The following is a 141,324-nucleotide window of genomic DNA, read 5'->3' on the forward strand; positions in this document are numbered from 1 at the left end:
CAGTAGCACGCGAAACATCTTCCAAAGAGATGCTTTTCAAAAATGGTTTCAATCGCGAATCAATAAAAGCATCTGTAACTTACCTGGTTCTAGTTCGGTTGCATATAAATATCAAGGCTCATAATGTTTCACAACTGACATATTCTAGCAAACTGAAATGATATCAACTTCTCTCTCAATGCCGATGAAACAATTCTTGATAAGAATCTGGCAATAAAAGGTGCTCACAGGATTTATTTCTATGGAGTAGCGCTGATCTCTTTTCATATTTTCAAACTCTTAAGTGTTGGTGAGTTCTTTGAAAAATGTTGGAAAGCTTCTTGACCGACTCATTATAAAATTCTTTGCATTTTACTTCTGGGGTTGTTTTCAATGTTTCCACTCGAATCGTTGCACTGGCAATCTTAAATGAATTCAATACGGAGCAATCAGAAATAAATGCAAAATACTAGAAAAAATTAGATGTTTTTGAACTTTTTCGAAATTTTCGACAGATTGCTAAAAAAATCTTCCTGGAATCATAGTTCCATGTTTTACTATAGCTTGATTATAAATTCTTAATGCACTTTTTCATCAATATTGATAGATTCTTGGTAACATCTGATGGATTTTATATAGTTGCTTAGACCAATTTTTGTTTTTCTCTGGAAATATGTCTACGACGCACAAATAAGTGGAGCACAACCAAAGAATGGGCTCCTCTAACTTTGCAATTTCTTATAAGATCATTGAAGAGTTTCAAATGTAATCCTGAATATAATTTAGTGCAAGATTTTTGAAGAATTCTTGGTAACATCCTAATTGCTTTTTCGTATGATTTTGCGTCAATTTTTTTCGTACAAAATTTCTTTTTAATTTTCATGGAAATTTTATATGATATTTTGGAGTAGCTTTTACGATTCCCCTGTGAATTTTGTATTTTGTATTCAAAATCTTTGACGAAAACTCTTTTTTGAAAAGAAAACTCGGCAATAACATGTTGATATCAACTTCAAATACCACTTATTGGATATTTAATTTAAATATCTCTTAAAATCAATGTTAATGCATTAAGACCTAATAATTCAGATGAATTCTTTAGTTCGATTAATTCACAATTTAGTTAACATTCTTCAAACATAATTGTTTGAAGGCCGTGGAATGTTTGTAGGGCTCTGAGAAAGTTGGAAACCATTGGACTATACAAATTTCAATAAAGAATATTCCACTGACCGTCATCAGTTTCATAACAGGTAAACGGAATCCCAGTAATTTGTTTCTGTAGTCACTCGACTGCACAGAAGCTTTCAATACCATTATTTCCATGTCCATCAACTGTCAATCTACACCCAACTGTTCCGCAAAGGTCTCCTACTGATACCCATTGAATTTTTCTCCGCAACTAGTCCGGTGGTCCAGTGTAACCAGAAGCGAAACTTTCGTTCATTTGAATAACAAATCCGAAAAACTATTAATATTTTCTTCACCACACCCATTGCAAAAACCCCCCTCCCTTTCTCTCGAATGGGAGCACAATTGCACATTCAAGCCCAGGGTTCGGCATTGTCCTGGAAAGCACACCCATGGTAGCTATTTTTTCCACTCCATCCACGCACGCTGCCATTCCATCCGAAAATTGAAAACCACAAAGAACAAATTTGCTAAAAACAAATTGCTGTCCCAGGCAACCAACCGACGGCCGACGGTTGCAGTAACTACCGGTCATGGAGTCTCTTGTGGGTGGAAATAATTCTAATTTAGAGTATTCCATTAGGCTGATACAAATATTAATTTTCTTTTATGTCCGAGACGACTTGGAAGGCACAAGGGGGGGGATAAAAATAAATAAGGAACAAAAAAATAAAAATAAAAAAAAAGTTTTTATTTTGAGTTTTCATTTTTAAAGAAAGTTGTTGAACTTTTTGCAATCCACCTCTGGATCATCATTTAACCTGTTTTTTAATTTAAAAATTGAAAAAAAAACTAATTTTTGTCAAAAAAATGATGAATCTTTTTTTTTCTCCCCTTAAAAATTTTCGGATTTTTGAAGGGGGGGGTGACATAAAAGAAAATTAATATTTGTATCAGCCTTATTTAGGAAAATGATTAGTTTTATTGTGGTCACAAGTTCAGAACCTTAATAGAACCAAAAATATTTGCTCCCACCAACCTAATCGTTTTGAGAATTCTTATAGAATAAGAATTTGTCAATTTCAAGATGTTATTACTCACTCATCGAAATCACTCTTATAAAGGTTCTTAGAAAGTTTAAATATAAATTTAATTATTTTACTCATACAACCTGGTCAAAACCGTAAAATGCCTCAAATTTGACTTGACTGTCAAATTTTTTTGATTTATCACCAAATGCAGTCCTACCAAACCCACCGCGTCGAACGATGATGGGTACAATGTTCGAGCCAGCTCCCAGTGTGTCCCGTAGTCTCTAAACTAACACCACATTTGGTATTATTTGTCCTTTCGCTCTCTCTCTTTCTCGCATGCATTCTCGTTCCCATTTGAATAATGTACCTCTGGTTTGGGAAACGGGTTGCGTTGCTCTCAACTCACCTTTCCAAATATAACTTTCAATTAAGCGCCCCAAAATTCTATGAGTTGTGTATCCTGCTGGGCCCGGAAATCGAGTGGTTTCAGTTTTGATTTATTTGTCGAACATATTCTCCACGTGAGTTTTCGCAGATATTTTCCTGCAGGGCATTGTGGCGGCCGAAGATGCATATAATTTTAGATCGGAATTGTTTCCGAATGTAAAGTGGTCATTTTGAATTGCTAGATAAGTTAGCTGAAGGCGACATATTACAACTCCACTTGTGATGTCAATCAAACAAGGCAAGACAGTCACGAATAGTGTTATAATGGTTTACATTGTTTTGAGACACTTTTGTAATGGAAAGATGTATCCGCAATGTTCAACTGTCAACTTCAGACTCTATTGTTCCGATAGTGATTAGTTCAAATGCGTATTATCTCTCAAGAATAGCATCTATAATGTAATAATCGAATCATACTGGAAGTGATACAAGAGTCATCAAAAATGTATTGACGTCCTTACATGACATACACGAATTGAATACAATGGCTTTCTTCTATTAATAACAGCGAAAATAATTACAGTCAACTCTTCCTTACTCTATAATTCGTATCTAAATATTTAGAGTTAGAGAACCATAGGAAAAGTTGGTTTTCATGGCTACCTCGATGGTCCCATGCATTCTGTAACTCGATACCCCTCTAACACGATGGTCCCTTCTATATCGAGTTATGGTGAGTTGAATGTAATAGTGGTAGGCCTAAGGCCATATTTATAAATGCGGGGGCTAGGAAGCTATAGTCTTGTGGAGACATATGCTGAGATTTTTTTTGTATTATAGAATTGACTAATAAGTGATTTGTCTTAAAACTGCTTTAGATAATTTTCTTGGTAAGGTTTCAATTCTGTTTTTGAGGAGTGTTCAGGTTATTTCATTTTTAGATTTGTCGTTCAAAATTGAATCCATTACCAATACAAATTTTAATAAGTTTTGAGCCCCGGAACTATATCAAACAAGTTTTTTAAAATGTTGAAGAAGTTCCAAAACAGACAACCTAACATTGACAAACTGCACCATGTTCGGCAAGACATCCTTTTCATTTTCGCACCATTGCATCCTTTGCAATTCGTAAACAAGCTGTGCACGATTAACTAAAACGACTATAACACCTCAAGGTTATGGTAAAAAGTGAGCTGTCATTATGTAATCCGTCTTTCAATGAGAGAAATTGTATTTTTGAGTTATGAATTGATCACTCGTGATTTAGAGATGTAAAAATTGCAAAAAATACTGTTGTGCTCATAAAACGTTAAGCTACCATGAGAAAACAAATTTTGGATGATCACAGATCACAGAATTTTGATATAGGCAAAGTTTTTTTTTAACATTCTAGGATATTCTTCAAGTTTAGGACACGGTTTTGGAAGATATATATCAGAAGTGCCATTACTCTGTTTATTTTTTCTCAAAAACTTGCGTATTTATATTTGTAGATACAATTATGCACCTCTAACTTACTTGTAATAGAATAAGTTCTAATTGAAATTGTTGACATACCAAAAACAGCCATATTATGTTTGCAAAGGTCCTTTTTATTCTGAACAAATTATGTTTTGAATTTATACGCGACACAGATTTTTACCAAGATTTTTGGAGGTTAACTTAAGACAAAACAGATGTTTTTAGCCAAACACACAGATGAGCGTCGGAAAATATGTGACAACACTGACCCTAGTCCTCCTAAAAAATATTAACTCGTCCAATTTTTGGATGAAGCATACAAAAAAACGTCATTATCATGGATCCTAAGAGTAAAACATCGGACTTCAGTCAAAAAACACCTTTTGAAAGGCAAGTGTCCGGCTTTCGAAGCGTCCGGCAGCATAGTGTAATTCGAGATCAAAATACATTTGGATGTGATAAACTTTTTCTTTCATAAATCTTCGGTGATTCTATATTCTTTTACATATTTCTTGGATTTATTTATATTAGAAGATATTGATTCGATGATTTACTTGTTGGATCCTTAGTTAGCGCCAAGAAATATTTCATCTATGGCGTAATAATCAAATAGTTGTACATATGAATTTGTTCTAGTGAAATATACTAAATTATGCAACTGTAAATACTGTATTAAGGCCTAAAATTTATGATAATATCTGGTTTTTATACAAGAACACAATAGAACGGCAAATTTCATGCTCAAATAACGGCTGTATCATAATAATAGAAATCGAGTCTAGTACACGAAACTGAAGACGGCCTTACAGTTGCGGTCGAAATACGCGTATAAGTATGTCAATGGATACAAACTCCAGTGGAATTAAGTGGTATAATACTAAATTCGGTTTTTTCATCTACTTGACTATATAATACTTAAATTTTAATTTGAAAAACTGGTCCAAATTTGAATTTTGTTAGTTTTGATCCATGGGCGTAGCCAGGATTTCCATCAGTGACCTCAATCAGAGTGACCTCAAAAACTTTTTTACGAATTTCATGCAAAACGATCTTTATACAAAACCGCTGTGCATAAAACGTTAAACTTTGAAGGTCCTTTTACAGTTAGCGAAGAGGAGTTCGAAACGTGTCTTGGTTCCGGAATGGAAAACGCCTGAAGATTAGATTGGTTAGTCCCATTAAACGGCAGCCAAGCCACGGGATGTAAGGATTTCATAAGGTTCATCTATGAATTCCCTAAAAAAGATTTCACATGCATTTTTCAGGCATCTCGCAAGTATTCCTCCAAGGAATTAGACAGTAACCCTTGAGGTAATTTCTAGTCTTCAAGAAGTTTTTCCAGAAACTCTTCAATGTAGTTTATCGAAATCATTGCTTTAGAAACAGAAGACATGAGTCCATAAGTTCCACACCAAAATTTATCAAAAGATTCCTCCGTACACTATTCCAATGATTTTTCCGAATTCCAACAATACATCAAATTTTCCAAAACATGGCTTCAAATAATTCCTCTTGAATTCATTCAGGAATTACACTCGAAATTCCTCTTTATTTTTTTACTGGGTATTGTCAATGCATTCCAAGAATCGATTCAAGATATTACAAGGAACTCTTTCAAAATTCTTCTAACATTTTTTATTGAGATGTACTCAAGATATTTCCTAAAACATTACTGTTGGTAATTTTTCCGGGGCCAAAAATTTTCCATGAATTATATAAACAAAAGCTTTCACCGAGCTCTTCCCTGATTGATTTCTCTATAGGCTCTTAATGAAACTCATACAAGAAATTTATCATGAACTATTGGTCCCGACAAACTTCGTCTTGCCATCAAGTAGGCTGTTGAAAACGCTATGGATCGTCCCATACAAAATGACAGTTTCGTCCACTTTCCTTTTTCCGACTTTCCCGGTAAATAGCCTGGGATTTTTATACACACAAACACGTCGGAACCCTTGACGAACAAAACGGAGAAATAATCATTCCAATCCGTTAACCCGTTCGTAAGCCATTTCGTGACATACAAACACCATTCCATTTTTATTTATATATATATATATAGAAGATAGATTGTATCAGAGATATCTTTGAAAAAGGCTGATTTTTTTCAGATTGCCAATTTTTCTACACATGTTTATCATATAAGAATTTATTCACGGATTTTTCTCAGGAACTTCTCTAAAATAGTAAGAATGAATTTCTCAAGAGCTTTTCCTCAAATTTCCAAGAATACAATTTGAAAGAATTCTCCCTGAATTTCATTTGCAGATTTTAAAATAAATGTTCTCAAGAATAAATCATCGAGGACTTTCCTATGCAATTCCTCCTACAAATACTCCAGAATATTTTCACGAACTTCTCCAAGGATCTATTCAAAAAAATCTAAGAAGATCCCTTGCAGAAACTTGTTGATGCAAAGAAGCAATATTCTGGACAAAAAAAATCCTACGAATTTTGCAGAGGAAGTTTTTGTGTTCTAAAAGGCATCCATAGATAAATGAGAGTTTTGGTGCTCACGTTTTCTCCCGGAATATCCCATTCTCATTGAGAAAAACAACCAAACTTGGCAAGGAATATCTTTTTTATTTTTTCAATCAAATGATACAATATCATTTATTTGGTTTATCCGGTTCGTGAAGCCCAAGCAGGACAGTTCGGTTTTGCGTCGTTCGATAGATTTTGCTCACGGTTTCGCGCGTGTTTTCGTCGCCGGAGAACTTTTTTTCCCTGTTTTGGAGCGTCTAGCTGGGTAGGTATTTGGGAAGGCCCAAGCAAGACGGTTTGTTTTCGGGACGCCAAGAAGTTTTGCTGTCAGTGCCAGTTTTGTGTTCAGTCGAGAATGGATTACCAACTGGTGAGTACGTTTCATGCTTATGATACCACATTTTTTCTTGAAAGCGTAACTTTTATGTAATATTAAAACAAACTTTGTATGGTTCGTCACTATAAGTGTCGGCATTAGAGTAAGGTGGGGCAAAAGTTCGACCTTAGTGGTATAATCAAAGTTTCCAGGAAAACAATAGCAGTGAAAACAAAACAAATACCATACAGTGAACCTTCAACATATTGGCTATAATTTTGCTGAACAAACTTGTGTTAAATTATCTACCCATTTTTAGTTATAACAGTCTCAAAATTGATTGTCTTATTCGAACTTTTGCCCCACCGGTGGGGCAAGAGTTCGAATCTAGTGTGGGGCAAAAGTTCGCTGGCGAAAACACAAAATATCGATTCTTTTATGACAGACATACTTTACACCAGCCGTAAACTTATGTTTGGCGAAAAATACACACTAAATTTTCATCAAAAAAATGGCCAAAACCGAGTTAATTGTAATATACTCAAAAATAGCAGTTTTTCGCAAAACTAAGTGAAAACGTTAAATTTTGGTAGCAGTTTTCACACGATCACACAAATTTAACTGAATTTGAAGATAATATGTGGGTTTTAGGCAATTTGCAATTTTTTCCGTGATTTTATACATGGGTCGAACTTTTGCCCCGCTGATTCGAACTTTTGCCCCACTATGGGCCAAAAATTGTTTTCAAGCATTTATGCAAAAACTAATGCACCTCAAAGCAACCTTATGATAGGCCTAGAAACGCCCTTACATAAAATATTGAAAAAGATTTTATCTACAATTGGTTCCATGCAACGAAAGTTTGACCAAAAATTACAATATTCACGTCGAAAAACTACAAATAGCCATACTTTTCCAAATCTCAATCGATTTTTATGATATTTGGATTGAAAGTCTCTTACTTGAATAGTATTCGAACCACCATGACATTTATAAGATTTGTTTTGAATTGAGCTAGAAATCTTGAAAAGAAATTCTTACCCCACTCGAACTTTTGCCCCACTTTACTCGATGCTTTTTTCTTATACAATTTCAATATACATATATTTTTCTCTTTTTGACATTATTAAAAATTATCTTTTGAATTGTTCGACATTGTGAATCTTGACGTATTTTCTAAAACTTCTACCATTTCGAGACAAAATGCACAGTAATACTCATATGTAATTTTCAAACAAACTATGTATGGTTCGTCACTACAAGTGTCGGCATTATTTATGTTTCATATAATTTAAAATATACATGTACATGTAATTTTCAGTTTTCGTCATTAAGAAAAGCGTCTTTTGAATTGTTCGACATTATAGATGTTGACGTATTTTTTAAAGCTTCTACCAAAAACTTCTCGAGACAAAAATACAAAACTAGCTTTAAATATAAGTCGTATATTTCCCCTTGTCCATGGATCGCATCACCGACCAGAGGTGACTCCCAGATCTTTTCCTCCCTCACTAATAAACACCCTTTTCGTGGTGATTGTGGAGATGCAGAGGTATTCTCGGTCTCTAGAAGCAACAATCATTACACCTTAACAATCCTTCCCCATCCCAACTGACTGTAAGGACTTGGCCGGCGCCGTTATTGATCAATAATATTAGATCTGCTAAAATTGCACTTCGAGAGTAAGCGGTAACTCCCATCCCTTATTTATTTGGATCGTAGTGCAATTTTTACCAGTTCCGATCAATCACGGAGTAGCAACCATTGACATGTACAGTCAGTCTATGCTATGCTATACTATGCTCTAAAAGGCATCCATAGATAAATGAAAGTAAACCCAGGAAGCATAAGTTGAAGTCCTGAAAAATCTCTGAAACAATTTCTAATGTATCTGTGAAGTGATTCATATTTTAATGTTTGGAGAAATTTTTAAAAAATTATTAGATTTTTTCTAAGGATCAATTCCTGAGTGATGGGACTCTTGAATAATTCGCAATCTCATCAAAGATTTTCGAAGACTTTCAAAAGAACTGCAGGAAGGATTGTAGAATTACCTGACGAAGTTCCAAAAAAAAAACAGGAATCGGCAATGTATCTTTTTTTTCATTGATGCGCAAAAATATATATAGCAGAAATACCTACACAAACTGCAGTTGTGGGAGACACTCTGCAAACTTCTTCAAGCTCAACAATCAACTCAACTGAAATTTCTACTAAAGCTATTAAACATAAATTACTTTTCAGGAAGAATTTTAAATGAATTTTGGAGAAGTTCCAAATGGTATTTCTGAATCAGGAATATACAAAAAGATTTAATCAGAAATATATAAAAAAAATGAGAATAGGTGCGCTATTTTTAGGAATCATTGAAGGAGTTCATTAAGTTATCCATAAATTTCAAACATTTTTTTTAAATACTAAAATGATTCCTTAAAATACCTATATGATTCCTGAAGCGGAATTCCAGGCTTATCTTCTGAACGTGTTCGAGTAGCCTTGCATGACAAACTGCAGAAGAATTTCCGAAGGTGTCATCTTAAGCGAATTTTTGAAGTATTACCCTGTACGTTCTTTGTTATAAACAGTTCATGGAGCCTTATGTTTTGAAGAAAGTTCTGGTAGCACTACAAAGATACATTCCCAAACAAAAACTTTGTAATAAAACCTGAAATTCGCAGGCATAAAAGTCATTTTGGACAAATTGGGATGTAAAATTGTGAAAAGTAATGGAATAGTTCTGGTTCGCCTCGATCCCACGACTTCCAATACGCTAGACTGGGCGCGTTAACCTACTACGCCACAGAACGAGTAACGATTCTGCAGCGCCGTCGGCCAACATGAATCCAAAGTCCGTCACGAACCCGTTACCCGTTCTGTGGCGTAGTTGGTTAACGCGCCCAGTCTAGCGTATTGGGAGTCGTGGGATCGATGGCTACCCGAACGATTTCATTATTTTTCACAATTTTACATCTCAATTTGTACAAATTGACTTTCATGTCTACGAACTTCAGGTTTTTTTTTTTCAAAACATCGTCGGCTGGTTCAAGCCATAATAGACATGACAACCCTTGTTGCGAAAAGCCTTGAGTTATTGCTGAAGACTCATTGAAGAAATTCGAGGTATTCCGAGAAAAGGATTCAGGAATAAAACATGGAGTGATTATTTATGAAATCTTTAAAGAAGAATCAAAAGGAAAACATCTAGAAAAATTTGTGTTCTTATCCATTTTTTTGACACATTCATTGAAGTATTTCTGGAGGAATTTGTTTTAAGATAACTTGGGAAATCTTTTTGAATTACGTAAAATATTGTTGACACATTACACTCAAGATGCAGTGAAGGCTGTAGAAAGAATCGTCAAATGATATCTGGTGAGATCTAGAACCGAAGTCAAATTGTTTGGCGTAATTTTTGAAGAAGTCAATCAGAACGATTTTTTTTCTTATAAGAATGTTGACGACAACTTCTCAGGAATTCAAACATAAGCTCAACCTACCAGCATTTTTTTCCCATCGGCATCAGGGAGGGGCAATGCAACGCCCAATTATCTAAATTATTTCAGGAATGATATTTGACAGTCTTGTTATAAGAAGGACTCTTAGATTGATTACTTATTATTCAATATGTACGCATTTTTGTATAGATATGAATAATGAAAACAATCTATTCTATTCTATTCTAAGTGCTTGCACAGCCAATAATGAAAAGCATCCTGGAAATACCGGAACATCTTCCGTCATTTTCTTGTCAGTATTAATGTTTGCAGCAAATCGATGATATGATACAGATATTCAAATGGTCAGGCCCACTGTACAGACTTGGGTTTGAAGAAAATTCGAAAATTCACAGCGATCAGATTAAGTACGAACGAATAACATGATAGACGAGAATTTTCAAAATTATGAAACAAGAAACGGGGACAATCGTACCAACCGTTCTATTTAAGGGATATTGATGAAATCGTTGGGAGTGGCTTTGCACACTCCGTGTGTGTTCTGTCTCCGTTTTTGGGGATGGAACACAGGTATTTCTTGCTCATGTCCTGGCTGTAAGGCCTAGGCTAAAGCGCCATTGCTCACTCTCTGAAACGAAAGTAAAGCTCACTTTGACCTCAGATCTGGAATTGACCGCCAACAGGTTTTCAGTTCATAGGGGTCGTCCATAAATGACGTAGCATTTTAGGGGGGAGGGGGGGCTTCTCGAATTTGTGACGATGTGTGACGAGGGGGAGGGAGGGGTCTCAACTTGTGGACGTAGCATTTTGAATTATTTCGTTAAAAAGAGTAGAAAAATTTGACAAACAGGTTTTATCAAACTTTTTTGTCTGAATTTTTTAACTTAAGTTAAAATTTCAAACATTCAAAACATCAATATTATAAAATTCCAAAATATCCAAGCAATTTGTAATTTTCCTGACAATTTAACAGTTTTTATGAAGCTTTAAATAGTTATGTGAATTTTATATTGTAGTTGTGTCCAAATTATTTGATTTATAAATTAACAAATTAAAAGCTTAATAAGTTAAGTAAAAATCAACGCTTCATTGACTTGGAAAATAATGTTTTTTTTTTCATTTATTAACAAGACATAGAATTAACTGTTATAGATTATTACACATTTTTTGTTAGAGCTTTATTTCCTCAAAAGAATATAATATGCTCATTTAGGTAAATATTAACGTTACTATAGTAAAACAAGATGTTTAAGTGTTACATGATATCTCCACTCAGCCAACTCAACAATTTGTTTTGATATATCAATGATTTTGATGGAACAGCCTGTATAATAATAATCTGGATTATCTTCCCAGGACCACCAGAATCCTTTTTAACCATTATTTTCAGTATTTTCGTACATTTTAGTTCCTTTTAGGTTGTTCATTACAAATTTATTCCAATATTTATTTGCAAATTCTCCCAATAAAGATGGCGTACTTCAACTTGTTTGTCTTCAATTTGTGTGAGAATATTTCAGTATAGGTGACGATGGTGAAGTTCAGTTGAAATACTAATAAAGTTGATTGTATAAACATCGTTAGTTTCAAATATTACATATATTATTTTTTCTCTATGTAGTTTGCTGAATGGATTTGAATTTAGCGAATAATTACAGAGGCCCCTTACAAATTAAGGTATTTTGTTGATCATATTCTCTGAAATCTGCTTCTCATCCGCGAAAAATTAATAAAATCATCTAATACAACAATATTTCTGTTTAATATATTTTAAAATATTTTGAAACCTTACTTATTGCTGTTATATTTATCAATCCGAGCTTGTGTTAGGTTTTAACAATATCAAAGTACTACAAATCAAATTTAACCTAAATTTAACCAAATAAAATTTAAACTGCGAACCAAAATTATGTAACTTAAACAGGAAATAAGTTAATTTAATCTGTTTTCCAAATGATTTTTGAGCGCAACTGTATATCAAACTATCATTCGTCAGATTATCCTGACATTTCAGTCAGTAATTAATATCAAAATTTGAATTTCTGGATTTTAATGTTTCGTTTAGCCCAATCACTGAGGAAAACAAATTTAAAAAAACTAAGGGCGGGGTGCTTGATATGCTACGTATTTTCTAAGGGGGGGTATCGGCATTTGTGACGAAATGCTACGAGGGGGGAGGGGGGTGTAAAAAATCAGTGAAAAAATGCTACGTCATTTGTGGACGGTCCCATATCGGTCATATTTTAATAGACGGTTTCGTATCAATTTCGTCTAACGAAAAAATAAGAACACATATGGGCTTGTCTAAACAAAACGAGGAATTTCAAATAGTCAGTAGTATCATTCGAAGCAAAATAGTTTTTTTTTCATCGGCCCTCTTCTGCCTCCTTAAAAACTGCGTAAAAATAAGTTTATGGCCTGAATTAAAGCGTTTTGTATTAAAATTGGGACAGGGCTTTAGGATCCTATTTTTTTAATCAAATAAATGAACCCTTATCTTATGTGAATAATAAAACCCTCTTTTTATGGCTCATAATGAAAGCGGGATAGTCATTTAGCAATTTTATTAGAAAATTTCACACTTATTTGGACTTATTCAGCCGTATTTTGAGATTAGTACGTAGCATTAATCATTTGTTACAATTGTTCAGATCTATCTGAAGACAGCTTTACAGTTGAGGTCGAAATACGCGTATGTGTCAAAAGATCGAACTCTAGTAGAATTAAATGGAATAGTACTAAATTCGGTTTTTCATCTACTTAACAGCTAAACAGCTCGAAGATTTATTATCAGATAAAGCTGTTCGATACAACCGGTTGATATGGATTTTCCGGTCAAACGTAATGAAAGCGGGACAATTATGTAACTTCCAACGTAATTTCCAGCCTTTCTCAGGGAGGTTTTAGGTGTGCCGCTATTTGTTCATCGCCTTTTGCTAGACGTTGATTTGTCACTGTTTCACGCCTAGCAAAAGACGATGGGACGTAACGCCAGAAACGAAAAAAAAAGGAAAAAAATATAACCTCTCTGAGGAATGGATGCTTTTTGCCGGGGCCACTCACCACTTACGTATAACGAATTTGATTTACTCCATCTGATGTTTATCCAACTGATTTTGCTCTTCTAGACATATCAAACAATATTCAAAAGTAACTGGCATGAAAGTTTGATTTGAATATATAAAAACTATTATTGTTCAACATACACTTTTAAATTATGTCTATGTTTTCTGTCAAATCTATTAAACACTTCAGGTTGATAAACAGAGTTTAATTTGACAAAAATCCTGTAATAGTTGGTGTTCCTTATAGCTGCATTCTTGGAACAAATTTAAACATTTTTTTTTTTTTCGAAAACCTGAGTATTTTGTGATAAATTTTGGGCCTGCTATTGTATGCTATATCGACCAGCTGTTTTAATATCAAACAGACGGTTCTAAGGAACCCACATAGCCGCAGCGGTGAACGCGCAGCTATTCAACAAGACCAACATTAGGGTCGTGGGTTCGAATTCCACCGGTCGAGAATCTTTCCAGGCTGGAAATTTTCTCAGCTTCTCAGGGCATAGATTGTCTTCAAAACCTGACACACGAAATACAGATATGCAGAAATAGTCAATCGGCCAAGAAAGCTCTCAGTTAAGAACCTCCTAAGAACACTATACTGAGATGCTGGCTTTGGGGCGAAACGGCAACATAAAGCTCTACAGAGTATATTCAGTATAAAATTTTAGGATGATTCTGAAGCTACCTGCCTGGTATACTACTTATGAATCACTTATAATATGCAATGTTAAATCATTTGAGCAAATGTTTTGAAAATTATGAATAATCTTAGGCAAAAACCATTGCTATCTTCTACATGATAAGTGCTTTGTATAATATGAAAAAGTGCTCTGTGTTCAATTTTTTGACTAACAAGCATGTTATTGCTCGCGTAACTTTTCAAAAGGATCTATCTTACATTGAGAGGCTGTCTTTGTTTACTTTCTCTTTAATCAATAACTCAGCCACTCTTCTGTTGCGTTTTTATATGAAACGCTGGCCAAGGAAAAACTTCCCGAATTATTTAATATTGCACTGTTATAATCGAAAGCGAGCGAGAGATGGGAGACTTCTCTAGAGTAGTCCTTCAGTAAAGTTCAACGAGGTTTCTATTTGGCAAATGAAATGTAGGTAACATGCTTTTAACAAAATGTTGTCGAACACGTAAAAGAGAACAAAAAAAAAGTTTATAAAAGTCTAGTTGCCTAACACATAAAACCTACGTAAATACAAGCCATGAATGTTATGTTTGAGATGATACTAATGAACATATGAAAATAGTGATAACAGTTTCCGATGAAAGCAGAACAACCGACCACTCGTCTCCATCGAATAGCCGTAGCCGTTCGCTATAATAGCTGTCGTGTTTTGATTGCATACACAGCAACAGCACATACGATCTGCCTACGGTGTCTAGCCGGTTGCATATATTGCGGAGATTCATTTTTAGCACAGCAGCATAGCATCGAAACAACACCAACTTGTTGTGGAGAGCATGATGCAACCGATTTCGAATTTTCCTTCCGTTGGCCGTAGTCGCTTTCCGGTCGCTCAAAGCTTATGCTCTATTGGCATTAACTTTGTTGGCAATACAATCATTCATAAGTGAAATGTTTGAACAAAAATATTCAAAACTGACACAATTAGGGAAACGTTTTATACTGCATGCGTATTCTCACGTATATAGCACAAATTTTCAATGATATCCAAATCAGAGCAACTTAGCAGTATTTCTCAAGCTTGAAGATCTGGATATGGTTGACTCTAAGAATTTTCTCTCTTGTTATATAGGCGCTGAATAAGGGAGCATTTTGGAATAACAATGCTTCTTGCTTAACAATGGAATTTGTTTCAAGAGCTTCTTAATTAGCTCTGTGATCATTGAATGTAGGATTGACAATATTGAGAATCACTTCATGGGAAATTTGAAAAGTAACAGGGGCTGATCAGCAACAAATTCGGTAGACCGAATGTATGATCTACAACTGTATCCATAAATATTTTGTTCGAGATACAAAATGCTATTATTTCTCTGCAAACCCGTCAAATTAGACCTGCTTCAGCAAGCGGTTGAATTAGTTTCAAATCAATTTGATTAGAAGCCAGCAGTACTACTGCTATTAAAACAATGTCGCAAGTGCAAACAATAAAACACTCCCAACACACATACACATATGCACACAGCACAACCACTGGGAACCGACAGGATAATTTGAGTCGCACTAATTGTGATACTATTCCCGGGTGTCGCGACGCTACCGACAGGGAAACATTCCATCATAAATTTCACATTCCGGAAAGCCAACAGCAGCAACATGAACTGTGCGCTAAATCTGGTGCACCTGATGTTCCAGGGTGAAGAGGATAGCTCGGAGGACCAAGCCGGAAGTTCATCGCGGGTTGATGGTGTATGCGTTCGAGTACATCCCTCGTCGTAATTCAGCTAATGATTATAAATATGCAACTGGGTAGGTCCTGGTCTGCGAGGCACAGGGATTCTGGTAAAAATGCAATATTTCACTGGGGTGAGCCCGCACACAGTGCAAACAAAAACTATATGCAAACTTTCGCATTAGGGAAATTGATGGTAATCATATGCTACTGACACATGTCTTCTTCTTCTTGGAATTCACGTTCTCACTGGGACAGGGCCTGCTTCTCAGCTTAGTGTTCTTATGAGCACTTCCACAGTTACTAACTGAGAGCTTTCTTTGCCAAAGTTGCCATTATCGCATTCGTACATCGTGTGGCAGATACGATTTTACTATACTCTATGCACAGGGAAGTCAAGAAAATTTCCATTACGAAAAGATCCTGGACCGACCGGGAACCGAACCCAGACACCTTCAGCATGGCTTTGCTTTAAAGCCGCGGACTCTAACCACTCGACTAAAGAAGGCCCCCACATGTCATGAAAGGTTACCGTTTTGACTCATATTCCGAACACTTAAGGCCAACAGTGACTTCAAATGTATCTGGTAGACATAAATTAGCTCATATTTGTGGAAATTTTAATTTATCCGCAAAGTCTAACTGTTAGCTGTTGGGTGAGCCGAGAAAATTGTTTATTTTAACTTGTTTAGTATTGTTTTACGTAAAAGTTTGGAACAACATTTTGATTCAAATGCCGAACACTGTATTAATTCTGTCTCATATTCCGAACACCTTGATTCGAATTCCGAACAGCACGAATAAAACGTATTCAATGAAATAATTTCGTAATTAAATTCAGCTAGTTTTACTGGTCTCGAACTAGAGAATCGTTACTACTCCCGAGGTATAAAATAGATTGGAATACGATAAAATTGAATTGCAATTGTCTGGCATTTCTTGTGATTTGATGGCATATTTCAGCGAAACATTTCAATCAAATCTTCATACGAAAACCGAGTGTTCGGAATTTGAGACAAAACGGTATATTGTGGAGATAGGGTTGTCCGGGTAACCATTCTGAAACCTTCCAAAATCTTCCAATCTTCCAAGCAGTTATAGTTTATTTCTAAAAATCGGTTTTGAATCAAACAGTTAGATAAGATTTTGTTTCCTAGTGTTCAGTTCCACTGGAAGACATTTGAGTGGAACCGAAGATATTTGGAAGACCTTTCAAAATTTATGACAACATTTAAAAGATCTTTTCTGTTTTTATTATTATATTTCACCGTCTTCGTCTACGACGTACAGACTGTCTTAAAGTTAATTAAAATTTGATAAACCTAAATTTTTAATCCTAGTTTTGAACATCACTTTCGACAAATTAAAATCAAACCGATCACTAACGTCATTAAAAGCTCTAACACACAAACTAAAAGAGTTATTTTGACCATAAGCAGTCCTGTGATAAGGGATTGTCAATAAAGAGGAACTACGAAATCGCCGTGGAGGAACGTTGAAAGAGACTTCACCGAGAAGAGCAGGACAGTCGAGGTTGCCACATATGGTGTCAAAGATAAACAATTGCTGCAGCTGGGTCCTCCTTGCCGACAGAGTTTCCAAATTGATGAGTTGGCAGCGGTCTGGGTAATGAGGAAGATTTGTAGGATCAATCCACGGTAAGTGGCGCAATGCAAAATGCACAAATTTCTTCTGAACACGTTCAATCCTCAACGTTTGCGTCACATGGTATGGTGACCACACGGGAGCTGCATACTCTAGTATGCTCCGGACTAATGCACAAAATAGGGATTTCAGCGCGTAGATGTCGGTGAATTCCGAGGCGTGTCGTCTAACGAATCCCAACGCTGACCAAGCCTTAGCAGTGATAATTGCGACGTGTTCGTTAAATCTGATTTTTGAGTCGATTGTTACTCCGAGATCGCAGATTGATTGAACGCGTTCAATTACGGCAGACCCTGCGGTATATTCATGCCTGTATTGATGATTGCGGCGAGTGAAAGATATCACTTTGCATTTGTTTCTATTGATTCGCATTCCGTTGTCACTGCACCACACAATAATAGCGTCGACATCCGCTTGCATAGCTATGCAGTCCAAAGCAGAGCGAATTACCCGGTATAGCTTAAGATCGTCTGCGAAGGATAAATTGCAAGACGAGAGCAGCTGATACAGATCTTTCACAAAAATTATGAAGATCAGCGGGCCGAGGACGCTTCCTTGCGGTACTCCCGAAGTTATTTCGAACGCGCTAGAGCTTGCGGAGTTGACGGACACGTATGCCGTTCGATTGGAGAGATACGAAAACAGCCATTGAGTTGCCCATCCTGGAAACCCCAGGTGCGACATCTTTTCGACGGTTAAAAGATGCGGTACAGTGTCGAAAGTCTTCGCAAAATCTATGTAGATTGAATCTACCTGCTGTTGCGCTTCCACCTCGCGAGATAATGCAGTGACATAACACATGAGGTTCGTTGTAGTCGATCTATTCCTCATGAACCCGTGCTGACTATTCGATATGATCGGCAATGCGGCGTTGTACAGGATGTTGTACATGAGCTTCTCGAGCACCTTACTCAAGCAGCATAACAGCGTGATACCTCGGTAGTTTTCAACACGGTTACGGCTGCCAGATTTGTGAATTGGTACAATAATAGCATTTTTCCATGCGCCAGGAAATTTCCTCTCGGCGAGAGATCGATTGAAGACATCCGTGATTGGACCTGCGAGTGTGGACGCGCATCGTTTAAATAACAACGGGGGAAGATTGTCGTCTCCAGAACCCTTCTTAACGTCGAGGTCGTTCAAGGCCTGCGAAACTTCTTCTGTTGAGAATTGAGGTAATGGGATGCTAATGTCGAACGAGGGTATGTTCTGGAATCTGTCATGGCGGGGCACCGGAGAGACTCGAGTAAAAACGCTTTCAAAGAACGCTGCGAACAAGTCGGCTGCTTCAGAATTTGTGCTGGCTGAATGTCCTGAATACTCTACGTTTGCAGGAATGCAGTTGTTAGAGCGCTGGCGTTTGATGAAGTTCCAGAAGGACGAGGGGTTATGTTTTGCGTAGGATTGGATTCGAGCGATATAGTCGTTGTGGGTGGCAAGAAGCAGCGTGTTGTAACGGATCTCTACATCACGGAGATGATTTTTGTTGGCAGCAGATCTGGACGAGAAGTATCTGGTCCTGCTCTTTCGGAGGACATTGCGAAGGTTTCGTAGCTCTGTGGTCCACCATGGCTTATTGTAGACGGAGTTAGTAGCGCGATGCTTACGAGGAACATATTCTAGGATTACCTGCTTTAGTTTGTTGTAGAATGTCGTGAGAGCGTTATCCACCGAACTGTCTGGATGGATCTCCCAGCTGATAGAGGATAGAGCAGCATTTAAAACGTCGAAGTTGCAGCGCTGGAAGTTAAAGCCAATATCTTCAAATTGGTCGTCAAAGACATCGGGAAAGTTTGTGCTGAGAAGCACGACGAATGGCATATGATGTGTGTCCACTGCTAAAAGTGGGAGTGGTGGCTCGACTAGATCGAGATGCTCCGGTAAATTAACAAAGATTAGATCTAGTAGATTACCGTTGGCGTTCACGATGTTGTTCATCTGCTGGAGACCGTTTGCAATAGTGGCCTCGATGAGTGCCAGCTCTTGCTCAGTGGAAGCGTTTGACGGAAGGTAGCCGTTGAAATCTTCGTCCAATTGCCAGCGGAGATTTGGAAGATTGAAATCGCCTAGCAGCAGGAAAATATCTGACTCCGACATGGACTCCGTAATTTGCTGAATGACTGATGAGCAAGTCGAGTACAGATCAGGTCCAGAATTTAGCGGAAGGTATATTGTACAGATGATCAGCCAACAACCTTGCAGTTTTATGCGAACAGTAATCTGCTCGATATGCTCGCAACCATTGCATATTACCAGCTCGCACTGGAATGATTTCTTGACGGCGATAAGGACTCCTCCACCTCGAAACCCTTTTAAAATAGAACTAAAATCAATACTGAAAAAGCAGTTTTGTTCGTAATTAATGACAAAACTGAAAAATAATAACACGTGGTATAGCGTTTATTTTTTTTTTTTTTTTTTTTTTGTCAAATTGTCAGTTACTGCGGAAAAACATATTTTTAGTCTTGACATTTGTTCCAATTTTATTGGGGCCTTTATTGCTAAATTTCAAACTAACAAATATTAAGCAATAACATGAACTCTTTTAGGGGATTGTTGCTAAGGTTTCATTTGCAATCTATCCACGGATTCTACAAGAAAAAATAGATTTCTTTAGATATTTATCAAGGAATCATTCCAAGCATTGTTTCAGAAATTCTTCTAGGAATTATAACCAAAATTTTTCAAAAACAACCTTTCAATAATATTTACAAGCATTACTCCAAAGAGAGCTCAAATGAATCATCTTATGATTCCTCCTGATAACTCTTTCAGTGGTACTTCTGAACTTGATTCTAGGAATTTGTGATTTCTACAGAGATTCTCAATGTGGGTAAATCTCTTCAATTCTAAGGGTTCCTCGTGGAATTCCTCTAGAATTTCTTAAATAATCCAGAATTCCTCTAGAAACTCGTTTGAGAATACACTTTGGTTTTTTTACATGGTGGATACATGCCGTACAAAAAAATCTACGCAAAAACACATGCTAATTCCGGAATTTGTGTGAAAAGAATCGTGTTAATTCTGAAATCCGTGTAAATAAGAAAAAATCCGTGTCAATTCAGAAGTCCGTGTAAATAAGAAAAAAAGTCGTATTGATTGTAAAATCCATGTAAAAAAGTACCGTATAAATTTCGAAGGCCGTATAAAAAGGAACCGTGCAAAAAAGTGTAAAAAAAACTTTAGTGTATTTCAAAAAAAACCTGCAGGAATAACCCCTAAAGATATCTTTAGAATTCCTTCAAATTCGTTTAAATAATACTGCTAAAGTTTCATTCAAAATTTAACTTTTGATCCAAAACTTTTTTATGGTATCAATGAGAAAAAGCTGATTGGAGCAATTATGAGGTGGCTTTCAACATGTTAACCAATCCATTCTTACAAACTATCAGGAGAAATATGAGAAATGATTAAGATACAGTTCCTCGAGAAGAACTGGAAAGATTGTTTCAAGAATTGCTTTGAGAATTATTGTAGAAGTTGGTGGTGTGGAAACTGAAAGTTCTTAAAAGAATGTCTTTATACGTTTGTGGAGGAAGCTCCTCTAAGTATTCTTGAAGATGTTTAACACTAAGCCCCGCGATTAAAAATGCAACGCGGAGCCCCGGGATCAAAAACATCTATATGGATTATTAGCTATATCTCAGCTGATTTTCGAAATTCTTTCACGTTTCCCATGTCCATATCCTCAAGTTTTGTGCGAATGGAAGAAACTATTCTAAGAGGTGTTCAAATTTCCTTTAGAGCTATTAAACTAATACATTTTTTTGTTAACTGAAACTGCATTAGAATCGTGTCGAATTTTACTGAAAATGTTACTACTTTAAGTTTATCCTATTTCAAAACATTTTTGATTCTTTTCGATATAAATTAGCTTGAATAAGTGCAGTGCACATGTTTGAGCAGGAATATAAATTTTTTATTACACTCAAAATTTATTTTACTGAAAAGTACCGGGAAATGCCTTTTTTTCTTAACTGTTTGCTTATGAGCCGAAATACAAAGCAATGGCTTGTAGTTTTTCCAACATTAATTTGATTGCAGTAGTCTAGAGAACATTTTTGATTGGTACCGAGTAACTTCGTTGCTTTGACCGCATTGAATCTGAACATTTCAAATTCTTCAAATTAAAAATGGTCCAAACGTCATTTGTCTCATGGAATGCAATGAAATGAAAAGGAACGTTATGAAACGGGACGTAGAATCAAACCAAACAGTCAATCAGGTGACCAGAAAAACGTTTATCCGTTATGCATGGGGTAATTATAAGTTCAAATTAAAAATGTACCCCGATGGTTTGCATGAGGTATCGTTCAAATTAGCGGGAATGCACGGAATTAGAAATTTAAAATTACACTCAAAATATATTTTACTTAAAAAACTTCAAGAATTCTCAGAATTTAACCTGTTTGCCTATAAATCAAATTTCAAAGTGATAACATGTAGATTTTCGGCATAAATATACTATATGAGTTAAGTGAACATGTTTGAGCAGAAATATAGGTATTGGAATACATTCAAAAATTCTTTTATCAAAAAATCTACGAGAAACCCTAAATTTTCATCCTGTTTGTCTGTGCAATAATGTTCAAAGGCTAAGACAGTAGTTTTTGTGGCAAGGCTGTCTTGGTAGTGTCATTCTCAAAACACACCCAAGCCGTTCCCATAGGGGACGTTACCCACAAGGAAGTGACGTTTCAAGTAATACTGTTTCATATGGTATTCCCCACTTCAACATCTAATCCAATTTCTCTCGCCGTTCCCTTACGGTACCTATCCATCTAGTATTCATTGCTTTCTTCTCCATGCTCCCTCTTACTTCGAGCAGAATAGACCGATATGCCGATAAATAAATTCAATCTAAATTTTTCTTTGAGTTTAAGACAAAAATTGAAGAATGCAACTTTGATTTTTGGGGATGATCTATGATTTGGGGATGATCCATTTCCCTTGAGGCGTTTGGCGTAAGGGACCGTCTATAAATGACGTAGCACTTTAAGGAGAAGTCTACGATTTTATGACGAACCATGTATTAGGTATGAGAAAATAGGCTACAATGGGGAAGGGGGGTGTCAAAAATTGACGAAAAACGTTTGGGACGTTTAGGATAGAATTTTAAATAATTTTTTTCCATGCTCTGGGCAGTTGAGACAATTTCCATTACATAAAGATCCTCGACCGGCGGGTATTTGAACCTACGACCCTCTGCTTGGTCTTGCTGAGTAGCTGCGCGTTTACCGCTACGGCTATCTGGGTTTATGCCAAACGTCCGTTATACGAAATTTCCACCCATGAAATAATGTAAAACGTCCTGCCTCCGTTGGTGAAGCATGTTAAATAAGGTTTTGATTTTTAGTGTCGTGCAAGTACTACCCAAAATTCTTAATTATCAAAATTTGAATAAGTGTAAAATAGATCGATCACCAATCTTCTCTATTCATTATAATAACACTCATGAAAACTACCTTCCAAATTAAGCACATGCCAGATTAATTTGCGCTGATCTGCAACCCCTCCGGAAAAGGTATTCAATTGGGTGCACTATAAATGTGCCACCTGCCAAACAATCCATCCAATTCCTTCATTTATATTCCCCCAGCATATTCGCACCTCACACATAGTCAGACACGTTATTATTTGATCCTGATTAGCACCACCAAAACCACCGCAATTGTACACCTACCTCGTCACGGCAGTCCACGTGCACCTTGCCGCTATCCAAAACACGTTTCAGCAACATTTCGTCTCCGCGTAATGCAGCCAAGTGCAGCTGTACATCTGATAGGGTTTCTTTCTGGAAATTGGGAGAGAGAGAAAACAAGAGGACGGAATGAGAAAACATCGAAATGCAAAAAGGATAGAACGTCATCACCATTTTGGATGAAAGAAAACAAAAAACTAGGTAAATGTAAATGAGCGAGGGCGGTCGAGTGCATCAGGTGCGAATCTCCGGCGAAAGAAATGCTACGAAGATTAGATCGATTCGTTGATTGTATATAAATTAAAAATTAAGCAATGTATTCAGTGGCTTGGCACTTTGCGATTCGTTCGGATAAGTACAGGAAATTCCCATGGATGGAAATGGAACTAAAAAGTAGTAATGAAGGTCACAGCTCTGACAAGGACGTGGAATAGGGTGTAGCTTATTTTTCAAAATTTCTCAAAACCAAAAACTTGTGTGCTCTTATGAATTCAAATCACATTAAAAGTAAAACCTCAAAGTATGAGTCAATAGTAATGATATCTGTAATTTCTCAGAACTCATTATAGTGTATACATAAGAAACAATTTCTCATTGCATCGTTATAAAAAGTCATTATGAATGAACGTGCTAACTTTTGACCTCATTTGCAAAAAAAGCAATAAATTCTCTATGACGAAAATCATCCGTTAATCGTTAAATCAATTATGCCACTTTACGAGTCTAGTACGATAAAAACGCAAAACTTGCATCCCACCCATCGAAACAACAGTTGCAATGATCTATTTCACCAAGAAATCCATCGAGAAAAAAACTAATGCAAAAAAAAAAACAAGCGAGAAAAGTTCGTCCGCTCCGACTACCAACAGCTCGCAATTACACAATCCAACTCTCGAACGATAATTTATCGTCCATTAATTATCAATAATAAAACGCTGAAGTAGGCACTACTGTCTGCCCGAGCAGTCATTCTACGGCAAGACGCCCAATTATCAGCCCAGTCAGTCTCTGATGGTTGCGGTTCACCGCGGATCGTGGGTCCTGTACCTGTACCTAACGATCTTCACCTTTCGCCCATCGCATACCAACCGAACCGTTTAGCGATTTAACAGCTCGCCTGAGTTTTGCAGTCGCTTCGGCGAACAACGATCAATTCAACTAAAATGCTCTGTTGATGGCTTCTTTCTGGTAGTGCTATCGACGAACAGTGGTTCGAAAGCGGCCAAAATCTCGGGGATGACAGTAGTTTTCTCTAAACGTTAATCATTGTCTCCTCATTCTTAACACTTTGTGGCTTAACTCCAAAGTTTGAAACACTATTTTTTTTATTTTGGATTCTGCAGATTGCTTGAAAACACATTTGTAGTTGTTTGACTTCAACTTATGTTTTGATAGAAGAATGTGGTCCATATAAATCAATCATTAGTGTCGAATTTTCTGATTGATAATTAATAGTTGTATTGACAATATATAAGAGTGAAGAATCATTTAAAATCTATCCGAATTGCCAGTCTAAAATTTTAAAAAAGAAACGTTCGAAAATCCAATAGCATTTTGATTGAATCATTTTAAAAATATGTAGAATATATAAATTACCCACTCAGAAATTTTTACCGAACATTCAACTGCCGAACTTATGGTAAAAATTTCCTATTGTTCGAATAATTAAGCTTCAAAGATTTACTGAACTGTTCAGCTGATGAAGGTATTAAATGTGTGAGCAATAATACTACGATGGTAATGAATCTTCGAGCTGCTTAGTAGAACACATAAGTAAATAAAAACCGAATTTAGTACTATATTATTTAATTCCACTAGAGTATGTATCTTTTGACAGATACATATTTACCACTAACAAAAGTTTGCGGCTTAAACCGATGTTTGTACCATTATGCGAAGGATGACGCACTTTTCCCGGCGCACGAAATTGCTGCAAAATGCAGACTCCGCCATGCGGAACCGATCATGACCACTGGACTGATGGTGGGCTCCACCCAGAGCCACGTGTGTATTACGTTGTTGTTAAATGCTACGCCGGAGGATAATGAATTACGATCGTCTATATTTTACACCTCGTCACACGACGGTTACCGGATAGCGAACTTGCCGTCGAGGGTGGCCAAAATGTTCAAACATCATTCGAGTAGGTATCGCTGCTGCTTACACCGAGTGGATGTAGCCAGGATTTTTTCAGGGATGTGTGAGTGACCTTAGAAGTTCATACGGATTCATATGATCAAGTTCTTCCAAGTAGTGAATTAAACGACTATTTAAGGTTATCCGGCAACTTCTTTGGGTATAGGTCATCAAATCTACAAGCGTACCCAGGGATCTTACAAAAAAATATGAACAACATTTATACACAGATAGGTTATGAATATATGTTATGTCGAGTTCTGAGGTCAACAACCATTTAAGGTGATATAATAACTTTAAGGTGATATACGAACATTCGAAAGCATTTGTTAAAGGTTATCTAAGAATTATTTGTAATACAGGGCATCATAGGGGAAGGGGTGGTAAAATGAACACCTTAAGGATATCATCTTGTTTCGGATAGAAAAACGAGGAATTTGTATAATTCTATCGCACAACATCAAAAATAGGGATGTTTTCTATAACAGCGACACGAATTCAGACTGGAATAGCTTAATTTTCACATATCTTTATCGCTAGCAAAAAATAATGCAAATGTTCATTTTACCTGCACTATGTGGGTAAAATGAACAGCTGTTGGTGGTAAAATGAACATCATGCAAAAAACGTGAGCAAAACAAATATTTTTGAAAATATTATTTGCATTCCCGAAAATATATCCATAAATGATTGTAACCCATTCAAATATAAATCTAAAGGTGTCAGATTTGACATCATATCATAACGATATTCACCACACTGAAAAACCCCAAGACTCCCGAGCCAAAAGTTACGTCAGTTATAATTTTCATAGGTGGTTTCCTAAAATCTTAGTTTTCGTTGATATTTTTACTTCAATTGACCTCCGTATCAACCTGAACACTCCGAGTTATGCTCTAAATCATCCGTGCATGATAAAAATTCAATCAAATTTGTTTTTTATCGGTAAAAGGCACGGTGTTCATTTTACTAACCCTGTTCATTTTACCACCACTTCCCCTACCCATACAGGCAGTGCCGGATTTGGGCTTTGGGGGGCCCGGGTCAGATCTCATAAAGGGGGCCCTTTTATACAAAATTCAGCACGTTTTGGAATTCCACAAACCAACGTATTGAATTTGAGTTTTGAACGAGATGGTCGATCCAAAGATATGAGCGGCCCAAATGCAAAGTAGGTTGTGAGCTATATACATTGAAAAATTCAAGTTTTCAAGGAAAAATATAACAATTCGTAGAAGACTGGCTCGTTTTTTTGGCTTCTATGTAATTTATGTGGAGTGAAAAATTGCTGCAAATCCGTTTTGCTCCAAAGCTCCTTTTGATTCTTTTTACTACAAGCTTCCAGTTTGCATCTGTATGAGTAGCAGAGAACCCTGAACCCAATCCCTACCATGTCCTTCCTTCAAAAATTTTGACCACTAACCTCGAGTTGCCACGAATACCCTGGATCCATCCGGTATTCATTTTATACTGGAAAACTCAATGAATTATATACACACACTTAAATTATTTTACGGATTCCTGTGAAATCTCAACAGCTGAACGGTTCGGTAAAATAAATTAACGGAGTACGGTAAATTTTTACAGTATTGGGTAGAAGTTCACCGGAATCCGTCAAATGTCGACGAAGTTACGGTGTTTTATTTCACTGAACTGTTCAGCTGTTGAGATTACGATGAAATTCACCGATTTCCGGTAAATGAGCTTAGTGTGCACCAAAAATGAATTTCAGCTTTATAAAGCGTTAAACGCGATTGAGCCTCAAATAAACGAACTAGTAAAAAAAAGTTTCTGTCCTGTTGGAAAAAAAGTATTTACAGTACTGGCAAGAATGAAGTACACAAAGACTGATTTTCATACAAAATTTTCATACAAAAGTTTGGAGATCTCCGCTTCTACCAAACCGACTGACCTGAAATTTGAACTGCATTTCGGAAATAACTTTAATTAGATGTGTAAATAAATCATCAAGTTATATGCAAAAGTGGTTAAGTTTTTAAAATTTGCCAAAAAAGTCCTAATTTGATACTAAGATATTTTAAAACCAAACAATTTACGATATAAGTATAATCTTCAACAAAGTTTGACATTTCATCTAAGTGAAAAAAAAATGCAGAAGCATGCCTACTTCTAAATAATCACATATCAAAAATATGCCAATTTAAAATATTTATCTTTTTTTTTCAAAATAGTGTTTATTTTAATATCTTCCAAGCTCTTGAATAGAATTTGATCAATTTTCCATTAATCAAATTTCAAGTTATTTATGAGATTCAATTCAAATTTCAGGTCAATCGGTTAGAAGCTGTTATACAGTTCCCTAAACTTGAACATTTTGTATGAACATCGGCCTTTATGTATTTTTTTTTTCTTGCCTGTACTGTATATTCTATGGATTATATTCAAAGCTAAGCTGTTATTGAAGCAAAGCTAAGCCTATACTGAATTCAAAGAAAACTTCATCTACTATGGCATACAAAATAGAATAGATATTTAAAAATATTGACTATTACGTCACAAAATAATTTCCCTTACACTTCAAGTTTCTGATAGAATTGCAAATATGTTTAAATTTTAAAGTTCTGATAGGAATCCAATAAACTCTTTGAATTGAACAGTGCTTTACAGATTAGCCATATTTTTTAAGATCATGCAGAAACATTGAGCGCATTTTTAATTCCAATATTTTTTAAAAATAATTAGAGAAGAACTTCGAAGATTTTGTCTTAACATTCATGTTTTCTTGTAATATATTGAAGGATACTCATTGATCAAACCATACTGTAAGATTCAGATATTAGGCGAAGAAAAACAATTTACTTAAATATTGAAAAGTTGACTTAAACGTTTGAATTATATGTTCAAATGTCTAAAAAATTTCAAATGTCTGAAGGTATTTCAAAATGTTTTTTGTTCTTAATTTTGGTTCCTCGGGGGGTCCCCTTAATCGGGGGGCCCGGGGCATTTGCCCCCTCGGCACGCTCCCAAATCCGGGCCTGCATACAGGCTCATATAGTTAACTTGTACTGAGTTGAACTCCGAAAAATTATTAGCTACGCTTATAGATCTGAAGGCAAATGTGCGCTGAAATCGAATTCAGGTTAACTTCTGCGTTCATGAGTCCTCTCATGGCGTAGTGGTAACGCGCCCCAACTAGAGATCGGGGAGTCGTGAGTTCGATTCTCACTGAGAAGACGTGTAACTTTTTCGCAAATCTTCACATCAATTTGTCCATCTAATCCAATTGCAAATTATATGTAATGTTTAGCTTTTCGGTAGTTGTTAGAAAATAGTTGTTTTTGTGTGTTGGTTTATCTTTAAGAAATTTTTTGTTTATACTTGTTGATTCGCAGATCTTCACTCAATGGAGTGCTCGGATAACCCTAGTCAGCCGTACGACTCCAAACTTGTTATAATTGTTTTGTTCAAGTCTGCTTGAGTATGCACTTTATTTCTTAATTTCAGTGGGATCTTTGATAACACCTGTGGATTGTAGGAAGTACACATAAGGGAATTTTTGGATAGCCTTTACGTAAATAAAGGTTTCAATTTACGAAATATTTTGTACAGTTCCTCCAAGAAATCCCTAAAATAGATTTTATCATCATTTCTTGCAGGAACAACTTCTAAATCTCTCCAGATATCTCTCAAAGAGTTTTTCGATTTTTTTAGGGAATCTAACAAATATTTCTTTAGGAATTTGTCATTCGATTTCTGTAGGTATTCCTCCAAGATATTTCTCAGCCAATTTTTCAGTTACTTTGCTTTCTTTGAGAAACATTCCAGGAAAATGCTAAATGTTTTGTATTAATTGTACTGCTTTAAAGACACAAAATCTGATTTCAACAGTTTTATTATAATTTTCCATAATCTACGTCAAGGAGAGTTTTTGAAGGATCCTAATAAGTGATCTTGTAATAGTACCATTAATAAAACATACAGGAATTCTCTAAAAGGTTTCTTCAAAAAATTTCTCTAGTATGTCTTTGTGAATATTTTAACCGTTTTTTTTTAACTTTATCCACCTTTTTGTGAGATCCTCAGAATAATTCTTCAGACATTATTCCTGTTATTTTTCTAGGTCTCTGCCATAGTCATTCTATGACTATTCCGAAGAATCATGCAAAAATGCATCTAGAATTAAAAAAAGAAGTTATTTTAAACAACCTCCATGAATTCTTTTAATATTTCCTCTAGAATTCCTTTCGAACGAACGAATTCCTTTCGAACTTTTAGAAAAAGCACCAAAAACTACTCCAAGAATGAAAGAGTTTCTCTTAATTTGTGAAAATTTCTGCAGAGTCTCTACGAATTTCTTTGGCAATTGAAGAGTCATCAACAATAGTTTCCTCAGAATCTCTTTTTGGATTTTTTTTCCAAGCGTAATTCAAATTTTTCCTCTATAAACTCATACAGAGATTTCTACATAAACTTTCCATAAAGATTCTTAAACTTAACGATTATCCCCCGTTATTTTTGCAAGAACCCAGTGAACCACGCATCGTATAAAAATGTGCATCCCGAATCACATACTCGTGCGTCAAAAATCAGATGCCATATTAAGCGTTATCAATGACAACACAAGTTGAATATAAATCCAATATACGATTTATAAACCACAATCTGTGTTGACAGCAAACTATGTCGTAAATAGTGCAACATAAAATCGCGTTAAGTTGTATAAATTGACAGATAATATATCAATCCAGAAAGCATCGTATGAAATCGCAATAACTTAGCAAAAATTGCCACCCAAACTTGGTATCTGTTGACGATGGGCCTCAAATAACAGCAAATTAATGTCGATGTGCATGAAACATGCATTAATATTGGTGAATAATCACAGGTCTGTAATGTAACCCTTGGTGGTGCAGTGGTAAGGTGTCAATTCCTAATACAGGGATCCGGCGTTCCAGGCTCGCTGGAAACTTAGTTTTAATTTTCATCCAAATTTTGAGGCATCGTATTTCTGATCGCAGAAAGTCTGAAAAAGTCGTGCAAAGTACGCATATTGCCTCCACTTTGGTAGGTATATAGCCTTTTCGTGCATTCTATACGATTGAATCGATTCATATAGAATGCTGTATAACAAAAATCATACCAACCAAAATGTTGACTGGGAAGGACTAGCCAAGGTTTTTTTTTCAAAAATATTTTTTGCAAATCATTGGAAACTCTGTGAATTCGTTCATGAGATATCTTTGGAAGTATTTCTGTTTAAAAATCTATAGAAATTGCAGTATTGATTCCTTTAGAAATCCATGCGACATGTTTAGTGGATTACTTATTGAAAAAAACTTTGGAAATTGCAGAAAACTCTGTAAAATTGATTGAGGAACTTTCAAAGAATCCCTTAAGAGTAATTGACAGGGAATTTCTAGGTTAAATTTTCGATGCGAAATTCCAAAACTTCGCCCAGAAAAATTACTGCAATAATCACTGTAAGATATGTAATTACTGAAGAAATCTACACTATCCATCATAAATCGGGCTCACTAAGTTAAGTATAGAACACTCAGTTGAATATTGCATCACCCCCAAAAAGTTTAGTATCACCTCATAACTCAAAGAAGCGATCTTCAGCAAAGCTATTCAGCGGATCAAGGACATCTAGAAAGCAAACAGTTTGATTCGCAATTTTGCCGCTAGGTAACGCTAGTGAGCATTAATGATCCTTTATATGAGAGATGAGTGGAAGTAAAATGGAATGATTTGGCAACAGACCAGCAGTGCTGACTTTTCTCGGCGTTTAGAATAATATTGAGATGACTTCCTCATAGCTAAAAAGTGTATTTTGTTTCGTCAGAGATCTTTGAGATCCAAACAAATAAGCAACAGAAAAAATCAACAAATAAATATTGCAATGACAAAAATTCAAAAAAGGAAAATATTTCAATTTTTTTTTTCTATACAAAACAACTTTCACCGAAATAATTTCAAGCGAATTACAGTACTCCTCAAGGAAAGTTCAAAACAAACATAACGCTTTGACAGTTGGCTCACACTTTGACAGAAGTGTCAGCTTCCGCGAATCTTATAAAGGATCACTAGTGAGCATGTAAAATTGAGCATTCGAGGCATGTTCTATCTTGTAGTACACATGAGCAAATTCGAGTCTTCAGCAAAGTTGTTCAGAATGTCTAGGACATCAGGAAGACAGACAGTTTTCGCCAAAGTTGTTCAGAAAGTTGAGGACATCTGGAAGGTAAACAATTTGGTTTGTCAAGTTTTGCCGCTAGATGACGTTAGAGAGCATATAAAATGAGCATATATCTCATGACCCAGATGGGATAGAAAGGCAACATAGTTGTTGATGTTGAAATTAAAACGACAAAAACAAGGCTATTTGCTCCATACCGCAGGCTACTGACTGATATTGCTACCAGCCAGCTTCTCTCTTTTATTACATGTCTGGGTATCAACGTATTGATATTAACAATCCATTACGACTACCTCTACAATTCTTACCCAAGACATCTCCACTGCAGGGTGTGTGATGCACCTGCTCTCCAACAGTTCAGACGGTCAAGAACATCCGAAGAAATTTTGCCGCTAGATCGCGCTAGTGAGCATGTAATTGAATTGAACATTTTAAGAAAGTTCTATCTTGTGATCCACATGAAATACAAAGATCGAGTCTTCGGTAAAGTTCAGAATGTCTCGTTTAGGAAGATACATAGTTTGGTTCGAAATTGTTCAATTTATATGCATACTAGCGCCACCTATCGGCAAAATGTTGAACCAAATTGTCTATCTTCTGAATGTCCTTGACTTTCTGAACAACTTTGCCGAAGACTCGAACTTTCTTATGTGGATCACAAGATAGAGCTTGCCTCAATCGAACAAGCTTCGTAGCCGTGCGGTTAGCGGTGTCAGTCGTTTAGGCGTATTGTGGTATGGAGTGTGGGTTCGATTCCGGCCCAGTCGGAGAAAACTTTTCGTCAAACGAAAAATTCTTCACTGGTCGAGTGCCAAGCAGGACAGTTCGGTTTTGCGTCGTCCGATAGATTTAGCTCACGGTTTTGCGCGTGTTTTCGTAACTGGAGTTTTTTTTTTTTTTTTCTTCCTGCTTTGGAGCGTCTTGCTGGGTAGTGCTTCCTGAAGTCCAAGCAGGACCGTTCGGTTTTGCGTCGTCCGATAGATTTGGCTCACGGTTTCGCGCATGTTTTCGTCGCCGGAGATTTTTTTTTTCCTGTTTTGGAGCGTCTTGCTGGGTAGTGCTTCGTGAAGCCCAAGCAGGACAGTTTTTACATTCAGAAATGGAATAGTGAAAAGTGAAAAATGAAAAAGTGACTTGTTTGATTTGTGTCCTCAGTACTGTTGGTTTTTGGCTGCCCTAAGTTCACCGAACCATCCGAAAGTGACAGGCAGCACATAAATTTAGAGAATCAATCCGGTGAGTTTATTCCAGTATTATACTTTTTCTTTTGTGAGCCTTCCGGGTCGTTTTTGTCCGCGTCGTGGAACTTCTGATCGTTTCTTGAACGGAAAATGTTATTTTCGGAGTTTGATAATTATGTTCAGATTGCGCATTCTGTCCGGGCGGGTGTTACGCAACTAACAATCGGTTGTGGATGCTTTTTAACCGTTCGATGACCCTGGAGGGATCGATTCTGCTTTTCGTATAATTTTGAGCAGAAAAACCGACTGTGTTATCCTAGGTTGTTTAGTTCGAACGCGCTTGCTTTCGTTTTTCGATTATCTAAAAATACAGTACCACCCAGTACAGTTTTTCAATGGGCACAGTACAGTTTTTCAATACCTAGGCGTGATTTTTTTTTACGCGTATCGTTATTTTATACAATCCGATGACCCTGGAGGGATCGGTTTTGCTTTTTACTGGTTATTGGGCAAAAATATTACTGCACAATCGATAAGCATTTCGCGAAATACTATTTGTACTATAAATAAGCTATTGTTTTCTGTTTTGATTGCCGGCATTCAAAAGATTAAGTTGAAAACGCTTAAACAACAAATGTTTATGGTCTATCGCCAGCTTTCTAGGCGAATCCTGACAATATACCTTCCCCAACCTCCAACTCCGTAGCACTTATGAGGGTGTCGCTGAGTCGGTGGCCTCTCATTAAGTAAGTGCTACATCAACATTTCCTTCCCCTATCCCAAGTTACGGTAAAGATGAGCGTGGCCGGGAATAGCGATATTCATGCTTTTAGTATTCTTGTTTATGATTTGAACAAGGTATACTCCCCTGCCTTGTTCTTGAAAGTAGTCAGGATGAGATTATTAAAAAGAAACATGAATGTTGCTAGTATCCAATCTACGAAGTATACCGTAACTACGCTAACGCTAACGAAAAATTCTTCACTGGTCCACTGGTCGTTCCGTGTGTCCGTTGTCTAATGTAAGTTATGTTCAGTCTGTGCAGCCTCTGGCTGAAGACGGTGTAAATTGTCTTTAAATGTTCAATTTTACGTGCTCACTATTGCCACCTAGCGGCAAAATTGCGAATCAAAATGAATAGCTTTGCTGAAGATCGCTTCTTTGCGAATCTGGATGCTTCGGATCCCGGACACTGGCCTTAATGTACACAAAAATACTTATTTCGTAATTTTTCATGAATGCAGAATATAGAAGATGTCATGTAATAAAGAAACCCACTTGAAAAAAAAAAGAAATTGTTCCGTTGATCCAAAGAAAATGTAGAAAACTTAGAAAAATCAACATATCATTTCCTAAAGGCTGCGTAGCCAACATTTTATCAATGGAATCCCCATAAACTTCTTTAACTATACGTTGTGAACAATTCATGAAGCAATTCCCGATGCTTTGTCTGAAAAAGTTCCAATAGGACTTCATAGATTATTTTTTGGAGAATTCTTGAGAGAAATTCTTAAAGGAATTCATGGCATCTGGAAAAAACCTCAGCAGCAGCGAAAAATCTTAAGATATAGTTAAGGAATCGCTGGATAAATTCGAGGTACTTCCAGGGAGGATTTATGCAATAAACCCTGAAGTGTATAGTGAAACTACATGAAGAAAATGGAAAAAATATCTAGAGGAATATTAAGCGGAGTCCCAGATGGAATTTCAAGGACAAACGTGTTTTCTCCTAGAAAATGAGATTTCTCTTAAGAGATACCTTAAAATCTACTTAAGGATAAACAATTACTAATGTAATTCCTTAATAATTTAATTACTAAATAGAAATTCGGGGGTGATACCCATATGAGAGCAAAAGGAAAAGCAAGAAGAAAACGTAGAAAACTTCCTAAACTAACCATCTTAGACGAATACTCCCTAGAGACTGCTTAGTCAAAATTGTTTCAATGAAATCCCCATAAATTTCCCAGTGATTCTTTTACTAGACCCAGTGAACAATTTATGACGCAATTTCTGATGTTTTGTTTGAAAAAGTTCCACTAGCACTAACTAATGGTATTCTTGAAAGAAATTCATAAGGGAATTCATAGCTGAACTTCTGAAAGAATTATCGAAACACCTTATGGTGTAGATGAGGACTCGCCGGAGAATTTAGAAATCCTGCAGGGACGATTAATGGAATAATCCCTGAAGTAAATATTGGAAAAAAAAACCCTTGAAGAAAAAGGAAAAACATATAGGGGCCGTCCACAAATGACGTAGCATTTTTTCACTGTTTTTTAACACCCCCCTCCCCCCTCGTAGCATTTCATCACAAATGCTGAAACTCCTCCTTTGGAAAATACGTAGCATATGAAGACCCCCCCCTTTTTTAAATTTGGCGTTTTGGCTAAAACGAAACACAAAAATCCAGAATTTCGAAGTTTGATATTCATTATTTACTGAAACATCAGGATAATCTGACGAATGATAGTTTGATATACCGTTGTGCTCAAAAATAATGAATTTACATAATTTTGGTTCGCAGTTTGGTTAAATTTAGATTGAATTTGATTTATACTAGTTTTGCTTTTGTTAAAACCTAAAACAAGTTCCGATTGATAAATCTAACAGCAATGAATAAGGGTTCAAAATATGTTAAAGAAAAATGTTGTTATATTTGAGCTTTTTTTAAATTTTTCGTGGTTAAGAAATAAATTTTAGTGAATATGATCAACAAAATACCTTTATTTGTTAAGAATCTCCGTAATCATTCGCTAAATTCAAATCCATTCAGCAAATAGTGGCTAGATAGAGAAAAAAAACAATTGTAATATTTAAAATTAGCGATTTTTATACAATCATCCTTCATCATCGTCTTCTATACTGAAATATTGAAGACAAGTAAGTTCAAGTACACCATCTTTATTGGGAGAACTTGAAAAGAAATATTGGAATAAATTTGTAATGGACAACCTAAAGGAAAATAAAATGCACGAAAATCCTGAAAATAATGGGAAATGAGGATTCTGGTAGTCCTGGGAAGATTATCCTGATTATTATTATCCAGGCTGTTCCATCAAGATCATTGATATATCAAAACGAATTGTTGAGTTGACTGAGTGGAGATCTCCTGTTACATTAAACGCACTCGAATATCTTGTTTTACTATAATAACGTTAATATTTACCTAAATGAGCATATTATATTCTTTTCAGAGAATAAAGCTCCAACAAAAAATGTGAATTAAAGTAGGACAGTTTGTTCTGTCTTATGAAAAAATGGAAAAACAATATTTTCCAAGTCGATAAAGCATTTATTTTTTCTTAACTTATTGAACTTTTAATTTGTTGATTCACAAATAAAATAGTTTGAACACAAATACAATATAAAATTCACTTAACTATTTAAAGCTTCATAAAATCTGTATAATTGTCAGGAAAATTACAAATTTATTAGAATTTTTTGAATTTTATAATATTGATGTTTTGAAGGTGAATCATCTTTTTAAGTCAAGTTTAAAAATTCAGACAAAAAAGTTTGGTAAAAAAAATTGGTTTGTCAAATTTTTCTACTCTTTTTAACGAAATTATTCAAAATGCTACGTCCACAAGTTGGGGCCCCTCCCTCCCCCTCGTCACACATCGTCACAAATTCGAAAAGACACCCCCCCCCCCCATAAAATGCAACGTCATTTATGGACGACCCCATAGAGGAATATGGTGCGAAATCATAGGAAGAATTTCTGGGGAAAATGAGGATTTTTCTTTTGAGAAATACCTTCACGAATTCACAGTAGAATTCCTGGACAGATTTATTTCAGTATATGTCACTCGTGAATCTATGGCGTCCAGATAGCCGTAACAGTAAACGCGCTACTATTCAGCAAGACCAAGCAAAGGGTCATGGGTTCGAATCCCACCAGTCGAAGATCTTTTCAAATTGGAAATATTCTCGACATCCCAGGGCATAGAGTATCTGTGCATCTACAACATGATATACGAAAGCAAAATTGATCAATTGGTAATGAAAGCTCTCAATTGATATCTGTGGAAGTGCTCATAAGCACACTTAGCTAAGAAACAGACTCTGTCCCAGTTGGGACTTAACGACAGTAAGAAGAAGAATAACAACTGGTGAATCTACTGGAAATATCCTTGTCCTTGCAATGCATGATAGTTTTTAGCAGATTCCTCGCAAGATCCATGCCGAACCGATGTTTTACCATCGACCAGGGGGTGGAATAACGCTATATCCCCCTCTGGCTACGCCCATGTTCCCTGCCAAGCCTTGCATGGTTCCACAGCTCGATGCATCCCTAACGAATTGCAGTTAAGAGTCAGCCACCTTTTGAGTAAATGACGGACTGCAAGCTTTGGACGGGTGCTGCCTGGTGGTGATTGGTGATGACTATAATGTAGCCTTAGCACCATCCATTACCGTACCTCGCTTGCTCCGAAAAACGGAGGGTAGACGCCGCTACCCAAACCAAACTGGATGGATTTGATGATCCAATTTTACATTATGCCAACTATTAACTTCAAACTGCATGTTTGAATTTAAGCTCCAAGTTGGAGGAAGTCAAAAGCCGACCGATGGCTATGACGGCTGATGACGGGGTTTCTGCTTTGACGGTGCTTGGCGGTTCAGATCTGTTGATTTTAACTCGACTCAAGCGGAGAAGGGGGAGGGTGTTGGCCACGAGCAGGGAGGGGGTATTTGCATTTCGGAAAAATGCTAACGATGCGGTAGTCTGCCATCAGCCCGCTGCTATGTAACGTTCTAATTAGTATTGTGAGAGCTCGGCAATGGATAAACGAGTGGGTTGAACGAGTTAATTTGAAAAGTTTGCTGATGTAGATAAATGGGTAGTTTGTTTGGTAGGTTTCCCGGAGTTCGATGACATGATGGCACAAACGGCAATGGAATCGAACCAATTTCGATGCGCAGTGGATTGATGTTCTATTGAATGCTGTTGGTGAACATATTAGAACGATTGGTAGTAATGTTTTTCTATTTAGACTTCCTTCCAAATGGCAAAGAAAGGACACTGTCCCGTATTGCAGAAAACTCTTAAAGATCGCAAACTTCTTCTCAAACATCAAAGGGACAAAGGGTGTCCGCAAATTATCCTTACAAACTTTGAAGACATGTTTCTATACAATCAAGCATAATAAATTCAATATTATTGCATGGTTTTAACCATTAGCTTATTATATTCTTAAGAAGTAAGTTTGACATATTTCCGAATTCAAATATTTGTAAAACCAAGCCAAATGTGTTGAGGTGTCTTTAAGAGAGCTGTATTTCGAGCTTTATGACGTAAGAGAAATATCCACAGAACTCATTGTATTTGAATCAAATAATTTTCTAATTCCATTCTAACTTGAAGTCACTAAACTGTAGGTTACTTTAAATAATAATAGGACATTTGGATTCATCTCATTGGAATTTAAGGGATAACACATCTCCAGTATGGCTAGCGGCCATCAGGAAAATCGTCCCCGAAAAATTTAAATTTACCTTTCTCATTAACAAGCAATCAATTCGAAATTATTTTAAGTTGTATTTTGTGTTAGCATATAGATGTATTATAAAAGGTACATGGGCATATATTTTTCATTGTTGTCAATGCGAGATCATCTCTCCCATATTTTGCTGTTCGGATAATTTGCGGACACCCTGTACATACATCAGTTTTTACTGAAACTTATTTGAAACCTGGATCCAATCTCAAAAGAAATCCAATTTTTTTTGTTTATCGTAATGACCAACTTGATGGAACATGAGGAGGAGTTGGTATCATCATTCATAGGCGTATAAAACATAAACTTTTTTCGTCATTCGAAACCAAAGATTTTGAAACTTTGGGTGTTTCTGTTGAAACATGGTAAATATACTTTCAAAGCTGCCTATTTGCCTTTTCAATACACTGGGCAGCAAATTATCTTGCTTCAAAACGACTTGTGAAAATTGACTCGCAATAAATAAAAAAAATGTCTATGGTGACTTTATTGCCAAAAATCGCTCATGGAATAATTCGCAAAGTCCTTCCAACGGAAGAATTTTAATTAATGAGTGCTCTTCAGGATATTTCTCAATTCAATACTCTGATAGCCCTATTTGTTTTTCTTCTTCTTGAAAACCTTCTACGATTGATTTGATCTTAACCAACTCTAGTCGCCTTTGTAGCCAGCTGTTTACTCACGCAGACTTTATAATCGTTATAAAGTTTTATTTCCGTGCACAATTTCCCTGCAAATAGCTCCAAGTAAAAACAGCTCATTTAAAATACGCAATATTCAATAAACATTTACATCAATTACCCACACTTCGCTTTGGTTCACATTATCATTCCAAAACGGATCGACTGCTTACCGTTTTCCCGTTTGCCTTTCAAACGGTTGGAAATTAAGAGATAAGTAATTAATCTTAATTTCCGCCATGGTTCATTTCGCTTCCACGAACACTCGAGCGGCCAACCGAATCTGTCTGTGCTCGGAAACGAAAGGGTCTGCTGTAAACTCAAAAATTTTCCCGGACTCGGTCCTGGAGAGCGTTTTCCCGCACAGCATCACACAGTTATCTTAATCAACGGTTTGCTCGATTCGAGCGATCGCCTTGTACGGTAAACCGTCTGTATTTATATTTGCCCGCCCGTTCCAAAAGGGCTTCTTGGTTTGGTTTCATGCTCGAAAATATATTCCCATCGCCTGGCACATGTTTGCAGAAGATTTCCAATGATAACGTTTGTGGAGCGCTCGAAGCTTATGAAAAATCACACAATGATCGATGATGGGAAGAATCTCATTGCTCGGAAAATTTAATGCATTGGATTATCACATGATTGATGAGCTTGCTCGGGCTGGCAATCTCATATTGATCTTGATGAAGGAATTTTGTATATTCAGTTACAATTATAAACATCCATGCTTTTAAGAGATTGTAGACAAACCCAACATGGGCGTTGCCAGGGTTTCCATCAGGGAGAGTGGGAAACCTTTATGTTTATTCAAAAATTTTACGCAAAACAATCATTGAGCTTGAACTTGATTGGCTGCCCGTGATTGCCACTCCAGTATCGTCAGATCAGCTGTATTACATAAAGAAACCAACCAATGACTGCTTGGGACTAACAGACACCATCAGTGTTTAAGTGCTGGTGATCTTTTAGTTTTAGGCGACACGTCAGAATGCAGACCAATGAGGGAAAGGAAAGGAACCAATGATGCATTTTGACAAGTGACCCACAGTAGACCAAATATACCCCTGCACCTACGCCAGTTCATGCGGGAAGGTTTATGGGTGGTAATTTTATGGCAGAGAGACTTGCTGTTTGGTTAGCAGACTGCCTATGTATCAGTTGTAAGAAAAGGCGTGCTATAATGGTAGAATGTTGGAAACGTACGGCAACGGTTTTTTTGTCCGTCTCTGGTTGTAGCAAATGCTATGAACGAATAGATCTACTGTGATAGATTAAGAGTGGAACATAGAAGCAAGTGAAAGATACAACTATAAAATACGAGGAAAAGGACGGGCCTAGGGCTACGAAGCAGAAGCGGTAGCCATTACACCACCAACCCTGTCATTCGAAAATTTTACGCTTTATCATTAGGTATACATAATCTCTGCACACTTCTTGCATGGATTGTTAACTGTGAAAGAAAATAAAAAATCCCCATTGTTGTTCAATTTTTTACAGGATATGTTTTTTCTCAGATACAATGCTTCAAAGAATTGGATTGATAAAATTAATATTACCATTTATTGGAAAGATTCCTCCGTAATATACTTCATAGATTTCTCAAGTAATATTTCCTGAATACTTTCAAATTTTAAATATATTCCTTCAAATATTTTCTCCTGAATTTCTTAAGAAATTACACTCGGAAAAATTGGATTGATAAAATTAATATTACCATTTATTGGAAAGATTCCTCCGTAATATACTTCATAGATTTCTCAAGTAATATTTCCTGAATACTTTCAATTTTTAAATATATTCCTTCAAATATTTTCTCCTGAATTTCTTAAGAAATTACACTCGGAAAAATATTTTATGGATAATGTACCTTTTTTTCAGAAATCATTACGGATTTTTTTTAATGTCTCTAAGAAATATCTTAATTTGCTCAGACCCTGCCATGGATATTCCATGAGTACCATCTAGGACTATTCCAACGATCTCTTTCCTTAGGAATCTGTCGGGAAATTTATAATGTAGGTACAACAAAGGATTACTTCAACAGTTCGTTCACAGAGACGTTAGATAAAAATTCTGAAAGAACAACTATTTTCTTCAAAAATTCATCCCGGAAAAGCTTCTATGATTATTTCAACACCAACAAACAACTATTCCAAAAATCGAACTCCATAAATTAAGTGGTCATCTATTAGGGGAAAGGGGTCTGGCTAAAGACCACGGTTCATACTAATTGCAATTAATTTCATATTGACAAGAGACCACGAGGAGGAATTATTTTAAGGATGATTCACGATTTTCTTAAGAATATCACTTGAATGAATCTTTTGATAAATTTCGTTCGGCTCTGCAGAATGTATGGATGTATGGATGAATGCTATTAAAAAAATCTGGAAGTATTGGGTAAAGTAATAAACAAATATCTTAAATAATTCCTAATGTATCCTTCAAAAAAATCTGTTACAATTTTTGAAGAAGTACTGTAAATAATTATAAGGAAGGAATAATAAAAATAATATTAGATTTCCTTGATCTTCCTTTTTTTCTTCTTTATGTCGCTACGGCTCAACAGGGACAGGGCCCTTGTTGCAATTTATTATTCTTATGTGCACTTCTACAGTTATTCACTGAGAGCTTAATTTACCAATTGATAATTTCTGCATGTGTAAATCTTGTAGTAGGCACGATACTATATCGAGAATCGATTCGATTCAGGCTTCGGAAAAAAATAATACGATCGTTCACACATGAGCCATAATAATTTAAATGAGCCATAATAATGATCCCTTTTATCCGCCCGCATTCACACAACACGCATAACTTTTACTATGCATTGCGCGAATATTTATCATGACGGCGATCTTGAAAACTCCTTAAAATGCTTGTAGATCGTCACAGCTACTTAAAATCGTTTTGGTGTCTTCTGTGCGATTATTTCTGAGAGTCAAAGGTTTGAAGTAACTGCAGCGATCGACAAGCGTTTCTTTCTAAGATCGTCGGCGCAAGTGTTTTTCGCGCCACGCATAATATCGTCCGAAAGCACAGTCGGATATGTGGAATGGAGATCAAAAAACGATTGGTTTGACGAGAAGTGGCAGGAGATTTTGGAGGAGAAGTATATATCGCGGGCTGCAATGCATGGTATGCGGCAAAACGTGGAACGATACAGACTAAAGCGGAAACAGCAAGCCTGCCTATTCCGGGACAAAAAAACGTCGCCTGGAAGAGGTGGAATGCCAAGAGATGGAGTTGCTGTACCGTTCTCAAGAAACGCGGAAGTTCTATCAGATGTGCCGGGATAAGGATGGGAGCATCTTGACGGACGGACGCGAGGTGATCGAAAGGTGGAAGCAACACTAAGATGAACACCTGAATGGCGCAGAGAACACAGGCACAGAAGGTCAGGACAGCGAAGGCGATGGCTACGTTAGCACAGCGGACAGCGGAAACCAACCAGCTCCCACGATGGGGGTTCGGGTTTGAAAATTTGAAATTTTTCGGGTTCGGGTTCGGGTCGGGTTATAAGGCTACAAAATTATCGGGTACGGGTCGGGCTCGGGCTTACAAAAAGTCGGGTTTAGGTCGGGTTTGGTGAGAATTGTGAACAGAGTAACAACCTAAAAGCTTCCCTATGCATCCGAAACGATTAAATTACCATCTTTTAAAACTCGGGTTTTATTCGGGTTTTTCTTCCAACAATTTTTCGGGTTTCGGGTCGGGTTCGGGTTTACACAGCAAAAATTTTCCGGGTTCGGGTCGGGTCCGGGTTTGCTTTTAAATTATTGTCTCGGGTTCGGGTTGGGTACGGGTTTGAAGAAATAAAACAAGTCTTAACTCGCATCTGTTGTGCTCGCGAGTAAGCGAAGCTAAAGTGATTCGTGAGCGTCTTCGAAGCTGTTCAGAGTCAATTGCGCCTTTGGTAGAAAAAGCTATTTTCCCTCCATGATTTCTGGTTTCAAGAGTTTTTGACTAAAAACTGATAGCTTACAGTCGATTTGATGGATATAAAATTGATTTGCCTGTCAAAACCATAAAAAATCACAACTTATTCGGTTACACAGTAAATGTTTACGAACTCTTGACTACCCAGGGTCATTAAATGCTAGCAAGCCGTGAATGCGCCTTAAATGATACCAAAATGCAGGTTTTGGCCCGATATACGGCTGCTTAAATGCTGCCTCCAGAAATTTCGTATCCGGCTGTCAAAAATGATAACGTCTAGAACGTAACGATCAAGTGAAGCAAAACAAAAATTATCTCTTTCTCCTCTTTCCCCCTTCCATCACTCGTACCTCTCTGTCTTTTCTTCTTTCATACTGTTTCTGTCTTTGTTTCTCATCGAAGCTGTTCCTATCTTAACATGTTTGTTGATGTATGTTGATACTCGTCTTTTTGACAATCCCTCTGGGATTCGAACCTACGACCCTCCGATTCTTCAGTGGTGACTTATGGTGTATGGCGCTATAGGATGAGCCATAGATGAAGTAGTGATGTTCGTAGATTTTTTGCAATTCTTAAACTTTGCATCTACATGATTTCATTCCTGTTTCGCAAACATTTGCAGTTTGGGCGATCGAATGGAATAGGTGTTGACATGAGAAGGATCTTTCTCATGTTGGTTTAATCTATCATAAGTTGATAGTAGAAAAAGAGAGAAGGAATAGTGTTGGGTATTAACGCGTCACTCATGTAGGCCACTTTGTCATTCTAGAGGATCATTATAAATGAACGTAGGAGACCTTTTTTTTCTTGTATTTGCTACATATATAAAAAACCAGTGTACTAATGTAGAAAAGTTATTTGAATATATTACACTGAACGCATGAATCCACATCATACCACATTCGTGCAAGGCAGGAAAGGGTGTCCTTTTGGCCTGTTGGGTGTGAGAAAGATGACAGTTTGGTAGCTTACGAAACTATTCTCCTTTCTTAGTAGTTTCATGGCAGTATACAAGCTATTGAGATGCTCGAAAATTAGAACATGTTGTGCATTTGAAATACTGATTAACAGTTGAAAACCTTTAAATGGCAGTGCATTTGCTGTTTTCAGACAGCTAAGCAATCAGTCTGCTATATTGGGGCAGTTAGCATATGGATGGAAAAATAGAAAACTTATTTAAGGCTTATTCAAATGCTTATTGATTGCCTGGGTATTTTATTTGGTATATTCTCTCTAGCAGGCGGGTATGAACTTACTCACACCAAGCCTATTTGCGAGTCTTCATGTTTGGTTTGCGTTTATTTACATTCGTGATGCTTCGTGATGTGAACATTTCCACCACTGCCACGAACTTTTATGGTTCATGAACTACTACACTCTCCGAATATGGATCATTCGTATTATTCGGATCGAAATCCAAAGTCTGCCACGATCCTTAGCATAGGTCAGGAGAAGTTGATGAACTTGTCATTCAATTTCTTGTCAATTTTCATACAAAATCTACCTTTTCTCTGCTATAAATTTACTATAGATAAACTACATCCCCACAGGGGCCTTCCTTAGCCGAGTGGTTAGAGTCCGCGGCTACAAAGCAAAGTCATGCTGAAGGTGTCTGGGTTCGTTTGTAGGTTATAAAATGCCTGAGGTTCATTTAGCGTGTAATATAAAAAATCGTACTTTTTATATTTTTCTACTATCAACCTATCACAGAAGAAGAGCTTGGTGGTATTAACATAATTTCAAACCTGTTTTTCCGTTAATTACACGAAAAATAAAAATATTTCCAGAAAAATACTAAAAATTTTATGATTTTAAAAGTACCATAAAAACTTCAATTTTTATTATTGCCCAAAATCAGTAACTAGAAGAGGCTTCAAGCAAAAATAAAAAAGGATAGGGATGTTCAAAAATGAAAATTATAAAAATCAAAAACTAAAATTCATAGATTTGCGAATAAAAATAAATCATTGCCCAAAACGTCTTTAGAATGATTATAGATAACTAAAAATGATATTTAAATCGAAAATAAAAATTTGGGTATTAGAGGGTTAATAAAAACAGTATTCTACAGTAAAATCAACTCTCCATAACTCAAAATTGGATAGACCACCGAGTTATGGAGGTATCGAGTTGTATAACACAAAACTAGTATAAATGCGATCAAAAGGACCATCGAGGTAGCCATGATAACCAAATTTTACTATGGATCATAAACTCGATATCGAGGTATAGAATATCGAGTAAAGGAGAGTTGACTGTACTTTGAGATCTCAAATTGTGGCGTGCTGGAATAATTCTTAGTGAGGCATTAGATTCAGCAACCCAAAAATTTACTACAAACTTATGATTTGGCCCTTGAGACACGCATCTTTTTTGTTACGCTGTAGTATTCTTCAATCTTCGTTGTTGCGTTGCTGGAAAAACTTCTAGGATAGAATCTAAAAATGACTTAAGACAAATTGCTGAAGAATCTCTGGGGTAATTTGTAGATGATTCCTTGCCTAGATCATTAGAGACTTTCCTAGATTTCTTTCAGAATCCTTAAAAAATCCTGGGGTTTTTCTTGTAGGAATTATTTGCGCTGTGTAAAAAAAAACAATAAGTCGTGTCTCAAGGATCCAATCATCTGTCTCTTAGGTTGCTACATCTGATGCCGCTCTCAGAAATGTTCCATCACGTCACAATTTTGAACTAAAATTGTATAAAATACTGTTTCATCAGTGTTCACAGTACACAATGATTACTCGCGTAACTTTTAAAAAGGATTTGTAACAATGTAACAATTAGAGCTTCTCTCCTCTGTCTCGCTCTCTTTCGATTATAACAATAATAGAGCTTTTAGGAAATTTTCCACTATAGATCAAAAGCCAATGTCCATGGCTAGCGTTTCATACAAAAAATGCAACAGAAGAGGTTAAGGTGCAACAGTTTGAAATTTAACTTCTAAGATTGTACTAAAACTCCAAAGGCAATAATCTCGCGAAGGAAGCATCCATCGAAGGTGCACTTTGACTTTGTGCACTAGCAGAAAGCTTAAAATAAGAAGATCAGGAACGTTTGCCTACTAACTCTCCAGCTTAGTGCCTTTGAAAACCCGAGTAGAGTCACAAGTCAGCCATTGTGACGGCCATCATAGAATTCCGAGACGTTTCACCTTAATGTGGCTCAGCTATTGATTAAAGAGAAAGTAAACAGAGTCTCTCACGGTTAGATAGATCCTTTTGAAAAGTTACGCGAGATTTATAAATCTTTTCAAGTGTGCAGAATAGGACTTCAACTTTCATATGGGATACATTTTGGTTTAAATTGTACGATTATGGCAAAAATCACTGTTGAGCATAAAAAAAAAAATTATGAGCTTTGTTGAGCACTTATTGTTAACACATTATGTTTGAATACCGTGGTTGACTGAAAACGTTCAATAATACATTCTCAACAGCCTATTAATCTAGATGAAATTGCTCTTGAAACAATTAAGCTTGTGGCAAAATCTGCAGGAAAATATAACATCTTTTTCATCAATCTCGGGTTGCATTTCATCAAGCAGATCCAGAGAAGCATAAAAGAAAAATGATTTTTGAAGAAGTCTATGGAGCTATTCATGATAAAATTCCGCGAGAGTTATCAGGAGTAATCTCTAAGGAAGAAATATCTTGAAGAATTACTTAAAATATCTGAGGGGGAAAACTATACGAAATTAACAAGGTTAAAAAAATCATGACTCCTAACCTAAATAGTTCCTAAAACGGAGCTTTGCATGTAATTCCTAACTGAGTAACGAAAAAAAGAAAATTTAAAGAAAGTTCTTAATAGATATGTGTAAGAATTCCCTAAGGTGTTCTCTTTAAAGAATACTTTGAATTCATGAAGCAATTCCATATGCTCTGAAAAAAAAATCTACCAGTATTCAAATAATGGATTCTTGAAGGTGTCTAGAGAGAAATTATTTGTAGATATTTCATATACATTTTCGATGGAATTTATAGACGAACTTTTGGATAAGATCCTTGAGGCACACAAAAAATATCTTGAAATATAGATGAGAACTTGCTGGAGACTTATCAGTTATTATCAGCAACGATATCTGAAATATACCTCAAAGTGAATGTTGAAGAAATTCTTTCAATAAATAAGAAAAATGTCCAGAAATGTATAAAGAGCAAAAGGAGGACTGTATTTGGAGCTTATCAAATTCTTTGTCGAATTCTTCGAAGAATTCCTGGATGAAATTATTTTAAGATGTTTTTTTTAGATCCTTGACATATGTTGTATCGCGTGAATCCTGACAAGGTCTTTGGAAGAAGTCTGCTTGCTCGGTAGACTTCAATAATTCCTCAAGAACTCTGTTATGAGGTAAATTGAAAAAGACTATCCTTGGAAAATTCAAACAATATTTTGACCGTCTTCCCTTCTTGGCTACACCCATTAATCCATACCCACCGGTTCCCCCAAAGCTATCAAACTGCGCTTTTATGATCCGAACTTTGCTCCATCGTTATTCCACATCATCCATGCTAACGGAAATGGTTAACGACAAAGACGACGACGACGACGATGGTCGTGTAATAATCCACAAAAACTGCTTTGACACTTCATTGCTTCAAAGTGTGACAGCTTAACGACACACGGTCGAAAAAGTTCCATATACAGCACGACAGTATCTATAGACAGACCGGAGGAATGGGCAAACTTTTTCGAAGCGCGAAAATTCTCAAAGAAGAATTCATGTTTCGCAGTCGACCGTATATTCGCTGGAAATACTAACCCGGCGCTAACGAATTTTCCGCCAGGGCCACCACCATTGCCAATCGCCGTGGCTTCGGTGTGTAGGTATGTGTGTTTGAGTCGGTGAAAAACCCACAATGTACTGGAGAAATTTTCTGATTGCAGGAAGGGGAGATCCGCCGTAAAGGAAGCGAAAAATATTCTCCCTCACTTCATTCCCGGAAGCTATATCTCTGTCTGGTTGGCTGACCGGGAAGCTGAGCATCATATTTCTGCCGAAAAAGACGTTGTCTGTGGCCAGAAGCTTAGTGAGGAGATAAATCGTAGGCTCTTGCGGATTGGATTAGATTTTTGGATTGAATTTGGATTTTTGTCTCTGGCCAGTTTGATGAACGCCATTGGAATTGTGCATTTTGTTGTAAATACCATTATACCTATTTAAAAACAGTTTTACTCTTTATTTTGTCGCTATAAAAACTGTTAACATAAAACACTTTCTGGCTACGCCTGTCTTCTGTTCACTGTAAAGACTCTATCATCTTGATGATAAACCATTCCTTGAAAACCGTTCAACGAATGTTCGGAAAATTCACAATTTCACGTTCGCTTCTCCCGAAGGGTTCGCCATTGGTTTCGCGTGAATTAGCGACTGGATTGCAAACGATGATATATATTTTTGTTATTAAAAATTTATGATGGACCCACTTCGGGAGACGGCAGACGGTGACAAAGTTTTATCTCCGCCGCTCAACATCGGCTAAAAAAAAAACTGTCCATTCGGGTAAACACTTTCGCACGGGCTCTTCCATAGACCACCCACCATCATCACCGTTATTCCTAGATCATCTCGTACGTATGTATGTGCTTCCATGTACCTACCGAAAGAGGCAGAGTGAAGTATTTTCCCTTGTTTGCTGTGACATTTGAATGTTTATTTAATCAGTCGCTTGAGAATGTGGCAGCATGAGAATTTGAGACACTCAACGACAAGATAGGAAGGATATGTTGAAGTCTACTTGAATGTTCATTTCTTCTCGCATTTGAGATTATTATTTTAGCAAAGTCCCCTCAATATATAGAAAATATTTTATTTCTTCGTGTGTCAAATAATTAAATAAAATGCTTGAAATGCCCATATACCAGGGAGTGGTTTAACTTCTTGTTTATGCGGACGTTAGAATTATGACAAAGATCCCTTGGTAATATCCTCGTCTACAAAGGATATCTGTACTGAAGTGTTTGTAATTCCTAATGAGACAGAACAAGGTTTTTCATCAGTTAAATCAACGTCAGGTAAAACTGCATATCTATTAATCTTTGTTATAGAGAATAATATAAGATAGTATTCAGATAGATAGACATAAGAGCAGTGATGGAAAGTGGAAAACAGTTCTGTTGAACTGGAACAAAAACAAATCCAAACGCTCCCGAGCGTCAGAGCGCTGGTTTACTCGCATCCGTCGTGCTCCCGAGTAACCGAAGCTAAAAGAGATTCGCGAACGTGTTCGGAGCTGTTCAGAGTCAAATTGTGTCTTTGAGAAAAAAGCTGCTTCCCCTCCAAGATTTATGGTTTCCAAGGGTTTTTGACTACAAACTAGTAGTTTACTGTCGACTTGATGGTTATGCAATTAATTTGTCTGTCAGAACCATAATAAATCAGAACTTGCTCGGTTACTCGCAAGTAAACGTTCCCGAGCTTGTTGCTACTTCTTTTGACATGTTCTCCCGAGCAGGCGGGTGCGAACTTACTCACACCTAGCCAGTTCGCGAGTCTGATATGTTTGTTATGCGTTGGTATACACTCGTGAGCTGCTTCGTGATGCAATCTTTTCCAGCACTGCATAAGAGTAGCAGATAGATAGAGAAGACGAAGTAGAGTTGACAGCAGCGCACTCTATTTCCATAGTCGAGGGATGAATAAAGTCTAGGAAACTAGTACTGGCCCATCACAAGACTGAGGTGGTGGTGGTCAACAACCGCAAGTCCGAGCTACGCGCGCTTATCTCGGTAGGTGATTGCACCATAGAATTCAAGCGATCCCATAGGCATCTTGAGGTAATGATCGATGACAAGCTTTGTTTAACTAGCCACGTCGAATATGCCTGTAAAAGGGCATCTACGGCTATAGCGGCGCTTTCGAGGACGATGTCTAACAGCTCTGCTGTAATTGCCAGCAAACGCAAGCTCCTGGAAAGCGTGGTGCTATCGATACTAAGGTATGGAGGACCAATCTGGTCAAAAGCGCTTAGAACGGGTAGCACGTCCTTTAGTGGATCTTAACTCTTCCACAATATAGTTGTTGTGGAAGCAATGTAGGTACGATAGGCAAACAGTTTCAACACTAAATAAATCGCACTCGCTCTTTCCGCGTGTGTAATTACATGAGATGGATGGATATGGGTTATGAAAGGGGTTCGCGTAGTCTGTAGGGATTTGAATTCTAAACTTGTAACCAACTCAGTTATTGGGTCACCAAGTGGCTCGGTAGCTTAGTTGGTAAAGCGCTCGTCTAGCATACAAGAGTCCTGGGTTCAAATCCCAGCCGAACACGTGGATTTTTTTTCATAATTTCACCCATATTTTGTCCATCTTTACCACGCGTAATGAGTTAATTAATTTTATACAAATAGTGTTCTTGTTTAGAATTTCTCTCGAACTTAGAATTTTTGAAGATTTTTTAATCGAAAGATCTATCGAAGAATATTTTAAAATGTTTTGATAGAATTTCCCAAGTATTCCAAAAATTCTCATTGAAAAGTTAATAATTTGTAATTTAATCTGCAATCTCTTTGCTTTTTGCTAAGGAATTGCATTTAATAATTTTAGATTAAATTTTTGAAGACATTTCTAGAGAGGATTAACTCTCAAAATATATCTCAAAATCTGAAATATTACAAGCGATTTTTAAAATAAAAAAAAATTGCTGCAAATACCTACACGAAATTTCTTTATTTCTACTTTCTGTATCGCTTTGGCCCCGTCCACAAATTACGTGACGCTCGAAGGGAGGAAGGGGATGTGCTCTAGGGTTGTTCATACAAAATTTAGAAAAAAAAATACAAAAAGCGTTACTTAGAGGGAAGGGAATCATACATTTTCAGATTTACCGTTACGTCAAAAATGGATGCTGCCTTTTAGAAAATTTTACCAATTTTAAGAGCAAAAAACTGTATATTGCTTCAGTTATTGTTGCACTACATATATACTGTCATAATTTAAATACAGTCGACTCTCCACAACTCGATATTCTATAACTCGATATACTCTATAACTCGATGGATTTTACACTCCCTTCAAATTTCCATATGTTGTGCTCTCCATAAGTCGATATTTCTATAATTCGATACCTCCACTAGTCGATGTCACGTGAGAGGTAAATTCCTCTCCATAACTCGATATCTATTTTAAAATTCTTCTTATTTGGGGAAATTTGGTCTAATTACTTTTTGAAGGTGACAAAATACTTGCAAGTGCGAATAAAAGTTGAAAAACATGAAAATGGAAAAAATATATTGCCAGTAAAAACAACGTGATTTTTCGAGCATTTCGAAAAAAGTATTCAAATAATAGTTTGTAAAATACTATCAAGAATATAATATTGCTTTCATGTAAAAGTGATCATATATGTATTGGAAATACTGAAATTAGTTCATTCGATTTTCTGATTTTTTGTGTTAATGTATTCTATAACTCGATAATTCTATAACTCGATGGTCCCTTGAATATCGAGTTATGGAGAGTCGGCTGTAAAAATATAAAGTGAAATTTCTCAAATAAAAATCCTGGTATAACTAACACTGCGTTTCATACAAGAAATTCTGGAGAAACTTTTTTGTTTCATTTCTTACAGAACACTTTCATGTTTAATAAATGTCGCTTTCAAAAATGCTAATTTTCATATTCAATAGGTAAAACGGACATCAAATGCGACTGTTTGAAAAAAAAAATGATATTGGAGAACTTAATGGCAAACACCGTGCAACTCCCAAAGCAATTCCATCGACAGGATTATATGGGCGTACTTCAGGATTATTCCAAATTCAAGAAAACATTTTTTTCAATTCTCTGCATCTTTCCTGTTAATGAATCCAGAGGATTAAATTTGAAAAATATTTAATTTGAAAATTGTACTTGTTTTAATTAATTATGATTCGTGCTTTACGGCTAACCAGCCGAGTGGATGTATAACAACTACCCAAAAACTAAACATTACGTATACTTTGCAATTGGATGAAATTGACAAATTGATGTGATTTCACGAAAAAGTTACATATCTTCTCGGTGAGAATCGAACTCACGACTCCCTGTTCTCCAAATAGGTCGCGTTACCCCTACGCCACGAGAGGACTCATGGACGCAGAAATTGAAAGTTAAATTGTATGGGCGTGATTTTCAGACAGGAATCTTCAATAAAGAAATGTTGTAAGGTGGCCCTTTTATAACTGGAAAAATTCAACATGTTCACTTACACTTAAGTTACACCTCCAAAATTTGTTCTTTTGAACCCCAGGAGCTACTGTTACAGTCTGAGTGGAATCCGTCAACTCTAAAGGGGGGCTAAACGAGCTTGAAATTTATATGAAGAGAATCGACCAAAGTTATGGGAAAACCCGAGGGATAGTGAATTTCAGGTTCCCTATGTATTACTTTATTGTTCCTTATCGTAAAGACTTCTGGTTTGTCGCAGCCTCTGCTCCATTGATTGAAGAATCTTTTTTTTTCTCTGTTCGGATGCGCCACTGCGACCAGTATTTAGATCTATTGTGGCATTACCCGTATCCTTAATATATAGTGTACACAGCTAAAAATATGTTGTAAATTTAAGTCTGTGTGCATGTACATATTTGGAGCATCAAAATAAACTGTAATGTCAACGATAAATCGCTTATTTTTCAATCAAATGCACTTTTAATTTACACAATCATGCAACATTCAAGCATCTTTGGTTGAAAACTACACGAAATGCCGTAAAAATAGATGAATTTGGTTTATTTTTAATCTATGCCTCAGTTTACACTACATTGGAATTTAAATATTTTTATCTGTGTATGTCGCATTACTCCATTTCCATTAATAGGTAATCAGAGGCGCGTCCACGTTCGGAACCATGGGTAGGACAAACGTAAGCCTTCTTGTGAAGCTAAGATAAATTCTAACCCTGGGCTGGAAATTGAAAGTTATTATATGTTAGGAGCTCAAACACAAAGCGGTGTATGTGACATTTCGGTCGATTTGAGTTGAGTTGAGTTGAGGAAATTCTTCTGTTTCCAAGCGTTCTAACGATATTTTCAGGTGCTTTTTCCGCTCAACTAAAATTTAGCATAATTCTTGGAAGACTAGTCTGTTTTTTTTTGACTCCCATACAATTTTATAAAATGAAAAAATACTGAAAACACTTCAAAGTAGATCATCACAAAACCAGGTTTTTGTCACTAACATCATTTTGCTTCTAACCTCTCAATTTCATGCCAGCCTTTACCACAAGACTGAGGTGCTTATTCTGCGCGGCGTGTGAGACGAGTCGAATGAGGTGACAATTGTCGACTCGCTCCCATTTGATTAACATTAGTCGTCTCACGTTACTCGAGGTGAGAGTTACTCGTCTCACCTCACACGCCGCGCTGAATAAGCACATAAGAAAGCTTTCGTTGGGGTGGTAGCGACTGAGTGCCTAAAAATAGGAAATAGAAGACGTAGAAGAGATGTAAAAGGAATTAAAAAGAGACCAAACAGGAACCAAGAAAATAAAATCAAATCTAATAGGAACCAGGGGTAAAGAGTTTGACTCTTCATAGCATCAGAGCAGATATTTCTCTAATAACCTGGATTTTGGAACAGAAATGTAATTTTTTTTTTTAATATTTCAGATTTCATCTGAATTCCTCCAAAAATTCTTCGAGAAATTTTTCAAGAAAGTCATAACTCCTCCAAGATTTTATCCAGTGATTCATCCATTTACCTGGGACATCCTTCACGATTCCCGGTTAAAACGAAAGTTTTTTCAGAAATTTTTCCAAGAATGTACCAAGGAAAATTTTCTGAAAAATGAATCTATGAGGTATTCCTAAAAAAACTTATAAAGTTACCTCTGACAAAACTTGGGTAAGTTCTAAAGTCACCCTTAATGAACAAGAATCTCTGAAATAACTCCTAGACTCTTAAATAAATTTAAAATAATTTGCCAGATAATTTGCTAAGATAACAAAAAAATCAATAGAATCTCGGGATAGTATTCTGCGGGATTTTCTAAAGAAATTTCTGGAAAAACATTGCACAGAAACTCTATAGAAATTTGTGGACTAATCGGAGGAATTATGGTAAAAATTGCTGTATAAACTAGTGTGAAGACTTAAATGAACTTTTGCAGATTGCATGGGATTTTTTTTGAGAAACTTTTTCAAGAAATGTTTGGTAAAACTGTAGGAGTAATACTTGGATGAATTTCTGGAAAAAATCCTAGAAACAAAATATATTTGTTCAAAGAATCCCTCAAGGAACTTTGGACTTCAGGAAGGAAACATGAATGGATTCTTGAAGGAATCCACATGAACAGGTAGAGAAATTTTTGCAGGATTTCTTGAGGACTAACAAGTGGATAATTCGGCTGAAGGATTAGTGGAAAAATCTGGAGGAAACTCTAGCATAGTTTTGGAAAAAAATCAAAGTATTACCTGAGAAAATTACTGGAGGTAGTAGCTTTGGAGTTCTCAAGGATTTCCTGGAGCATATTCTGGAGAAATTTTTCTAAGTATCCTTTGAAAAATTGCTAAAAGAATTTCTGGGAGAAATGGTTGATGTGGAAGACCCTGAAAGAATTTTGAATATAATCACTATGATCATTCCTGAAGATTCTTGGGAAATCTGATATGAAATTCATGAAAAGCCTGTTGAACTCGTTATAGCCTCTGCCTTTCTTTAGAGCCTGTACTATTCTTCATCAGGATTCAATGCAAGCAGAATAAGCAAAAAGAGAGACTTTAGAGAAATGAAATAGATACTCTAAAGACCTTCCGTTAAAAGAAGCGACTTCTTGCTTTTACTACCAATGTCATTGTTTTAATTTTCTCATTTATTTCTAGACAACAAATGGATAAACAGCAAATATTCGGTGAATTTGAGTATTTTTTTTTTCTTTGCGCTGAAGAAACCCGGCTATTCGCAAAAGTTTTCAGGAAAAACTGAAGATGCTTGAAAAATGCTTCATTACACAGAAACTCCAAAAAAATATTTCGCTGAAATTCCTTGAACAATCCTGTAACTGGTATTAGATTAACCCATTACTTCATCCAAAGATTCTTCAACAATCTTCTGATAATTATCTATGGATGTTCCAGAAACTTTTCAAGTATTACTTGCTCACGGCAATTTGTCCCAGAACCAGAACATATAAAGGGTTGGCCCCTGGGAGGGAAAAACCGATACGAAATTTATGTACCTCAAGGTTATTGGAAGTACACAAAGACAGTTCCAATTCCAGGATAGCTTATTGAGCACAAAGAAAACAAGCTAGTCCATTCCTCTGCAGACAGCTACTGACTCAATTAGCAACTGCTGTTCCTTTTATTTCATCCAGGTATCTACAATTCATTTCCACTAAGTACCTCTAAATACTACCACCGACGATTCCCGTATATTCTACCTACGGGTGCGACACTACAATCTCAACAAAGGTGAGCCGAGATTCTGCTGTTACGAACTGTCACTGTGAGCCCAGATCTTAAACAATGGACAAACATGATAAAAGCGCGTAATTCATCAAAACATATTTTTGCATTTTATCAAATGTGACAAAAATTCGATTGAAAGGCTTTTCATGCTGATTCAAAAGTAATGCCACGATAGCACCTTTTATTCTGATTGAATATAATGTATTCAAATACTCATAATTTTACTTTTTCCAATAAAAACGAAAATTAACTGCATAGAAAACTTTGGCCCTTTTTCCATGTTTGTCCAGAAAGATCGAAGGTACACAACAAAAGAAATCTAGCGATTTTCATCAAGTTTGCCTTGATTGTCGTTGGCAAGTTGGAGATTTCTTGAGGTTTGAAATAACTTTGTGCCATATTTCGTGTATAGTATCGGTGCCTCCCTCCCAGGTACAAACCATGTCATACTTTACAAGGCATGAGAATACAATGAAAATCCTCACGACGTTGATCGTGTTTTGTTTTGAGAATCGTGGGTAGGACAATCCTATGACTGTCCTACCCAGGTGTTTTCGTGCTTAGTGCATGTCCTACCTGTCCTACTCACTTCCCGCGCCACTGTAGGTAATGAAGCATCGATTTCTGTACGGTTCTTGTTTTGATTCCTCAGATATTTGTAAAAATAGACTATGATGAAAAGGTCCCGCTATTTACACCCTTCACAGAAATTTACATCTCAGCGAAGGCGCGCCTCTTAGCAAACATAATCGGTTAAATTTCTGAGGAACCAAATCGGTACTACTGATATTTGACCATGCAACGAAACTCTAGTCACATCCTTGTTTCGCTTTTAGTTTATTCCCAGAAAAATACTAGAAAAGGGGGCTTTATGCTAGCAGCAAAACAGAATCAAGCTAAAAAATTTGTTTAGTAATCAGAATTCACGTAAGTCCTTACCAAAGCTTAACAGTTCTTGTTGAGTTAATACTCATGATTGTTATCTTGGCTTCAAGTGTAGTCTCTTACTGACCAACTCCGAGTCTTTAACAATCTGCTAGGAAAATAGATTAATTTTCAGAAACTGTTGCCAGTAACAAGGACTTTGTACCGCGAATCCTTGAATTACCAGTACATATTACCCTAGCCCGACAAACAAGATGAGACTAGGGTTTAAATTGGTAAATCTTACCCCGTAACGCACCACGAAAAGGTGATCTACCTGTGTTACGGGTAAAGAATGAAGAATCTTCATACCAACAATAAAAGAAATTCATCGACAACAGCGCCACTTTACTCTATGTGATTGATATTCTTCAAACAAAATTCAAGCTCATTGAGTCAATCGAGCTACTTCTTATTAATATTTTTCTTCGTACTCTTTTTCTTGTTCTTATTTTTCTTATTTTTCTTGTTCTTCTTCATCTCCTTCTTCCCACATCAATGGGGAGTAGCGGTTTATTTTGGACTACAGAATATCTCCAAAATAAAAACAGGAGTTTCCACGAATACGAGCTTTATGATCATGATGAAATGTATTCACTCTCTATGCGGGAGACTTCAGAAGGTTAAGCAAACCGTAAAATATTGTGAGCATAGATTGCAACTGGTAGCTCAAGAAAAAAAGGTCTTTTACATTTCTCACACACTACACTTTATAGCATATCTTTACAGCTATAATTCTACTGGGATAATACCTGATTCCCAGTTTCTATTCTTCCGAATAGACTAAATGCTCTATTTGCCAAATGATGAATAATTGTAGAAACTAAGAAAAGTACTATATGGTCTGGAAAGTCGAAATTTCCCTACCGAAAAGATGCCATTCAAGTTAGAAAAAAATATTCATAATTAAATTCGAAGTCGTCTAAATGAGAGGTTAGCAAACTGCACCTGGAACGCATTACTCCACGCAATGTTGCAATTTGCAGAAAAAACTCAATCAATAATTCGTCTGATGCAACCATTCCATCGCCAGTTTTGTTCATTAGATCAATGACCATCGATCGATTATCACGCAATCCCATGAAGAATTGCAAAGTTTGGTACGCATTCGAAATTCCATTGATGCTTTACCGCCTATTGGAAAATTTCTTAATGGTAGGTAAACGCTCGCAAAATCGTATGCCCACCATGATGTTGATCGTGCACACTTAGTTTCTCTCTTTTATCTACTGGCTGTGCTGCATTGTTTTATAGGGACAGGGCGATAAAGCGCTGATTGATGATTGTGGTAATGAAATGGAAAATCGACGTCTTCAGATTGCCCACTCAGAGGATGGGACCAGTCAGTGTGGCGGTTGGTTATGGTGGAATAATTGCGGTATCGATTGCAGAAACTGAATCTTATTAGTTATTATAATTATAATCCAGTTTTAGCTTTGTTTTTTGTTTTCTACTAGACCCGATGGAGGGGCGATACGTTTAATCAAGTTTTCTATTCTTAAAAGACTATTCTTTTGATTGATAACTTAGTGTATTCTTTTAACATTATTATTAGCTCGAAGTTGATAATATATCAATTAGAATTTTTCCTTTATTATTAAGCTGTTCGTTCTATGCAGTTGTTTCGCATAATTTCGCAAAGGTATATTAGGTCAAAAGTCTTAATGTCATATGTTCATTCGGCCAAACGTCCAAATGCCACCGCCCCCGTTATTTAGCTAAAAAGCTGCAGTAGTAGATTTGTATGAGATACACCTGTTACCGTTACACCTAATTTGAAGATACCTGTTTATAAAAAAATTTCAAAGTTAATAATATTCAAACACCAAATGTCGTTCGTCAACACGAATACTAAAAGCAGCAATTCTTTCCGTTTAGGGTCTTCATTCTTGCAAATTCTGAAGCGCGCATCGTCAACAAGACCCATCATTAAATATCGCCGGGAACAACCAGTCTCAAGCGATTTGGACATTTCGCAGTATAAATTGAGAAAAAAAAACATAAAACAGTTGAGACATGACTTGGACATGGACAAATTGCCATTGCTGTTCGTTGCCTTGTATCACATCAGAACACCAACGCCGACGGTTAAATTAATACCTTTCTTCTGGCAATGTGCAAAAATTGACAAGTTTTTTTTTTCGTTTGTGGTTTCTTCTCTTGATTGGCGCCTGATTTTCCGCTTGATGAACTAACGAGGCGTCATTGAGAGTTGTTTTGTTTTTGCCTTGGCAATCGTTTTGATGAAGGATAAAGTGAATTCATATGTTTTGTATTTTCATAGTGGGTTTTATGGGTGCATTGTTAATCATGGTGCCAACTTGATGGTAAATTGTTGTTGATGGATATGATCAACTAATTTTATGGTGCTTGAAGAAACTTAATTAATTGTTAAAGCTGGTATTTTTTTAGGAGAATTTATATTGATCATTGCTTACATCCATATGACTGAATTATTTGTTGTGTCGTTTCAAAAAGCTAAGGTCAACATTTAGTTCTAATGTGCTTGAAACTTCTTCATTTGTTACAAGTTCACAGCTTGTCAGAGCATACACTGCATAGAATTGAATGCAGACTCTTTCCGGAAGCTGACAACGTTGTCGTCAGTGGGCTAGTTCGTGCGTTTAACCACTGGGTTGGTCGAAAAATTGACCCCACAACAAGAGATATGGCAGAAATTCTCTGCTGCAGTGCCCTACACCCAACCAAAATGGCCATCTAGAGAGGAAGAGCAGTAACACGATGTATAAATCTATCCAGACAACTTAAACCACTCTATTTCCGCAAGGCGTAGACCCATTTCCCTTTCGTTTTCCGCTCCAGTCCATTCCGCACGATGATGTTGGTCTGGTCTGGTAGATAGGCGAGAGAAAAATAGTTGCGTCGGCCGGATGATATTTTATATTTTGAGAAAATAAAATTACACACAACGCTCATGCAGGGTGGTCCAGCGGTAGATACCAATCCCATTTCATACATATAAATCAACGGATGATGTGATTCAAGTGGCTTCAAGAATGGCTCCGGGCCATGAAACGTTTGTGCGCATCCAAAACAAGACGGTTGAGATTGAAACCAGGACGGTCAGGTTTAGAACTTCATCGAGAAGGCTACTATAAACTGAGATCAATGTTAACTGAATTGTTTCGATGAAAAACAAATTGATAAACCAACTTCTCATAAACAAATATTGTGCATATCAGCAAATATTGGGCCAAAACCTAGTCTAATAGTCTCAGCTAATAGTGATAATATTGTTATGAAGTGAAGTAAAGGAGAACAAAAGTGCGCACTTAACTTGACTCACAAGATGTCTATAGAATTAAAAGCATTGCGTTGAAGGCGCAACGTAGTAATAGATTATCTAAAATTTTATATCTACGGTGATTTACGGCTTCGACACCATTCGACTATTATCGGCAACCAAATTTCAAACGCCAAATATACAGTATTTTTATATCAAAATACACCAATGAAAACACTCAGATGATTCTCTGTTTTGTTCCGCTGACGAGATTTCCGAGACTGAACAAACAATTCCGCCAGAGATATCTATAATTCAAATGAATGGACCTCAAAATGCGGCTGATTTGGAGCTGCCGAAAAGATTCGCCTGTTCTTATGGGAAAACTGCCGAAGAGAATGAGGGTGCCGACAATAGTCACACTGAGAAGAGTTGGTCCAAGCTTTTTAAAATCTTTCCAAAAAGCTTCCTACAAGTATGTCGGTGTGAATCGATAGAGGATTGAGCAGCACATAAATGTAAACAGACCAACACGTAATTTGTCTGCTGATGTCGTAGAAAATAACAAAAGCGAGAATACGTCAATTCCCCTTCTTTAAGAAATATAACGTGCAGTACTACAAATCAAATGCAAACTTTTGCCCATAGTGGAGAAAAACAGTTCGCGTTGTACGGTCAAAAGTTCACACTGACTAAACGACAAGATTATGACGCATTTGCTTTCTTTGACCATGGAACGTCAAGAAGAAATTCATGACATTATGTCTCTTAAGGGGACAGGGGTTGAAATTCTCTGTCATAATGTGTTATCTCTTAGTTTTTGTTCGAATCTCATGTAGAACGCTTGCTTGTGCTTGCTCCATGGCAGAACGGCTGAGCATTTATTTCTATCCAAAATGACAACGTATGAAAGGGTTCACCCGCACGATCATTTAGTTTTGAACATTTAACCAATTTCAAACTATCAACTAACACGTCTGTAGGACTTCGAATTTGAAATGATTGTGCTTCGATTTTCGGGGGGAACGAAAGAACGACTTTATTCGCTCTACTGAATATTCGCGACGATATACAGTGTGATGTGGTAAAGGGTTTATTTGTAACTGAGTTAGAGCTCTGATGGCTATCGAGTTTTATCGATAAGCGGGAAGATGGTATACAGATAGTATAGTTAAAGATTCAAAAACGTCTTTTACTAAAAGTACTTATTTTTTGCGCCAAAGTTATTCAATATTAAAACATAACTTTTCAAAATGACTCAAAATACAACTTAATTTATAAATCTGTAGTACTTTGATAAAATTGATTGTGTTTATAACTGATGAATAAGGTGTCAAACACACACAGTGATGCCAGTGTTTATGTTTCGTGCGCTGAAAAAAACCCACTGCGAACTTTTGTCCCGTATGAACTATTGCCCCAAATTACTTCACTCCTTGTGATTGTCAACAAAAAATATCAATAGCTAGTGTTAAATCTCGGTAGTCGTTAGTTTAATTCAATTAATTAGTGAAAAGAAAACTTAAAAACAAGCTTTTCAAATTTCCTTTTTAAGGTTTCATAAAAAAAAAATCTCTCTTATGTGCATAAACGCTAATTCTAGAGAAGTTGCTCGTACAGCATGTAAAGAATCTACGGTAAGAATCCTTGAATGTGTAAACGGATACAAAATTTATGGAGAAATGTATAAAATTCCGGTACAATTTCATGGACGAAAATTTAAAGGAAATCGTGGATGAGCCCCAGGGATTCAAAAAAGAATTTCTAGATAAAAGTACAGAAGACACGCTGAATAGAAATTTTGAAAATTAATCTGGGGGCACTATAGGTTAAACTTCTGAAGAAACTCTGTAGGGTTTTCACGAAGAAAGTTCTTTAACACTTCAGTTGTCGCGCTGTTGTATCTTGTACAACACAGGTAAAAAAAAACTCACTTTTCGTACACAGCAGCAGCGCACAGAGGAGCACCTAGAACAAATTCGTGGCCATAATTTCGATTTTGAAAAATTGAGATTTTTGATCCCGCTATATATTTTAAAGATAGCTAATAGTATGCCGCATGTTGTGGCTACATTGAAAAGACGTCAAAAAGCTTTGAAAAATATGTTAAAAGAGTTCAAAATAGCAGATTTTTCAATGGTGTTTTCATGTTTTTATATTATATGATCAGAATTATTGTTTCCATGTGGACATTTTTCCAAAACAAACAAATATTTGTTACTGAACTTTTTGTTTATGAATACAAAAAGAGTTTCTGCATAAAATTTTGCAAAAAACATTTTTTATTTGTTTATTTTCAAGGCAATTTTGCACAACAGACTTTTAGTCATTTTTCGTAAACTTCAGTATTGAAAAAGTTACCTTATACGGCAATATCCGGCAAAGTTTCGACCACAGTGTGAAACTTACATATTTTATCTTTCAGTTACAGCATAAAACCCTTCCGCATATTTCCGCACTTGAAATTTTAAGCGTTTTGAAAATATCAATTTTTTATCATTTTTTTTTCGAATATTTTTAGCCCGCTCTTCAAAAACCTTCTATCTATAAAAAATTGAAATGCATGCTCTCAATGCGTTTGTTCAATGTGATATACGAGAAAATTATAATTGAAACATTTTTCTTTCATTTGCATAAGTGACTTAAGTAAAATTGTTAATCTCATAAATAACGTATATCACAATTTTTACACATGACATCGCCAAATCAGATTATGCAAATTTTTAAAATAAAAAGAGATGCTTTGATGTAAGAGACACAATGGTGCCATGGTTTAAAACTCCATGTTTTTTTAACTTCTTCTTTTTCTTCTTCTTCTTGAAATCACGTCCTCACTGGGACAGAGCTTGCTTCTCAGCTTAGTGTTCAATGAGTACTTCCACAGTTATGAACTGAGAGCTTGCTTTGCCTAAGTTGCCATTTTCGCATTCGTATATCGTGTGGCAGGTACGATGATACTCTATGTCCAAGGAAGTCAAAAAAATTTCCATTACAAAAAGATCCTGGGCCGAACGGGAATCGAACCCAGACACCTTCAACATAGCTTTGCTCTGTAGCCGCGCACTTTAACCACTTAGCTAAGGAAGGTCTATAAAACTATGCAATTTAAATATGGGAGAATTTGAAGTAACATTAATAGGTTTTCAGAAATATCGTAATTTCGGTTGAAATGAATAATTATTCCCGTTTTTTCCTGTTCATTTTAATGTTGACAATGCCAAACAACTAAATACAGGAAAACAAGTACGGCGGTAAACCTCACTGGCTCATGTACCGAAATTTTCTAACAAATGTGGTGCTTAAAATAATCTCTCAAATAAAAACTGGGGGGATTCCATTCCGGGGTGAAATTGATCACTTGTGAATGCAATTATTTTGAGTTTTTGAAATTACTCTACATACTGAATTCCGGCTCCCTGAATACTAATATGATACTCATTGGTACGAGTTTTGATGCTGAAATCTGGTTTGGAGATGTAGTTTAGGCATCCTAACAAACTTTTAGGCTGTTTTTGAATGTTTGTCTATATCGTACCGTACATGATTCTTGAATTTTACATTAGTTTCATAGAAATAAACATTCTTCAACACAAAAAAAATCTTCACAACACTCGAACCAACAATAGTCAATAACGTTCGTGCACGCCATCGTTTGAAAAAAAAAAATGACAGTAGAGTCCTTTTCATGGAGTTTTATGGTCCCAAATTTCAGAAATGACGGGTATCTAAAGGATTTTCAATGAACTTGAAAGTTATGTGCCGAGTGATTAGAAACCGTGGCTACAAAGCAAAGCCTTGCTGAAGGTGTCTGGGTTGGAATCCCGGTCAGTCAAGGATCTTTTCGTAACGGAAATTTCCTTGACTTCACTGGGCATAGAGTATAATCGTACCTGCCGCACGATATACGATTGCGAAAATGGCAACTTTGACAAAGAAAGCTCTCAGTTCTTCTTCTTCTTTCTGGCGTTACGTCCCAACTGGGACAAAGCCTGCTTCTCAGCTTAGTGTTCTTATGAGCACTTCCACAGTTATTAACTGAGAGCTTTCTATGCCAATTGACCATTTTTGCATGCGTATATCGTGTGGCAGGTACGAAGATACTCTATGCCCTGGGAAGTCGAGAAAATTTCCAACCCGAAAAGATCCTCGACCGGTGAGATTCGAACCCACGACCCTCAGCTTGGTCTTGCTGAATAGCTGCGCGTTTAACGCTACGGCTATCTGGGCCCCTCTCAGTTAATAACTGTGGAAATGCTCATAAGAACACTAAGCTGAGAAGCAGGCTCTGTCCCAGTGAGTGACGTTAATGCCAAGAAAAAGAACCAATAAATAACATGATTTTATATTCAAGGAAATAGGAGTTGTTCCAGCTGTAAAATTTTTGCTTAATTATGAAGGAATTCTTATGAATATTCGTCTACTTTGTCATTAATTCTAAGACTGATGGGCTTAGGCTTACTCCTAGTTTTGTTGACGCGATTCACATTTGAAAAATATCTATAGTCAAAATTATCCGTTTGTAATATCTTGAAATTTTTTGATCAAATTTTTTTGTGCAAATGAGGCATACATATTTTTTTTTGCAAAATGCATGGAGAAAAAGTTTCAGATAAAAAGTACCAGCCAATTTTATTATTTCATAAAAAAGAAATTTGATTTTATGAACTTCAAATGCAATATTGCATTATATTCTTTTAAAAGAAAAATAATTCCTGAAAAGAAATTTCTAAGAATAATTATAAAAAATGTTTGAGCTGGAATATCCAATAACTGTTAAAATTCTAATTATTCGACGATTGTTTACCCTCTCGGCGAGCTAGAGGCGCATCAAATTATGCTGTACAAATCTATTTTCCATCTGTTGCTAGAATATTCAAATGATTGGTCATCAAAAATGAACTCAAAAACTATTTGTCTTCAACGGCTTCTTTTTTATACGAACATACACTGATATGAGGATAATTGTCCTGAAACGGTTCGAAATTAATCCTAACTGATTTATAACAGTTTTTTAGTCTCTAATCAAGTATGAGCAGACCATTTAGGGGAAAAAATAATTTTGGCCATGATTTACCCAAATTACTCTTGTGTGCAGCGTGGTGGTTCTGACGGTGGCAAACCGCGCGACGATTGTAAGGTTTATAAAAACTTTTAATTCGTATACAGTTCTGCATCCAATTGCGGGATGCTTCATGAGCCGGCTATTGGATGTAGCACCTTTTTAACAGTGTTTTTGGACTACATTCAGATTTTCCGGTTAGAATGCATAATTATGACGGCTTCTACATTCTTCATGTTAAAAAGATGTCAAAGTGGTAATTTCAGGATGAATTAATGCCACTGCCTTGGATTCGAAACGTTCAGGCAATTTGAATCAACATTGGGCATTATGACAGATTTCATTCGGTTATTCACTTCTTCGGTCGAAAATTCAATGTGCGAACCCAGACACCTTTAGCAACGCTTTGCTTTGTAGCCGCGGACTCTAACCTAACCACTCGGATAAGAAAAGTCCCATTCATTGAACGTTACGGTGCTTCATTGAAGTCATCTTCAGGGAAGTAAAAGAGCAAGCCTCAACCAAGAGTCCTGCCGTTGAAAGTTTTCAATTAGATGTGTTTTAATCAGATGTTTTGATAAAAGTTAAAAAGCAGACACCTTTAATGCTTCCTGTAGAAGATTTGTCCTTTGTAGGAAGCACCACACTAGACAACGGACTAGCATGCAACGCCCAGTGGTACAATCGGAAAATGTTCCTGACGAAAAGTTTCCCGGACTGAAGCGGGAATGTGGGTTCCTCCTTGACACGATGCAGAAAAATGCTTGGTAACACTAACCGCACGGCCACGAAGCCCACATCGTCATACTACAAGGAGTGTTTGCTCTGTATCGAGCGATGGGACTCAATCATGAAATTTGTCAATATTAAGGTGAAGATAAATCGAAGCCAAGCCTAAAATTTTCAAGAGCACAAATCTGGAGAACCGAACACCCGTTTGAGCTGAAAACTTAATCGATTGGTCACCGCCAGCTAGTGATCAATCGATTAAGTTTTCACCCCAAACGGATCTCCAGATTCGTGCTCGTGAAAATTTGAGGTTTGGCTTTGATTCATCTTCACCTTAATGCACCCCGATAATACAAAAACATAGAACAAGATGTGTCCACATGGGATGTAAAGCCAACGTACGAAGAACATATTCAACATTATTTCCCAAACCACAGCCTGATAAAAACTGCGTAGGTTAGAAGCACCGGTTTTGGCCATACGCCAGTTGTAGCCATAGTGGATTATACACCGTTTTACATAGCCAATCAGCATGAAACTTTTTGTGTTCAGTAGATCCCATTCATATGATAGAGCTTCATTCATTTACTCGTCCAAATTGATTCAAGACGTAAGAAAAACAATGCATTTTCTTTATAATTTTAACTCCCATACAGCTAATTTGGCCAGGGCACTCCTAATATGGCCACTCTCATGAGAAATCAATGCAATTGGCCAATTTAGGAACCGAAGTTAAATCTATGTCCAAAACTGGTTCCGTTGGTCTATATTGACCAACGGGATTCTCAAAACGAAAAACATGATTTAGCTCAGCTTTGATATTTTACACACATAATATGGATTGAAAGCTTGCATTTAACATATTTGTAGTATAAATACGGCTTCCCATTTAATTTTTATTGATGTTTTCTCTTAGGCTGACCAAAACCGGTGCTTTTACCCTACTGACAATTTTGTTCGAAATTAGCGCTGCGAATTTTATGGTGCGACAGTTATGCGTAGAAATACAATAGCGGGACAGTTATGCGTGAAAATTCAAAAATGGGACAAATTGACTTGGTTTGCTTTTCATTGAGTTTCCGAACAAAGTTATTGTTTGGGTATTCTTCATGTAAAAATGCTGTTTAATGGCAAAAAGTAACATGGGACAATTATGCGTATAATGGCAACGAATGGTTAGCAAATCTCAAGCCCCAGCACAGTTTGATGCAACTCAAGAATAAAATTCTCTCTTGAAACTAATCAGAGTTGTCAATTGGTGAAAATATGACTTACAATTGCACTGAATAGCAACGCAAAAAGCGCGGAGTCTGTTTGCAACATATTTAAGTAATATCGAAATTGCTTATTTGTTGCAAAATACTCAGAAGAAGAAAAAAATGAAAACATAAACATGAACGAGAATCGAACTTCCGACCTCAAGATTACCAATCTTCACCTCTACTCACTACTCCAACAGCTCTTCGAACATTTGCTTCGCCAATGCACTATAAAAGCGACCACATGGCCCATTGATCAAAGCTTGTTGCTTATAACTTGACTGCATCCTTCGGAATACAAGTTCATTACTGGCGAAATTAGGCCACGCCTGAAAAAATCTAAACTTTTCGCAAAAACTTCCGCGCAACACTTGAGAAACACCTTTTAAACAAACAAACTGTTGGTAGACCATGTTTTCTTTGTTAGATGATACGAAAGGTCATTGGCGTAGGAACAGGGGGGGCCAGGGGGGCCTGGCCCCCTCCAGAATCATCCAGGCCCCCCCCAGAAATTTTGATGATAGTAAAAATTAAAAAAAAATAACATGAAGCAAAATCTTATGAATCAGGTACATGACTCTTGTTATGGACAAAAAATCTCTTCAGAAGTTACGTTATTTGAGAGAAACCCGTGCTTGGTTTTTACAGCATCAGCGTGGCGGTTTTGACTTCGGTGAATCGTGCGACAACCGAAAGCTTAACTGTCCGGCTTTCGATCGAATGATTATTGTTAGAACTAGCTTCTTGTTATATGCGATGAGCGCAATTTTTCGCCATCTCCGTTGCAAAAAATACCGTGATACAAAAAAACGTATCTAAATGTCCTGGAAACGTGCTTCCCAAAATTAGTTTTTTTTTTAATAATCCAAACAATGCTGTTTCAGCATAATTCACTGCATTCTGATTTCTCATTTTTTTCGAGGATACCCTGCTCGAGGTGTCCGGTGAGGATGATTTCCCTTATGAGAATTTGCTAAAGAAATCCATACATTAACTTCAATTCGTGTAAAGACCGAAAAAAGAATTGGTAAAATAGACAACATTACTAAAGGCATTTCTCAAACAATACATAGCGGGAATTTTTATCAAAAAATAAGACTTAACTTTTAAGAAATTTCGGCATGATTAAGTTTTCTTCAGTCGAATGGCAGAAATTTAACCTGGTGTGAAAAACGTAACAAAATCGTTCATTCTAGCAATAAAATCTCTCTTTGATGTTGATTCAACTTTTCAAGTATTTTCGCATGAATAAATGTATTGCTATATTATTTCAGGAAAACTTATTATTTCATAAATTATTTGATTAATTTTCAACAGATTTGTAGTACAATTTTTCATAAAACTTTTCGATATTCTTTATAGAATTTTACTCTAATAAAATTCCTTAAGGAATATTGAAGGGTAGCTTTAGAACTTTTGCAAATCTTTTGGAAATTAGTCAAACAATATTGTGGGACTTTCAAAGCGAATTCGTCCTGGTGGTCATGCATTCCTTCTAGGTCTACTTTTTATTAGCGAATTGATTCCGGAATATGCTCCCGGATTTACCTGAATAATGTTAATTATTCTTTCAAATGTTCAGTTTTCCCTCGTATTTCCTCCAAAAAATCATTGATTCTGTCAAGTCTAATACAGAGACCTCGCTGGAAGTTCTACTAGAAATTCTTCTGTAAAATTCTTAAAATAGTTTTCCCACAAATTTTATTACAAATTCTTCCGTGAAGTTCATCAAAAGTCCTCAAGAAATGTTTCAAATATAAATCACAAATTGCGTCATAAATGTTTTTTTAGAAATTTTGCTTTAAATCCCCGGATTATTCAAGAATTGAAAATATTTTTTTTGAAATGGCCCTTGCCTTCGAATCATAAGAAGAAATTTGTTGAAAAATCCCAGGAAAACTTTTGCTTCCGAACATAGTTGTAAAGGAATCTGTAGAGAAACATTAAACATGAAAAGAAGAAAGGACTTAGTAATATATTCACCAAGGAAATTGTTTTTGATTTGAATTTTTGAACGATACGAGGGTGGAATTCCAAGAGGCTTTTTGACAGAAGATGATCTTGATGGAACTTCTTGAGAAATTTTTTTTATTTGTAAATCCATTAAATAGGGTTTAACTATCCTTTAATTTACCTCTAGAGGAAAGATTATAAATTATCGTTATTGCCCATCTATTTTTTGTTGTTTCTCCTTCTTTCACATGATGCTTTAAGAAACTTCGTACAAAAATCTTTCCATACTCCAAAAAGCAACATTTTAAATAATCTAGAAAAGGGTATATTATGAGAGTTTTAAATATTACAGATTTCTTCTTCGTATGGTTCCTGATTTCTGAGTGTCCATCAGGAATTCCTCAACAAATTTTCAAAGTAATGCAAATGTTTCACCCATGGTTTAAATGCATGAAATCTTACATTACGAATTTTACCACAATATATCTTTGGTAATGTGCTTAAAACTTGTGGTAAACTTCTATAGAAATAGACCCTTCAAAAAAGTTTGTTTGGAATTTCTAAAGGTAGTAAAAAATAGGTTCTAGATAGATAAATAGCTACTATAATTCTACATCAATATATTCACCATCATGAAACATTGGAGTGCATATAAAATATTATCTAAGATTTAAGTTACAAACCTTTTCAGTAAAAATTCGATCCGTTTCAACACCAATTATTTTCTATTATCAAAGAAGAAGAAAAAAGAACAAGAACTTTTGTAGTAGATCCTACAAAACCACTTAAGCTTTTCAATGAGGTATATTGTCAACAAGTTTCGGAAATTTTACGGTTTAAATCTTGAATTTCATTACAGGAATTCAGATTTCTTTTTAAATTATATTTAAGCTGCAATTATTTAAGATATTACCACCAAATTTCTTTTGAACCTATTTTTATGGTTTTTTTTTACATCTGATATAAGTAAAGTAAAGTAAAGCAATCCATGAAAATATTGCGATATTCCTGGAGTAGTGTTTGAACCAGACAAATGAGGAGTAGATAAATTTGTAAATGTTATTTATAGAAGAATCCTTAGATTACTATTCGGAAAAAATTGAGTTAATTCTAGAACCTGAAAGGATACTTGATGGAACTTCTGGAGAAAGTTTTCGAGAAGTTCAATCTTAGTATATCTGATGAAATTTTTTTCAAAAATTTCTCAAGTGAATCGTTAGAGCGGCTAGAAAAATCTCTAGAAAATACTTAGATGAATATCTGGTATTTTTTCGGGACAATCATAGGGAAACAATGATATAATTCTCAAAGAAATCCCTGAAGTAATCACGAATCTTTGAGTTGTTTCGCGGAAGAGCTTTTGAAACAACAGTTGAACTATTCATCTAAGACTTTATTGGAATGATAGAATTCTTGAAACATTGCTTAGTTAGTCATTTCCAAAAAAAATATATACATATTTTCGATAGAGAGCTCCTTGATTTTAAAGAGGTCTTAAAATATATATCTGTGAAAAAATACAAATAGATCTGCACAGAGTATTTTTGAGAAAACATGAACAACATTTTCCCAATTGAATTCTTTTTGATTGCTCATGAAATTCAAGTGGAACATTACGAGGAGTACTTAGAGTAACATCTGGGAGATTGTTTCTTGCAGGAAGTCTGGATAATTTTTGCTGTATTTTTTTTTTTAACAATCCTGTAGAGAAACTTTAGAAAGAATTTCAAAAGCAAAGTTGGAAAAACTGTTGGCGAACTCTCTTTAGAATTCGTGGAATGAATCCTTGCTTGGTGATCTTGAAGATGGTTTTGGTGAGACTTCTAGAATTCAGTAATTCTTTAAAATCCGAAACAAATTATTAATGAACAAAACTGAAGACTTTAAACTAACAATTGGAATTTAAATGTAAAAAGTACGTAGAGGACCTTCCAGGAGAAATGATTCAAAGAATTTCTAAAACATTCTCTGGCAGAATTTTTCAATAGATTTTTAAGAAGTTCGATAGAGATTTTTCAAGAAATTTTCTGGTGAGGTCAGAGAGTCTGGGAATCTCAGAAAGAACTCAGTGAAAACTGGTAAAAGAGTTCTTGAAAAAGGAATGAACAGTACGAAAATATTTTTTGAGGAAATTCCCGTAGGAATTTTCAGATGAATCCCTTTAAAGCACATGGTTGAATATCTGAAAAAAATCGAGGAAGAATAACCAAGGACAGTTTTTTTGCTAACATTCTTGAAGGATTTTTGACTGGATTACAAAAGGAATGAATCTTTTCCGTAGCGAAAATTGAAATTTACAAATATCACTGCCATGAAATAAGACAAAATAACCAATACCAATCTCATAAAACAACGAAATATGTGAAAATGTTGAATTTACTACAGATATAATTTCTGTTAAACAAATATTTGCCAGGCCCCCCCTAGGCCCCCTCCAGAAAAAAATCCTAGCTACGCCAATGCGTAAGGTGCAACTCAACCATATTGCAACTGGATTGAATCAAACAAACTTCTAGCTGTCATACACGAAGTTTAGTGCAACTTTCCCGCAACTGAGATGAATCTTCTATGGGAACGAAAATTGAATGCAAGTTGCGGATGCTTTAAATGAAAGTAATTTGAAACATAACATTAACACCGGCATTTTGGGAGAAGTTTCAAGAGTTTGTTTGAAATTTTGCTGAAAACATCTTGATAAATTTGACTTTATTGCTATTTGCAGCAAATATTGTCGTTTCAAAAATGTTGAACGTCAAACGAGCAGTAAAATGCATGTTCATTGGAACGGCAATGAAACTGAATGAGCCTTGATATTGATATGGAACCGAACTAGAACCAGATAAGTTAGAGATGCTTTTATTGATACGCGATTGAAACCATTTTTGAAAAGCATTTCTTTGGAAGATGTTTCGCGTGCTACTTGGGAAATTTCTGTGCAACTTCGATTGTTCTGGTCAATAACGGAGTGCAACTACGAAACGATCATCCATGCTCATGCTCATGCTCAATAGAACGCCATCTTTATATTAAAGGGAATATGAGATCAAGGACCATATTGTGTGATCATCTTCGGTAAGTAGGCCTTGACCGGGCTACAGGTCTTTTTTCTGCGCTTGTCATTTTTTTTCTACTTTCAGCTGATTTTCAACTCCGAAGCTTTGCAATTTGAGGCGTTTGGATTTTGTGTGCAGATCACTTGGATAGAAGGTGCCAATATCGGTTGTATCGTTGGAAAGCTTCAAATAGCAAGGCTCCTCGTAGGTGTTGGTGATTCCAGCCGTTAACGTTGCTGTTGTTGGTGTCGCCGAAGTTGATTGAAGCTCTATCCTTGGTTGCCGTTCAAGAGTTTCAATTCAAGCATTTGGATTCAAGTTTTCGTCGCTTTTGTTGTTTTTGGACGTTTCGCTAAACCTTGAGTATAGTTTTATCTTATTTATCTATTTCTTTAATTGTTCTTGTTTACTTGGTAGTCCTAGTAATTTTTTTTTTTTTTTGGTTATAAGTTTCCATTATGGAAACTGACGGGGATGAGGGAGAACCCAAAGAAAATAATAATTGTTCTGAATCCTCTTCTTCGACCAAACCTTTCCGTGTAAAAGTATACCCTTCTAGTTTTCCTGGGCCTTTTGTCGTATTTTTTCGAAAAAAGGAGAAACCCATTAATGTTTTACTGATTTCCTCTGAGATTTATAAAAAATATAAATCTGTGAAGGAAATCAAAAAAATTTCTTTGGACAAATTGAGAATAGTTTTTGGATCACGAGATGAAGCTAACGCTCTCTTGGAATCCAAATTATTTTTTAATTCCTATCGTGTGTATGCTCCTTGTGAGTCATGCGAAATAAATGGAATTATATATGATGAATCATTAAACTGTGATGACATTAGGAATCATGGTTCAGGGTTTTTTAGGAACAAATCCATTTCTCCTGTCGAGATTTTGGATTGTGTTCGGTTATCAAAATTATTTATTGATGGAAATGATTCCAAATATGTTCACTCGAACTGTATCAAGATTACGTTTTCTGGATCTGTACTTCCAGACTACGTAAATGTTGATAATGTAATTTTTCGCGTGAGACTTTATTACCCAAAGCTCATGCATTGTGACCGATGCCTTCTCTTTGGTCACACTTCAAATTTTTGTTCAAATAAACAAAAATGTTTCAAGTGTGGTGAATTTCATTCTTCATCCACTTGTAAAAATGTATCGAATGTTTGTATTTATTGTAAACAGAAACACAATTCTTTGAAAGAATGTGCTGTTTACATTGAAAATCAATCAAAATTTAATCAAAAAATTAAAAATAAAAATTCTTTGTCTTATGCTGAAGTAATGAGATCCACTGATAACATTGCTTCTACAAATACTTTTGAAATTTTGTCAGATGATGATGGTAAAGTAGACCAAGAAAATTTTGGTAATTGGGTGTACAAACCTCCTAGTAAAAGAAGAAGAATTAACATTAAAACTTCTAAAAATCATAATCAATGCTTCGAACCTCAACCATCTACTTCTTTTGATATGAGCTTTCCACCCTTAAATGATACTGTTTCTTCTAAAAATATTCCTGGATTTCGTAAAGTAGATACTGATCCTACTTCTAACAGTAAAAATCAAAATTCAAATAATTTTCCAGAGGAAAAAGTAAAAGAAGATACTGGTAGATCAGTTTTGAACATTTTAGAAGAAATAGTAAAATTTTTGGGATTGAGTGATTTTTGGAAAAAAATAATTAAATTATTTTTACCTATATTGGCTACTTTTTTAAATAAATTGAATTCTTTTGGCCCTCTTTTATCTTCATTTTTCTCTTTCTAATGGCTTCAATAAATATTAATAATTTGAACGTTCTACAATGGAATTGTCGAAGCATTATTCCAAAAATTGATAGATTGAAAGCTTTGATAAGCGGTTATAATATAGATTTGTTTTGTTTAAACGAAACTTGGTTAGAGCCATCCAAATTCTTTCGTATTTCAAAATTTAATATAATTCGAAAAGATTGAGATACTTCATATGGAGGAGTTCTTATTGGAATTCGTGATAATATAGAGTTTAAATATTTGGATTTATCAATACATTCACAAGTTGAATATGTTGCTATTTCTATTAAAAAAGAAAAGAGTGAGTTTTCAATTATTTGCTTTTATATTCCTCCAAATGTATCATTTTCTTTATCCCAAATTAAGAGTATATTAAATGAAGTACCTCCTCCATTTTATATATTAGGCGATTTCAATGCACACAATTTTGCATGGGGTAGTGAGAAAATTGATGGTAGAGGTTCGTTGATTATGGATTTGATTGATGATTTAAACTTACGTATCCTAAATGATGGATCTTTTACTAGGATTGTTGTACCACCAAATCATCATTCGTGTATTGACTTATCGCTATGCTCTAATAGCTTGTCTATGAAATCTTCATGGAAAACTATTGACGATCCTAATGGTAGTGATCATTTGCCAATTTTAATAGAAATTCAAAATCCTATTCGTGATAAATCAGTCCATGATTCTAATGTTCCTAATCTATGTGAAAATGTAAATTGGACAAAATTTTCCGATCTTGTATCCCTTTCATTGATTAATTTTATTGATTCGGTATCTCCAATTGACAATTACAATAATTTTTCAAAATTATTAATTGATTGTTTATTCAAATCTCAAAATAAAAAAAATGTTTCACGATTTATTAAAAAAAATCGCCCTTCTTTCTGGTGGGATAATGAATGTTCCATTGCTTTAAAAACTAAATCTGATGCTTTTAAATTATTTCGTAAATCAGGCTCCAGAAATCATTATTTTGCATATCGTAAAACTGAAGCACAATTCATAAGACTAACTAAATCCAAAAAGAGAAATTATTGGAAAAATTTTATTCAAAATTTAGATAGAGAAACTTCTTTATCTACATTGTGGGATGTTGCCAGAAATTTAAGAAATTATGATCCCAGCATTTCTACTGTTTTAGAATATTCGGAAAAATGGATACATGAGTTTGCTTCAAAAATTTGTCCTGATTTTGTCCCACGTTCCATTAAATTTAAAAATAGTCCATTAAATTATTTTCCTGATCTTTGTTGTCCGTTTTCATTAGCCGAATTCAATTTAGCATTATCAATTACAAAAAATACTGCTCCAGGTATTGATAACATAAAATTTATTGTATTGAAAAATTTACCTGATGATGGAAAAACCTATTTACTTTCAATATATAATGCTTTCTTATATCAAAATATAATTCCTACTGAATGGCGATTCATTAAAGTTATAAGTATCCTTAAACCTGGTAGAGATCCGTCATCGGCTGATAGTAGAAGACCAATTAGTTTATTATCTTGTTTGCGTAAACTTTTGGAAAGAATGATTTTAAATCGTCTTGAATTGTGGGCTGAAAACAATAACATTTTTTCATCTTCTCAATTTGGATTTAGGAGAGGTCGAGGTACTCGCGATTGTGTTTCACTTTTAGCTTCACAAATTCAGCTCTCATTCAATAGAAAACAAGACTTAGTTTCTACTTTTCTTGATGTTTCTGGAGCCTATGATTCTGTTCTAATTGATTTATTATTTGATAAGATGAATAATTTCAAAATTCCCAGTATGTTTTCTAATTTCATAATTAATTTATTTTCTTTCAAAATTATGAACTTTTTTCATAATGGAGAATCAAAATTATTAAGACATAGTTATTTCGGACTTCCACAAGGATCATGTTTAAGTCCATTTTTATACAATTTATTTACCAGCGACATGACATCAATAATTCCTAATGGTTGTTATTTGCTTCAATTTGCAGATGATAATGTTATTTCTATCAGTGGCAAAAATAGAGAAGTCATTAGTCATTTTATGCAATGTGCCTTAAATAACATTGATTCATGGGCACATGAGAATGGATTTTCATTTTCTGTTCAAAAAACAAAATATATGATCTTTTCGAGAAAACATTCGAACATTTCCATTAATTTATATCTTAATGGAATCGAAATTGAACAAGTTGATGAATTTAAATATCTTGGCATATGGTTTGACCCTAAATTAAATTGGAACATTCATATTAAACAAATTCAAAAAACATGTTCAAAACGAATCAATTTTCTCCGTACTATTACAGGTACTTGGTGGGGTGCTAATCCTTCTGATTTAATTACACTTTACAAAACTACTATTCGTTCAGTCATGGAATATGGTTGTTTCACTTTTGGAAGTGCTGCACAAACACACTTTATCAAACTTGAAAAAATACAATTTCGTTGTTTGAGAATTTGTTTGAAACTTATGAATTCAACTCATACTCAATCAACAGAAGTACTGGCTGGTGTCGTACCACTTAAAATTCGTTTTCAAGAACTCAATTGTAAATTTTTGATGAATTGTTTATCAAATTATCATCCAATTATCAATATTTTGAAGTCTTTATTCGAAATTAACCCAACGAGCAAAATATTGGAATCTTACATTCATTGCTCATCTGAAAATATAGTATCAATTTCATATAATAGTTTTTATAATTTTGAAATTAATATTCACACTTTTCAACCTTTGATTGACTTTTCTCTATTTCATGAACTGAAACAAATTCCAAATCATCTGTATTCTTCTTTTGCCAATATTTTATTTATGCGTAAATTTGATGGAATTACTTCCTCACAATTTTATTTCACTGATGGATCCTTGGCTCAAGGTATCGCGGGTTTTGGAGTATACAATGAATTTTTGGCTCATTTTTTCAAATTAAAATCTCCCTGCTCCATATTCATTGCAGAATTGATTGCCTTATACTTTACTTGTAACTTGATAAAGGATTGTCCACCAAATGTTTACATTGTATGTTCTGATAGCTTGAGTTGTCTTCGTGCTTTGAGTACCATCTCTTTCAATTTCAAAACTCATCATGTTTTATTTATGATGAAAAAAATATTATTTAATTTGCATAGTCAAGGATTTATTATTAAATTTGTGTGGATCCCTGCTCATTGTAGAATATACGGTAATGAGCAGGCTGATTCATTGGCTAAACTTGGTGTTGTTCGGGGTATAACTTATGATCGTGATATTTTTCCTTCTGAGCATTATCCTAAATTGAAAATACATTCCCTTGATAGTTGGCAAACTTGTTGGAGCTCCAGTGATAAAGGAAGATGGTGTCATTCAATTTGTCCAAAAGTAAGTCATTTTCCTTGGTTTAGAAATATACCAGGAACCAGAAACTTTATTTGTTCATTTTCGCGATTGATTTCAAATCATTATATTTGCAACAATCATTTATATCGTATTAATATTGTGGATTCAAATCTATGTGAATGTGGTGAATCTTATGAAGATATTGATCATATAGTTCTTCAATGTTCCAGGTTCATTTTACCAAGGAATAAATTATTTAATAGTATAATCAAATATGGCCATCCAATTCCTGTATCTATTCGGGATATACTGGGTACAAGATGTTATCATATACTTAAACTCTTATTTGGTTTTTTGAATGAAATCTCATATATTGTTTGATACTCGTGCCTTGTGTGTGTGTTTTTTTTTTCTATTTTTATTTGCAGATGTGAAGATGGATTCTGTTTTGGAAGACCCCCTCCCTCATCCTGGTTTGAGAATCACTTCATACTTCAGATAGCTTGGATTCATGTTGCAGTTTGTGGCTTTGTTATGGTATATCTTTGCCGTATGAGCCTTTAGTTATAAGATTTCTTTTTGTTTTGTAACGTTATATGAAAAGATGAAGAGGTTTTGTGCCTCTTTGAGAAAGATTTCGAAAGGAAATCACTCAAAGGGGTTTTTCCCTCTTCCAAAATTTTTGTTAAAATAAATAAATAAATAAATAACCATATTGTGTGATGATAGTTCCAATACAAATTTCTTCATTTTAATATATCGAATAGTCTGCAGAATTCTGTATTTGGCATAGTAATTTAGAATTATCTTGAATAAATTGGATGATAGATTCGTCAGAATGGTTATTAAGGTGGCAAGGAGTATCAGATGATGAGCTTTCTCAAGTTTTCAAGGGTTCATCAGGGCTGCAGTTGCAGAGGGGAACTCTAGGAATCTGAAGCACGAAACTTGCTGGAATGAAGTTCTGAGATATTCTTAATCTCAATGGGCTTCACGAAAAGCTTATATTGGTTTAATAATTATTGATGGAGCTCTCAAGGGCTTTCAAACTCATAGATCGCACAGGATTGTAATAAAGTTTAATTGAGTACATAAGAGTAGTATATAAAGTGTTCCTCAGCCTAACTAACTAGGCGGGCCAATCCAATACATTCAAATTATGACGCGGGCCGCCAGTTATGTAAGGTTATATTTTAACGACTTTTTTGAGAATCTTTTCTTATAAACAGGAAGATAATATTTCCGAGATCTTCATAGCTCTCCCCAAAAAAGAGAACATCTTGAACACAACGATTCAGGATGCGTTAATAGCATTACACATCTGGATTCTTGTGAATTTCATTGATTCTTTGAACTTGGAAAATCTTTTATTTTATCAACCAAGTCAAACATAAAAACCAAAGTGCATTTGGAGAAATGTTTGAGGTTTCCTTCACGGCAATGATACATTTTAGCCGTAAAAGCTGAATGTTGAAGCGCGAAGCAAAGCAATTTTGAGAAATTTCGAAACTCGTAGCCTCCTTCCTTTTTGGACCAATTGTGAGATTTGATGAACCTTAGATGGTTAAACAGAATTCGAGCTATGCTTGAGCTGATAAATACAGCCCATACCTCGTTGGTTCCTGATAAAGTGAATTCGATTGTTGGACATGTAGAAAAGCAAACCATGGCCAATATATCTATTTTGTGCTGATTTATGCTTCATTTTCACAAATTTAATGTCACATTGAGAAGCCTACGCAAACATTTCATTACGCTGTAGGCGTGGATGAGTGTCCTTAAAATGTTTCAGCTCACACGAAATTTGAAAGAATTTCACACAATACGTGTTACGAGGAATTGGGTGGATGTCAGAAATGATCATCTTTCGCGTTATGAAATTTTGAATGAACCCTAACTTTTCCAGAAAGCAATAAAATAAACAAAGGAGCAGTGTTTTCAGAATTTGATGAAATGACACACATGATGTGTTGATCCAGAAGAGCTCAATTTTTTGCGAATGGTATCTTCGCTTAAGCGTGGAAGAATTAAAATAGTGTCATCAGGAATTTACTACTTGCGGGCCACTTGACATTAACATTCAAAATCTGTTCGCGGGCCGCACAAAATGCTCTCGAGGACTTTTTTAAGAACGAAGTGGATATCTGACCAAATTAAACGCTTTGTGTTTTTGTATACTCAAAAATCCACGTTGATGAACAATTAACTCAGTTAGGATGCTCTCCAAAGTAATGAAAATATAAAGTCGGTATCTCGCATCTCTAAATGATGATAATCTTCTCGTTTCATTTAGTGCTAAGAAATCAATGATTGTTTGATGGTAGTTATCTTATAATTTCATACTCCTAATTTCCAAATTTCAACCAAATCAGACCAACCCACCCACAGACGTGATGCCCTACTTTTACGTTCTCCTCTATTCTGGCCGTTCAACTCATCGCGACAATTTTCGCACTCTCAGTATCTGCACCGCCACCGCATCTGGAGCATCACAAACCGCTTCACAAGAACAAAACCTGAATTACCGGTCGTCGTACAGTCCGTACCTTGGTAACGGAGAACTACCATCCCCCGCCCCCGGTTTATCCATGTACGTGATTGCACAACACCTTAACCGCGCTGTCAACAAAACAGTAAATAGTCACAGTCGTGGAAGTCGTACCCGCGACAGACAGAGAGTTACTCGCGACAAACAGTCAGCACGAAGATTTCTTTGCTGCTCCAAGTTCCGCGAGAAGCTCCGGAACAAAAAAAAAATTATTTTAAGTGCGAAAAGCAAACGTTGGAGTCAATATTTGTCGAAGCTCTCATTTTAACACAACGGCTTTCGCGGTATGTTTTGCAGACACCACTGTGCTGCGAAACCAGCTGATTGTGCCATTTGAGGTGCTGTTCTAGACCTAGCTGAGTCACTACTTTCCAAATGTATAGAGTATGAATAATCCTTCGGTTCATTCTCTGTCGATGCAAATTGAGGTGACGATCATCGCGATAACACCAACAAATTCAACGCATTTAAACGAGGTTGTTCAAGGACCTAAGCTTCCTCTTGAATAACTTCCACGTGCTATTTGTAGACTTTGTTTGCCTTCATATAGGTATATAGAAGCAAGGAAGTATGTCCACTAGGGTGACCAATTAACCCTCTAATACCCAAATTTTTATTTTTGATCTAAATATCATTTTTAGTTATCTAAAATCGTTCTAAACACGTTTTGGACAATGATTTATTTTTATTTGCAAATCTATCAATTTTGGTTTTTGATTTTTATATTTTTTTATTTTTGAACATCCCTATCCTTTCTCATTTTTCTATGAAGCCTCTTCTAGTTACTGATTTTTGGCAATAATAAAAATTGAAGTTTTTATGGTACTTATAAAAATAATACATTTTAAATATTTTCCTGAAAATATTTTTATTTTCCGTGTAATTAACGGAAACAGGTTTGAACTTATTTTAATACCACCAAGCTTTTCTTCTGTTATAGGTTAATAGTAGAAAAATATAAAAGGTATGATATTTTATATTACACGTTAAATGAACCTCAGGCATTTGTAGGTTACATAAGAATACAATTTTTCAAACAATTTTCAAAAATACAAAAAAGTTCCAAAAGCCATAAAAAACTTTTCTCATATGCGTGTTATGAGTCAAGGTTTAAGCCCAAAATAAAATCATTTTGATTTCCGAACTACGAAAAAATATACAAAATTCCAAAGTGTACCCCGTCTAAAGGCGGGGGTGAGTATTAGAGGGTTAAGATGAAACTACAAAAACTTTGATTTACACCCCACAAGTTTGTTCATTTGGACCCCCAGAAGCTATTATGAAAGTTTGAACGGATTCCGTCGACTCTTAGAAGACTGCACAAACTTGTATTTTGTATGGAGAATATTTACCAAATATATAGGAAAAACGGTTTCAATTACCATTTCCGGCCATGACTAGCGATGTAGTCGATGAATTTCTTTCATTATTGATTTGAAGATTCTCCAATCATTAAGAAGATACTGCAAAAATTGGACGTCTAAATCAACAATTTTGAAGAGTGTAATTTAAGAGCTTTACAATTTGATTTTTTTTTTTTCATATCGGAATGTCTTCTCTCAGAAGTTTTTTTTTTTTTGTCAGAGTAAATTTACTACATATATAATGGAACAAGGTTCAAAGCACAGTTTTAAATTTTGTCAAACTAATCAAACTATAGTATTAATGTACTAAAAAAATCAAGAATTAAAATTTAAAAAAATGTTAACCTGTATAAATAACAAATCCTTGCCCTTCACCATTTCCCTCTTTCCATACAGGCATACGCCAGTCGCATGGAACCATATTCCCCAAGGCGATGTAATGAAGCTAAAAGTAGAACTAAATTGCCACCAGAAACTTGGCCCGTAAATGGGTCACACCAGCCCCGTTCAGGAAAGCCATCCAGCCATCCTGTTCTACGCTTACACGTTGCTGATAGAACCAGGCATGTAACGGATTATCATACACCTACCGCCTAGCTCCACTCCGTTCAGTATGCGGGCTTTTCTTGGACCTGGACAAACTGGAGGGCTTTTCAGACCGATTCGCAGTTTCTCTCTCTTGGTCTGTTTTCTTTCGCGCTTCCCCGCCACCTGCCGGCGCTGGAGATTGTGATTTCAGACACCGATGTGAGCAAACCTATGCTCGCACCTTCCCAGTTTACAGCGCCGGAAAAAATTGGTTAAGATAGGTTAGGTTTATAAAAAATGTTTTTCTCTCATAAGTAGGGAAAACATGTAAAAAATCTGAACTGCTACAACAAATGTAATGTGATGTGTTGTTAACAAATAAGTTTAAGAAATTGGGATGATAGTGTTGCTTAACACAAAACGCTTAGATTTAAGAATTGAAGAAATAAAGGAATTTAAAATAACAATAATAATTTCAATCATCAAAGTTGTGGATTCAAATTAGTTGATTGCACCAAAATTCAATTTATCCTTATCATACAATTTAAAGATCTTGTGAAACCATCTTGTCTAAAATCAACATCGACCTGATAAACAATCGTACGGCACTGTATGTGTCTCTATGAGGAGAGCAATCGTTCTCCGTAAGCCGTTTCCGCAACCGTTCCCCACCAACTCATATGCCATCACTTTTCCGGGGTTTTGCTCTCGTCGTCGTAAATGTTGAGGACGACACGGATGGATAGTTCAGCCTTGCATTTGCTGTCATCGGAGCTACGATGGAGCGCACGGTGGTGAACGAAAGTATAAGTCTTGGTAGACTAGTATCTACTGGGGGAGCAAAGTACACTTGTTCGGCACACTGGAAGGTTTTTTTCAGATACGATAATTGTCAGATTGCTTGTAACCTTAATAATGATTTTGGATCTTTTTAAAACATTTCTAAATTCGAATCTCACGGTACCTGAAAAAAAAATCGAACGCTGTTTTTATTTTAATTTTTTTTTATTTTAGTGATAATTTGAACACTAAATGACACCTAAGGCAATTCTCATAAGAATAAAGTTACAAATAATAGCTCTCTGGCAATTAACTTAAGAATAATAACATAATTAGAGAGTTCTTCGATAATTATTGTAGTATATTTAATCGTCAGGCATCTATCAAACAACATTTTATAAACTTTGTAGGACAATACGAGCAACTTTGACAAAGATGTCCAGTAACTCCAAGCATTATTTCCTTAGGATTCCTTTCGTAACTCCAAAAAACACTTTCTGGGCATACCTTCAAGAAGGTACTCTATACATTACTACTAGAAATTCTCGCAGTGATGCATTTTTTATTCGTAAATACCTTAACAAATCCACTACAAATAAATTCGCCGATATCACATTATGGCGCTGATAAATAGTTCTAGAAAAAAATTAACAATATTTTTACAGTAAAAATGCTTCAGGAAATATTTAGGTATACATTGGAATTTCAGAGGGATTTTTATGAGACTCCGTTAGGGAATTTTTCCACGGTTACATTATGGATTCCATTGAAACTCATTTTGAGGATGCCTCTTAGAATGTCTCCTGGTATTTATCAAATAATGTCATTCGGGGATTCATTCTGGAATACCTACAAAGGTTCCTCACGTCTAGAGTTCTCAGCAAAAACTCCTTCAGTAATTTTATGAGAATACCTCCTTGAGTTGCTCTAAGGATTCTTGAATCCCATGAATATCTCTGAATATATTTTACTAGTTTCTCTAGGAACATCTTCAGAAATTCCTATAGAAATTCCATCAGTTATGACTCCACAGATTTCCTAAGGAATTTCAACAGACAATTTTAAAGGGATCCTCACAGATTTTCCTTCAGGAAACCAGTTACTATAAAAATTGTTTAAATATTCTTCTAGAAATTTATCTAAGGACTCCACAAGAGGTTTTTTATTCAAGAATTTCACCAGATTATGAGCTTTTTTAAGGAACTATTCCAGTAATTTCTCAATTAATTGGTCGGAGTCCAGACAAACTGGATTAAATGATCTTGTTAATATGAGTCAACGACTTCAACAATGCTTATTTTCGTTGCAATTTTGATATAGCTGTTTCGTCAAATAAACTAGGTACAATACAACAACAAATGATTTACATTATACTTTGGTAATTTCGAATGGTTGGAGTTCGTTTTCCTAACACACATCAAAAAGCACTTGGTTCCATCTAACAAAAAACAGATCAAATGCTACACAAGAAATCTAAGAATTTATCTGGTAGTTTCGGAATTCCATCAAGAAATTTTGCAGATTTTTTTAATTTTCTACTTCGAATTTTTTGAATAATTCCATCTAGGATTTTCTCCCGTGATTCTAAGACCTGAACTCGAAAAAAAGCACCAGACAAAAGTGTTCACCAAAAGTTTATTTTATATCGGATTTTCTTGAAACTTTCATCGACTAAACTAATACATATGGATTATGTTTCGGTATAATTACCTTATTCAATGTCCTTTCCTTCGCTGAAAGTGCGGGCTTTCCCTTAAGACCCCTCATTACATTTTGTGCAATGGTGGAGCCAAACTTTTCGGTCACTTTCATCCATGCTTTCTTCAATTCCAACTCGTTTTTAAACACCTTGGTCGATTTTCGAACTTTGGTCTTTATTATTGCGCATTTCTTTCACCACTGGACTATCGCAGAAGTTTTTACAAGTGCGGAAACGCTAATAAAAATGCGCAATTGCATCAAATCGGGTAGGTGTCTTTGGGGGACTTATTCTTCGTAAATCAAAGAATAAGTGCTCTGAAGACACCAACAGGATTCAATGCAATCCAGCACTTCTATTCATACTTTCGCACTTAGGAGGCCGCACTTCGCAGTCCAGTAGTGAAAGAAATACACAATATAACCCAAAATCTTTCCACCGGACGAATTTCTGATGAATTCGGGGGGGTGGCGGTTTTTGGTACAAAAACAACGTTATTGTCTCTGTACCAATCAAACGTCGATCGCGCCCGCGTGTAATGGCATGATGCCAGATCCGGCCAAAATAATTTCTCGCCTCCGTGAGACCGCAGTAAGGGCAAAAGACGCTTCTGGAGGCACTCAGTGCGGTAAATTTCCCTGTTGATGGTACCCGTTGTTTACTCAGTTTACCGCATTGGCATATGACCTGCCAGAGCAAGTATTTTTTGGCGAATTTGTCCATTTCTTTTTCCTTATGTCTTTCAGAACATCAAACCGTGATTTGGCAACGTAGAACTCCAGCCCCGATATCTGCTTTGCGTCTGCCTTGATGTAGGTTTCGTCATCCATAACCACACATTTCGGTTTCGTTAACCACTCTCGATACAGCTTCTTTGCGCGGGATTTGGCCGCCGTGTTTTGTTCATCACGCCGGTTCGATGCCGTCCGGACCTTGAATACACGAAGCCCAGCTTGTTTCATGGTTTGCTGAACGAACCGGGCGAACGAACTTGGCCTTCAGAGCTGCATCGCGAATCGAAAGGTTTCAGATTACGCTTGAAATAATCCAACACCTTCACAGGGTCAGCTGTCAGCCCGCCGCTCGGTCGATTTTCAGTTGTCTCCCGATCCATCTCATACTCACAGTCGGATTTTCCATGACGGCGCGCAAAATTCTCCAGCGATTTCTTCTTGTTTCGATGACACCCCAATAACCGATTGTTATGCAATTTCGCACATAAAATAAACAATACACTCTAATCAAGTTATATTCAGATTTTCATCAATTTTTACTCAATGACACACACAATGGTGCATTTTTTTCGAGTACAGGCCTTAGCAGGAATATTCTATAAATTCCTTCAGGAATTACTCCAGGATTTTTTCTTAAAAAATCCTGTAGGCTTTTCTATCCGGTACCTAAAAAACCTACAGGTCCAGAAACAAATCTCCAAGAATTTATCCTAAGGCCACACTAATTTTAGAATATCTCGAGAGTTTTCTCTATTTATACATCCATAAATTCTTCCACACATTCCTGCTATATTTTTTTCTGGGATATCATTTTTTTTCAGAGATTTTAGTAAAGAGTAGTCCTTTTAGAACTCTATAGAAATTTCTTCAGAAAGAAATGGAGAGGGATTCCTCAAAGAAATTCTTCAAGCATGTATGCACCACGTTTCTTACTACAAAGTTTGATGTTACCAAATAGAGAATCTACCTTCTTCTTCTTCTTTCTGGCGTTACGTCCCAACTGGGACATAGCCTGCTTCTCAGATAAGTGTTCTTATGACCACTTCCACAGTTATTAACTGAGAGCTTTCTTTGCCGATTGACCATTTTTGCATGTGTATATCGTGTGGCAGGTACGAAGATACTTGTATGCCCTGGGAATCGAGAAAATTTCCTTTACGAAAAGATCCTCGACCAGTGGAATTCGAACCCACGACCCTCAGCATGGTCATGCTGAATAGCTGCGCGTTTACCGCTACGGCTATCTGGGCCCCATCGGAATCTACCTCTAATTGCAATAAATATACTTCAAGCAAATTTTTCTAGTGATTTCTCCATGAATTCCCTTATAGATACTTCTGAGAATTCCTTAGGGATTGTCTAGAAAAACTCTTAAGAGAAGATTGTAAAGGATATTGTTAATTCTTCAAGGAATAGTTTTCGGGCTTGATGCAGCATTTTTTGTAGAGCACTTTTCACCTTGAAGCAATCCAGATAGCCGTAGCGGTAAACGCGCAGTTATTGAGCATGACCCACGACCCTCAGGTGGGTTCAAATCCCCCAAGTCGATGACTTTTTCGTAATGGGTTGCCAATGAATTATCAAATGCTAAAATAGTTAAATGGCAAAGAAAGCTCTCGTTACATGTGGAAGTGCGTTCTCGAAGGATTATTCAAAGAGTTTTTCGTGGGGTATTTAGAAATATTTATCAAGGCGTTGATCCAGAAAGTCTTTAACAGATTGCTCTATGCATTCTATTCAAGATTCTTCTAATACATTCTCGTAAAATTCTACCAAATATTGTCAAAGATATGCTTAATATATTCATTCCAGGATTCTTCCAAGTTCTTTTCTTTGATTTCTTCAAGATTATATTTGTAGGAACTCTTAGAAAAATTCCTGCATGGATTTCATTTGTTTCTTTAAGAACTCTTCAAGGTAACAAACGTTGGAAATGCCGATAGAGATTATTTTTCAGGGATTTCAGAAATTATATACCTACTTTCTAAAATCTTATAAGGATACCTTTAGGGTTTTCTTAAGGGATAATTGAGTATTCAATATACGATAGTGGGGCTTCTTTACAACTGCATGATATAAATTTAACAGAAATTTCTCTAGAAATACTTCCAAGATTTTTTCATCATGAATCCTAAAAGAATTCAATTACAAATTAATCTAAACACACTTTATGAACATTTCTTCCAGGCATTCCTCGAAGCATTCATGATACTAAAGATTAATCAACCACGACATACGAATTTTTGGCCAATTTTCCCCCTATGAAGGTATATAACAAACACTAAATGACCAATTCAGATTCTTGTTGCTATTATTTGTGTGCCTTCTTCTTCTTCTTTCTGGCGTTACGTCCCTACTGGGACAGAGCCTGCTTCTCAGCTTAGTGTTCTTATGAGCACTTCCACAGTTATTAACTGAGAGCTTACTATGCCAATGACCATTTTTGCATGCGTATATCGTGTGGCAGGTACGAATATACTCTATGCCCTGGGAAGTCGAGAAAATTTCCAACCCGAAAAGATCCTCGACCGGTGGGATTCGAACCCACGACCCTCAGCTTGGTCTTTGCTGAATAGCTGCGCGTTTACCGCTACGGCTATTTGTGTGCCTGTGTCAACAAATTTTGGATGGTCTATTGTGGATACCGTAAAATACCATAGAAAATTGTACGTCGTATGAAAACTATGCTTTTGTTAGCCGTATGAAAACGTTTTGTTGAATTTGACAAACGATCAATTCTGGAATTTATATTTTTATACAATTCAGCGTGATTTCCTCATTTTACATATTTACGACGATCACTCAAAGAATAACTCATCAAAGAAATATTTCAGAGTTCAATGAATAAACGGCAACCCGGAGATGTACCTATGAGTTTATAATTAAAATTTTTCAGGGTTCATACCATTAATTTCAATTTGAAATTCTTCAAAACCTTATCAATGAATTCCTTCAGAAATTCCTCATGCAATTGCTAAGAAATCTTTGAATAACGGTGTACTTTGAAAAACATCCTTTAGTGAGTTTCAATGTAATTTATTCAAGAATCCTGCAGATGTCTAATGTTTTTATTTTTCAAAAAATTCTTCTAAAGACTACTCTAAGAAAACCTTTGAAAATTCCTCCAAGACATCTAACCAGATTTTATTCAAGGGCTTCCTCAAGGAACTCATCCTAGATTTCTGAAATTTTTTTCCCAGAATAGGAAAGGTCCCTCTGAAGATTTCTCCTGGAATTTTCCTTAGAATCCCTCTGGAAATTGCTTATTTTTCTCGATTTCCCGAGGCATAGAGTATCTTTGTACTTTCCATATGATATATGAATGCAAAACATGACCAATTGGAAAAGAAAACTTTCAGCTAAAACTGTGGAAGTACATACCAAAGAGGAAGAAAGCTAAAAAGTAAGCTCTATCCCAATTTGGATGTAAAGCCAAAAAGAAGAGTAGATAGGTTCAAAGAAAAAACTAGAAATGGTGAAGAAACCGTTTTTCTTTCATTCCGTAATGTTTCATTACAGGAAGCCATTCCTTACACCTCATAACATACAAATCAGATAACCATAGCATAACCAGTGCCGTAGAGTGCGGTTGGCCAGTGCATGGCTAAAAGCGCTAAATTGGTGATCAACTTTATGAATGTTTGGAAGAGATACAGCAACAGATTAAAAAAATATCGTAAATATAATGATGACAAAATCAACTCAACTCAAAAATCACAGAATATATTTTAAGGTCAATACTTTGAAGATTTCTGTGAGAAAATCATCAATAAGAAAACATTGAAAACTAGGATAACGGCTAGAATTTAAGTTTTTGGTGTTCAAATAGCTGTTGGAATTGTTTTACATATAAATCTAGCTTCAGGCGACTAAAACCTTTTTGAATAAGATTGCATTCTCAAACATAGTTCGATTGCATAAACTATAATTCAGCTACTATTGTTATTTTGGCAATTTGTGATTATTAATGAGAAGAAACAAGATTTTTTGAAACTGCATACGATGCCTCTTCTTATCCTTCTTTTTTCTGGCGTTACGTGCTTACTAGAACAGTGCATGCTTCTCAGTTTCAATAGTTATTTCCAGGTTATTACATAGGAGTTTTCTTAATTAATTCTAATTAAAGATAATCTTCAGTTATAGTAAAATTGAAAAAGTACTCTTGCGCAAATTTGGGCAGGATACAGACAAAATCTTCAGCATGACTCCAGAGAATTAAAAGCAGAAATATCATATGTTAAGGACATAATGTTCATTAAAAACTTTTACTAAGTCCTAGGTACGATAATTATTGAATCCAAGATGGATTTTTACTATAATTCTTTGAAAATCTTGGATGACATTCGCAAAGAATCTAGCGCAGAATTTTCGAAGAATGTTAAACGATAGAATAGAATCCTGGAAGCGATATTTTAAGAGTCCTGAGTAGGGTTCACTAGTGGCATGGGAAGTGGGTAGGGCAGGTAGGACATGTACTACGCACAAAACACCTGGGTAGGACAGTCAAAGGATTGTCCTACCCATGATTCAACAAAAAAAAAGAAGATCAGCAGAAAACTTGGAAAAAAAATTCGATCATTGTCGTACTTATTCTATTTATTTTCATGCCTAGTTAAGCGTGACATGTTTTGCCTATGCCCATGACCACGAAAGCACTGGCTCGTAAGAAGAACGATTGAGCATATCTATGGTGAATTCATTAGAAACTTTCAAAAAGAAACTTCTCTAACCGTTAGAAAAATAAATGGAACAATCCTCTATGGCATTTCTGAATACATAGATAGATGGTTTCTTAAAAATATCTATGCCAACCCTGTATACGTATTAGGACAATATGCCGTGGGCATTCCCGGAATTAACTCTTGAGAAGTTTCTGAAACATCCATAGAGATATATCAGAAAATTATTGGAGATTTTTAGGATGAAGAAATGGATTAATCTAATATAATATAATATTAAATTAGAGCAGATTATGACGATTTACTGAAAGATTTTTTGCAGAATTGTTGAAGAAATTCCTTCCAAATTATTGATGGAGTTTCAGCACGATGAAACATTTTTGAAGATGCTTATCTTCAGTTTCTTCTGAAAACTTATTGGGTCACTTCGGTCCAAAGAACAGAAAATTTACACAATTTTTGCTGTTTATTCATTTGTTATCTAGAAATAGATAAGGAACTTAGAACAAAAAAAAATCTATTTTTCTAAAATTTGTTCGATAATATTGGTTTGGAAAAAATGTAAACACAAAGGATATTCGTATATGAATGATAACAAAAGTTAATCCAATTAATAATCCTAATGACAGGACTGGTTGTAAGTTTCTTTTTAGAGACTTGGTCTTTATTTTAAGGCAAATATTTAAAAAGTCTCTACCCTTAATGGAAGGTCTCAAAAGTGTCTATTGTAACCAAAATGGTCTTTGAAGTCTTTTTTCTTTTTTCTGCATTGAATCCTGATGCAAAATTGTACAGGCTCTAAAAACCCTCAGTGACTAGAACGGGTTCAATAGGCTCCTTAAAAATTTCGTCTCAGATTCATCGAGGAGAAGCATCAGGAATTATCACACTGATTTTTTAAGAATATTTTCAGAGTCTAGACAGGATTCTTTCCCGAACTTTTTCTAGAGATTTCTCTACAAATTCATCCAGAAATCCTCCCAGTAACTTTTCGAAGGATACTTGAAAGGCTACAGGAAATCCTTAAGAACTTCAAAGCTACTATCTGCAGTAATCTCGTCAGGTATAACTATGATTTTTTTTTCAAAACTTGTTCAGAATATTCTCCAGATATTTTTTTCCCTATTCATTCTACCGAATTCTCCAGTTCTTACTCTAGGAGATCTTTCAAAGATTTCAAGAGAATTTCTTCCGAGGAAATCTACAAAGGTTTATTTCAGAGTTTTTGAAGAAATAATAGGTTTATTAGCTTTCTCAAGAAGCCCTGCAACAATTCCTACGCCTGTTCATGTGAATTTCCTAGAAATACGAAATTCTTTGAGGGGTTTTTCAAACAAACCTATTTTTTCTAGGAATTTCTCCAGCATTTCATCCAAGTATTACTCCTAAAGTTTTTTCAAATATGTCTTAAAAAGTTTCATAAAAAAATTCCAGGCAGTCTTCAAAAATTTATTTAAGCTTTCACACCAATGAATACAACAACTTTTTTTTTAATAATTACTTCGATCATTCCTACACAAATTTCTATAGAGATTCTGTCCAATGTTTTTCATAAAATTTCTTAAAAAAAAACCTTGCGGTATACTATCCCAAATTTTGATTGATTTTTTCCATTATCTTAGTAAATTATCTAGGTAGTCTTCTAAAATTTCCTCAAGAGTCCAGGAGTTACTTCAAAGATCCTTGTTCGTTGAGTATGTCTTTAAAACTCACAAATTTTTCAGAGGTTTCTATAGAATTTTCTTTAAAAATACGTCACTGATTCATATTTCAAAAACCTTTTTCGAGACAATCCTGAAAAAAAAACTTTCAAGATTTCCTTCACAAAGAATTACTGGAAAATTTATTTCTAAATCTTAGAAATAATCTCTAGAGCAATTGGTGAAGGTATATCTATAGAAATCCCTTGTTAAAATCTTATATAAATCCTGAAAGACAATTTTATAGAAAATGCCAAATATAGTAACTTTAAACTTAGGGTTAAATTTTTCTTAGCTTCAATGTGCACAAAATATTTGCCAACGTTTGTCCTACCCATGATTTCGAACGGCGCGTCCACGGGTTTCATATAATTTTATTACGGAAAACAATAAGTGAGACAATAAGTGAAGACACTGACCTTTTTAATTTGAGGAAAAGTTAGTAAGAATATTTATGGGCTATTATTGGGCTGCAATTTTGATCTGATTTATATTATTTTTTTTATTATTATTTTATCTGCAGTCTCTTTCGACTGGTTTAGACTCTTTCCTTTCATTTGGTGCAAGGAGGGAGTTCGGTGTTGTCGGAACTCTTGTACATCTTTTTTGTGGTTTGTTCGAGAAGTAACGTTTTTAGGCATTTTTAATCCAAAATGTATATGATTTCGATAAAATTCATGAAATTTGACATTGGAATGGAGTTACATGGCAAAACTTTAGCCAGGATGATGGCTACCTACACGTACATGACTAATTTTATGGGAAAGCAAATCCCTATTTCATATCGTTACACCGAGGAATTTATTGAAGCTTCAATTTCCAAGCACAAGTTTATTGATCCATGATAAAATTTGCCACAGAAAATTATATTTTAAAATTGAACTTTCAAAAGAAATATAGACGAAATCTACGCCTTTTCCAAAGAAGTATTGATAATCAATCTAGAAGTTTTCTGAACAAAAAATCTTTTTGAGCTTGAGCTTGATTGGCCGCCCGTGGATGCACTCCAGATCGCCAGATCAGCTGCACTTACACAAGGAACCAACCGAATGACTGCTTGGGACTAACAGGCATCCTTAGTGTATAAGTGTTGGTAATCTTCTATTTTTAGGCAACAATGGCACCTGCCACGTCAGAATGCAGACCAATGAGGGGAAGGGGGAGGAATTGATAATGCATTGAACTGGCTCCCACGTAGACCGTATATTCCACTGCATCCACGCCAGTTCATGCGGGAGTGTATGGATTGGGGGAAAGGCATGGCAGAGAGGTTTGCTTTTGTGGTTAGCAGACTGCCTATGTATCAGGCGTAAGAAAGGCGTGCGCGTGGAAGTATGAAGCGTTAGGAAACGGTTTCTTGTCCGTCTCTGGTTCTAGCGTTTGCTATGAACGAATAGTTTGAGTGTGATATATTTATAATGGAAGATAGAAGCAAGTGAGAGATATACAACTACAAAGTACGTGGAAAGGGACGGGCCTGGGATTGAACCCATGACCTTCTGCATATGAAGCAGAAGCGGTAGCCATCAGACCACCAACTCCGTCTATTTCTGAACAAAAAATCTTTTTGTATATAGGGTCGATGTACCAATAGCCGCATAGCTAAGAACAAAAATTCGTATAAAATCGAAAAATAATGCTAGCGTCATTATTTTTACATCATCTCATAGCTTTTTATTTTGGTTTTGTGGGTAAAAAATTTGAAAACTACGAAAACTCAAATGTTTGTATTTATTATCGCGTGTGCCACTATAGGAATACATGTGCCTATAGTAGCACTATTTCTAATTTCTGTTCCTATAGTAGCACTAGCATCACGGCGTTGGCAAAATAATTATCAAAACCGTATTTTTACAAAAGTTTTATATTTTTCCTACAAAGTGTGGATCTAAAGCTTTCGTTTGGTGTAAAAAAAAGTTGTTAATTCAGCTATTATTTCGTATAATAAAAATAGTTTCTCTCAGTAGTGCTACTATAGGAACAATATGTTTACTATAGGCGCAAGGGAGCTCAAATTTTAAGCAAAACTAATTATTTCGATCATTTTTTGAGCAAAATCAAGCTGTAAATCAATGGTACTTAGATAAATAGGTCCTGACCTTCATGTCTGTACACGCCCAATTACAGTCAGAAACGATAAAATCGGATTAGATGACCTGTACTGTTATGTAACCGTAACGCATTCACACTCAAGTGGTATGCACTCATGCACTCTCAACACTTCCAGTAGTTTAACCGCCAAATTCAACTACAATGCACAATTATCTAACAATGATGGGTGACTGACCACATCAAAATTGCCTTTAGAAACAGTTTAGAACAATTAGTAAATGTGCATTAGAATCCTATATAAGACCATATCATATTTGAAGCCAATTAGTAACTTATCAGAAGTTAGACAGTATACAGTACAGTAATCAGTGCCATAATGTGAGATGTCCAAGAACCCAAAAGTCCAGAAATACAGAATATAATGAAGCTAAGTGTCCAATAAATTAAGTATCAGTTCAGAAGAATATGTGTATCAGTTAACCGTCGAATAAATATTACGTTCGTACAGAACTTTTGCGTAGTTATCGTCTTCTCAGTGCTCATAATCACCGCGATCATGATTGTTAAGTGTCCGACCGATACCGACCACTTCAGACGCTATTATGTGCGACAACAATGTCAAAAAATGTTTTGAAAAGATGTATAGCAAAACGGCCGTAAAAAGCCACTAGTGCGACTATAGGGGACTGCCCACTAAGGGAACACCGACCCTAAATGAGCTTTTTACATTTATCATTTCAATCATTTGATATGAAGATATTGTTTGTGAATTCTTAAAAAAATATTCTGATAATTTTCAATCTGACTGAGCATTAGAAAAGGTTCTCTAAGTTTGTTATAAAAGTTGCATTATGTTGTTTCACAATACTTCAGAATATATGGTCGGTGTTTAGCCAGACCGGATTATGTATCCAAAATTTTATGACGAATGAAGAAAAGTCTTTCCAGTGCACAAGTGCAGTCGAAAAATGCGATTTCATAGTGGCAATAAAAAAAAGACTGCTCCATCCATACCCAGCGGACTGGATCTGATATGCAGCAAAAAACCATATCACGGACCATCGATTCATAGCATTGCAGCCACTTCCATGTGTATGTGCTTAACGCTGCAGCACCACAATTTCCTCCTGACCGGCACCATCTTCATACATACGTACAGTATTGGACAATACATTTGCTACTCTTTTCTTTCATACTAAGTGATCAACTTTGGTAGACTATATCGTAGTTATTTATGGACCAATAGGTATCAATGAAATTTTCATAGCACATCAGACTTAACTCGAATTTCAATGAGTTCAAAAGTAAAAACAGTTTGACTATATTGAAATTTTTGACGAAAAATTTTAAACGACTTATCTGAGAATAAAAATACATTAGGGGCCGTCCATAAATGACGTAGCATTTTTTCACTGATTTTTTTACACCCCCCTCTCCCCTCGTAGCATTTCGTCACAAATACTGGTACTCCCCCCTGGAAAATACGTAGCATATCAAGCACCCCCCTCCCCCCCCCTTATATATTTTTTATTTGTTTTCCTTAGTGACGGGGTTGAAACAAAAAATTGGAATTGAGAAGTTCAATATAAAGTTTGATATTCATTACTGACTGAAATGTAAGGATTATCTAATCTAACAGTTCGACATACAGTAGCGCTCAAAAGTAATTTGGAAAAGTTTTAAATAAACATTTTCCTTGGTTTTGGTTTCCAGTTTCATATAGGTTAAATTATATTACTTTTTCTGTTCGAACTATGAAATACAAGTTTACTATAAAAAATGTGAATTTTTTTTTTGATTGGATTGATGAAGCTTGTTACTGTCGAGTTAGGGTCCAATATATTTTATAATATATTGAACAAAAATTTCGTTATATTAGAGGATTGTTTTTTTTTAATTATTCGTTGTTAGGAAATAGATTTCAATAAAGATGATCAAAAAAAAATATATTAATTTGAAAAGAATCATCGTTAATATTATCCAATTTCAAATCATTTTAGCAAACAGTGGCCAGATACATAACAGATTACACTTGAAATATTTGGAATGTGAGAATTTTAGCGATTATTATACAAAAACAATAATCTCTATTTATATTTGAGTTGAATTTCATTATCGTTTCCATACTGAAATAATCTTACACAACCTATAATTAAACAGTTAAATAATATAAATTCTTCAAATTACCGAGTTATTAAGAAAATTTAATGACAGGGCAATTTTGATAACATTCGAATCTATTATCCTCATCAATATTCAGGCTATTCCAGCAAGAGCATTGATGTATCAAAACAAATGATGAGTTGATTTGGTGGAGATCACCTGCAACATTGAAGGCATAATTCACGGAATAAATATCTTTGTAATATTTGCCAAGAATAGCATGTTTTATTTTCTTGAAGAAATAAAGCCCCAACAGAAAATATGGATAATACTAAAACGGCTGATTTTATGTCATGTTAACAAATGACAAAAAAATGTACTCCAAGTAGTTAGAGCATTGATTTTTAATCAATTTATTAAACTTTTATTTTGTTTATTTGTAAATTTATTAATCATAATTTTGTAACCCAAGTTTATAAGTAAAAAAAAGAAGTTTGATAAAAAATAATTGTGTGCATTTTTTTTCAGCGCCTTTCTTTTTACGGGCTTGATTCAAAATGCTACGTCCACTAGCTAGGACCCCTCCCTCCCCCTCGTCACACTTCGTCACAAATTCGTAAATACCCCCCTCCCCCCTAATAAGCTACGTCATTTATGGACGACCCCTTACGAAAAACCGTCTTCTGGAAAAATCAGTCAAAATTATATGTTCATATTCAAGTTCAACTGCTGTGAAAATTTTATCCCAACCAACGGTTCATAAATAACTCACATCTAATCTTCAAAAATAGACCATTTTGTATGGAAAATCGAAAAGTTGCAAATATACTGTCCAATACTGTCGGTATGTGTAGAACAAACTGTTATTACTCCCTTAGCCTTCGAAGGCGTACATAATAGTCCATAAGTCTTCATAACACAAGACGGCACATTGCCTTCTTGTCGACGACTTGAATGTTTCTTCCCCTCAGGAGAAAGGTTCTCGCTCACGGTAAATGAATAATACAGTATTAATCAACAGTAATTGAAAGCAAAGAGGGCACTGAAAGAGCCCCAGGTATATCGCTGTACATTACCTTCAATGACATTCCAATTCGCTGATCCGATTTGTCGATGGCTGTGCTCTGTGGATGATGACTGAGAGGCAGCACTTTTCCCGGTCCTGCAGTAAAATCCAATAACTCTAATAAGCAGGACGAGCCGGGTGGTGGTGGAAAATATCCGCAAAACTCTTCGAACCCAGAACAACGCGACAAAATCGAAGTGGGGGAACGCAGAGCTCTTCAAACTGAAGTTTAATTAATTATATTGCCTTCTGCTTCACCATTCAACTGCAAAGGTGTATCACTTCACTTCACAATCGACGATTCATAGAAAAACTGCTTTAAATTCTGCACACATAAACTTCCATTCAATTTTGTGATTTCTGCTTCCTCGTTTCCTGCGTTAGCTTGCTTGCTTTTAATTATCGGAGAATGATATTTTTGCAGCACGTAACTTCGTTTCGTAACACGGGGATCCCCACTCTTGGTTGTTTTGGAATTTAGTTTTCCGCTTCAATTTTTTATCACCAATTCGATAAGTTTGATGATACACTTCGGCGCACACAAAAAGATGATTTTGTTGGCATTTAAAATTCTAACACTATACGACGATGATGCACAATCCAGGTGCAAACCCTGCAAAGATAGAAAGCAGAAGAAACGTATGTTAGAAGTTGAAACTGATCGATACACGGTGCTCCCCAGAACGTTATTATCAGAGATTATCTCCATCAAATCTTTATACGTTATACGGCTAAGCTGTATATCTAAGCAAGAACCCGTTTTGAAGTTACCACCTCGCATGATTTTTTCCCAAGAAATTACAAAATTTTGGAAATCGATATACAGCCAACTCTCCATAACTCGATATTGAAGAGACCATCTAGTTAGGGAGGTATCAAGTTACAGAACACAACTACGATACTAGGGACCATCGAGGTAGCCATGAAACCAACTTTTATTATGGTTCGTGGCCGTGCGGTTAATGTTACCAAGCATTTAGCCGTATCAAGTCAAGGGGTGTGGGTTCGATTCCCGCTTCAGTCCGGAAAACTTTTCATTAGGAACGTATTTCGACTGTGCCACTGGGCGTTGCATGCTAGTCCGTTGTCTAGTGTGGTGCTTCCTTCAAAGGGCAAATCGTCCACTGGAAGCATTTACGTGTCGGTGTATGTAAGATACGATTTTCTAGTAATCGAAAGTCGACTGTAAAAGCATTGTATCACCTTATTTGTTACTCAATAAGCAATGCTTTAAATTGAATTTGAACCAAATAAATAATAAATATGGTCGCAATCGTATTTTAAGTACAGTATATAATTTTAATTAACTGTAGAAAAAGCATGATTTTAGTCTTGTTTGTCTTGCGTCCCAGTTTTGACCACTTAATTTGCTGCAGGATATCAATGTTAGTTTTGCACCAATATTTCAAAACACAATCATTGTTTTACATATAGATTCTAGTGGTTCTTCCCCATTACCTCGTATGTCATGACCCTGAATTTCATTTCCCCAAATGTACAATTACCCTACATAACATTTTCTTGGTCTAATGGGATTCGGAGTTATAGATTTCGTGCTAATGGTACATTCGAGGAAATGGAATTCGGGGTCATGGCATTCGGAGTAATGGGGTAGAATCTAAGATATGCAATAAGGAATAGAATAATGAACATTGAGAACAGCATAATGAAAGGTATATTTTATAATTCATATAATAAGAATAATAAGACGTGTTTTGATAACTGTCAAATTATTTTCAACTAAAATGTCGCATGTCAATGTCCAATACAATTTGAAAAAGCAACAAACTACTTATTTCTGAAGTAAATATATAAGTTGGTGCAAATTTAATAACTTTGAGGTACTACCAAAATTCAATGTCAAAAGTCGTATTTTTGTTTTCAAGTTCATTTTTGCCATGAACGAGTAATCAGGCTGTATACAACCAATAACTTCAGCGATACTTATTTTGCGGCTTAGGTGTCCGGTATTGGGGGATCTACCACGATTATCAGATGGAATATACCAGAAGAAAATAGTTCAAAGTATGTTTGTTTAGTTATTTGTAACCTCTAGGCGGAGTTTTGACTAAGAAAATCTATCAAATATTTAGTTTCGTCCTTCTTGCTGCATAACCGTCAAAAGCATTGATTTTAAATAAATTAATGAGACATTCTAATACTGTTGATCAATTCCGAATGTTATCAATGACAAACTGTAAACTAACTGTAACTGTAACTGTATGCCTCGAAATTTGTTAAAAAAAATACTGATTTTTGAAAAGCTCAATATATATATGGCATTATGGAGCCAATTTTAATAGCACAATAATTCATATTCAACAGCTCTGCAAATAACTAATCAAAGTTTGGATACATTTCTTCCGATAATATTGGAAAACAGGTAAACGATCTCTGATTTCATTTAATTTTTTGACTTATATCATCAAAAGGCTTAACTATACGATTTTTTTTTAAATTTTACCCAGACATGCAGGTTAGCTATAGAATACTACTGGTTTGATGGAAATATTTATCTGATAATAACTTCCTGGGGAGAACCGTGCGATAACGATCGTTTTCGTTATATAATCACATCATGTTAGATTACCTCACAAAAATAAAACAGATATAAACAAAAACAACGTTTGACCACGCAACCGAACAACGCAAAAGAATATCGACGAATTAAGCCGGAATGCACTGAATCGAGAAAGAGAAACCGAAAAGTCGATAGCAGAGAGACAGAGCGAGTAAGGAAGGCGAATACGTTCTTAACCGCACGATCGTTCCTTCTAGCTGCTCCGGTTATTTTCGTTCGCGATCACGATTAAAATGACAAAATCCACTTGGAATTGGAACACTCCGATATCGGGAAAACACTTGTAGCCTTGATTCTATGGCTGGAAAACACCGCACCGCGCTACTATTCGAATGAACTTGAAAACTGCTAATAACTAGAGCTCCAAATGAAAACTAAGCGGAAAGCGAAGAAAATAGTTGAAAAAATCGCGACTTAACTTGAGTCGCATGCCCGGAGTGATGCGCGAGAGTTTGTGTGAGCAAAAACACGCTCAGCTGGAGTAAGCCCGATGACGACGAAGGCGGCGACGACAACGACCGATTGCGCTTACGTTCACTGCACTTGAATATCGTTACATGGCCTACTAATGTGTGTGCGCGATTCGAATCTCTTCACTAAGTTAATAACACGATGCACCCAACCACCGCTTACAGCATCGTAGATTTGGCCACGCCGTGCGATGGGACACTTGCTCCGGAAGTACCTACGCGGGTTGCTGCCGGTTTGACCGTGATTACGCGACCGACTCGTTCCAGAACCGGACGGTTCCTTCCATTGCTGCCACTTTCCACATTCGAACTAAATCCTAAAGAAATTGCACTAGCAATAGATCCGCAGCAATGAATGACCGTTGGAAAATCTGATGCAGACTTAACCCTTTGGCTGTGTTCTGGGGTCACTATGACCCCAGTGCACTATGAAGGGCTGTAACTTTTTTTATCATACGTTTGAGCGTTTCCACTAGTTTTTTTTTTTTATTCACGCTTCAAATATCTTGTAAAAAATTGTTTAGTGTTTTTGTTGAACAAAAATTTGAATCTTGATAACTTTGCAAAATTCAAACTGATGTTTAATTTCTCAATTGCTTTGGAGATAAGACTTAGCTTCTTTTTACCCCTATAGGCCTGAGTGAAACCAAAAATACTAAGACCCTTCCCGTTCAGCGAATACTCAGCGGATTCAAATATTGTTTTGTCAGTATACTCGTACACATATCTAGTTTCTAAAAGTGGCCAGAGGACCACGGGAATATTCACGAGGCCCGGGTTATTCCGGTGGCTCACTAGGTCAGGTTGAGTAAAAAAGGGCTACTTTGTGGGACATGCCAAGTTATCTTAATTCATTTGCAACGATAATCATTTTAATTTGCATATACCATTAAAATCTTATACCGGGTACCCCCGTTGGTTCGACCACATTTAAACACTTTTTAATTTGTACCCCGCTAATTTGCGCATCGTTCAGATTAAAAACGGTTCAAACGTCATTTAGCTCATGGAACGGAGTAAAGTGAAATGGAACGTAGAATCAAAACAAAACAGCCAAAGGGGTAACCAGAAGTAAGATTTTATTTTGCTCGTAGGGTGACTAGAAGTTCAAATTAAAAATGAACCCCGGTGGTTTGCATGAGGTACCGTTTAAATTATCGGGGGTGCACGATATTTCAACATTATAAATTAAGAATTTTTGACCGTTTAACATACACCGAATGTGGCCAATCGGACTTAATGCCTAAAAATTTGTTGGATACTAAACCTTTTCAATGCTCGAAAAAAAAGAGATCAAACATAATAATTCACAAAAATGCGTATCTATAAGCTTGGCCCAGGCGTCAAGATACAAATTAATCGCTTTTTTTTTAATTTGAAGTGACCCGGGACCCGCAATTGGTAGGATCAATCAAATGCATGAAACATTATTATCCAATTCGATTGTTTCTCAAAAGGTTTGCACTGAACTTTAGCTTGATTGGTCGCCCGTGATGGCTACTCCCAGCAGATCAGCTGTACTTACACAAGGAACCAACCAGATGTTCGCTTGGGACTAACAGACACCTTGGCACCAGCAACACCTATCCCTACCTCCTCGTGGTACTGGCCAGCCCGCATAGCAAAAAACGCTTTGGCAAATTTTCCAAACAACATTTAAATCATAAATCATACGTTAACTGCTTCCAATATTGTGGCTTAATTGTGTTACTATAAATATATTTCGGTTTTGTACTGTATCTCACACTACATCTACTGTATCGCTAATGGTTACCGTATAGCTAATTGCTATCAATCAGTTCCATATAGTCCATATTTGGAAACTATGAATAAATCAACTATTTCTAAACATACATGGGTTATATCGGAAATGGTTACAATTTGGCAAAACATTCAAATATGATTACATACTGTTTAGTATCATGAAAAGTTGTCACACATACTTTGAAGTCTTATGGTTTGATAGTAAACATACCGTACGCGGTATAGTTATATTGCACTTGTGTGCGTTTTGTGAAATCGGAGAAAATTTTTCATCAGTCAAACCGCCATGTTTGTGTTCATTTCTGCGAATCGAGTGTCGAAACTTGTTTGGTAAGATATTTCATGTTAAATTGCTCAAAACAACGCACTTAATTTGGTTTCTGTGTTTTCAGAAGTGAATGCTTTCATAATAGTAAAGTTGATATAATTTGTGTAACTGAATCATGGCTATCGGATAAAACTTCTGATGATGTTGTTAGTATTGATGGATATAAACTGATTAGAAACGATCGTTGCTATAGTAGAGGTGGTGGCATTTGTATCTATTATAAAAGTGATCTATCCTGTAAAGTAATAGAATATTCTGAACTATATGTAAATGCAGAAAACAGTAACATTACAGAATATTTGTTAGTTGAAGTTACTGTACGTAACGAAAAATTCTTGCTGGGTGTTTTTTACAATCCACCTAGGTGTGACTGCGCCGAATTCCTTTTCGAAAAGCTTACAAATCTATCCTTGCAATATCAAAAATGCGTTCTAATTGGTGATTTCAACACTGATCTCATGAAGCATGATAACAGATCTAATAGGTTCCGTAGCGTTATAGACAATTTAGGTTTTAGTTGCATTGGTTCTGAACCAACGCATTGTTCTTCAGAAAGCAGCTCCTTGATCGATCTTTTATTGACAAGTGATACTGATTTCATCGTGAATCTTAATCAAGTTGCTGCTCCAGGATTTTCTTATCACGATATAATATTTTCTTCTTTGAATATTCGACGCACTGAGCCAAAGTCTGTTTCGTACTTCAGAGATTACTCTCGTTTGGATAGAGCTAGTTTAGAAAACACCTTAAATTGTACTGATTGGTCACTGTTTTGCGCTATCAATGACTCTGATTTGGCATTAAATATTTTGAATCAATACGCTTCCCAGTTATATGATACTTTTATTCCTCTTCGCAGACATAAACCTAAGAGATGTAACCCGTGGTTCAATAATGCGATTTCGTTGGCTATGATAGAGCGTGATATTGCTTATCGGTCTTGGGTCAGAAGTAAAAATCATCTTGATCATGAACAATATAAGAGAATTCGAAACCATGTTACGAACATGATTAAGGAAGCAAAATGCAATTATGTTACTAATGTTGTGGATTCTCATATCACCAACAAAAATCTTTGGAAAAAACTTAAGGATATCAATGTCACTACTGATACTTGTACAATTCCGTTAGAAAATACCTGTGATGAGATTAATGAATATTTTTGCTCAAATTTCAATGTAGATCAAAATTTACCACCATTCGCAGTACCTAATGAACATGGCTTCAAATTTACATTAACTGACGAATATTCTGTTTCAAACGCAATCAATGCTATAAAATCTAATGCGTTGGGATTAGATGGAATTCCTCTTAAATTTGTTAAACTAATCTTACATTTCATTATTACTCCTATAACTCATGTGTTTAACACTATTATCAAAAGTTGTAAATTTCCTACTGTTTGGAAGCTTTCAAAAGTAATTCCTATAAGAAAAAAAACCAAGGAAGAGTGATATACATAACTTAAGACCGATAAGTATATTGTGCGCTTTATCAAAAGCACTAGAAAAAATTTTGAAAAATCAAATTCAGGAATTTCTTACCGATTTTAGCCTTTTACACCCACTGCAATCTGGTTTCAGATCAGGACACAATACTTCTAGTGCTCTTTTGAAAGTACATGACGATATTCACAAAACTATTGATCAGAGGGGAAAAGCGCTTCTACTTCTCATTGATTTTTCGAAAGCTTTCGATAGGGTTTCACATTATCATTTATTAAGAAAGCTTTCAACTCAATTTTACTTCTCCAGAGATACTGTGAACCTTATACGCTCGTATCTAACCGACCGTTTTCAGATAGTTGATGTGGATGGAAAAATGTCTAGAAAAGCTGGCATAACGTCTGGAGTCCCAAAAGGATCAGTTTTAGGTCCACTCTTGTTTTCATTGTTTATCAATGATTTACCTTCTATCTTGAGATATTGTAGCATACATATGTTTGCAGATGATGTTCAAATCTATATTTGCTCTACCAATCTTTCTGAATCAGAATTAGCGCGTCTAATTAACTATGATCTTTTAAATATTTTGGCTTGGTCGATTCTTAATCTTCTCCCTATAAATTCATCGAAAACAAAAATAATGTTTATTTCACGGTCACGCAGCGCACCTAGCATTTTACCTGAAATTAGAATTGGCAATGACATAATTAGCTATGTTAATAAAGCATCCAGCCTCGGTATTATTTTCCAAAACGACCTTGAGTGGGACTCACACATTGATTCCCAGTGTGGAAAAATTTTTGGAGGTTTGAGACACTTGAAACAAACAGGAAGCATGTTACCAGCTCATGTCAAGCTTCGACTCTTTAAGGCCTTACTTTTACCTCATTTTACATACGGTCTCGAGTTAATTCTCAACGCCTCAGCAAGAGCTATCGACAGATTACGGATAGCTTTAAACTGTTGCGTTTGTTGGGTCTTCAATCTATCGTTCTACTCCAGAGTCACACACCTGCAACCAGAGTTACTCGGATGCAGTTTTTATGAATTCTTCAAAATCAGAACAGTTATAGCTATTTTCAAAATAATTACCACTAAAACGCCACGTTTCTTATCAGACAAATTTCAACCATTTCAAAGTATTCGAGTAAATAATTTTGTAATACCGCAATATAACACCTCACATTATGGAGCATCGTTTTTCGTTCGTGGTATTGTATACTGGAATCAGCTATCGTCCGAAACAAAATCATGTTCTAATATATCAGAGTTCCGTAGGCAAAGCACACAACACTTTTCAGGAAGGAATTAAAGTTAATGTTTAAGAATAGATGTAGTATAACCATAATGTTAAAAACATAATAATTTGAAAATTGAATTCCGATTGCTAAATTTTAAAAGGATTGTCCTTACTTAGCAAGTATTTGTAATAAATAAAAATAAAAATAAAAAAATAATCCAATAACTTCACAAATTGTAAACGTTTTTATTCAAAATATATTGTTTTACAATTCTAGAACTGTTTCTTTTGTGGTAGATTGAGTGAAAAATGGATAGTATGTCTACCATCTGATGAACGGTAAACGAAAAATTTTGTTCGATAAAATCGACGATTTTCTATGGTTACATAACGTAACCGCCTATTCCCCACATTGTTATTTGTCTGATTACCGTTTCCCATAAGGGCAAAACAGTCTGTGGTACTGTGGGTATATTGTTATTCTGGATGTTGTCCGGAAAGGTTCAGATATTTGGGTTTATTCTACGACTGGCGTGAGGTGACAATTGTCGGTGTCGTATAGCGAGGTGACAATTCTCGACTCGAGTGAAGTGACTCGCCGTGCAAATCAAATGGAGAGTCACTTCACTCGAGTCGACAATTGTCATCTCGCTATACGACACCGACAATTGTCACCTCACGCCACTCGTAGAATAAGCCCAATTGTTTGAAGTAGTTGTAGACAATATTGGAAACAATGCTAATATGGTTCATGATTATGCGGGAGAATACGAGTAACCTTAGGGAACGCGGGTAGATCACCTTTTCGTGGTGCGTTATGGGGTAAAGATCTACCAATGAACCCTAGTCCTGACTGCTTCAAACGAAGAGAACAGGATGCTATAGTAATCAAAGGAACACTATTAGTCCTTGTTACATTTTAAACCTTGTTAAAAGTGACAAGTCTCGGTTTTCCAGAAGCCGAGAATGACCTTGAGACAAGGATAAAAATAATCTTTTATTTATTGTTCTCTAGTTTGAAGAAGTAAGGACTAGGATTCTGATGCATGGACAATATCGGTGTCACTTCCCGACTTTATCAAGGGATCCGATTTTGACTGATAAAGGGGCGCGCCTGCGGAGAGTGTACCCACCACACCCTTCGAAAGGTTTAAAAAGCGGAACCTTTCAATTAGAATCCTTTCCTGTGATCAAGTTAGGAATGACAACTGTAAAAAAACCGAATACTTTATCACTTCTCGATAGTGACAAAGTAACACGACATGCACTACACAAAGGACACAGGATATGCTACAAAGGATCAAATATTGGTCGCAGTGGTTTATGTTCCGAACAGAAAAAAAAATAAAAAAAAACCTTAGGGAAGATTGGGTAGCAAACCCCGGTGGGAACTCTGGTCGTTGGTTGACAGGGAAGGGGAGGTTTGCTTTTGCTTCTGCAAACCTGGAGCGTCTGCACTCCGTGTTAGGAGCGGCTCACAACAACGTCTGTTCCCCATGGAGCGGCTGATCATCGTCCGAGTGCCAGAGAATGACTCTAAGCTTAACTGCGCGCTATGGTCCTCCGAAAATTTATTGAGAATGGTCCTCCGGAAATCTAGGAGGTTGGTGTCAGGTCCTGCAAGCCAGCCGTAAACAAATCAAGCAACGAATAATCAACGAAAGAATACGAACCGGGACAATCGGCGAAGACCACAGTGACGTGAAGGGACTAGCGTGTGGAAGCTCGGTACGTGGAATTGTAAATCTCTCAACTTCATCGGGAGCACACGCACACTCGCCGACGTGCTGAAGGACCGCGGATTCGGCATCGTAGCGTTGCAGGAAGTATGTTGGAAGGGATCAATGGTACGAACGTTTAGAGGTAACCATACCATCTACCAGAGCTGCGGCAACACACACGAGCTGGGAACAGCGTTTATAGTGATGGATGATGTGCAAAGGCGCGTGATCGGGTGGTGGCCGATCAATGAGAGAAAGTGCAAATTGAGGCTCAAAGGCCGGTTCTTCAACTTCAGCATAATAAATGTGCACAGCCCTCACTCCGGAAGCAGCTTTTACGCGCAGCTCGAACGCGAGCACGACAGCTGCCCAAGTCACGACGTCAAAATCATAGGAGCACGGAGAAATATTTTTACTTAATTTTTGAGTTTACTTTACCCAAAATTAAGTATATCGATTAGAGTTTCAACCCAAAATCTCTCGGTTTTCTCTTTCTCCCACACGAATGTTGTCAAAAATAGAGAGAGCTGCATCTACCCAATGGGGGTACTTTGGCCCAATAAGCCAAATTTGGGTAAATGCAACTTTTCTTATGTTTGGGTCGAAAGAACTCAATTTTGCGTTAAATCAACCCAAAATTGAGTATATTTTTCTAATGGAATCAAAGCCAAACTACCTTGTGGGGACCATGGAAATTTAGCCAAAATTGAGTTATTGGGCTCAACTACGGAATTGCGTTGAAACAACCCAAAATTGAGTTGAATTCCGTCTCCGTGAGATCTACACGTTCAGGTTGGCCAGGAGGAAGAATTCAGAACGACGATTGGAAAGGTTAGCGCCCACCGGCAGACGAACTAAAATGGCCTACAAATAATTGATTTTGCCGCCTCCAAGAATATGGCCATTCGTAGCACCTACTTCCAGCACAGCCTTCCATACCGATACACCTGGAGATCACCATAGCAGACAGAATCACAAATCGACTACGTTCTGATTGATGGACGGCACTTCTCCGACATTATCGACATCAGGACCTATCATGACGCTAACATCGACTCTGACCACTATCTGGTGATGGTTAAACTGCGCCCAAAACACTCCGTCGTTACCACTTCAGTCGTCGCGCTGTTGTATTTTGTACAACACCACTGAAAAAAAACCTCGCTTTTCGTTCACAACAGCAGCGCGGTGGTTCTGACGGTGGGGTTAACAACGTACGGTACCGACGGTCGGCTCGGTATGATCTAGAGCGGCTTAAGCAACCGAATGTCGCAGCTGCGTACGCGCAGCACCTCGAGTCTGCATTACCGAAAGAGGGTGAGCTGGATGAAGCCTCTCTTGAGGACTGCTGGAGAACAGTTAAAGCAGTCATCAACGATGCAGCTGAGAGCAACGTCGTATACCTCCGACCCCGGACGGAACGATTGGTTCGACGAGGAATGTAAGCAGATTCTGAAGGAGAAAAATGCAGTGCGGGCGGTCATGCTGCAACAAGGGACCCGACAGAACGTGGAACGTTGTAGACGGAAACCAGGTCCGTCACACTCGGGCTCAGATTGGGTACCACTTCTAGTACTGCATTTTGGTCCCTCGGTAGTGCAAAAGGTACCCAAGTTTGACAGATCGCAGTACACTTTTCACGGCATTCTAGATTACCTCATGAGCCATAAAATTTTGAGCAACTGCAAGGGACATGGAGGTCTTTAATTTGTCTTTGCGGAAACGGCAACAGCAAACCCACCTCTTTCGGAAGAAAAAAAACGCCACCTGGAGGAGACGGAGTGTGAGGAGATGGAACAGCTGTGCTGGTTTCAAGAAACACGCAAGCTCTATCAGAAGCTTAACGCATCCCGCACGACTTTGTGCCGCAAGTCGAGATGTGCAGGGATAAGGGTGGGACCATTTTGACGGACGAGTGGAAGCAGCAGTTCGACGAACACCTGAGTAGCGCTGAGAGCACGAGCCTCACTTTGAGGGAGATTAAGGATGCCATTCATCAGCTCAAGAACAATAAAGCTGCTGGTAAGGATGCTATAGAAGCTGAACTCTCGAAGATGCGCCCGGAGAGGCTGGCCATTTGTCTGCACCGGCTGATACGCACAATCTAGGAAACAGAACAGCTACCGGAGGAGTGGAAGGAAGGGGTAATATGCCCCATCTACAAGAAGGGCGACAAGTTAGATTGTGAGAATTTTCGGGCGATCACCATTCTAAGGACCAGATCTTTACTTTACGGCAAAGCAACCAAAAATGTCGTGAATACAAGGTCCCAACGCATCACCGTTTTATCGATTTCAAGGCGACATACGATAGCATCAACCACGTAGAGCTATGGAAATTCATGGTTGAGAACCGCTTTCCCGGGAAGCTCACGAGACTGATAAGAGCGACGATGGAAGGTGTGCAAAATTGTGTGAAGGTTTCAGGCGAACACTCTAGTTCGTTTAGATCCCGCCGGGGACTGCGACAAGGTGATAGACTGTCGTGCCTGTTGTTCAATATTGCACTAGAAGGTGTTATGCGGAAAGCCGGGTTTAACAGCCGGGGTAAGATTTTTACGAGATCCAGCCAATTTGTTTGCTTCGTGGATGATATGGACATTGTCGGCCAAGCTTTTGAAAAAACGACAGACATGTAAACCCGCCTGAAACGCGAGGCAGCAAAAGTTGGATTGGTGGTGAATGCGACCAAGACAAATTACATACTAGCTGCTGGGGCCAAGCACGACAGGGCTCGCCTAGGTAGCAGTGTTACGATAGACGGGGATCCGTTCTAGGTGGTCGACGAGTTCGTCTACCTTGGATCCTTCCTGATGGCTGACAATAACGTTAGCCGTGAAATACGGAGGCGCATCATCAGTGGAAGTCGGGCCAAGATCCAACCTGCTAGGACTTTTGAAATGATTCTCAAAATATTTTCCAAAAAATCCTGGACATTGGGGTTGATTTTCAGTATTTATTGGGAAAATAGATTTTTTCAGGACTTCATTCATTACTTCCTTCGGGTTTTATCCCAATCCAGAGGATTACATTGGTTTCTTCCATACATATTGGAAAAAACTGGATACGTTTTGAAGGACTTTCTAAAAGAATTTCGGAAGTATTATTAGAAAAAAAAATCCTTAAAATACTTCTGAAAGGAATTTTCAGGATTTCTTGGGAAAAATTATGTAAAATGAATGGATAAAATTCTGGAGAAATATTCTAAATTATGTTCGAAGAAATATTAAGAACAGCTTCGGATAGAATAACTTTAAGGTGTTTCTAAAGAAACTCACAAAGTAGCTTTAAAATAAATTGATTTAGAAATGTTGGTGATCAAGGAGTTATTCTCGATTCTTGGAATAGTTGTTTGTGCTTATTCTGAAGAAGTTCTAGAAAACAAATCTAAAATAAAAATAATTTTTTACAGCATTTTCTTAAAGATATCCCTGAAAGAATTTTTGGAAAAATCTTTGGATATTTTTATTAAAAATCTCTAAAGAAATCCTTCCAAAGAGTTCCATAGCAGAATCCTTGTTGATAGAATTGTGAGACATGTATGGCAAGGTTCCAATAAAATACTAGGAGTAATGTTTAATGAAATATCTTGACAATATCCCAAGAAACAAAAATTTGGGGAAAAAAATTGAAACAATTTTGAATTGATTCCTGAAATGGACATTGATAGCTTCCATGAAACAATTATGAGCATATTACCCCAGGTAACATTTTGGTTGGTATAAAATTTGTTGTACATCATTCTATATGAATCAATTCAATCGTATAGAATGCATGAAAAGGCTATATACATACCAAAGTGGAGGCTATATGCGTACTTGACACGACTTTTACAGACTTTCTGCGACCAGAAATACGATGCCTCAAAATTATGATGAAAATAAAAAAAAAGTTTTCAGCAAGCCTCGAACACGGGATCTCTGAATTAGAATTCGGACACCTCACCACTGTACCACCAATGGTTACATAATAGAAACCCGTTTTTTTGTCAATATCAATGCATGTTTCATGTACAGCGACACTTGCATTATTGTTCTTTAAGGCCCATCGTCAGCTGATACCAAGTTTGGGTGGCAATTTTTGCTAAGTTAGGTATTGCGATTTCATATGATGCTTTCTGGATTGATATATGATCTGTTAGTTTATATAACTTAACGCGATTTTGTGATGCACTATTTACGACATGTTTTGCTGTCAACACAGATTGTCGTTTATGAATCGTATTGGAGATTGTGTATACATTTTGAGTTGACATTGATAACGCTTAGTCTGGTATCTTGTGCGATTCTGATGTTTGACGTACGAATATGTGATTTTGGATACCGTAAAATGGGGTAAAGTTGATCACTTCTGAGCGATTCTGTTCTATAATTCCTAGTAGGATGCATGTATTCTCACCCAAATATTTTTAAAACCTGTACTGGTTGGATGTTCATCGAATTATACAAATGAAAATTTTACGAATTGTTATCATAATAATAAAAACATTTTTTAGAAACCAAAAACTGGAATTTTTGATTCCGGGGTGAAGTTGATCAATTACTGTGACACGTTTCCTAAAATAAAGAGACATGCTATTTTATAAATTTGGGATCACTGATCCCGAATCAAGTCTTAAAAATCTTACAACTTGTTGATAAATCGGTCGATTTTAGAATTGAATGTTGTGAAATCCAGAATACACCAAATAAAACGCCTAAAGGTATGCAATTTTCTTTGAAATTAGCAACTCGCTCACAAATAGAACATTTTTATCTCTGAAAATGATTTTTTATCCTCAATTCAAATATAAAACTGGGTTCACAGAACATATATGGAATGTACAAAACAGTTTATTTAAATGGTGTCTTTATATAGCCTTGGCAATAGTCGAATGTTTGGGGTAGAACCCTTATACAGCTCATCAAACATTTCCTTATAAATCTGTTTTTTCCAGGGTATAACTATCTTGAACGACGAACCGAATTTCGAAACATCAAGAGCAGCTATCAGGTAATACGATATGACATAACTTGTGATAATTGAAAACGAATAATAGCTCTCTTGGCAGTTCATACATGTGGCTACGGGAATGATCAACTTCTCCCCACTGATCAACTACACCCCGAATTACGGTACACATTCTTATACGATACAAGGTTCACTGGGGTACATCTGTAAAAATTCAAGAAAAAATTTTCGAAGGAATCTATTGAAAAATCAAAGGTATCATTTGTGGATTTTTTTGAAAAATAGTTAGAGGAACCCCGGAAAAATTATTCAAGAAATCTGTAGAGTAATTTACGGAGGTGGTTTTGCAATAAATTTTACTATAAATATCATGAACTTATTCCTTGTGTTTTTAAAGTTTGCATTTGATAGGTAACAATAACCAGAAGAAAACTGAAATCAAATCCTAAAGAAATCTCTAAATGAATCCCGAAGTATTTTCTTGGTAAATTTCTTATTTAGGTATAAAATAAATGATGTTTGAACTCTTTACAAGTCTCACAAATTTCCAAATCATGATATGTTTCTACGCTCGACTGAAGAGCCCTAAACGACCCAAAGATCCCACCACAGTACTCATGGGGAAAGTTTTTGCAATCCCATTAATTATGATGCAATGATGATGATGATCAGTGGCGCGAGAAGTGGGTAGGACAGGTAGGACATGTACTACGCACAGAAACACCAGGGTAGGACTGTCAAAGGATTGTCTTACCCATGATTCATAAATTTGTTATCTAGAAATAGATGAGAAAATTAAAACCTCCTCACAAGACAAGCAGCTTGATCACTCAAAGGAGTTTTTCCCTCTTTCAAAATTATTGATTAAAATAAATAAATAAATAAATAAATAAGCAGTTTGATCAATTTTTAAAATAATGTTGAATTTGAAATCGATTCAAAAAGGATATAAATATGAAGGATATTTATAATATAATATTAATGATAGCAAAAGTTGTTTCAATGAATGATCCTAAAGACAGGACAAGGGTTCTTTTCCAGAGACTTGGTCTCTATTTTAATGCAAGTTTCTAAAAAGTCTCTATTTTTAAGGGTCTCTAGAGTATCTATTTTAACCAAAATGGATCTTGCCTTGAATTCTGCTGCAAAAATAAAGAGGCTCCAAAGAAACCCTCAGAGACCATAACGGGTTTGACAGGCTCTTGAAAAAAATGTCTCTGATTTTTGAGAACGGTGTTTTTTTAAGAAATGCTGCAAGAATTACTCCGCCTGTTCATGTGGATTTCTTCAGGAATTCATCAACGGTTCCTCCCAGAAATCCAAATTTCCTTGAGGGATTCTTTGAACAAATCTATTTTATTCTAGGAATTTTTCTATCATTTCATCCAAGTATTACTCCCTGCAGTTTTTTTTTAGTTTCTCTAAAAATTCTCATGATTTAGTTTATTTAAGTTTTCACACCAGTTTATATTACAACAATTTTTCCAGTAATTCCTGCACAAATTTCCATAGATATTCTGTTCAAATTTTTCGAAAAAAATCTTAAAAAAATCCTGCATAATACTATCCCGAGCCTCGATTGATTTTTTCGATTGTCTAAGCAAATTATCTAACAATTTTTTCTAAAACTTCCTCAAGAGTACAAGAGTTATTTCAGAGATCCTTGTTCATTAACGGTGACTCAGAAACTTACACAAGTTTTCTCAGAAGTTACCCTAGATTTTTTTTAGAAACAGCTCCCGGATTAATTTTTCGGGAAAAATATCCTTGGAATCTCCCTGGTTTTCTTGTATAGAACCCTAAAGACAATTTTACACGGAAGCCCTAGCAATTTCTGGAGAAGTTATTGATTGAATTTTAGAAGATGATTTGAAGAAGCTGTGAATGTCCTAGGAAAATCGATGGATAAATCACTAGTTAAAATCTTGGAGGAATTAGGACGTTCTTCTCACAAAATTTTTGAATGATTACAGATGATTTCTAAAAAAATCTTCATTCAAAAAATTCATTTCTATGGTTCACCTTGGGAAAATCCTGGGTGAATTCTGAAAGTATTCTAAAAATAATATTGGAGAAAAACCCTAGGAAATTCGTGTGAAGGAACAATTATGATTTGGCACCACAACGATTATTGTTGAAATTTTTAAGTTTTACTAATGATTTTGGTGAAGATTTTCGTGTATAAATTTCATAAGTCAATCTATGAAAAACAATAATAAGCGCAATGATATTTGCTTTCTTAAAATTATCAATCACTAATAACGGTTGCCTTTTATATCAGGCGGAGGCGAGCTCAAAAATTGGAATGTTTTGATAACATTTAATCTGTTTTCGGATTAACTTGTACCCAACATCGAAAGCGGAGCAGTTTCTCTAGCGATTGCTATGAAAATTATTTCAAATAATGGTACTTAAATATTTCAAAGCTCTCACTTATGAAACTTACTATCCCATTTTCGAAATGGTTAAGCGTTCAATGAAACCATAGTTTTGTTGATTCATAAGTCATGATTTATGGAAAATCTAAGTATTTTTGCCTCAGTGTAGTAAATTTTAATTTCCAGTCTAGGGTTAAACATATTGTTTCGCTCACTGTGCTCAAAATATTTGTCAACGTTTGTCCCTACCCATTGTTTTGAAAGTGGACGCGCCTCTGATGATTTACCATTTTTGTATTTGTGACAAGCATGAAGATACTCTATGCTCTGGAAAATCAAGGAAATCTTCAAGTTGAGAAAAAAATTCGATCGACGCTATTCGTACCCACGGCCCTAAAATAGGTCTTGTTGAACAGTTGTACGTTTACCGCTACAACTATTTTCGCTAGGACGTCGATGAGTTTGAATTTGTATTGGTCAATAATGTCATATTCATCTTCAAATTATCACAAGTTAAAACAAAACCCGATGATGGATTCGCGTGATTTTGTTTTAATTTGTGGTAATTTGAAGAATACGACAAAAAGCATCTCCGGTGGTAGAACATTGAGCTAACCGAGCTTGCAGCACGTAGCCCTAACAAACAGTTGGCTTTCTAACTATTCTGCATCCTGAGAGGTATGAGTTCGGTATATTTGATGCTCACTAGCGCCTCTTGGCGACAAAACATGTTTATTAAAAGGGAAGCACTAATTTTCGACCTATACGAATTCTGGACCAAGTTTCGGATTTCCATAAAAAGTAGACCAAAATCGTATGGCGCAGACAACGTAACTCTTCTTTGGCACAGACAGAAGGTAACCGATCGATCCGTCCATGTCGGGCTTCCGATAGGAACCACGAGAGATCGCGCGCGCGCATCCAAAGCAGCCGGCGCGTAACGAGAGCATGGTTTGTGTTGTTTCACACCATGCTTGCGCCTTCAGCAATCCATTCCAAGACTCCGGCTGCCTATACCTATACCAGCATCTGTCGGCAAAATCGGTTGCTTGATTAGCTGCTCTCCGATCATATGAGCTGCTGCAGCAAGTCGTGTAATCACATTCTATTGTTTGCGAAGAGTTTAACGTTCGATTGATGATGGATGGTATCAGCAACTCTATTAGCAGTAGCTACCTACATTGTTGTGTGCTTACCATATCTCTTGGGTAAATTAGTCAGACAGTTCTGCATTTCTAATTCTTTCACCCCTCTAGGAGGCGATGCGATGAACTTTCGTTTCACCTTTCGCTTTGTTTTATTCAGTTAAGCTACTTGTTAGTGTCTGTATCATCAGTTGCATATGAACAGTAGGTAATCAAAGTTGTGGCTAGGTATTGCGACTGCGACCACGAACGCCATGTGCATATTAAATTTGGTTCTTCGAAAAGGCAGACGGATGGGGCTGTCCTACATAAGTTGAGCATCGATCGAATTGGCCTCATTTCATCCAGGTTTGTGTTATTAGTTGTGAACGATAGAATTCATGAATAACTCGATGGTCTCTTCGATCGCAGTTACACTGGTTTTGTCGTCTGTAACTCGTCCTTACTCGATGCTCCCTTCAATATCGAGTTATGAAGAGTTGACTGTAGCTAGAATTGTGTTGAGGTATAGAGGTCCATACTTTAAATTATTTTATTGATATTGTTTTCAATATTACTTTCATTGCTTGTACTTACACTCCAGTGCAAAAGTTTTGATACATCCCCTGAAAAGATACAGAAGATTTTTGTCCATATCTATGGGATTATAGACGTGGCTCAGTTTAACCTTTTTCGTATTTGTTGAATGTTGTTTACTAAAATTTTGACATATTTCAAAACTACACTACAAAAACAGATTCCGGGTCATTTGGCTGAATGCCGTTTGGTCGAACGCCATTTGGCCGAAAGGGTCATTTGGCCGAATAATCACACTAATGGGAAAATATAGATTGCATGTTAGAAAAAAGATGTGAAGTTTATATACGAGATATGAGCCATACGACTGTAAGTCGTCTAGGAGAAAGACATGCCTGCTTAAGTTAGCTTTAAGTCCGGCCACTTCATGCAGATACATTCTATCATTATCATTTGGAAGAATACCATATTTATAAAGAAGGTAAAATGAATTCGTCATTTATACTTGACAGCCTAGTTATAGTAGAACATGAATTCGGTCTCAAAACTCTTAGCGAAAACTATTTTTACAAACTGGGATCATTTTTTTAATCTAAGTCAGAAATTTCCATATAGCGTTAAACGCCTAAAGGTATGCAACGCCCTACAAATGTTCCGTAATACATTCAATTTTGTTCGATTGATGCTCCATTATCAAAGTTACCCCAAAACAGCAAACCAACTTTCGATTATATGAAACATTATATAACCATTCAGAATAAATCTTTTGGCAATCTATCAGCTGCAATCGATAGTTAGGATACCAGTACTTGTTTTAAAAATATGAATTATAATTCTTTGAAACAGCATGCATAAATACCCAACGAACATTTTTGCTGAATAAGAGTTAAACAAATCACTCTTAAGCTAATTTCAGTTCAATAAACTATTGTTCAGCTACTAATGTTACTGGGGTATTCAAGTTTTCTTCGAAAAAACTATCAAAGTTACCCCGTTTTACGGTACTTTATTAGAAAGAAATAAAATCGTTCGGCACGGTGATCAATTTCATCCTACTGAACAATTTCACCCGAAATTACGGTTGTTTAGCAGTATCATGTTTACATAATATTGTTGATGTGCTGCACGCAAAATAACCATTTGTTGGCATGTCATGCATAATATCACAAAGCTGAACACAACTGTAATTCAATATAACTCACCTGCTTTGCTTTAAATTGCAATTCAGCAACAAATTTTTACACAGAAATTATGTTTCAAATCTTCGTGCGATGATTATTTACATTTTTTGCGCCTAGAGGTAAACGTTCCTTGCAAGAACTAGACGCGATTCAGGCTCAATAACATCAGCTGACAAGTGCATCCTAAAAGTCAACATTGTCGCAATTCGCCTGCCGAGATGCAATACACATAGCACGAGTACATCTGATTCTATAAAATCGCACACAAGTTATTGACGTGCCGCACCTTCTACAGGTTCTACGCAGATTCACTACTTTAATTCACAAATCCTCAAATACTTGATCTTTTGACTGTTTTTATTGAAAGACTTAAACAATGAGTTGCCTCATATGACACTTATTGTTGAATCACTGTATACAGTAAGTTCCAAATTAATTGAGAGATATTTACTGGATTTAGTTATCTCTGTACTAAGCCAAACACAGGCCCAAGTGGAAATCTTCAAGGGTTTTAATCACCATAATGTTGCATGCAAAATTGTACTAGACTAATGAGGAAATTCAGTGGGATTCTTCTCCGGGAATAAGTTGGTGTAATCATATTTGAACTTAACTTACTCATCCAAAACAATTTCTGTCTGAGTGAACATATCATACAGTGAAAAAGGCTAGGATATTTTTATGTATCTTGAACAGAGCGTTACGCGTACACAGAAAGAAAAATTATTGCGGTCTTAATAATATTGCATCGTCATTCTGACAATAAACGGATTTCGATTAAACTAAGAATGATTTTTTATTACTCGCATTTAATTAATTTAATCTGAAATCGAAATTTACAATCAACTTTTCCTTTATCGATATTCCGTATTTAGTTAGAAAACCATAGTCCTCGACAAATTTCACTTCAGGACGAGCTGTCATTAGGGTTCACAAATTTCAATTTAATTGAAATATCAATGAGTTTACCGGCTGAAACATACACTGAGCCAGAAATTGCGTACGAATTTCATAAGAGAACGCTTGTGAATTGATTTCTTGACTGGTTTTCTCTCTTTCATAAGATTCTTATGAAACACAAAACGTCCGATATTCACAAGAAATTCTTGTCGTTATCATTAGAGATCTTATAAATATCTTTATTTTCCTAAATTCAAAGAGCGATTCTCTAAATACATAATGGTCCTAAAGAATTCCATAATTGATATCTATGATCCTTCATAAGAGTATCTTATGATATTATACCTATTTGTATTATGAACGCAATGATCGATGGAAGTTCACAAGTTTTCTTATGAGTCTCATTAGATGCTTCTTATGTCTTTATTCCAAAAGAATTTCGTATGAAATTCTTACGTGGTTTTTGATAGCAAGTCGACTCTTTTTCACAAGTGTTACTAATCATTGTCATACGCGCGCTTATGAATCTCAATCGTGAATATTTTGTTATTAGCATCTCTCCACGTAATTCATAAGATTTTCGTATGAAATTGTTAAGAAAATCGTACTCCATTAGATTGTCTTATGAATGTCAATGATCAATGCGTTTGATATCTAAAAAGAGTTTCTTATGGAATTATATCTGTCTATATAATGAGTGTTATTTCATAAGTCTGTTGTGGAATGTTATAAGATTCTCGAATGAAGTTAAAAATACTTCTTATGTCGTTATTCCATAAGAAATTCTTATGTACTTCATACGTTCCGTTTCCTCAGTGTACACTCAGGCAAAAATTCTATCGATATTCATTGTTTTGACTTATGTTTATTTGCCACAAGAAATCGGTAAGCATTTCATTATTTCGCCTTATGAATTTATCTGAGTTATGCCCAAGCGTTAGCTCGCTTAATTCATAGAATAGCATTATGAAAATTGACATAAAATGTTAAGAATCCAATTCATCAGCAGTATGAAGTACATTATTATTAATGGCGGAAATCATTGTTTACAGTTCGTTTTTCATTTATATTAAACTATATATTGCATTCAGGATATTATTAAATTTTTTAATGTATTCATCAGCTACAGGTGAGAAATTAATTAGCCAACTAACGAAAATAGAATTTGCACGAACTTCGCCCAGTCTCGGCTTAGCGAAGTGGATGAAAATTCTATATTCATCTAGATTTTCACTTTTTGGGCGTTTCATATTCTAATACAAAACAGACGTTAAAAACCAAAAAAAGAATTATTAGCTATAGTTCATTTAGTAATGTGTAAGCTCAACCATGCGTAAACATATATAGCGATTTTTTATTTTATAAAGAGAGAGAATTTGCGTGTGACAATGTTGACTTCCCATAAATGGATATCTTAAATGTTTATGGTTCCAACGAGGGCGATTGTTTAATGGTGCTCTCTGGTATTCTTTCCGTTTAGGCAGCTTTTCTCGGGATTTGTCCCGCAACCTCAGAGACGTTCTGACGAGGCCCATTTAGTGTTGTTTTTAGGGAAAGCCCGTTATCATGTTAGCTAGCCGTACTGAAAGTAATAAGGAATACGAATTACATTAGTGTGTGCTACGACAACTATATTTTTCTGAACAAAATATTACTAAACGATTTCACATCTATGTCCGCATTAGACAAAGAATTTAGCTTACCCCAGTATTATCAATTGGAACTCATCTTTTAACAATAAAGAATCACTAATTAAATATGTCGACGTGACGATTCAACCATTGCAACTGAAAATGAAGACACAATCACACTATGGGCGGTTTTCATACAGACTGGCGGCCAAAAATATTTTTTCCATCTCATGTCGTATTTATGAGTTTTACGATACGAATTTGATGTTTTATTTTCAAAAACAAGTTTTCGAGACTAACTTTTGAATAGGGCCTATAGCGAAATATTAAACTTTGTTACTTATAATGCATATAAGCCATTTATGCGATTAACGTTGTGCAAAACCATTATAAATATTAAAACTTACATAGAAATGATGATTTGAATGATTTAGCGAAATTCAGTTATTTTGTGAATTAGTTTTTAGCTGTTTTCAATAGAAAATGGTTAAAAATATTGGAAAAATTCAAAAAGCCTTAAATCAAAAAAGTGCAAATTTGTGCAACTAAATTCTTCACGATCATTTAGTTTACATCTCAAAGTACCCTTGGAACTGAATTTAAGCCTGGGACAACTTGGGACAAAAAAGTACTCGATGTGTTAACTATAAGCTTATTCGATTTTTTTAACCGCTTTATAAAAAAACATCATCAAAGCCACTATTTTGAACCTTTTTTTAATTTTTTTTATTGTTTCTAGGAAGCCTTTTTTGTAAGCTTTCAAATGGTGTAAAAACATTTTACGTAAGTATTATAGAAAAAAAGTTATATTCATTTGAGTAAACCATAGTTTTTGTTAATAAAAACAAGTTTTTCTCCATAGGCTCAACTTTGGCACCTCATATCTGAGTGTGCAATGCAAATCATGCCCTAATATTTTGGGGATTTCTTAGCAGACATGTTTACAATGAAATGGCGAACAAGAATTGAAATTTGGGGCACATCACTTTTTTGATTATTGGCCACCTGATAAGCCATAGTGAATCAGTGTAAGCTCTTTCAACACAGTGCTCATAATAATAACAACATCATTCACAATAACAACCTTATAACTTTTTCACAGTAATGACATCAATGAGAATCATAAGGCGCGCAATGAAATTTGTATACTTTCACTAAGTTCAGCTTACTTCTTAATTATGATTGCCATTTCAATGTTATGAAATCAATTATAGCCTTATGAAATCGGGTTTTATGTTTTTTAATGTTGAAAATCTTAAGGCGCACAATGAAATTTATATACATAATTTAAGCTTATTTTCTTTCTGGATTATGATTGTCATTTCAATAATATAAAATCAATAAAAGCCTTATGAAATCAAGTTTTGAGTATTTTTTGATGCTTCATAAGGGGGATTTGATGAAATTCGATAATTAATTTGCCTGAGTGTAGTTCAATCATTTATAATATCAAAATTTAAATATTGAGCCACAATAAAATTATGTTATACTTATAGACAAAAATGCTCTTTTGATTAAGTTATAAAAATGTGTACATTTTTCATGTAAATTTTGTTGATTGCAGTTTTTTGTTGAATTCCCGGAAACTGTTCCCGATTTTCTTCATTCAACATCAAGTAAACTCATCACACGATATTCAATTTCAAGCCATAGTCCGGATTGACAGCTGCCCCGCTGTCAAACCGGCTGTCATTCTAGTACTACTTTTCCGACCCGTTCTCTCTTTCTGATCCGCCATTGTGTTCAAGTTTGTTGTCCGACGATTTGCTCTGACCTAAAAAGTGAGTTTTTCCGCTGTAAAACAGTGTTTTATTCGTTATTGTCGGTTTAATACGATTACTTATTGGGTTTTGTATCTTGCAGTCACCAAAAAATGGAGAACGACGCCGGAGAATTCGTTGACTTGTACTGCCCAAGGAAGTGGTAAGTTTCACCGCAATGTTTTCGTCTGAATTACAAACACGTGTCGATCAAAATCCTACTTAAATTGCTGTTCATTGCGTGGCTCAACTTGGCGGGACCAGATTGTAACTCGGATTTTGGAGAATTGCGTTCCACACCGTCCTCGGTGGCCATCCCAACATCCTTTTTTGTTTACTGATCTAACCTCACTTCTTTGACGTTTCGTTTTGCAGCTCGTCCAGCAACCGAATCATCCACGCCAAGGATCATGCCTCCATCCAGATCAACATCGTCGATGTGAACCCGGCGACTGGCCGTATGCTGGAAACCTCCAAGGTGTACGCCATCTGCGGTGAGAATCCGTCGTATGGGAGAGTCGGACGATTGCATCGTTCGCCTTGCCAAGAAGGATGGGCTTTTGACTAAGTGAGTACTAAAAGTGTACTATTCAAACCAAATCAGATGAACTAATCTGTTGTTTTCTCTTTCTTTTTCCAGGAACTATTAATTTCAATGTATCCTAAGGGTAAACAATGAAAACTCCGTAATTTAAAAACGTACTTAATGGTTTGATTATATCCGATAGCACTGTCAAAGTAATTGAATTGATCTCGAACCGTTCTAACGATTCTTGATTACAGTCGACAAAGTGTACGTATAAATATTCAACATAGATCTATGTCTACACTTGGATACAATTATGAGCCTTTCGGAGATGAACCAGTCTAGGGCTGAAAATCTCCTTAATAAAGCTATAATAATAATAATAATAATTATGAGTCTTCGGAACCAAGCTGTGCTTCATATAACTTCGTTGTAGAAATTCATTTATAGGTGTAGATCTGCGAAGGGTCTGGGTCATTTGGCCATAGCATTTTTTTACAGCCATCTTTTTGAAAGCAGGTATATAATTCTGTTTATGCCAAATGGCCCGGTCTGCGAATAAGTTTTCAACTCTAGTAACTATAGGGGAGTCTGGGTAGACTTGACCCCATCCTATTTTCTCGGAATCTAAAACAGATTGATTCTAAGTTATTTCGTGCAATGATCTATACGAAAGATATATTGGGTGGTATAAATATAAAGCGCTTAACTTTACTACTTGCATCATCTACTCTCAAAAACAAAATCCACAGAGTATATTACATATAGTAAGGTGGTTCAAAAAAATCGTTTTTGCCTCCACACCGCACATTCGATTCTAGATCAAATTTTGAGTGTCGTCCCAAAATTGGAGCTCATTTGGATGAAAACTGAGGCTACACAAGCCCTTGAAAGTTTGTATGAGAATTACTATGGAAATTACAAGCATCTAATTCAATCGGTCATAGTGTTTGTACATGTGCTATTGAAAGTTAGTGAAACGCTGATACTGTTAGATACATTCATCAGCTACAACTTTGCCACATTAATTAATTATTCATTTTTGTATCACTGGATACATGCAGTGAAACATAGTAGCAATGATTCGTGTGTGATATCTCTCATTTGTCCCTCTCAAACAACAACAACAAGCTATTTTTCGCGCAAGATGCAGCAATGTTGGCCTATTCAGAAGGTAAATGAGAACCATTGAAGAATTCCATCTGGATATACATTCAACTCTCCATATCTCGATATCGAAGGGATCATCGAGATAGGGAGAGATCGAGACAAAGAACATACAGTCAACTCGCCACATCTCGATATCTCTCCTATGTCGATAATATTTTTTCGATCCCTTCATTCTGCATACATTTTTACTCTCCCTATCTCGATGTGATTTTCATTCCCGATTTTCTCTCCGTATGTCGATATACCCATTTTAAGGTTACTAGATTAGATTTTGAAGATCAAAAAAATTTGCAAAGACGACATGACGTCTGTTTGTTTGTCAATTTACCTGGGTAACGAAGTGATTTTCAATCTCCCCAGTAATCTTCAATGATCCCTTCGATATCGAGATGTGGAGAGGCGGACTGCACTTTTAATGAATACTAGATGAGCTGCAGTATACATCATGATTTATCATATAACTTCTAGAAATACAGTCAACTCTCCCTTACTCGATATTCTGTATCGATATTTCCCTAATTTCGATGATTCCAGTCCCTTCAATTTAGCATTCTTTGATACCTCTGTGAGTCGATACCCCTCTAATCGATACTATCTGTTTTCAGTTTCCCATGTAAGTTTACCTCTCTAACTCGAATTTTTAATGAAAAGTTGTACGTAAGTGTGGTAAAATTGTATTATTTTCAAGTTAAAATAACTATTTTGAATGTATTTCGTAAAAAAAAATGAAAAGTTTTTCAAATTTTGAAAAAATATATGTTCTGTATCTCGATACCTCCCTAACTCGATGGTCCTTTCAATATCGAGTGAGGAAAGAGAGTTACAGTATTTATTTTTAAATCTACAAAAAAAAAATTGGATTATGGTAAGGTACCGTGGGGCAAGAAGGTAATGGAAATCGTATAGTTGAGATTCTTCAAATTCCAAAGACTTTAAATTGAAATAAAACAGGTCGTATACATTTTTTAGCTTTAAGCAGTATGCTGAAATAGATTTTTATTTAAAAGTAAAGAAAAAAAAATACAGAAAAACACACAGACCTATACCCCTTGAAACATTTTTTTCACTAACAAATCACCTTATTACGTATATCCATGAAAAAAGTTGTGCGTTTTACTATCATATTCATTGATATTCTTGTATCAATAAATCTATTTGAATTAATTTCAATAAACGACAATCATTGAAATGATGTACTTGTCAGTAATTTTAAATAGGTGCTGGCCCAGAGTTGTACTGCACTAAATTGATTTAACTCTGACTTTCTGTATTTTTGAAACTTACTAATTATCAATTGAATTATTTATTTTTCAAAATACTAAATCGATTAATAATTTTTTGACGATTTTAAAACGCCCAAAAACATAGAAAATACATATGAAAATCCAAAAAATGCTATATTATCTTTTTCACTGCCAATGTAACGTGAAAAGGTTTGTTTTTAACACTTCAGTCGTCGCCGCTGTTGTATTTTTGTACACAGTGGTGAAAAAACTTCGCTTTTATCGTAACACAGCATCAGCGTTGGTGGTTCTGACGAGTTGACAAACCGCGCGACGACTGAAGGGGTTAATTTTAGAACAGATTTTTTTTTCTGATAGCTCTGGAGATTCCAAATCCGATATTTCTTGAATGCTACTTTAGTGCCATGATTATGGTCTTCGGTAATAATTGGGAATTAACCCTCTCTTCGCATGGTACACAGATGATCACCGATTTTCGACGAACGCTTGCTAAACTGAATTGGTACGATTAGCTCAATAATGATTAGAATACATTTTCTACGCTCATTCGTCTCATCATACATCGAAATACTGACCTAAGGGTCAAACTATTGAAAAACAATCAAAATGTTGATAGTGTGTTTAGAATAATAAGCTCATTTGCAACAACTTTTGTTAAAGCACTTTGTTTAGAACCCAATTTTGATAGTTTAAATGTCGAAAAAAGCTGTGCGTTGGTACTTGGTTTTTTTCTGGTAAAATTTTCTGAAATTGATTCATAAAATAGTTTGTAAGTAAATAGTTAAAATGGTTATAAAATATTAAAACAGTTGTGTAGTTGTGTTGAAAACTTCGCCAGTGATTAATCCCAGATTTAAGTAATCGTAACATTATTATTAAGTTCTTTCACAAATGAAATATCAAATAATTTCTTTTAGTTATTTCAAATCAATTTAAAAAAATCTAATAATTTTCACATATGTTCACTTTAGAAACACTTTCAATGTCATCTGTGACAACACCTAGATAGCGTCGATCTGAATACGTTATCTTTTGAGAAGATTTCAGTTGTCAATTCATAAACCATATTGAACACAAAAGCATTTTTTAAAAACTGAATGTATCAAGCATATTTCGTCATTGACATTGTTTGTCCCATTTTCGTCTATTGTGATTATAACATTAATATGTTGCATGTTCAATGAATAAAGGGAAAAAAGTTTAATGTGTAATCAACTAGTCTTCACATTATTCAAGTATAATCAGTGCTGTAAAACGTGTGAACAGAGTCTGTTCATGCACGATACAAAAATGATACCGCAACGTTGGTTTCTTTTTGTGCGATTGCGTTCTTGCTTTCTTTGCTCACGATCGCCGAACACATATACTGTAGAGGGCATCGCATTCATTTTATTTCGACATGCAATCACGCGTCCGATTCCCCTGTGATATTTCTACAATACATCATACATCGGTCAATTTTCCCAATACTGTCGTAATTGGTTTGTAATCTATCTATTATAATCATAATCCACCCAATATTCACAAAAATAGTTATGAACGGAAAAAGAACGGCTCTCTGCTCATCCAGCAATCACGCTCTTTTTACATTGTTTTGTTCTGGTCTCCTGTGCAAGAATCTGTGAGCAAATAGGTCGCTGTGGTTTGTGAGCGTGGATCCTGCTTAATATTGGTTCATTTTGCGTGAACGGCATGATTTCTTCCCTGCCTAGGTGATGGATTGACGGTGATTTATCTAGTGATTACATATTGGTTGATATTGTGAAAAAATACTCTAATGCTAATATATTGATCGCGAAAATAATCGTAATTATAACTTATAAAATGTAAGCTAGTCTAATGTTTTAAGTTAAATAATGACATGTGTTTTCAATGCTTAAATATATTTTACACTTGATTTATCACACCTTCAGCATGAGTTTAGTTACTGTCGCATGATCTAACACCAGATAACTACGCGTAATGCTGGAGGGACCGGCAGGGCCTACTACAAGTCTCTACTAACACTCAAATCACTAACAAGACTGGGAAACCAACGATCACCTTCATCAGTAGCACTATTTCTAATAGTAGTATTAGTTCAATATACATAAATCTTTTTCAGTAGACCACGAGACGCAAGAGTGGGTGCGGGTGGTCTCTGCGTCTCACAGGTCATTGAAAATAGACATTTATGTTAGGTTCACTAACAATGTAGTAATTATTACCATATTAATACCGTAAGGTGCCGGAATTCAGCGCATCGCCTAAATCCGCGTATTTGGTCCAAAATTAGTCGAAATTTAAGTAAAATTCTGAAGTTTGCCCATACCGCTATTTGTATATGCTGATAATGCATCATGATTCCAATTAAAATTATCATTAACAATAATTTACGATTTTTGAGAAATATTCCAAAATGTTCTGAATTACGGCATTTTACGGTATTGCGTTCTTTAGTAAAGTAGGTTGTAACGGTATTATAGATAGTTTAGTAGTGTTACTGATATATGTATAATAATTAGAAAACTGATGGCACTGTTGTTACTGAAATGTTTCATTTTCAAATATCTTTTATAATATAATATTGTTGAACAAAATGCTGTGATTTAGAACTTATTTAATTCTCTTCGCAGTTTTGCGCTACTTTGCATTTATCACACCAACACTGGCGACATTAGCGTTCTTTGGGAAGTATTTCTGTTATGTAGTAGTTATCTCTATCTATTATTCTAAGATCATAACATAATTATCGTGAGCGTAGTAGCGGATATAACATAGAAGTAGCTTTTGTATTTGTAGTTAAGGTATCATCACAGACAAACAGACGTAACACGTAAGAAATTTCCATCGACCACGCATTTAACGATCATTTCAAATTCGCTATGTTACAAATCTCACAACCAGAGGCGCGCGCATCGTTTTCCCTCGTGTTTGACGTTCCACACTACCGCCATCTGCAGGTCTTGTTGCACAAAACAGTGTTTCGTGCAAAATGCTCACCAGATGATGATGGTGTATACTGGGCGATGGATTTTCATGGAATTTGTTCTAAGTGTTACGTCTGTTTGTCTGTGGTATCATGGTATCAGTTCCCTGTCCTTTGGTTCAGAAAGGGTATGGGCGCGTTCTGCCAACTCGGTCGAGGCAGATTTCTTGTGTGAACAAGTTACAACATGGACGTTCTAAAGTTCCAGAATGAAGTGTTGTGCATTTGAAGATGGGATGGATTCGCGTTCGTGCTTTACTTCTGCTTATCTATAAAGTTATATGTAATAACCGACCCTTAGCTTAACTATTTAAATTAACAGTTGCAAATATAATAATCGTTTTGAGCTTACTAACATGTAGTCGCGTTAATTTAATCATAATGATCTTTTATCTACATCCGTCGAACCATTCTGAATGGCCGTTGTGAGAATATCACCAAGAACTTCTCACATGCAATAAAGCTGGATTGTCATACATTGAAACATCAAGGTTCTCGCTCTTTCGGATTCATTTTTTGTTGTTTCAGGATTATTATCGTGGGAATCCAAAGAGCGAATTTTGTATGACTTCAATGTACGTCAATACTGCCATAAAGCATGTAACAATCACTAACATTCCTTCTCTCTTTATCCTTGTTTTCATATCTAATCCGCTTCGAGGAATAATTCATCGAAGAGGAAAGGCATCTCTTATCATGGCAGCGTAATGGTCGAGAAAACGTCGGTTTGCGGTCGCATCTCTCCATCCTCGGTTCTGCCCCACGCTCGCCAAATCGATACGCACTTGATCCGCCCACCAAGCTTGCTGCACTCCACGCCTTTGTTAAGTATAAAGTTTCTGTAATCATTGAATACTAATTGAAAGGTAAATCAAATGAACTTATTATTTAACTAATAACAAATTTGTTCCACAGAGCGATTTACAAAACATCACACAAAATCCCTCCTTTCACATATCCTTAGGCAAAACACTTCACTACCGTTATATGTATGACTGATTCATGTTCTTTAGACCTTGCATCATTCATACGTGTAGGGGAAGTCTAGAGTAAAAGCAAAACTTAAAGAACCTTCTGGTCAAAGATGTTGCGTTGCCTACTTCCCAAACTCCAAAACCCCCGGTGTATTATGGAAGGTGTGAGTTTTTAAACTTATGCTGGAGACTTGGCCCCTGACCCCTTGTACATCAATAAAATAAAATAAAAAAAAATAAAATTTTGCGTGAACGGCATGATTCTTCCCACCACTGAGTATAATCTTCTACAGATAACTCTTCCTTACTAGATATTCCATATCTCAATATCGAATTAGAGAACCATGGACCAGTGCACGAGTTCACTATTTGACGTTTGAGCGGTGCCGAATTCACTCGTTGCCATGGTCACATAAATAACACGGCACCGCTCAAACGTCAAATAGTGAACTCGTGCATTGGTCCATAGTAAAAGTTGGTTTTCATGGCTAACTCGATGGTCCCTTGGATCGCTGTTGCACTGATTTTGTGATCTGTAACGCCATACCTCCCTAACTCGATGGTCCCTTCAATATCGAGTTATGGAGAGTTTTTTTTTTTTTTAATTCGTTTATTTTAAGGCTCACACGCCGTATTCAGCTTAACAGAGCCGATTATCATTTTCTACATTGTATAGAACAATCACAACTAAAAGTTTATTTATTTTTGCTTTTTTCATCTGGTGATGAAAACATTTCCGCATGGTCCGTGTTTGGGGAACACTGACTGGAGCAAGCCTTTTTGGTTCTACACCCTTTGTTATTCTGCCTCGATCGCCGTCGCTTGTATGTTGCACCATTGTATTCGGATGAAGAGTTCGAAGCACTTTCATCATCGGTCCAGTCATCGTCGTTGTTGTGTTCGCTATTGTCGTTCTGTGTAGCTTGAACTGGTTCGGGAACGGGAGATGTAGTTTTTTGCAGGTTATTTGCTATCGGCGGGAAATCATCCTGCGTGAACAAACCGTCAGGTGATTTTGTTGCCGTCGACGTTGGTGGACTTCCATTTGAAGTAGTGTTTGGCTCCTGACATTTGCCAGGATGGGACGATTGGTCAGATTTTGGCTGGCCATTGTAAGTGACCATTGTGTGTTCATTTTCAATGGTAATGAACGATGGGATATGTCGTAGAATGTTCATTCTTAGAACCCGCACTCCGTTGGAAATCCCGGGAAAATAATGCTTCCATTTTTCCTTCCGTATGGAGATCACCTCTCCATACTTCAACATATGGTCCGCAATAGTGACGTGACTCATCGATGGCGGAAGATCATGGACCCGGACCGTTACTGCCTCGCAATCAACGTAGACCGGAATACGAAATTTCGCATTATTTGAAAGCATTGTTCGCTTCCAATTATGCTCTAATTGGTAGCGTGTGACGATTTCCTTCGTCTTCATTTCAATCAATACACAGTTGCGTGCGTGATGCAACTGTATACTCTTAACGTCCTCATATTTAAGCTTCAATTCTTGCTCCAAAAACTGGTGCACCTTCGCAACTTCAGGGAGAACACTGAAATCCACCACTAGTGTGTTAACCCGCGTACCGGACATTTTCCACGAACTGCGAATGTGAAATCGAGAGAGGTAACGGAGAGCGTCCGACGCGTGCGATGTCTGGCTGATAACTGAGTTATGGAGAGTTGACTGTATTAATTTCCCTAAAAGTTAAATATCTTTGTTTTTAGTTTATTTCATTTTCGTCCACTTTCTGGTTTTTTCGCCCCCCAAATCTCATTTTACTAATTTTTGCTTCCTTGAATGTGAGTAAGGACTGTTCATTTTATAAAGTGGACACCTTGTACATGCTATATCTTTTTAATTTATAAATGAAATCGCAATCGGTTTTTTGTACATCGTTCAACTAATATTGTATACTGTTGTGATAATTTAAAAGCCAACAAAACAATTAAATTTCACACTAATAAGGCACAACGTTTAGAACGGTCGGTTTTTGGAGGTTATCAACATCGAAGATTATTAGAAATTGGTTGGAAAATTCGACAATCTATATTTTTTATTTTCAAAAAACGCTTGATTTTCCAAAGCATCTTCAATCAGAAGCCTGCTGAAAAATATCAAGTTATTTTTGGAGGAACAGTTTTCCATATATCATAGAATCATTTTTAATCAATTTTTTTAGAGAAAAATATTTTGAATTTAAATGGAACTGATATGATTAGAATTTTAAGATGTAAAGTGCGTCTCGACGGAAGTACTAATATAGTATAAATATGAAAAATAACCTACGCTTTCATAGAGTTGTTTATTTAGTCCCAACGTCACATTTAATGCAAAAAAGAAAAACAAAAAAAAAAAAAAAAAAAAAAAAAAAAAAAAAAAAAAAAAAAAAAAAAAAAAAATACAAATGTTTTATTTTGAGAAAAACTTTCAAAGCACAATGACAATCATCAAAATTGGGAACACTTTTTCAATGAAATCGAATTAATTTTCCATGTATTATATTCATAATTTGTTATTCTGGGATTATCTATCAAAATATTCAGAGAAAAACGCTTAAAATTCGTTGTAGATCGATAAATATGCGTACATAATTTTAAAAGTATGGGATTTTTCAATAAAACGACCATAACGAGTAAAAATTGTACCTATGAATAAAGAATAAACCACTAAAGTGACCTAGTGTCAGATAATGGTAGAATATTATTGATTTGTTGAAGCTCTACCTTCAGTAGAATAGTAAAGGATACCATCATACAATTTGTTCATAATAATGAAGATTTTTGTTATACGAAAAATAATGCTTAACTTTGACGAACAGTTTTTCTTAGGAGCTTTGGAAAAACTATTCAGTTCTTCAACCAAAAGCATTTTGTAAGTTTTTATATTTTCATAGTATTGTAATTGAACCATGCACAGAAAACCGATTACGATTTTATCAATAAATAAAAAAGATACACCATAAACAAGGTGTCCACTTTATAAAATGAAAAGTCCTTAAATGCTTGGTAACATTAACCGCACGGCCACGAAGCGTACAAATAGTTTTCCTTTTGAAACAGTTAGTCGACTTTTGGATTAATCTGATGAGTATTAAATCACATTCTTGTAACTATTGCATAGTATTCATCAAAAATCAATGAAGCTCTGGAGCTATATCATGGGAAAAAGAGGGTTAAGATAACGAATCTCGTGTTGAGTGTCAAAACGGATTAGAGAAATCGATCACTGTAGATACGCCTTTATGACACTAAGCATGAAAAATAAATTATTCGGCGCGATTGAATAAAAATTAAGTATTTTATGCAAAATATTAGCAGTTTATTGACTTCACTATGTACATTTGACTTGTGATTTGTTTTTTACATTAATCCGTTTGTGGTGATTGATTAGCTTGGCTCAATGATTTCTTAGAAACATATTGCTAGATCGAAACGGTCAATTACCAACGTAAAACAATGCAACAACAGATACGACGATGATGACACATAATTACCCTTTTGTTGATTGCGTTGGAAACTTTGGAGATCGAAATTATTGTACAAATATAGCCTAAATTTAGCTGTGGGTATGACAACTAGTATGTTTCGATTAAAATCGCGGGTTGAAATCAAAATAGCTTTCGACTATGCTACCAGTTTATCCGCATGAATGATAAGAAACTATATAAACGTATCTTATAAATATCTTACTCGTTAAAGCGACTTGTGTGTGTGTGTCCAGATTCCGGACGCATATTTACAATAATCCGTGCCTTACCAACTGGTAGCCAACGTTATATGCTAAGACGCAGGCACATTCAGTTCCTCGTCGTCTGATATATCAATATCATCGAATGTATCGGGCTTCACGTTCTCTTTGATCAACATCTCATCTTCTTCGTCTTCTTCCTCATCATCGTCGTCATCGACGTCGTCCTCTAAAGCTTCCCCAGCAGGAGTTTTAGCAGCAAGATCGTCACCTCCACTTTTCTTCGGCATTGGACTTTACTATCCACACTGCTCGTTTCCGTTTTCTTTTTCTGTGGTTTCAGCAGTAGAACTAGATCGATCGACCACCACTGGAGGGTCTTCGGAGGACGTATCAAACTGACTTATCGTAGAAGATGATGCAGGAACGTTGCTTTCTTGGAATCACCTGTTGTATCCTTACTACTAACGACCGTCTCTGCCTTGCTACTAGATGGCTTTGAAACTATGGCTAGGCTCACCTTCCTCGTCCGTATCGTTGTCTTGCACCCTGGCGAATCTGTAATATAAAATGAACATAAATCAATGGGCATCTTTTTACAACCTGAATTCTTGCTGAGATTGACCCACTATTTACAATTGAGTTTTCAAAATACTACTACTTATAGTTGAAACCGTTTTTGAAGACCCCTCGATTTTTGACAATTCTTGGCTTACTAAAATTGCAATAACTCAGGAATTTCTTCGACGATCTCTTCACAATACAGTAAAAACCCACATGAGTCGGTATTCCATGACTCGATATCGACTCATGGAACCATACTAAATACAAAATTTCATGATTACCGTCGTAATTCAGCGCATCTAAGACCCTAATTCCGCGCATTTTAAAACTTTCTAAGAAACTGGAAATTATTGATAACAGGCAGCTGGGAAAATTTTCATAAATTTTGACAATTTTTGGACCAAATGCGCTGAATTAGGGTACGATGGTTCCTTCAAGCAGCTTCACAAAGCATTTATATTTCATGAGTCGATGGTCATTTCAGAGACTCATGGGTCTGTAACATGTTTTTGGAAACAATAAACATAGGAGCTAAGTTTGCAAAAATAAAATTGTATGTCTGGATTAGCTTTTCAACACACAAACAGCAATAAGTGCAATATCTTTAAATAAATGAAAATTTAGTACTATACCATTCAATTCCACTAGAGTTTGTATCCTTCAGTGTCGTGTACTAGACTCGACTTGGAAGAAATCCATCGTATGCACACATTTAAGCTAGGTATAGTCGTAATTCCTTACCCGAGTAGTTACGAGTCCGCGGCTACAAAGCAAAGATATGCTGAAGGTGTCTGGGTTCGAATCCCGGTCGGTCAGGATCTTTTCGTAATGGAAATTTCCTTGACTTCCCTGGGCATAGAGTATCATATCATCGTACCTGCCACACAATATACGAATGCGAAAATGGCAACTTTGACAAAGAAAGCTCTCAGTTAATAACTGTGGAAGTGCTCATGAGAACACTACGCTGAGAAGCAGGTTCTGTTCCAGTGTAATACCAAGAAGAAGAAGAAGATAGTCGGAATTCCCTTCCTCCAAAAGGGCAAACAAATACATGTTATTATTAGGAACAATGGAAATTCACGATTTCGCGGATGCCGCGAAATTTGGCCTTCGCCGCGAAATTCAGAAAAAAAAACGTGAAACGCCGCGAAATAAGTTAAATTTTGAGAATTTCGCAGAATCGCAGTGATTCCAGATTTTGACTCATGAAAATGGTTTATTCATTTTAGAGCCCAGGTTCCATCAAAAATGTTTTTATCGTTTAGTTTAAGTTGGGCGTCTTTCTAACTTACTTGTTTTGTTTCCAATTTAGAATGGCAAATGTGATATAAAAATTATCATCACATTTTAACAACAAACATGTTATTTTATGTAAAATATAGTCAAATCTATGGGACCGAAACAAAGCCGCGATATGTTGGTTTGATCGCCTTGGTCAAACGCGAAATTTCAAAAATTTTATCGCAAATTTCCATTGTCTCTAGTTATTATGGAGGAAACGTCGAAGAAATGTCTGAGTTATAGCAGTCTTACAAGAATTTTCAAAAATCGAGGACTTCTCATAAGGCTCCATCCACAAATTACGTAACGCTCTAGGGGGAGGGGAAAGTAGGCTCAAGTGTTACGGCTCATACAAAAATTTAAAAAATTTCATACAAAAAGCGTTACGGAGGGGAAGGAAGGGGTCGAAAATTTTCAATTTTAGCGTTACGTAATAAATGGACGCTGCCTAAGAAGTTTAAACTGTAAGTACTGAGTGGACCAATCGAATGCAGTTTCTTTACATACTCGTCAAGAGCTTTCGAGCATGCCAGATTTTAACATTTGTTATAAATAGTTATTTTAGCAAGAATAAGCTACTCATCACTTACTTGTCGATAATGTCTCCGATTTTCCCATAGTGCTTCTTATTCTCCTCCAGTTTCTCATGCAATCCCTTGTCTACCACTGCCGGGTCCTTGTCCGTTCCACTGTAGTAAGACACCATCTCGTACAGATCAGTCTTGCGTCGTTTTTGTAGCAGCTTGCCAATCTTGATGAACGCATCCTGGGCAATCTTTGTCATTTCTTCCCGCCGCATCCTGTACCCGTACTGTGTGTTACAGTGCTGCAAGCATTTCAGCACGTCGAAAAAATCCGGAAAGGTGTTCGTCCTGTTGACGAACGTCTGAATTGTCCGGTTAAACTCAGTATAGTGTGTTCCATCGAATTTAATCGGCTTCCGCGTGATACGATGTGCGTGTTTGCTTTCTCTCAGTTATATCACAGATCTTCTCGTAAATTTCAAAGGCTCGCTTCTTGTAACGTTCCTCCATCATGTACGAGAATTTATACCCTCGTCAAAATCCACTCCATCTCTTCCAACTTGGCTATTCGCTTCTTCAGTATGTATAGGGCGCGGTTCAATCTTCTTATCTGATTGTCCTTCTTTTCACTTCCAGTGGTGGTCACGTTTCGTTAGTCATTACCGAATTTCTGGACTTTCGACGGATATTTAACTCTTCCACGATGCTAGCCAGCTTTAGATATACCAACTCAGGATGCTCATTAACGTCCTGTGTGACTGAAGCTAGCGTTTTCTTGAGCTCTTGGAATTGAATATAATCTGGATGGGACGCATTCGTAGTACTTGATTAGTTTCTTCTGAATCAGCAATTCCATCTCTTTGGATGAATCTGCTTTCCTACACGCTTCTAGCAGTTCCGCAAACTCTTTACCAATAGGATTTTTATCCACATTGCTACTTCGCTTCTCTCTTTTTTCGGAAGATCGACTAGTGGAGTGTGAATCTGCGGTACTGCTGCTTCCTGGTGTTGCTGTTTTTCCGATAGTTGTGTTCTTCTTCCGCAAGTGCAGAAACTGGCGATTTTTTCTTGACCTGCATCCGTTGTCTTTGCTGTTCATGTTCCTTTATTATCTGTTGGTACTTCAGGTGATCCTTTTCCCATTCATCGGAGAAGCTGATAACGGCAAAGTTTTCATTGACCGGTGTCCGATTGTTATTTTCCGCTTCCTTGCTGAGATTGGTGGCAATGGTTATTGGCTTGATGCGCCGGATTTTGTTAGGTTCGGGATTCTTGTTCAACGTATGGGCACCACCATTAAGTCCTGCCGGGGTTTGGAGGGAGCACCTTACGACGCTTCGGTTCTCCAGACTAAAATAGAATAATAGTAAAATTTATGGTTATATTAATGTTCTATCTACCAAAAATTGCATTGCGTACACTGAAAATTAATGTTGGAGTAACTACAACCACTTCATGGTTCTTAAAATTACTATTCAGAATTATGTTGAAATTTAATGTGTTTTGTCTTTATAATTACTGAAATGTTGTTGAAATTACTATGCCAGCAATGGATAAAATTTACTACCATGTGCAGTCAAGTGCACTATTGTCATGTATTGGAGATAAACACAAGATTCCGTAATTTTTTAATGAGCAATGTTATCATTTTTACCATGTGCATGGTAATTTGAACAACAAAAGCGTAGTAATAATGCCCCCATCAACATGGCTGTTTTTCTCTGTCAGCTTGTGAAAAGTTAACACAAGTGTGGACAGAAAAAGTATTTTTTTCAGTGTTTTGGGGGTAATATTGAATAAAGTTTTGTTTATTTTTCATAATATTGTACCCATGTTGCTGTTGATCTCGAGTTGGTAAGAAATATTGAAATTTAATATACAAAACAAACAATTCGCTCAACAACTTCTTTTCATGTTGCAGATGATACCATTCAATTTCAAGGCCCCAATTAAGTTATCCAAATTATAATTAAGATTAATTTATACTATGTTTCTTGGTGAGTATTCTACTAATCATCGATTTGTTACTTTTTGTAAATTGACGGAATATTAATCGTGGCACATTTTTTTTTTCAACAGATAACTCGAGCGATGTGGAGCATAAGTTGAATTAGCCGCCATAATAGTGGATCAGAGATCGGTGAAAGCAAATACGGACATTAAATTCATTACAGGACTCCACTACAAGCGCCGCCGTCTTCATATCTAAGATTCGCTTTTTTATGGATTAAAGAACAATAAATTATTATAGACATTATTATTAAATAAACGATTATGATTTTAGTAATGGAATAGGTATATTGATTTAAAAAAAATAGGAATAAATATAAAGAGTATTCAAATTTTACTATCGATAGCTGTCTTTTTAAACGCATCGCATGGTAAAAAAAATGACAATAATTCGTTTTCAATATTACCATGTAGCATGGTAGTTTTAACTGATGCTTCGAATATCGTCGGCATGGTAAAAAAGACCACACATCCCGTTTGAGATGAATGTGTAACGTAGTCTGCACAAATCAAAGTGGTGCGATGTATTTAATTTAAACCATCAACATGGTATTTTTACTGCAATGCTGCTCTCAGTGTAGGCTGAATGATGTCGGGCACTTATGTTTTTTTTTTTTTGCATCTGGAATAGGTACGTTAATGGCGTATTATAATGTTACTCATAATGGCGTACCGAGACGGACTTCAGACTTGGACCCTGCTTGATAGAGTGGTTCAAAAATCGTTATCACTTCACACCACTTATTCGATTCCAGATCAAACTCTAAGTTTCCTCTTACAATTTGAGCTCATTTAGATAAAAACTATAACTGCACAAGTCCTTCAAAGTTTGTATGGGGATTACTTTGGGACAAATAAGTAATTCATTCAATCGGTCATTTCGTTTTGAAAATGGTCTTTGGCAATATGAAAGCTAACGAATGCATCTAATAATTTCAACGTTGCTCTAACCTTTAAAAGTACGTGGGCAAACACTATGAACAAATGAATGAATTGCTTGCATATTCCATAGTAATTCCCATACCTACTAACTTTTAAGGGCTTTTGCAATCTTTGTTTTCATCCAAATGAGCTCATATTTGTAGAGGACACTCAGAATATGATCTAGAATCTAATGAGCGATGTGGAGCAAAAACGATTTATAAAAGTAGACCGGACATCTCCAAAAATCAAGGGACCTTACTCATATGATAAATATTTGGGTCAGCATTGAAAAGTATTTTTATAGAATTTCAATGGATTAGCTGCTTTACTCTTGTCCACAGTTGATCAGCAGAAGTTTTCTCGTTTCATTTTGTATGGGGAAAGTCATTGTCATCACGTACAACCGGAACAAATCTCGATTACTTTTTCAAATCGACGTAAGTAACTTCCATACGGTTTTGAGAAAATTAATTCAGAAGAATCACGACCTGTCTTCTAAAATTGTTTTAAAATGAATCACGTTTTTAACATTTTTTCGACGTGTACATTGCTTAAATTTGCGATTTCTTACGCGCCATACAATTTATTTTTAATTTTCATACAAAAAAACTTACCATGGGGGAGGGGGGGTTGAAAAACCCCGAAAATTGTCTTACGTAATTAATAGACCGCCCCTTATGTGTTTTGTACATGATACATTTGGTACAAATAAGTTGGTTAAGGCTAGGCTTACCAGATGGTATCCCTTGGGAGGACATGTCCTCCTTTATAGAACGAACGAAGTTAATATCCGAAATCCATTCATATAACTTCCTACTCTATTTGTTCAAATATTCAAACATTTCTGTCTTAAGTAAACCCTGTTCAAGATCCAAGCCGTAAGAATTAGGAATAATGAATATTATTTGTGGTGTGGTCAATTTTGGGATATTGAGTTTAATGTGCTGAAAATCAGATTGCGGGTTGCTGACATTCGGGATGTTGGAGAAGAACCAATGGCATCTGCGTCAGCTCACTTAACATAAGGCCATGATTTCAATCCTAGGACAATATTTTATGAAACATATTCTATAGCCACCAGTCACAAGAACGTAAACGTGAACGTGTGGAAAAAATCGATGTCCTCCTTTTTCAAAGCCAGTCACGCGAAATGTCGTCCTTTTCACAATTTTCATCTGGTAAGCCTATACTTAAGGATGGCCATGATGGATCACAGAAGGAAAGAATCCCCATAACTTTCAATTTACAAATCAAATTGACCTTATTAATACTTAGCTTAGATTTTACACACACAAACACATGCACACTAATAAGCTATATGATAAAAGGCGAATAAAAAGTCATAAAGCAGTGGTGCTCAGCCTTTTTGAAACTACTCCCCTTAGAAGTTTAACCAACATTCCGCGGACCCCTGAAAGTGGATGGTATCGAAACGAAAAATTATGAAACAACAGATATCCTTGGCAGACACACCCAAATGTGTCGTCAGTAATTCATCACAGATAATGCAAGAATTCTTCCAATATCAACTGGTGTTCACATGGTCCACTAAGAATCTTTACAGGAATTTAAAAATATTTTGCTCAAATTCATTTTGGAAATTGTAATCACATAACAGTCACATTGAGATTATACATGAGTCTTGTAATGTAGCAGCAATGCAATTTCTATCAGAATTATTTTCAGACTATATGCGATTTGAGCTCAGGGTAATTTTTAGAAATTTTAGTTTCCTCCCACACTGCCATGCAATGCACACTTGGTATTCAATTTACTCAATGCCAACTTTTGTCGAATGTTACAAATGTTTCACCAGAATCCGCGAAGTTCTTGCCAAGAAATGTTCCTCAGATAGTAAAGGAATCAATCAAGCTTTCTTTTTGGAAGCAGCTTTCAATATTTAAAAAAAAATTTTTTCAAGAAACGTTTCTCTTCGGAGGTTGAAACAAGATTTTGCAAAAAAAAAAACTCCTAAACAATCTTGTTGGATGTCTGTCGAAAATCTCATAAAAAAATTCTGTTGATTGTTTGAGATGGAACAGTGAAGAATTGCGAATTTCTTCAATCCCGTAAATAATTCTCTAATAATAACTCTACTAATAATGATCTCTTGCAAAAAAGCGAGGTAAAAGATTTCTCATTAGAAACGACACTTATTAACAATTGCTTCGCGGACCCCCTGAGAAGTCATCAAGGCCAGAGTCTATGAATGGAGAGTTGTGCAAAAAGAACTGGCAACAGGTTCCCCCCAGTCACAAATCAATAAATTATTCTGGCCACCTATTTTACAGTGCGCGCTTTCCAGTGACTTCACTCAAATGCACTCTCAATTCGAATGTTTGTTTTTTTACAAAGTCGCAAAGAATTAAATTGAAATTGATCTCTTGTTTTGTAATTATAAAGTAATAACAATGAAATGTTTAATAGAGAATTGCAACAACACATACGACAAACAGCATGAACTCAAAATTTTGATCTTTTTCGGTTTCCGCGCGACGAGCAACTGAGACAGTGAATTTCTCTTAGCCGTTTGCTCTCTGGGAATTGACCGAAAACAGCCGCATTTGTAGCTTAAATCTGGGTTGAATAACTAATATATAGTTTTCAAACTATCAAATTTTGTAAACGGAGTTATATATTTCCACTGATGGAGGATAAATTACTTACATTACCGTTACATTACATGTAACAAGACGGAGGTTCATTCACAAATTATAGGCTCTAAAGAGCAATTATTTTGTTACATCATCGTATCACACCGTAAGTTAAACCGTAGCATTTTTTTTATTTCGTCACGATAACAATACTTTTCTCGTCCCAAAACGTGTTTGTTTATGTTGCTCAATAGGTTGATGATTTGACGGTTCAATAGGTAGACTTGGTTTCAGCCTTCGCGCAACTCTCCATTCATAGACTCTGATCATGGCCAGTTACCTGCCAGACATCGTTCGCGTCGGTCGTATTACTTTGCCTCACGCTTCGTTCGCAGTTCGTTGAAATGGAAGCTACTTCTAACGCGCAATTTTCAGAACGCACCTACATAAAAAAAACAAAGCTGATAATTATAATATACCTACAGCCTTCTTTATTGCTGTTGTAGTGGTAATTTGAGGATAAAAAAAGTATCACGATAAATAACGAAATTCGAAATAATGCATTCTTCAGTATGTTTGTCATAAAATCTGTTTGCCGTGAGCCGAAATAGGAACACTTAGATACAGTAGCAAACCCCTTACTTTGAGCTGCATCGTGACATAAAAATAGTATTGATCGACTCAACAGTTAAGTTATAATGAACATTTGAACACATGACTACCCTTAAATCTCATGCACTGATGGGATTTGTACCGTCTGTCTTGAACAATTGATATGATCAATTGACGTCCGATAAGTTTCATTCGACGGGAGAATTTGTATAATTTGCTACCATTCAATTCAGCTTACGAAAAAAACAGGTTTTCAATTTCAATTTGCTTAACCAGTTTGCTAATACACACGGAGAAAATGGAAAATACTAAATAGTGTGTTTTATATCATTTCTCTTTCATTTTTAGTGTTTATTCATTGTATGGAATACAAATTTATACTATGTCATGCATTTGCGGAAATAATTATTTCACGTGCATTTGTGCTGGTGATTGTTACACTTGGGACTTCATTGTTTTACAGTTTCAGTTTTTGGTCAGGACGTGTGCATTTTTTTTCTGGTCTGTCCTAAAAAGTGTCGAAACTTCTGTTTCCTATTTTGTCCGTGGCCTAAAGACTTCAATTCAAAAGGGCAAGTTAAAAGTAATTTTTGCCTCCCGGAACGGGAAGTTAAATGCCTCTGTGGAAAAGCGAAAAAACAGGTGCTCCGATGACTTAACGACAGGAGGGAACTGATAAAAGTGTTAATCAAAATCTGAACCGGATGCGAAGGAAAATCGTTTAGTAAGTTCAATATATATATCCATATTTTGTGCATACAATAGAATTCCCCGACTTTTTCTAGCGAATTCCACCTTCTGCAAATGGCTGGCCTGATCATCAGTAGGTGCAGACATAACAAATCAAGGATTCCAACATTATGCAAGCAGAACAGCACCGCCTCCTGTGATGTGGTAGAATTTCTGAGAACATAATTCCAGCGTGACCAGTAGGAGCATGTTTAATTCGATGGATACGCGGATACGTAAGCAAGAGCGACATCTCCGTTGGAATTCCAGTAGCAATATAATAAACTCTGTCATATTGTTAAAAATTATTGAGTTCTCGAAATAAAATTATGATCATCTTATTTCGTTTTTGTACATTTGTTTGTTTTACTTTTCACTTTTTGCCTTTTTTCACGATAATCAAAACAAACGACCGCGTGAAAATATAAGCCAAATAAGCTTTATGAATATTAAAACCCATTTATACTTTGGATGATTATTGTATTGATATGCATTTGAAGGGGTGGATGGACCAAATATGGATTTAGTATAGTTTTTATTCATTTCAGAATTTTATTTTTTAACCGTGTAGATTGATTTTCATGTTTTGAGTTATCTCTTGTATCAAATGTCATATTTACCCACAAATAATCAAACGGCCTGTTGAAAATTCTGTACGAGTCGTGAAACCCAACATAAAATGGAGATTATTGAAAGCAACAAACGAACGATGACTGTGGCAGAACGATTAAGGATCATTGATCAGGTGGAGATTTACGGACGGAAGGTCAAATACGTGGCTAAGGCATTCGACTTACCGTATAGCACGGTCTCAACGCTTTATAGGAACAAGGACAAGTGGCAGTGAAAAGCATCTTCTGGATCTGAGAACCTTGGAAAGAAGCGACTGCGTTTGGTAGGGAGTGATACACTGGAGCGATCTATGGAGGAATTCGTGAATCAAGCCAGATAAAATCACGTTCCATTGTCAGGATCCATCATTCGAGCGAAGGGATGTGTATTTGCTGAGGAGCTTGGCATCCCCAAGGGAAGCTCTGGATGGCTGAGTAAGTTTTTGCAACGACAAAAAATATCATTCTGAAAACTGTGCGGAGAAAGTGCCAATGTCGACACCGGTATGACTAGTGACTGGATGTCAAATGTTTTGCCTGGTATAATAAGCGACTATGCAAATGCCGCTAGACCAACGAAACGGGGCTGTTTCAACTTAGATCTTTCAAGAACATTAAATCCCTACCAGTGCAATACGAAAGCAATAAGAAGGCTTGGATGACCTTAGTCCTTTGAAAGATATTGAAGACGAAACGGTAACAATACTAACTTATCCATGATCACTTCGTATTCTTATTATTAATAACTAGTGGTCCCGGCAAACTTCGTCTCGCCATCAAGTAGGCTATTGAAAAATGCCCTGTAACGTCTCATGCAAAATGACAGTTCCGTTCATTCTCGTTTTTTAAACTTTTATGCGTAGTATGCACCTGAAACGTAATGCGCTGAAGTAAATTTTCTCTTTTTTACCAAAGTAATTTTGACAGCCGATCCAGATGAGCGAAGTGTTACTTGCGGAATAATTGAGTGGCACATTTTTCCGTACAGAAAAGTGTCAGCTCCTGATTTGTACAGCAGGCGTTAAGGCCCAAACGCAATGAAAGCGGAACGGCAACGGAAAGCGGAACCGGTTCGCCAGGACGAACTATGACATGCTAGTCGACTCAGTTGGCTCACTTTCATTCGTTGACAGCTCAGTCGAGATGATGTGATTCATGCTGGCGAACCGGTTCCGCATTCCGTTGCCGTTCCGCTATCATTGCGTTTGGGCCTTTACCGACTTTATGAAATCAACTCTGCTTCTCAGCAGCGTACAGCTCAAGGAATTTTGGTAGAGGAATCATTCCCTGACCGT

The 141,324-nt window shown here is 36.0% G+C and overlaps 2 protein-coding genes and 2 long non-coding RNA genes across 5 annotated transcripts in view; 1 reads left to right on the top strand and 3 right to left on the bottom strand.

Moving 5' to 3' along the window:
* Positions 1 to 22,580: 22,580 nt before the first annotated feature.
* Positions 22,581 to 115,487, bottom strand: LOC110677181. Of its 2 annotated transcripts, none has more exons than XR_002501000.1 (3): positions 115,334 to 115,487; positions 95,605 to 96,207; positions 22,581 to 23,141 (listed from the first exon to the last, which is right to left on the bottom strand). It is a non-coding gene; the product is annotated as an uncharacterized LOC110677181 (long non-coding RNA). The 2 variants fall into 2 exon arrangements; XR_002501001.1 differs by lacking the exon at positions 115,334 to 115,487 and adding an exon at positions 98,185 to 98,865.
* A 4,159-nt stretch (positions 115,488 to 119,646) lies between these two features.
* Positions 119,647 to 120,259, top strand: LOC110677182 (40S ribosomal protein S21-like). The gene is given in 4 exon segments (XM_021848057.1): positions 119,647 to 119,766; positions 119,979 to 120,102; positions 120,104 to 120,171; positions 120,244 to 120,259. Coding segments are annotated over 4 exon segments (252 nt in total). The 5' UTR covers positions 119,647 to 119,716; the 3' UTR covers positions 120,254 to 120,259.
* A 10,239-nt stretch (positions 120,260 to 130,498) lies between these two features.
* LOC110677183 (death domain-associated protein 6-like) lies at positions 130,499 to 132,993 on the bottom strand. The gene is made up of 2 exons (XM_021848058.1): positions 132,616 to 132,993; positions 130,499 to 130,735 (listed from the first exon to the last, which is right to left on the bottom strand). Exons 1-2 carry the CDS (start codon positions 132,822 to 132,824, stop codon positions 130,666 to 130,668), a joined length of 279 nt encoding a protein of 92 aa, XP_021703750.1. The 5' UTR covers positions 132,825 to 132,993; the 3' UTR covers positions 130,499 to 130,665.
* A 634-nt stretch (positions 132,994 to 133,627) lies between these two features.
* Positions 133,628 to 141,324, bottom strand: part of LOC110677184 — a 12,529-nt gene continuing 4,832 nt past the window's right edge. The window contains exon 2 of the long non-coding RNA XR_002501002.1: positions 133,628 to 133,899. This is a non-coding gene — a long non-coding RNA (uncharacterized LOC110677184). The remainder of the gene's footprint in view (positions 133,900 to 141,324) is intronic.

This window comes from Aedes aegypti, chromosome 2 (genome assembly GCF_002204515.2).
Source record: "Aedes aegypti strain LVP_AGWG chromosome 2, AaegL5.0 Primary Assembly, whole genome shotgun sequence".
Taxonomy (NCBI): Eukaryota; Metazoa; Arthropoda; class Insecta; order Diptera; family Culicidae; genus Aedes; species Aedes aegypti.

Bases quoted from the DNA above. Each gene is read 5' to 3' on its own strand.
- LOC110677183 (XM_021848058.1), bottom strand. From the start codon at position 132,824: ATGCGGCGGGAAGAAATGACAAAGATTGCCCAGGATGCGTTCATCAAG. The intron at 130,736-132,615 runs GTAAGTGATGAG...TTTATATTACAG, and splicing joins ATCGGAGACATTATCGACAA to ATTCGCCAGGGTGCAAGACA.